Source organism: Eupeodes corollae, chromosome 1 (genome assembly GCF_945859685.1).
Source record: "Eupeodes corollae chromosome 1, idEupCoro1.1, whole genome shotgun sequence".
NCBI lineage: Eukaryota > Metazoa > Arthropoda > Insecta > Diptera > Syrphidae > Eupeodes > Eupeodes corollae.
In genome coordinates this window covers 276,512,249-276,631,369 of record NC_079147.1, presented here as the reverse complement: position 1 = coordinate 276,631,369, position 119,121 = coordinate 276,512,249, and the positions used below count along the sequence as shown (strand labels likewise).

The window sequence follows — 119,121 nt, the reverse complement described above, 5'->3', positions numbered from 1 at the left end:
AAAAGGATTTTTTTGATTGCAGTAGGTTTATGTGTAATAAATAAAATGACGCTTTCAAGTACATCCGTTTTATCATGCTCGAAAAATACATGCAGAATATTTTCACCGATTGAGAGACACCTTTTAGATGAGCCGTCAGCAGTTCCAATGTATCGTTATATAAATATGTACGATGTACCCACATAGTGATATCCAGCACAAATTCAATTTATTTCGAAATGATACCATAAGTGCTAAGGAGAAACTTTGTTTGGCTTTAAGGTACAAGCTAGTTTCGCGGCTCTATTTAATAGATTTTTGGTGGAAAAAACAACGTTCAGATAATGTATCATTCAAATGATTCAGGCAAACAACAAACATTTTACAGATATCGTAATGCCAGTCGCTGAAAACCCTAGATTTTGGAAAGAAGTTTTTTTAAGATTTTTTAACAAACTGGAATTTTCCCAACTGTCTCGGAGCTGTTGTTGGAAAGAATGTGAACATTTTTACCCCAAGAAAGTCCGGCAGTTTCATTTGCAATTATAAAAAGAGGCAAGTATGCGACCCACGCTGATAACTTCCCATCAAGTCGGTCGATTAGTCTTGCTTTAAACTTTTACAAAATATTTATAGCAATATTTTGTGTGAGATAAATAATTTAAAGTTAACTTCTTTTTTTGTTATAAAAACGATAAGAAATTTTTCAAAACTTTGATATATTAGCTTTAAACTTACTTACTTACTTACTTAAGGTGGCGCTATAATCCTGTGTGAACTAGGGCCTCACCCAACAAACTTCTCCAACTAGTTCGGTCCCTAGCTAGATGTCTCTAGTTTCGCGCTCCAAGTTGGGTGAGGTCACCTTCCAATTGTGCGCGCCACCTGATCCGCGGTCTTCCTCTACTGCGCTGTCCTGTGGGTGCGGATTCGAAGACTTTCCGGGCCGCAGCATTGGTTTCCATGCGCTCTACGTGACGCAGCCATCTTAGTCGTTGGATTTTTACTCTTCTTGCTAAGTCTACGTCGCTGTACAGCCCGTACAGTTCGTCGTTCCATCTTCTCCTCCACTCCCCTTCGATGCATACGGGACCGTAGATCACACGAAGAACTTTTCTCTCGAAGCGACCCAAGGTGCTTTCATCCGCTTTTGTCATGGTCCATGCTTCTGCACCGTATAGCAGGACGGGGATGATAAGGGTCTTATATAGCAACACTTTGGTCCCTCGAGAGAGGACATTACCACTCAATTGCTTTCTTAGTCCAAAGAAAAAGCGGTTAGCAAGAGTTATTCTGCGTTTGATCTCAGCGCTGGTATTGTTTTCTGCGTTTACAGCGGAGCCTAGGTAGACGAAGTCCTTGACTACCTCAAAGTTACGTCTGTCGATTGTGACGTTTTGACCAAAACGTCGGTGTTGTATGTCTTTTCTAGACGACAGCATGTACTTTGTTTTGCCCTCATTAACCGTTAAACCCATTTTTGCCGCCTCTGCCTCAATACTCACAAAAGCCCCATTGACATCACGCTGAGTTCTTCCAATTATGTCAATGTCATCAGCATATGCCAATAATTGGAAAGATAATGCCTCTTGTGTTGACGTTTGAGCTCTGCACTATTCTTTCAAGCACGATGTTAAAAAAATGGCATGACAGCGCACCACCTTGTTTAAAACCTTTTTTGACATCGAAAGGTTCTGTTAAGTTGTTTCCAACCTTTATGAAGCAGCGTGAATTCTCCATGGTCATCCTGCATAAACGGACGAGTTTGGCAGGAATGCCAAAACTAGACATTGTTTTTTTACAGCTCGTCCCTGTAGATGCTGTCATATGCGGCCTTGAAATCGATGAAAAAATGGTGGGTGTCGATTTGGTGCTCTTGGGTTTTTTCCAGGATCTGCCGTAATGTGAATATTTGATCAACTGTGGACTTTTCTGGTCTAAAACCACACTGATAAGGACCTATCAGGTTTTTGACGATGGGCTTTAGACGTTCACATATTACGGCAGAGAAGATTTTATAGGCGATGTTAAGTAGACTAATTCCTCTATAGTTGGTGCAGTTTAGAGGCTCTCCTTTTTTCAGGATCGGGCAAACAATACTGAGGTTCCATTCATCGGGCATGCTTTCTTCCGACCATATCTTACAAATAAGTTGGTACATGCTCCTAACCAACTTATCTCCAGCCGCTTTAAAGAGCTTGGCATTCAAAACTACTTTTATCTTTTAAAAATATTGTTGTCAACATTCATTTTAATTTTGAAAAAAATCTAGAAACCTGTTAAGGTTTCTTACAAAAAATAAAAACCTAACAAAAAAAACATCATTAAAACTTGATAAATATTTACTTTCTACTCAAAAATTAACAATATTGTCTTCAAACTTTTTTTATTTCACAAAAATTATTGTTTTCGATATTCAGGAGTTTTTTTCATAAAAATGCAACAGTCCGTTTTTTTATAAAAAAAATAATATCTACAAAAAATAGTTCGCAAATTTGGTAAGATTTTCATTTATCCAATTTATACAAATTTAAGAAATGCTACTAAAATTGGTAAAATTTTGTTATTCACTAATAATCTATTTTGGTAATTTTAAATTTTTTAAGAATAATGCAACTGAAAACTTTTTTAACCCAACACAAAAACCTACAAACTTTTAAGCAAGACCAATTGACAGACGGGATGTTATTATCTGCCTAAAAACATTTATCCTTGAGATAGGGACGACGAAAAAAGCTTCCCGAATGTATGGACGCACACCCAGATATCTCTCAAATAATCGTTTATTTAGAATCTAGGGGCCTTCAAACTTCGAACAATTTTAAAATTTTCAATTCGGACCTTTAGAAAAAATTTTAAAAAATCCCTTTGTCAGTTCTTTTATATAAAATACTAATCAATATAAAATGCTACACAAAATTGGTAAGAACTGATGTTCCACTCAAATATACAAAAATTAATAAAGGTACGGACAACAAACCTAATTTATTTTATACAAAATATTGTTGTTAGGCTTTTGTCTATTTTATAAGAAAAAAAACTTTCAAAAAATGAAAATAAAATTGGTAAAACTAGTTAAAAAGAAAATATATTAAAATCCAACTTATTTTATCATAAAAAATATTGTTCTTAACTTTAAGTTAATTTTTTGGAAAATTCTAATTGCCAGCCAACAAAACACGAAAACCCACAAAAATATGTAATTAAAAACTGATAAAAAAACGTTTTTTACTGAAGTTTTGCGGGAACAAAGAAAGTTATTAATGATCTTAATATTTTTTAAGCTTTAGAAATATTGACAGACGGGCACGAATGGCAACTTATCAGTGTGGGTCACAGTCTAGACTTTTTGTTACCTTTTACCAGAAATTAAATCGTTTTTCTTCCTTGCATACAATTATTACTATTTTCGTTCATACAATTTCCGAGATAACATACATTTTTTTAAATGATGGAAAATAATGGCTAATAGCATTTTTTTAAGTTCTTACCAAACTAGTTTGCTGCCACAATGTTGGTTCGGAAGATTATGCCTGTAATTTCTTCATGATTTGAAGTCAATAACTCTATTAGTATTGGAGATATGGCTAACGAAAAGGACATTTCGAACATTTCTCTAACCATTTTAGATAAAGAAAACGTGTAGAAATGTCAACAATATTTAATACGTTTTTTTCTTTCCCATAAACCCAATAATGTTTTATTAAAGAACTTTTTTTTTTTTGAATTCAAATCACGTTTTGCAATGAATTCCATTTCTCCAGGAATTTGAAAAATTACACCGTAAAACATTAGATTTTTACTTGCGACATATGTGTTGGAACTATATGGCAAGTTTTGCATTTGTGCAAATTTCGAACTCTAGATTTTAATCAAATATGATATTTCGATGATAGGGAAGTCGAAAAAAGTGGGTCCTGCGCTTCCGTCCGGTGTGTTTTGTCTGTCTGTGCACGCTCCTACAGCCTAAACCATTGGGTCGATAGAGTTCAAACTTGGAAGTGAAGGTTTTTAGCAGATTCGGGTTAGGCGTTTTTTTCATTTTTTTAATATCAAAACTAACAAAACTACCCGTTCGTATGCTTGTTTTTTTAAACTTTAACGGAAAAAATAAAGTAAACATAATAACTCCTTGTTTGCGCTGAAAACTTGTAGGAACGAAGTAATGTGAAGGGATTGTAGTAATTACATACCTTCTACCTACCAATAACATTCCTTCATTATCATCATAAACATGCTTTTATCTATCTATCTGCATAAAGCTGAGCATGTCAAAGAACTATTCCTTATTCGTTTTAGACACCTACCTAACAACACAACCAATAGCCGATAGCTTTAAAATTTAAACATACATGCTCTGCCTCTTTCTTATCTTCAGATAATTTATGTTCCATCCTGGTTCGAACTAATTGAATACACAAACAATTATTTTCGTTAAGTATGCTTACAAGTATTTTTCATTTCCGGGATGAGTTGTCCTAGGATGAGTTGTGTCTTGGGATGAATCACAAGTTTTTTGACAAATCAAATTTCATTTATGTATATCTTTGAAGATAAACTTATTTTACAGGTATATTTTTATATCTAGTATAGTTACTTTTTTAAACAGTAGTACATTTTGTTTTTAAGGCTAAGGTTTTTTTTGTATGAAGATTTTGCAAATTACCAATCTTTTTTATCTAAATGTAAGTTAAAACCTTTAAATTTCCCAGGAAGTTTTCAAAAATGGTGCAAAATTTTTCATAACGTAGACTGGCTAAGCCCAATTGTACTAAAAATTCTAGTTAACGCTTTTAAAGTTGCGGTCATTGACTCCGAATTTCTGTGACATTGCTCGTTTGTGTACTTTAACAAGTAAAAATGTTAAGTTGTCTGAATAAATTGACATTGACAATTTTATTATTAATGAAAGACTAGATTCACGAATTAAAATTAAACTTGTTAAGTCTCTTTTTGAAAAACCTGATATGAGATGACTTCAGAGTTTTCATTTGACTCTACATTATGAAGCTTTTGAAAGTTTATCAACCATAACTTCACAAATGTTGGGTTTTAAGTGCTCAAGAGTAAAAGGTTTATCTGCATAAGCACGGTCTTTCGCGTAGGCCTACAAAAAAAGTCCAGCGGTGTCAAATCCCATGATCTTGCTGGCCAGTTGATGTCGAATTGACTAGAAATTACGCTGCCAGGAAATGTCTAATAAAGCCATATTCGCTTAAGTCTTGTTGAAACCACATATTCTCCAAGTCATGTTCTCAAAAGCAGTCAACAAATAGTCGGCTATCATATTACTATAACGCTATATATATAAGGGTGAAAGTCGTTACATTGTCCAATCACACCACCACCGCACCAAAGAACGCACCAAACAGTGACTTTTTGTGGATATAATAGTCTCTCTTCAATTACCCTAGGATTCTCAGAACCCCAAATATGACAACTTTGTTTAGTAACATACCCAAAGAGTGAGAAATGCACTTCCTCGCTGGAGAAAATTTTGTTCGAAAAATCGCCGTCCACAGTCTGTTGTTCAAGCACCCATTGGACGTATCTGCGACGTTGTGAATGGTCAGCTGGCTTCAGTTGCTATGTGAGCTTGACTTTAAATGGATGTAGGTGTATTTAGAAATGCAAAACACGCCATAATGTGCCGTAAGACAGTCCTAATTCATGAGAACGACGAGGAATCGACACCTTCAAGTTTTGGTTTGACAACTTACAATAGTCAAATACATAACCTACATTTTTAATAATATATTTATGACTAGTACTTTCCCCTTCTATTTTGAAGCAGGCGAAGATAATACCAATTCCCGAAAATCGTGATGAAGATGATTATCGTCCTATAGCTATATTACCTTTTTTCGAAGGTTTTCGAGAAACTGATAAATAACCAATTAAGAATTTTCTCACAAGTAATAAATTAATGTGTATCAATCAATCGGTCTTTCGCCCTAAGCACAGCTGTACTACAGCTTTAATTGAAAATATCAGAAATGAATTAGATAATGATAAAGTGACTATATTAACGCTTCTTGACTTTTCAAAGGCATTTGATACCGCCAACCATTTTATACTTTGTGAAAAACTTAAAGGTCAATTTCATTTCTCTTTTGCATCGTTAAGCTTATTCTCTCCTACTTAACCGGTAGATCTGAGGTAGTTTTTGCTAACAATGTTATGTTTACTTTCCTTCCTCTGCAGAAAGGTTTCCCTCAGGGCTCTATTTTGGGTCCTTAACTGTTCTCGATGTATATCAATGATCTTCCGTCATGTCCACTGAACTCTTCTGTGCACATGTATGCAGATGACGTTCAATTATACAACAGATTTCAACTAGGCATGCTTGAGAATGGTATGCATTAAGTCAACGAGGATTTGAATACAATTGTTATGTGTCCCGCACTGGGCGTCTCATCAAATAACGCCTTTGAAAACACGCTTAATATTGGCCAAAACGTTATTAGTACCCCTTATTATCTTCCCATAGGAATTTATTGTAATGGGTCCGATTTGTCAAATTGAAAATTTTGACTTTTCTCGACGTTTCAAGGTCCCTAGAGTCGAAATAAAAGATTTTTAGAAAGATGTCTATGCGTGCGTGTGTACGTACGTTTGTACGTCCGTACGTCCGTACGTTCTCGACGTTTTTTTTCGTCGTCCATAGCTCAGAACATCAGAAGGTGATTTCTCAAAACCTTAACGCGATAAAACGATTTTGAAGTCGAATTTGAACTAAGTCAATTGAAAGCTTGTTAAATCAAGTATAACTAAGTAAATTTCTTGGTATTAGACAAATTTCACAAGTACAAGTTTTATAATTTTCAAGTATAAGGGAGTTGTACTACCTCAAAAGTCAAAAAGAGCTTGAAGGGAATAAATATATCTTTAAATCTCCTTATTTTGGGTTATGAATTTAAATTATAGTTCCCTGATTAAATACTTGCACCTTTTTTTATGATATCTGCCGAAATAGCTCAGTTGGGAGAGCGTTAGACTGAAGATCTAAAGGTCCCCGGTTCAATCTCGGGTTTCGGCAATATCATCTCTATTTTTACAATCCAAATTTCAAATCATAATAATTGTTTGTTATGTGGCGTATGAGTAATATATTTTAAAGCCTTTTAAGGCTGATGAAAACTTCTTTTGACTTGGCTTGAGTGATTGGGAATTTTTTCAAATTCGATTTTATTTCCTTTCTTAAATCCTAAGTCAAATCTTAATGCATATAAATTTAATTAATAAAAACCACCAACTTTATACATAAACCAAATTTATGCCACAAATATATTTAATTAATTTATGATTTATTAATACGAATGTGTTTGAAAGAAGGATCCTTCATTTAAATTTATTAATCTATGAAGTAAACCTTTAATTTTTGTCAGAGTCTTATGAATTTTCTGAACATTTCTTCGTAATTTTCGGTTGAACTTTCGGTTTTGTCGGTTACGTCTTCTTCTGCTTCTCCGTCCTTGTCTCCTTCTTGTTCTTTTTGGACGATTGAGTTCTTCTCTTCTTTCTATTTCATTTGTATTATGTTCAATGTTTTCCAATTCTTCTTCATTATTATTATTTATTTCCAAATCGTTGTTGTTTTCTTGTTTAATCAAATTATTTCGAATGTTGTTATCATCTTGTTCCGAATCACCATTTGTTATATTATTTTTATTCATATCAAAATATATTTTGTTTTCCAATTTAAGATAATACGTTATGTATAAAAATCACACTTAAATTTCAATGACTCTAAATTCATTCAAAAATATTGAAATAATTTTCGAAACAATAAAATTTTGTAATGTTTTCAACAAGTATTCAATTTTAGTATCTTGCCTGAATGAAAGTTTGTGTCCTTTAAAGGCAGGAGTTCCATTTAAAAAGGTGTTTTTTTAGAACATTTCATAAATGTTAAATGCACCTTCCTAACCTTTTTGCCAAGAAACGAAAATATTACAAACCACAACAAACTCTTGAATACCAAATTGGATAGATTTGTATAATGATGGAGCAAAAATGTAAATTTGCACCCATAAAGAAACAACTGACCATAATTTATTTATAATATTAAAAAGATTGCTTCGTTGTGAAGATAGCATCGAACTCGAACTATGCACAGAGCAGAGAGTTGCAAGTAACGTATTGCATCTTATTTCAAGCCAATAGTTAAAGTCGATAAAATAAACAAACATCACCAGAACAGAATCGATGACAATCTTTGTGAATGAAAAATGGAATCATCTAAAGTCAAGCGCAGCGCAGCCAAAGAGCCAGAAGCAAGCTTCTCTGTAATATCCCGCGATTCCATTCATTTGTCATGAATTTTGAAAAATGCATCAGCATATTCTCAGACAGTTCGGACAGTCCACATGTGCTACCAGTAAATTTTTAAATCATTATTCATTCCTCTCCCACAGGTTACCGGAGTTTTAGGAGCTATACAAATACCCTGAAGTGGATACAAAAATAAATAACTAAGATCAACCATTAGGCTTTGAAGCACTCTTTTATTGTTGAAGTGAAAACGATATTATAGAGATGACTCTTGACAGGAATAACATTTTAAAGCAATGGACTTAATTTTAATTTAATTTGCATACAAAAGAATGGATGTGAAGACCTGTGGGCAAATTGCAAGAGAATATGATTTTATTTTTACAAAGTAGATTATGCTTTGTTTAAATTGTTTTAGTTCTTCTGCTTTGAAAGGTTCCTAATTAATTGAGCGTTATTTTTATTATTTTGCTCAAGCTTCAAACTTAATATAATTTTTCTTCCAACAAAGTCCTTAACCATCGATTTAAGTTGTCATTTTAAAGTGAAAATTTTCAACTTTAGAGTTTATCAACTTAGAAGGAGGCAAGTTCAGACGACATATGGGTCTTGAAAGTAAGGCAACTTTCTATTATCTGATTAGCGAGCTGTCAAAGCATTGCCTCAATCTCGTGTTGGATAGATAGGGTATCTTGAATAGGTGAATTTTTAGATAAATTGTTGAACGAGTTAGATAGCTGTATTGAGCTGTCAAAAAATAAAAACAACTTTCAGCTGTTCACGAAAAGCCGAGAAACATTTAAGCTTCGCTGTCAAAAATGTTGTAAGATAAAACATTTAATGGATTATTCAACTGATTCTTCGAACGAAAATGAATTGATAGTGGAGCGGCAGTGGAGCGAGAATGTATTATCTTTATGAAATATGACAACGAACGGTAATGATTCCCCAAGATGTTACCCAGCTTTGGTAAATCCTTCTATAGTCACTCCGACTGTAGTAAGCCGCACATCGGATTTGGGGGTGCGGCATCTTTCATACTTCATGAATCAGAAACAAGATTAAGAAATCCTTCAGATTCAACAAGACGGACTTTTGGCTACAAAACACGAACGAAGATTGGAGCATAGAACGTTTGTTCCCTGTACGCACCAGGTAGGTACGAGCAGGTAGAGCGTGAAATGCTCTGCTGAAGAGCTGAATATTCTGCAGAATCGGGCCAAACGAGAATGTTGTACTCTGGCGAAGAGGATATAGACAGAGGTCCAAGATTCAACGGTGTGGGCATCATGCTGACTAAAGAAGCTGCCAAAAGTCTTATATCGATTTCGGCGAGGCTTATGACGGCGAGGTTTAGCTCAAAAATCAGTAAAGTCACCATTATTCACTGCTACGCTCCAACGAATGAGGCTTCAGCGGACGAAAAGACCTCTTTTTATACTCATCTGAATTCGGTGTACAACGGTGTTCCGGGGGGCGATATCATTATCATCAAGGTGGACTTTAATGCCAAAATTGGTTCTGATAACGTAGGCTTCGAACGAGTTATGGGTAAGCATGGCTTAAGTCAACGTAACGAAAATGGTGATATGCTCGTCAACTTGTGATTGTATTTTTTTTATTTTCGCACAAGGCCAGCCACAAAATAACCGGGGAATCGCCTGATGGTTGAACCAAAAATCAAATCGATCACTTCATTATACAGCAGAAATGAAGGAAATCACTGTGCGATGTTCGTAACGAAAGAAAGCCTGATGCAGGTAGTGACCATCACTTGCTATTGGGTTTGCTTCGCTTACGAACAGCTGCTGTACAGCTTCGCTCAGACGGTTTAGTGTTCTAAATGACTCTAATGTACGTCGTTATTTCGTCACCACAATCTGCGAGAAAGCATCAAACATATAAAATGCTGGGTTATCGGTAGATGCTTAAATTAAGAGCGCTTACATAGAAGCTATACCCAGACAGACAAGAGCTACAGATTCCTGGATATCCCAAGATACGTGGGACAAAATCGCATATCGAAGAACACTTAAAATTAGAATCAATTCAGGAAGTGATGCTTAGAGGAAACTGATTCTACGAAACGAGTATAGAGCATCTCATAAGACAGTGAGACGTAACAAGAGGCCAAGGCTGGACAAACTTGCGGAAAATGCGGAACATGCTGCAGGAAGAGGGGAGCTGTATAAAATCACTAAGGACATTGTCGCACAGCGTACTAGCACTAACACTAATCATCCCGTGTTAGATTTGAACTTCACCAGACGATAGAAGATCAGCTACAAAGATGAATGGAGCGCTTTTGTGCGCTGCTAAATGAGGACCACAATGCAGAATTGAATCCACAACAACATGCTCAGATCTTGTAGGGGTATTGACACCAGTCCCAAATAAAGTCTTAGGAAAAACAAAGCAGCTGGACTTTACGGTATTCCCGTAGAATTCCTAAAACAGACCCTGAGGCAGCTTCCCGTATTTTGCTTAAACTCGTGCAGGCTGTCTTGGAGAGTGAAACTTACCCAAGGGACTGGAAGGATGGAGTGAGTTATTGTAAGATTACCAAAGAAAGGAAACCTCAAAAACTATAATAACTGGCGCGGTATCACAGTTCTGTCCGTTTATCCGAAGTTAATGGCAACTATTATTCTCGAGAGGATTAAGTGAGGGGTTTCGCTGTGGCCGATTCTGCGTCGACCACATCAACACCTTGCGAATCATACTCGTACAATCATTTGAGTACCAATCAACGCTGTACCTAATGTTTGTAGATTTTGAAAATGCGTTTGATCGGGTCAACCGTGAATTCATCTGGAGATCGCTTATCGCGCGAGGTATCCCTAAGAAAATTGTCGATGTTATTAAAGAATCGTACAACAACGCATGGTGTTTTGTGTTGCACAATGGACAGCTTTCCGACTCCTCCGATGTGCGTCAAGGAGTGAGACAAGGAGATGTCTTGTCACCAATTCTGTTTTTGCTAGCGATTGACGATGTGATGACTGCCACAGTGGGTACAAATGAAAGACACGGTATCCAATGGAGTCTGTTTGACAAGCTTAGCCACATAGATTATGCTGACGATATATGTCTCATGGCAAACGACACGGCAGGCTTAAACCAGATGTGTCATTCACTGCAATTAAATGGAGAGGTGGCTGGCTTAAGGATTAACACAAATAAGGCCAAAGTAATGACCACGAGCCAAAGCACAAAAATAATTCTAAGACAGTGGACCATAGAGGAGGTCGAGCAGTTGAATTATCTGGGAAGTTTTATACCTCTCTATGGCGAAACGGTCCTTGATGTTAACAGTAGAATAAAAAAAGTCCGTAATACATTTGGAATCCTTTCTCCTGTGTGGAACTCTAGCAAAATATCGCTACGCACCAATTTGAAACTCTTCGAATCTAACGTCAAATCAGGGGCCCTACAATATAACTCGATTCAACTTATGGTTCTATTCGAAACCTATTTCCGATTCAACTTTCAAATCGTACTACGTATGAAAGTAGAATAGGATGCCGGTTATACCAACTTGTTTTCAAAAAAATGTGTACTTTCGAACGACTACCGACTTGTGTGACAATTTTAAAAACAAAATTGGCCAAGAATAATTATTACAATAATGGACACCGTAGGAATTTGGTTCAATTTGCAATTAAATGAAGAACGCTACGAGCAAATTAAACGCAGACGAATAAAAAATAATTCAAAAAAAATGTTCTCTCAAAAATCGTGTTGGAAAGGATGTTTGCCTCAACACTGTCCGCAACATTCTCCATATATACGAATACTACTAGAGTTGCAAGAAAAAAAAAACATTTATTAGCCTAAAAAATCAAAAATAAAAGAATAAAAGAAAAATTGCGAAAGAATATTTGTTGAAACAAGAAGATTTTTGGAATACGATAATGTGATCAAATTTCTTAACAAAAAAATATTTTAATTTGCAGTTTTTGATGATTCAAGGTCACTGATGAGAGCAAATTTAATTTGCATAAATACTGAGTTCCAGCAACAAAACACCAAAGCCACAATAAAACTCGGAGGACGCTCTGTCATGGTTTGGGGCTGCATGTCAAGTGCTGGGATAGGCAATTTGCATTTTATAGATGGTAAAATGGACAAATTTGCCTACCTCAACATTTTGAAACAAAATGTAAAGCAGAATACGGAAAAATTAGGAATCGCAAATAAATTTGCATTCTATCAGACAATGATCCCAAGAACACATCCGGTGTCGCAAAGATTTGGTTGATCCATAATTGCCCCTAACTAATTGACACCAGCACAGAGCCCAGACCTGTGATGAACATCTGTGGGAGGAATTGGCCAGAAGACACAAATTAAACTCTATAAATCAGCTTAAGGAGGCTTTAATTCAAGCTTGGAACTCTATTGAGCCTGAGGTGTGCCAAAATTTGGTTAAATCCATGCCAAATCGACTTCAAGCCGTTCTCGATTGCTACCAAATACTAGATGATGGATTTTTACTGTTTTGAAGAAGATTATTACTTTCTCCGATTATTTGTTGAGCTTTAAAAACTGGTTTTATTTTGTTTTTTTCTTGGAATTAACCGTTAACATTTGAAAATGTTTAGGTTTTTTGTTGTTTTGGATAAGTAAGTGTACGTCTTTAAATAAGAGCGAACAAAATATAAATGTAGCTATTTTTTTTACTTAAGTTACAACCCATTTTATTATGAAACTATATTCCGATTATGCGTTGGAGCCACTGTACATACGGTAGAGTATGAGACGCTCAGCGCCAAAATGACCTCATTTTCAAAAAAATCAAACTGACTATGCAGATCGAACCGGAATCTTTTGAAATATGTACAAAAATCTCCCTGTGATATTTTATAAAACTAGGTGAATTTTTATGGAGTTATTGCCAAAACGGCCTAAGCTGCTTAGGCCACATCGAATACTAGAATTTAAACATTTGTGTGGATTAGGCCAAAAACGCATTCTACATTTTAAGAGTAGGTATATTTTTTGAAAATAAATAATGTAAGCCAGTAGGTATTTAAAAGTATGCAACTAGTGCATCACAAATCGAAACGATTGAGTAGGCATTGAAATTCTTGTTTATTTGAAAATAATTTATTGGATAATTCTTTGCCTTTCCGCTTTTAGTTCATGCAATTCTTGTTTTGATGTAGACACGCTTGATGCTTTAGTTTTTACTAGTTGTTCCCGTTAAAAAAGTTATTCATTTTTAAATAAATCCACTTCTTTGTCAAAGGTAAGTTAGTAAAATTTATTGAAGGATCTTTATTCAAATTGAAAATGTATTAGCTAGACAAAGAAATTTTACCTACGTGAAGAAGCATATCTGAGGCTGACTCCATAAGTTTCCAAGACTTTGAGAATTCTGGATCCGCGTATCCTCCTACACAAAGTGATTCATCAATTTCATCGCTTTCTTTTGAAGATACATTACCTAGGCCATTGGGAATTGTGGTAACAGAGTCCCAGATAGAATTACCAGAAAATGAAAGGCCAATTGAATCATCAGTTGAATTTTAAGGCATAAATAAATTGAAAACACCTACGAGGTAAAGAATTGTAACAAATCGAAATGGAAAAAACACGTAAGTAAAGTTCAGCGAAATTCAAGAAAATGTTGTAAGACTGTAAAAGGAGCTCGAACGCTAAATGCACTTGCATGTTAAAATGTCATCAGCATTTCAGTGAGAGTATTATGCGAAGTATTTTTGAAAATTTTTATAAAATTGCTGATCATGATTTGCAAAATGCGTATTTATGTGGAAAAATTGGAGTTATTGAAACAAAGAGATCTTATAAGAAGTCTTTGGGCGAAAGCCGCAGATTTAGTAAAAGAATTTACAAACTTCCTGGAGTCAACAATGTCGGAATGATTGTCTGCAAAAGGTTTTTCAAACAGATTCTACAGGTAACTGATGGTCGTATTACTCGTCCTCTTAAGCATAGAACACCTGGAAGTGGATCAACAACACCAATTTTGGACCAAAGAGGAAGGCTTCTACCTCATAACAAGTCGACCGTTGAAGCTACAGAACTCGTGAAAGACTTTATTAAAAAATGTCCAAGGTATAGCTCTCATTATTCCAAGCAAAAGAAAATCCAAAGAGAATTTCTTGCACCGACCTTAAACATTTCTTAAATGTACGAGCTGTATCGTGGATCTGCAGAAAGGGATATTGTTCCAAAATTCGTGTTAACCGTAATATTTTCAGAAAATTTTAATTTACATTTTCGAGCTCCAGTTTCTGACAGTTGCAAGAAATGCGATTCTTTTAATGTAAAAATCGAAGCTGCAGATGATCTTTCTGAAAAGCAGAGAACAACGAGCGAAAGAGATTTACACCACCGAAAATCTAAATCAGCCAGAAGTGGGATGCAGTTAGATTCGAAACTAAACAACAATGAATATGCAGTTATAGCTTTCGATTTGATGACAACCCTGCCGACGACGCCAGTTATTTCCACAAGGGTAGCTTACTACAAGAGGCAGCTTTGGACCTATTGCCTTGGTATTCATGACCTTATTACAAACAAATCGTTTATGTACACCTAGAATGAGGGAATAGCTTCACGTGGTCCACAGGAAGTAGTGTCTTGCATTATGCATTACCTGAAAGCGAATGTCAAGTGTAAACACTTAATTATGTACATATAGTGATCAATGTGGTCGTCAACATCGGAACATAAGAATGAGCACTATTTGCACTCCATGTTGACCAGATAGACCATAAGTTCCTAGTATCTGGACACTCATTCCTACCATGTGATCAAGATTTCGGTCTCATTGAAAAGAAAAAGAGATATTATAAGGACATTTTTACACCTGATTATTGGGATCGTGTAATCACAGCAAAAAAAAAGCAGCTATTCTACTTAGTGAAAATGACAGCAGATGACTTTAAAAGCATTTCTTTGATCGAGAAACTAGTGACAAACAGAAAAGTATCCACAGACAAGCACTCGAAAGTAGAATGGCTTAAGATTCAATGGCTTCGTTTCAAAAATGAGAAGTCATTTAATTCAATATAAATACTCAAACAATGAAGATGTTTTATTTCAAGAAGTTGACATTTCAAAGCGGAACTCCAGTAAATTCGTAGACGTGGAATTGGAGCCACTATATCCTGGAGGAGGATTTCCAAATCGTTTTGCCGCTAAGCGCCTCTTTGAAAATATTTTAATGAAAAATATATACTTTTGTTTTAGTTTTTTTAAGAGCTATCGTCTTTCTAAAGACGGATTTATGTTCTTAATTAACACCATATGACATGACTACTCGCAGAAGACGAAATGCTGTTCCGATTATCATTAAGTTATCAGCAGCATTGAATTTTTTGGCAACCTCCTCCAAAACCAAATCGGTGGTGACAAGAACGCTGGATTTGCTCAGCAAACCATGTCAAATATACTTGCCGAAGTTTTGACTACAATCGAAAGAGTCATGTGCCCTCTGATGATGAATTTTTAAATGAATGAGGAAGAGAAATGAAAGTCCAAACGCTATTTTTTGCAAAAATTACGGATTCCCAGTGTGATTGGGTGGTAGATGGAACTCTTATTTAACATTCTAATAACCCTTTAACAAAAAAAAACGCTCGCAAACACATTTGATGAAGAGTGATTGTTTTCGATTTTGCCTTATTTTGAATTATACTTTCGAGTTATGTAGTTCCTCGTTTATTCGAAAGTTCATAAGAATATAGTTGGCACTACTAGAACTATTCGATTCCCGTTCGTTTTAAAGTTGCCAAATAGATACATAGTATCAATTTTTCGAAGTCGAGCAATTTCGTTGTAGAATCGAGTTACATAGTAGGGCCCCAGTTCTGTTATATGCTTCTGAAACATGGAAATGCTCTGCCAACATCTCGAGCAGACTACAAGCTTGTGTTAACCGTTGTCTGCGCTCTATTCTGAAGATCCGGTAGTCGCAAACTATTTCTAACGTTTAGCTGTGGAATAGGACATGACAGAAAAAATTGGACGTAGACATCATGCAACGGAAATGGCGTTGGATAGGCCATACACTGAGGAAACCTGAAGACAATATAGCAAAACAATCCGTCCAATGGAATCCCTAGGGTAATAGACGCGTTGGAAGCCCAAAACAACTTGGAGGTCATCAGTTTTGAAGGAGGCTCGGTCTCAAGGTGTTCAATCGAGGCCACATCTGAGGTCGGTTGCGGTGAATCGGGATAGGTGGAAGGATCTTGTTGCTGGCGTATGCTCCAGGAGCAGTTGAAGCGTGCTGTACTTGCAGCCGGACAACATATACACTCCTCGTCAACTGAATACGCACAAACATTTTTGAATATATTTTATCCATTTTTTCCACACAGTGATGGTTATTATGCCATCTGTTGATTGTAAAAATTTTCGTAACATATAAATAACAGAATTTCAAAGTTTTATCCAAAAACAACCATGAGTTTTCCTTCAACCACTTCCAAAGTGTAACTTATGCAAAGTAGACGTTTTTTTTGAGTTAACTGGGCCCTTATTATGAATTACGAAACGAACGTAACGAACGACAGGAAAAACGAAACTCGAAGAAACGAAAGTCATGGTGAAGAGCGATTATAAGATACGAAAATAAAAAGCAAAAAAAGTTGCCAGGCAAAAACGAAAAATGATAATTTTTTAATTTAATGATATTTTTCTTAATGTTATTGCATTTAAACTCCTCAAGTTTTTCCTTTTTGAGATCAGAAATTTTGCTGCGCCGTCTATCAGCTTCTTTATGCCACTCGTTTAATTTTTACATTTCTTTTAAAATTTCCTTTTTTTGGTCTTTTCAAGAGATGCAAGACGTTCGTCCTGCATTTTGAGCACTTCATCTTGTAGTCTTACATGCTTTTCCAACAAAGTGTTTCTGGTCTTTTTTGGTGCTTTTTTATTACGGGAAGGTGGTGGGTTGACATCTTCTGCAAAAGTTTTACTATTATCTGGTTGTGGCTCAGTATTTTCATTGTTGTCTATAGAAGTACTTCCTGCTCATCAGTTTCTTCCATAGTCACATTAACACTGGTGCTGCTGCCGGCCGCCTACTACAATCGTTTTTCCTAATCGCAATTTAACAAATAAGCGTTATTTTGAACGAGTTTCGTTTTTCATAATAACCCCCCTAAATAGGTACAAAAATTAAAACGCGCTGAGTGAATAGGTAGTACCCGTGGCATGATGGTTAGTGCGTTGGACTGTCATGCAAAAGGTCTAGGGTTCAATCCCTGCCTGTGCCACCTTAATTTAAGAAATTAATTTTCGCGGGTACTGCCTCTTGCGAGGAATTGACAAATCCTTCAAGAGTAATTCTTGTCATGAAAAAGTGCTTTCTCAAACTAGCCGTTCGGATTCGGCCTTAAATTGTAGGTCCCTTCCATTCCTGACAACAGTACTCGCACACAGGAATGGTTGAGAGTTGTAAGTCACTAGGCCCTGGTTCACAACGGACTGTTGCGCCACCCCATTTGATTTTTTTTGAGTGAATAGGTAGTTCTAGTTTATGGGTCCAAAGATGTTATAAAATTTCTTTCCAAAATTACTTTATACCCAGCTGCTGTCATTTTGATGTTACAAACTCGAGCTCAACTGTTCCATAATAACTGACTGCTCCCCATATCATGACACCTCCTTCACGTCTATGATGGCGCTTTAAAAATCTTTTTTCTTTTCTTAAGTCGTGGAAATAGAAGTTGAACCCATCAGTGCCATCGAAATTTAACTTTTTTCATCTGAAAAACCCACGTGATACCATTCTTTTTTCCAACTCATGTGAAGTCTTGAAAAATCTAATCGCAACATTTTCCGTCTCTCGTCAAGTGGTGGTTTTTTCTTAAGTTTCATTTGTTAAAGATTGCTTGAGTTGTTGATTACTCTTAAAACTGTTGAGCAACTTGCGTTTAAGGCGACTTTTTGTTTTATTTTTGCCACAGAATCAGAAGAATTTGATGCACATCTTAAAATTTTTCGTCTCTCAGCTGCTGTTTTTGCTGTTTTCTTACCTCCCTTCATGTTTTTGCCGTATGCATCTTCATTTTTCAAGTAAGAATAAACTACGTTAAAACTTCGGCCAACTTTATCAGCTATTGCAAGTCCAGTTAGGCCTTGGTCTCTAAGTAAACCGATTTTAGCTTTTTCAACACTGTTAAGACACGAAGATCTACCCATTTTTCTTAAAATTTGAAATCAATAATTAAATTTTACTGAAAACACTAAAATCGTTAATTTAAACTGTCAAGCACTCAAAAAAACTAATAAATAACTAAGAAAATGGCGTTGTACCTATTCAGTTGACTAAAAAAAACTCCTACTTTGCAAGTGGTTTAAGAAAAACTCACGGTTGTTTTTGGATAATTCTTTCGGAATTATCTGCTTAACATCTTAAGGGAATAGTTAGCATCAATAGATGGCATAATAACCATCACTGTTTGGAAAAAATAAGTACAGTCGACGCACTCTAAGTCAAAGTCCATCTAAGTCGAATTTTCCTCTAACTCGAATTGTTTTGCCATATTTTTGAATTCCCCTCAATTTTCCATACAAAAACCGTCCTCTAATTCGAAATCCTTCTAAGTTGAAATTCCGTCGAACTCGAATAAATTCTTAAGATTCTTGGACTATTTCCAATCCCTGTCGAATGTCTATTTTGCAAAAAAAAAAAATAACCCTCGCGTAACTTGTATTGTATTTTTTTATTCATATTGTTATATAGGTATGAACATGAAGCACACACACAAAGTTTGTGAGTATGAAAGTGTTGACAAAGCTTTTTTCAAATGGTTCGAAAGTATGCGGGGCAATTCATTACCAATTAGCGGTCCAATCTTAAAAGAACAAGCGCTGGAATATGCAGGCAGCTTGGGTTTTCCTAATTTCAAGGCAAGCGATGGTTGGCTGACCGGATTTAAAAGCAGACATAGTATCCTTGGGAAAGTTTTGTCTGGTGACAGTGCTTTTGTTGATAAGACTAAGGTCGATGAATGGAAACAACAGATTCCAGAGGTTGCCAGAGGATTCAAACCGGATGACATTTTTAATGTTGATGAAACGGGATTGTTTTTCAAATGTTTGCCGACACGTACATTGGCTTTTAAAGGAGACAAATGTTTTGGAGGGAAACACAGTAAAGAAAGAGTGACATTCCTTGTGGGATCCAACATGACTGGATCCGAAAAGCTTAAGCTTTTAATAATAGAAAAGAGGAAAAATTCTCGCTGTTTTAATAAAATTAAATCTTTGCCGGTTGATTATGTAGCCAACCAATGTTCTTGGATGACGGCAGATCTTTTTACGAATTAGTGTTTTATCATCGATAACTGCCCGGCTCACCCAAAACAAGTAAAGGATAAATTAAAATTTATAAAACTTGAGTATTTTCCACCTAACATGACCTCAATAGTGCAACCGATGGACATCGGTATAATCCAAAATTTAAAAGTTCACTTTAAACGCCGTATTTTAACCACCATCTTAAAGGTTTGCTAAACTAAAAAGAAGACTATAAAATAACTCTGCTCGATTGTGTACGCGAAGTTTCGAGGGCGTGGATACAGGATGTAACTCCGTTGACAATAGAGAATTGTTTTAAAAAAGCCAGCTTCAAGGACGATACATGGGATGATGAAGATGATGTTCCACCAACTCATATGTGTAACCTACGACGCAAATCAAATCGAGAGGATCTGGAACAGGCTAACTGAAGCTGACTACAATATTGAAGGCTTGAATTGGACGGATTATGTGGAAGTCGATGACGGTATTGTGGCCACAGAAATATCTGAACGCGAATCAATTCTGGAATCATAAATCATGCTGCTGCTGCTTACGATCATGATAGTGGAGCTGAAGATGAAGAAGTCGAATTCGAAACAATAAATATTGAAGTGCCAGAAAAGAATGAAATCGATAATGCAATTGGAACTTTGCAATCTGCGATTGAAATGACACAAAATGTACCAGATGAGGTTCAACACTGCCTTTTCAAAATAGAGTAATTTTTTAAACAAGTGAACACCCCAGCCACTTTGATGCATCAATCAAAAATTACAATTTTTTTTTAATTAATTTTGTTGAAACAGTAATTTGACAAGGTGTAAGTTGTAAGAATGAATTAATGTGCCATAAAAGCTAGAAGCTTCTGTTTATTTATTTAATTTATCTATTTATTTGTTGTTATCTTTTTGTATATTCAATAAATGCTTTTAAGCAAAAAACTATTAATCTCTCTAACTCGTATTTTTCGAAAACTCCCTCTAACTCGAACTAATTTTGACATCCCGTGAAAATTCGACTTAGGCCGCGTTTCCACTTGCAAGTCAACTCGCGGAAGTCTTGCAGAAGTTTCTTGCAGTCGCGTTTACATTGTCATGTGAATTCTTGCAATTTCTTCTGCAATAAATGTCTTGCAAGAAGCTCGCGCAACATACTGTCGCAATTTATTGCAGATGTATTTACACCAGGAGAGCAATTAATGTCGCAATAAATCTGGTTGTTTACTTAAAATTGTGTAGTCATGGCGAGAAAACGTCAAAGATTAGCAGATTCGATGATAACTTTATTATTAAAAAAGAAAAAAAGATCTACTTGGGTTCGAGATTGGATTAAACCAAACATCTTTACGTAAATTAATAACTTTTTCTTCAATTAATTATTTAGGATGAATATTAATAAGTATGTATTCAAATGAGTCATTATGAATTACTTATTTTATATTTTATGCATTTTTATCTTTTAATTTAGTATTTTTATTAAATATATTTAAATTATTTCATATTAATCAATTGTTTTCATTATTTATAATAAATAAATATTTAAAATTTTCTTTATTTTTAAATTTATTATCTTTAGAGGGATTACCTAATTTTTTAGGATTTATTCCTAAATGATTATCAATCCAGTATTTAACTTTTAATAATCAATTATTTATAATAACAATTATGATTATTATAACATTATTAACTTTATTTTTTTATTTACGATTATGTTATACAGCTTTTATATTAAATTATTATGAAAATAATTGAAATTATAAAATTTATTGAAACAATTCAACTTCAATTAAACGCATAACTTCTTCGCCATTTACGACCTTTTGTTTTACTCATTTTGTATGTGTAAAGCAAAGACGTCAACCAGCTACTTGCGCGAGATATACGAAACTGTTTCGATAAGCTGCAAGAACTGTCGCGAGTCGATACAAATGTGTTTAAACTAGCAATTAATTGCACTTGCAAATACTCGCAAGAAGTTATGAAAGTACTGTCGCGATAGAAATTGCTTGGTAGTTTCCACTTGCAATTCACTGTCGGACAGACTATCGGACATTTATTGCAGAAGTTTTCTTGCAAATGGAAACGCGGCCTTAGAGGGAGTCCACTGTATATTAAAAAAAAGTTTGTGCGTATTCAGTTGACGAGGAGTGTATATCGTTAAATTTCAAACCTAAAATATTGTGTTGGGAATTTTTGAATATTTCCAAAACTAAATTAAAACTACTCAATTAGTGTTTTTTGTTTTTGTTCTTTATGACAGCTTCTTGATTTTTTTATTATTATGATAACAATTATTTTTGTTTTTCTTTTTTTTTATAATTTTCCAAACAAAAAAGTATAAAAGCGAGTATAAAAATTTAAATTTCTTTCTTATGTATGTAAATGTATTGGAAATGTGGGACTATTTTCATTAATTAATATTTTTTTCTTTGATTATTTTGATAGTAAATAATTTCAATTAATATTCTAAGAATCAGAATTCTATTTTTAGTTTCACTTAAAGTGTATTCCATTATTTATCTATTAAGATTTTTTCTTACTAAGTATAAAAATACAAATTGTTTCTTTTAAAAATTCGTCAATTTTTGTTTGTTATTAATGTTTATGCATGATTGTAAAAAATAAAATAATAATATAAATCCTTATGTTACGCGTGACCTTATTACTTATTTAGGTTAGATCTTAAAATATTAAATTTACTCTTAATTTAAAATTAAAATAAAAACAAAAACAAAATGCAAACGTTGATAAGATGATATTTTTTTTAAATTTAATTATATATTTAAATTGTTTACTGTTGTATTCTATGTGTGTTTTTTGTTAAAATATTTTTGTTTTTTTAATTTAATTCTAATACGCTGAATCGGTTAATTTTTAAATTTCGCACCGGGCTTACAAAAATATCTGATAATTTATTTAAACTAACCAAACCTTAAGTCTTTTTGTTTAAGTTCTTATAATACATTTTGTTGGTTGTTTTGTTTTGTATGTTGTTTAATTTATCCGAAATTCATATTTAACTGAAACGGTGTTAGATCTTTTGTTATTGCTAACGAAGCACCATCGTTGACCATTTTACACGCTAATGCGGCTAAATTTTTTGCATCATCTATACCCGAATGTTCTCTGCCCTCGAATTCAAGTCCGACATGTTGCAGAGCATCACTAAAGTTGATTGGCTTATAGTTATACCATTCCCGGAATAGGGCTCGCAAGTCGATCCATTGATTGAAAAATTGTGGCTTCTTAAGTCGTTTGCGTTGGCATTCTTTTGCGAGACAAATTCCAAAATCCCAATCGGACCATGTCACAAACGCACAATTTCCGATCTTATTATCTTTGGACATTTTCGGCAGGTGAAGGTTGCGGGCTCGCAACTCTTTGCGCAGCCACTCTTGGAACATCATTAGGGCAGTTTGTAGGGGCATTCCTGTGTCGACGGTCTTCTGTGTGATTCCAGTTAATTCAGTGCAGAATGCACTGAGTTTTGGCGATTCAATAGGCATAATGTATTCATGGAATTCGGCTTCTATTTTGCCAGTCTTAAGATTTACCAAAATTGCCGGGAATTCTAAAATAGAACATAAGAAAAAATGATATGAGATAATTTGTTTTTGATTTTGCATTCATAGTCCAGTAACATTGTCATTTGAATAGAATTTGGAGACCTTGCGTTAAATTTCTGATTTTCTGATTGGTTACTTGTTTATTATGTCGGCCTAATCAATCTAAGTTTCTGACATCGAGCGCCTAACAAAAGTTTATCATAATAATGAAGTAAGATGGGTTTTTGGAGATTTTTCAGAAAACTAAGTTGCAATACAAAATAAGAGAAAATTATATCGGCCGGATTTGCGAAAGCTGATCTTTCTGTCCATAGAAAATACTAAAATATTAGGCGCTTTCCTGACATACCTACCAGTTAAAGAAGTGTTTGCCTAAGAGTTTATTTCTAGTGTGACATAGTGCTGGGAAGTGACATAGGAAGTGGGTTGTATCTTCCTGCTCTTTCTCGTCATTGCAGCCTTTCCACATATCATCGGTGGTAAGATGCAGTTTCTTTATTTTTTGATAACCCAAGGGGTTGAGAGCTTTTAGTATGCTCACAAGCAATCGTAGAGATTTGTTTGTCTAAATGCATGATCGAACGGGATCTATTTTTATCAAATTTGGGCAATAGTTCTGAAAAAGTTGGAACGATTGAATGTTTTAGAAAATAAAACTGCACCTACTCCCCCTATCCGTTTTCGAGACGTCAGTTCATTTGGATATTTTCGACTAACTTATGTGTGGGACATTGTTTACCCATTCATTCCTATGAGTGAAGATTGCACTAAAGGGTTTATTGACATTCAGGTATGTGGCAGTGTAGCATGTGCTTACATTGTTCCCAAATTATTCACGCATAATCTTCGCGTGATGTTCAAATGGTCGACATGTGCATTCAAGATGACACAAGCTGCCACAGGTTTTTCTCAAAGCCCACCTCTGTCTATCAACTCCTACTCTCACCCAGTGGATAGTTGTTGGGGGCAGCAAACGAGCGAGGGGGGGGAGGTGTTTCCACTAACGCACCTCTCCTTATCCAGACGGCAGTGGATGAATTCCCGAGATGGAATCAACGGTGGCGTCTACAGTTCCAGTATGGTTGAACTACTTATTGAACACCTTATAGAGCTTCTTCGACATATTCGGAGTCCAGGCCCGTAAGGAGCGGTTTATCCGGCTCCCCTTCCTTGGAGTTATACTAAGGATCTGGCCCTCCAGGTTGGGGGTTGTGCCGTCGGGGTGACTTCATGGCCACGTAAAAAATACCTTAGTTGCGAAACACCAACGAGCCTTGGATACGGGCGGATTCACTGTTGACAACCCACGCAAACGAAATATGGACAACGAACTTCGGATCTGTACGTGGAGTGTTAGGTCCCTTTACAGACCACGTGCAGCCGAACAATTAGCGGAAACATTAAACTGCTGCAAGGCAGAAGAAGTACGATGGGATGGACCGGGCAAACGCAAACTAAAAGACTGCGATGTATACTACGGCGACTGCTACCGAGAACAAAGACAGCGTCTATCTGGGTGTGGATTTGTTGTTGGAACTAGACTCAGGCAAAAAGTCTTGAGTTTTAACAGTGTGAGCGAGCGCATCACGACAAACTAACATAAGCCTAATATGCGCGCATGCTCGATTTCGCTGCGGGCGAGACGTTATGGTAGCTAGTACGCTGTTCACACATTTCAATATCCACAAGGTGAAATGGAAATCTCCTGATCAATCAACCGTCAACCAGATTGACCACATTGCGATCGACGCACTACACTTCTCCAGTATACAGGACATCCGAACATTCCGAGGGGCCAACATTGACTCGGACCACTACCTCGTTGTAGCCAGGGCACGTCTACGGATATCCCGATCCAAGTTAAAACAAGGAAGTACTGTGAGAAGATTCGACGTTAGACGGCTAAAATCACAAGAGACTGCCAGGTCCTTTTCCGATCGAGTCTCTTATAACCTCTTAAGGAGTCCTATGCTTCCTGCATTAAGCATTGAAAACCAGTGGCAACATTGCCTTGCAGCCATCAGAGATGTCGCCTCTGAAGTGCTATGTTTCACACGGCATCCACAGCGAAACCCCTGGTTTGACGACGAATGCCGGCAAGCATACAAAACGGCTCTGCACAAAAGGACCAGAGCTGCTCGCGAGCTCTACGAACAGAAAACGAGATAGCAACACGGCTTCTTAGATGGAAAAAAAGAGAGCATGAGAAGCTCGCGATCGAGGAGATAGAGGGATGTCACAACAGGAATGAGGTTCGTAAATTTTACTAAAAGGTAAAAAAAACCTCCCAAGGGTACCAGGTACGAACCGAAGCCTGTAAAGACGATCAGGGGAACATCGTAGTAGAACCGCTGTCGATGCTGAGAATATGGAAGGATAACTTCTCCAAATTATATAATGGCGATGACGAACCGACTTCCGCTGTAAGGGAGATAGAACCACTCAACCTCGGCGACGCAGATCAACAATTCCGCCTACCTGACCTTGACGAAGTGAAGATAGCTATATCTAAACTTAAGTCAAACAAAGCTGCTGGAGCCGACGGCATCACTGCCGAACTATTCAAAACAGCAGGCGATGACTTGGTAGGGAACATGCACCAACTGACTTGCAAAATATGGTCGGAAGAAAGCATGCCCGATGAGTGGAATCTCAGCATAGTTTGCCCGATACATAAGAAAGGAGACCCTCTAAACTGCCCCAACTACAGAGGCATCAGTCTCCTTAACATTGCGTATAAGATCCTCTCTGCCGTATTATGTGAACGTCTGAAGCCATTCGTCAACAACCTGATTGGTCCTTATCAGTGTGGCTTCAGACCAGGAAAGTCCACTATCGACCAAATATTCACACTACGGCAGATCTTGGAAAAAACCCAGGAGCTTCAAATCGATACCCATCGCCTCTTTATCGATTTAAAGCCGCGTATGACAGCATCCTTAGGGAAGAGCTCTACCGAGCAATGTCTAGTTTTGGCATCCCTGTCAAACTTATCCGTTTGTGCAGAATGACGATGGAGAATGCACGCTGCTCTATCAAGGTCGGAAAAGATCTTACCGATGCATTTGATGTCAAAAAAGGTTTTAGACAAGGCGATGCACTGTCATGCGACTTCTTCAACATCGTTCTGGAAAGAATTGTGCAAAACTCAAGAGTCAACATTAGAGGCACAATCTTACAAAAGTCCATCAAACCACTCGGATACGCAGATGATATAGACATAATTTGAAGATCAAAGCGTGATGTCAGTGGAGCGTTTTTGAGCATTGCGACGGAAGCGAAGAAGATGGTTTTAGTGGTCAATAAGGGCAACCCCAAGTATATGCTGTCATCAAAAAAGGACATTGAACAACGACGTCTTGGACAAAACGTCACTTTGTCTTTGTCTACCTTCGCACAGACAACGACACTTGCGCTAAATTCAAATGAAGAATAACTCTTGGAAATCGCTGCTTCTTTGGACTTAGAAGGCAATTGAGAAGTAAAGTCCTCTCTCGAGCATGTAAAATCACCATCTATAAGACACTCATCATCCCGGTTCTCATTTATGGCGCTGAGGCCTGGACCCTGTCATAGAAAGATGAGAGCGTCTTAGGATGCTTCGAGAGAAAAATTCTTCGGGTGATTTTCGGTCCCGTACGCATAGATGGAGAATGGAGAAGAAGATATAACGATGAACTGTACGGGCTGTACAGCGACACTGAGCTAGTTCGCAGAACTAAAGTCCAACGGCTTAGATGGCTAGGGTCATGTAGAGCGAATGGACATCAACGCTCCAGCCCTAAAGGTCTTCGAATCCAATCCCGAGGGACGGCACAGTAAAGGAAAACCGCGACTCAGCTGGCGCACTTAGGTGGGTGAAGACCTTAACCAACTTGGCGTGCGAAACTGGAGACAACTAGCTAGAGACCGAGCTGGCTGGTGTCGCATGTTGGTTGAGACCCAGGTGCGCCCCGGATTGTAGAACTACCTTAAGTAAATATTTTGAAAATTATTACGTCCATCGACACAACTTTGGATTTAAACTGTAAATTTATTCGCTTTTAAATCGACGAATATGATTATGACTGTATTAAAAGAAAGACTCCTTTAAGGTACAAAATACCAACAAGCGAAGAAAGAGCCAAATTTCCGCCGTTTTCTGATCTTTAGACATCTTATGTTTTTCGTTCGAGTACGAAAACGTGTGTTATTAATCAGACTCACATCATAAACAAATGACCAACAAATCAGAACTACCAGAGTTAACGCCTGGTCTTATGCATAAAGTTACTGGACTATCAGAAGACTTACCAATGATTTCCGACTCCCGCCATTTAGGAGGTGCTATATTTTCCCAGCAGGTTGCTTCAAAATCCACAGCTATCACATAGTCAAAAGGTTGAATAGCCAGCTTATGCATTTTTTGTCTTCTCGATGAATGTTGATTTCCAGCCTCATCAACATAGATTGTCTCCAAAAGGCCAAGTTGTCTATAAAAAAAAGAAAAAAAAAAAACAAGACCCAAAAATTACATACAATTATTTATTTATAAAAAAAATAAAATTGAATGAAATAAAAAAAGAAACCTGCCTAATTCTTTGCAAAACACACCACCATTGGTTTAGTTCTCAAAATGAAACCATTCGTTTCGTTTAGAGCCTCTTCCACAACTCCTAATTTCTTTGGTTCTAAATTGTCAAATGTAACAAATGCCTGACCCTTCATGCGACCTTTTTGCATTAGTTTAATCGTCAGACTAGAAGAAAATCTTTCATAGATACTCTGAAGGTCACTCTCGGTGACATCTTTATGAAGATTCTTGATATACAGCTTCTGGGAGGGTTCACCTTTTTCATAGTTTTTAAAAACTGGCAACTCGGGTAGTTGTTCTATGGGGATTCTATTGGTTTTGAGATCTTTTGGAGCTACGAATGGTATCACTGGGGGAGGACTACTTTCTTTGGTTGGTTGAGGTTCAGGTTCAACTTCAGCTTTGGCTTTAGCTTCAGGTACTTTGTTGTCTTTGGTTTTGTCAGGAATTTTAATTTTATCTACATTGAGGGAAATCTTTTGTCCCACAATCGGCTTCTTTAGCTCAAACACTGATTCCAGGTCTTCTTTTGTGTGTGAATGTCGATGACTCGACTGGTTCTTTACTTGAGCCGTCACATGGAGGATTTTCGAAGCTTTTTTTCTGTACAATTGCTCCTTATCAGGTAATAATTTTCGTTTTCGTTTATTTGAAATCCTCTTTCTTTGGCTGTTGTCTGATTCTAGTTCGGATTCTTTGTCCGACACAATGTTTATAGGATCAGTTTGAATACCAACTTCTCGTCCCACTTTCACTGGGGAGTCTTCGGTATTCTGAAATTCAACGTGAGCACACTTGGGACCAAACGGAGGATCCAGATTCATGCGATTCATCAAATGGAGCACTTGCGTGTAGAATCTCGAATTGCTCATGAGAGCTATGAAAATACTATCCAAAATGTCAGTATTTACTTTGGGGTAGCTGTACTTGAGATACGGAGGAGGCGGTTGATCAAATCTCAATTCATGACTAGTGGCATAGAGTTTCTTCACGTAACTAGATACTGATGGTATATTTTCTGATTTATCATTGGCGTCCTCATTTTCAGGGTCTTTTCTCGGTCTGTAATACTCCAGCGAGATCATACGTCCTCCAACCAAAGTCTGGTGAAACTTGTGCATAATGAAATGGACATATTGCGGATCTGCGAATGATAGCAAGGCCCTCCGACGACCAAAGGGTTTTATTGATATCACATTATAAGGCGCGAAGATATCAAAATTTTTTGGCAGTATGTTTTTGACTAGTAACGTTGTGTTTTCCATTTTTGAAACTAATTTGTATCTACAAAATAAAAGACGCTTCAAAACAACTAATCCTGCAGCTGCAGCTGCCGCGTCGCCGGTGAAGAAATAGACAAACAAAATTAAATTTCATATGTCACATAAATGACAGCTGTTTGACAATTGTTTCAATTTTAATTATTCCTTTCGCTGAAAAAAAAAAAGAAAAATACTAGAATATGGAATGGAAATAGAACGATTTGAGCACATGGTTTTGTATTTAAGAGAACATTGATGAGAAAATACTGTTCTCTTTATATGTACACTAAAAGAAATATTAGTTAAATTTTTGGTGAGACTGAAAGACTCTTTTGGTGAATATTTTTTAAACTTTACACTGAATAAAATTTTGTACATAAATATGGCGAAAGTAAAAATTACTGTTTAACTTCCCAAAATTTATAGATTATTAGCTGACCCGACACACGTTGTTTTGTCTTAAAAATAAATTATAGAGAATATTTTGTAAGAAATAAATAATTCGAGAGCACGCCACATATAATTGTCCGTGTGAAAAACATCAAGTGCTCGAATCTAAGCCGCAGACAGACATAGTTTTGCCTTGAGTGAGACTTATTGATAGTCATTGCAAATACCCTGGTGAATCCACAAAAATTGATCAATCCAATAAAGTTGCTGCAATACCAGAAGATGCAGCAGCCAATGCGATACCATTATTTGATCTTATGTAAGCAAGATTTAGCGAAATAAGGAATGTTTTGCCAGTTCCACCTGGTGCATCCAAAAAGAGAATAAACCTTGTCCTGTCGAAACTGCGAGCATGATGTGGTCACAAATAGTTCTTTGTTCTTCATCCATTAGTGAGACATTGCGAGCAACAATCACTCGCTTCCACAGTATTGTATTGTAGTTCACGATTCAATTCAGTGCCTATTGAATCATATGCATTTCGATTTGGTGAATGCATACCGAAATGACTGAGTGGTAAGTAGACAATGATAACGCAAAGATCCTCAATAGCAAGCAGTGCTTCATTGTACACAGCGTCACTGAATACTATCGTATGATCGTTGCACCGTGTACTATGTTGATGCAATTAAACAATAGTACTTAGGAATATAAAAAATAGATAACGACCTATTCTCAGACCTACCGAATGTATATGCAAACTTTCATTTAAATTGGTTAAGCCGTTTCGGAGGAGTAGATTGAGTGAAGTTGGGATATAATCGTTTATATTTTAATAGAATTTAGTAAAATTATTATGATTCTTTGCTTACTTACTTACTTACTTAAGGTGGCGCTACAGTCTTGTGTGAACTAGGGCCTCACCCAACAAACTTCTCCATCTAGTTCTCCATCAAGTTGGGTGAGGTCACCTTGAACTTGTGCGCGCCACCTGATCCGCGGTCTTCCTCTACTGCGCTGTCCTGTGGGTGCGGATTCGAAGGCTTTCCGGGCCCAAGCATTGGTTTCCATGCGCTCTACGTGACCCAGCCATCTTAGTCGTTGGACTTTTACCCTTCTGGCTAAGTCTACGTCGCTGCACAGCCCGTACAGCTCGTCGTTCCATCTTTTCCTCCACTTCCTTTTTATGCATACGGGACCGTAGATCACACGAAGAACTTTTCTCTCGAAGCGACCCCAGGTGCTTTCATCATAGTAAATGCTTCTGCACCGTATAGCAGGGCAGGGAGAGAGGACTTTACACTCAATTGCTTTCTTAGTCCGAAGAAACAGCGGTTAGCAAGAGTTATTCTGCGTTTGATCTCAGAGCTGGTGTTGTTTTCTGCGTTTACAGCGGAGCCTAGGTAGACGAAGTCCTTGACTACCTCAAAGTTACGTCTGTCGATGGTGGCGTTTCGACAAAGACGTCGGTGTTGTATGTTCTTTCTTGACGACAGCATGTACTTTTTTTGTCACATGACAGCGCATCACCTTGTTTAAAACCTTTTTTGACATCGAAAGGTTCCGTTAAGTTGTTTCCTTTATGGAGCAGCGTGAATTATCCATGGTCAACCTGGTGTGATTTGGTGTTCTTGGGTTTTTTCCAGGATCTGCCGTAATGTGAATATTTGATCAACTGTGGACTTTCCTGGTCGAAAACCACACTGATAAGGACCTATCAGGTTGGTGACGATGGGCTGTAGACGTTCACATATTACGGCAGAAAAGATTGTATAGGCGATGTTAAGTAGACTGATTCCTCTATTGTTGGTGCCGTTTAGATGGTCTCCCACTTTTCAGGATCGGGCAAACAATACTGAGGTTCCATTTATCGGGCATGCTTTCTTCCGACCATATCTTACAGATAAGTTGGTGCATGCTCCTAACCAACTTATCTATAGCTGCTTTAAAGAGCTCGGCATTCAAGCCATCCGCTCCAGCGGGTTTATTAGACTTCAGCTTAGATATGGAAATCTTTACTTCGTCTAAGTCGGAAGGACGGGATTGTTGGCTTTCGTCGTCTATGTTGAATGGATCATCCTGCCTGACATATCCTCAGCATTGACTGCGGTTCCACTATGATGTTTACACTTTCGTCTTTGCAGCCTTCGGTTCTAGTACCTGTGAATTTCGTTTCACCAGTTCATAAAACTTTCGAACTTCATTCTTGCTTTTAAACCTCTCAACATCTTCGACCGCACGCTTCTCATGCCCTCTCTTTTTCTTTCTGAGAAGTCGGCGTTCCTCTCGCCTCTTCTGCTCATAGAGCTCAAGAGCAGCTCTCGTCTTTTTATGCAGCGCCGCTTTGCGTGCCTGTTGTTCGGCTGCATTTGCCTGCCGACATTACTTATCAAACCAGGGGTTCCTTGTTGGTGGCTGTTTGAAACCCAGCACATCAGAGGCGGCTTCTCTGATTGCATCTTGGCAATGTTGCCACTGGTTTTCGATACATTGTGTTAGCGGCAGAGAACTTCGAGAGAGGTTACTTGTAACTCGGTCAGAAAAGGATTTGGCGATCTCTGGCGATTGTAGCCGTTCGACGTTGTGCCTTCTACCAGCACCTCCCTGTTTTGCCTTGGGTCTGGAAATCCGAAGTGCTACCTTCGCCACAACGAGGTAGTGGTACGAGTCGATGTTAGCTCCTCGGAAAGTTTGTACATCCATGATTCTGGAAGCGTGTCCGGCGTCGATCGCAATATGGTGAATCTGGTTGACGGTAGATTGATCTGGAGAAGCCCAAGTACCTTTGTGGATGTTGAGGTGTGGAAAACGCGTACTGGCTACCACTACGTTTCGCCCCGCAGCAAAATCTATGAGCCTGAATCCGTTATCGGAAGTGTTGTCGTGCAGTCTGTTCTTCCCGATTATTCCACCAAAGATGTCTTCCCTTCCTAGCTTGGCATTAAAACCGCCCAGGACTATTTTAATATCGTAGCTAGGACACTGCTCATATGTTTTGTGTAGGAGCTCGAAGAACATATCTTTGGTGTTGTCGTCTTTCTATTCTGTGGGGGCGTGCGCGCATATCAGGCTAATGTTATGCCTTGATGCGTATGGTCATGAGGCGTTCATTGATGCACCTATAGCTCAAGACATCTTGTCTAAGTCTGGCTCCAATGACGAAGCCGCATCCAAATAAGCGCTGTTGGTTTTCGTGGCAGCGTCACCATAGTAAATATCGCAGTTTTTCATCCTCTTTTTGCCCGGGCCATCCCATCGTATTTCCTGGATGGCGGTGATATCTGCTCTATAGCGGTCTAGAGCATCCGCTAATTCTTCGCCAGCACGCGGTCTGTTAAGGGACCTAACATTCCACGTGCATATCCGAAGTTCGTTGTCCTTTATCCGTTTGCGTTGGTTTTTAACAGTAAATCCGTCCGTATCCGAGGCTTGTTGGTACTTCGCAACTATGAAAGCCAGATCCTAAGTATAACTCCAAGGATGGGGAGCCGGATAAAACTGCTCCTTATAGGCCTGGGCTCCAAATAAGTCGAAGCCCTATAAGGTGTTCACTAAGTAGTTCAACCTTACTGGAACTGTAGACGCCACCGTTGATTCCATCTCGGGAATTCCTCCGCTGCCGTCTGGATAAGGAGAGGTGCCTTAGTGGAAACAGTTCTCCCCACCTCTCTCGTTTGCTGCCCCCAACAACTTTCCACTGTCCAGTTGAGGTACTAGGCACCCGATGTTCACCACGGGGAGGTGTTGATTCAACGAAGCCAATAAATTCAGATTAATTTTTGACATTTTGACAATGGTTCAAATGTCAAAATGAAAAAAATTGACATTTACATCCGTCTTAAGGCTACTCGTCGGATTGATTTATAGTTTTAGATTTCAACAATAAAGGTTGAAGTCTAAGAAAACGATTAGTTTCTTAAAGATATCTTCTGCAAAATCACCCTTTTGTTAAGAAATTCAGTTGACAAAAATAAAGCCATAAATGTGAATGAATTTCAACAACTTCGAAGTACTCTGGTTTGCAGTCCAATCAGATTGCACTAAACAATAACAATTTCTAAAAAAAAATATAAAAGTATCTAGATTGATCCAGATTTAACTGAAATTTATTGTTAGACAATAAATAAGCAAATAAGTTCAAGAACCGATGTAACGCTATAAACTAAGGAATCTAAAAACAGATAACAAAATCGATTGAATTTAATTGTAATTTTTAATTTACATTTACATAATGTATATGTAAATAATGTATGTGTTTTAAAGTTTATTTGAAAAAAGTTGTCTTGACCAAAGTGAGCAATTTTTCAACATTAAATTTGCAATTTAACGGGTTTCAACTGGAAAATCTCACATTTCAATTTTATACCAGAATCGGAAATGTTTAAGTGATGCATTATATTGTTCTATTTCAAAACAATTGAATATTATGAAAGTCATAGGAAATTAGACCATCATTTTTGTATCTCCCTGATAAGACTCCAAATAACATGCAACATCAAAATATGTTATTCAAAAAACTGATAACCCACAAATAAAATAATCATTTTGGATTGAATTGTGTGTTGACTTGAGAGATGAGTTTCTATTCTTTAGGAACCACACTATATGCGTATGCACTGTACATACAGCTAAGGTCAAAAAAATAGGAACATATCTTACTAACTGTTTTCCTTGTACATAGATGATGTAGCTGATATTCTACCGGAGGGCGTAAACTTTGCGGAAGATCTCATATAGGTTCTTCTTTATGCAGATAACTTAGTGCTTATGTCAGATAATCCCTCTTCGTTGCTTTAATTTCACATACATATTTAAAACGTACTGCAAGACATGCAATCTTCATGTTAACATATTGAAAACGAAAATTATGATCTTCGAGAATCAAGAGAGAGGAAGACTACGAGAAGAAACATGGCGACTCAATAATGAACGGATAGAGTGGTGACCAAATTCAAATACCTCGGTGGTTATCATCAAACTTAAACTTTGGCAAAAATTCACTCAAGCTAAATTGGCACTCAACATGATGTGGTTGAATTTTTTTGCAATTGCAAATATTTATCTTGCCTTTAAGTATCAAGTCTTTAACGCTCCTGTCAAACCGTGTATGTGGTGTGGATTGCAGGCGTTTGGGGTCAATCCCATTAAAGAATTTGAAGCTGTTCAAAGACATTTCTTTAAGCGATAATTCCATTTACCAAAATCTATTCCAACCTATGCTATACATAGATCAATCGCTTCAAGATTATTGGGAGCTCATGCTTTTTTTTCAGGGAACTAACTGGCTTTATCGCATGACATCACACTAATGTTATCTGAGAGTAACGTTCGGGATTCGCGACTAACACAATAATATGACAAAATGTATGACAAAACAACACATTGAGAGCATCATTAGCCTCTAGACTGTTCTTTAAAGCATCAACCATCAATTCTACTAAAGAAAGTTATTTCAATAGTAGCTAATGAGCTCAAGTGATAAGCACCATTTTTAAACCAAGGGTCGAGCTATTAACTCTGAATTGTATACTTCATAGAGTAGATCTTCAGCAAACCTGTAATCTATGCAAGAGAAGAGAACCCGAATACAACTTCCATTTTATGACAAATTGTCTAATTTTACAAGAAATACAAAAATGATGCTTTCAAGAAAGTTTTCTGAAGTTAAATATTCCGTATAGTATATTAAATGGCTCTCGGGTTGGTCATTGCGTTCATGCCCTGATCTATCGTAATAGCTTCTGATTTATCAGATATTATTCGATAATTTAAAATTGATAGCCTTATAAAAATAAATTAGGTGGCGCAACAGTCCATGAAGAACCAGGGCCTAGTGACTTACAACTCTCAGCCATTCCTGTGTGCATAAAATGTTGCCAGAGATGAAAGGGACCTAAAATTTATATGCCGAATCCGAACGGCTTTTTTGAGAAAGTACTTTTTCATGGCAAGAATTACTTTTGGAATATTTGTCAATTCCTCGTAAGAGGCAGTACCCGTGAAAAAAGTAAGGCGGCACAAGCAGGGATTGAACCCAAGACCCTTTGCATGACAGTCCAACGAACTTACCATCTTAAAATTGATAGCCTTAATGTTTAAATTATCTGAAATAACAAGATTTTGTTCTGCCAATCATTAAAATTGTAAATAAGCAAAAAATTCAATTATTTCTATTTTTTATTTCCCATAGGAAATTAATGTAATGGGTCCGATTTGTCGAATTGAATATGTTGACATTTCTCGACGTTCCAAGGTCCCTAGAGTCGAAATAAAAGATTTTTAGAAAGATGTCTGTGCGTGCAGGTGTACGTACGTTCATACGTCCGTACGTTCCCGACGTTTTTTTCGTCGTCCATAGCTCAAGAACCAGAAGAGATATCGACTTCAAATAAAATTTGTTATACAGATAATAATTCAGAAAAATGTAGAAAGGACTCTCAAGAAAATTTTGTGGTTTTTTTTTACCATAGCAGTTTAAAACATTTTGATTAACCCTAAATATCTCACGACCCAAGTACGCTAGAGACTTGAATTAAATTCTATATTATATATTGTAACGTGATACCAAACAAATATAGTTTTGAAAAAAATCCAATTAACGGTTTTTGTTTCTAAATCAAAAAAAAAATGATTTTATCTCCAAAACTATTTTGTGCAACGAAAAATAACGTTTTTAATATCTGGTAAAATTTTGAGAAGAATCGAATTGACAGTTTTTTTTACAAAAAATAAAAACCCAAACAAAAAAATTAATAAAAGTTGTTAAACATTGATATCTTTTCCAAAGTTTGAGATATTGGCTTTAAACTACTTTTATCTTTTAAGAAATATTGTTGTCAACATTCAGTAAAATTTTGAGAAAAATCGAATTGACAGTTTTTTTTACAAAAAATAAAAACCTAAAAAAACCCAATACTAAAACTTGGTACAAATTTCCTTTCGACTCAAATAACTTTTTTTATTTACAGAAAATATTGCTTTCGACATTCAGTATTTTTTTTATAAGAATCCAACAGTCCGTTTTTTCATAAAAAAATAAAATCTACCAGAAATATAAAGTACACAAAATTTGGTAAAAATTGATATTCGGTTCTTATCTCTCAAATTAATTTCATTCATCCAATTTGTAAAAATTTAAGAAATGCTCCTAAAATTGGTAAAAAAGTTTTTTCGACTAAAAATCTATTTAACAAAACTAGATTTTCCAACTTAAACTATTTCTTTATATAAAAAATATTGTTGGTAATTTCAATTTGTTTAAGAATAATTCAACTGACAACTTTTTTAAGCCAACACGAAAATCTACAAACTTTTAAGCAAGACAAATCGACAGACGGAATGGGAAGTTATCGGTTTGGGTCGCATCCCAGCCTCTTTTTTTATTATATTTTCTTTTAATAAAAGGTCATATTCAGCAGAAGGTAAATTTTCTCATGTCCGTATTCTTAATCAAAATATTGTTATTCTTTTTTTTTGTTAAATAGTCTCTTACTCGTTTGGTTAAAATAGACAAACTCAAAAACATCTTGAAGTAATTTTAGCACTGCATAAAAAGATTAATTGCAAGAATTTTACTGAATGTCATACAAATGGAAAATCCAAAGAAAACAATAGACATCCGCTTAGAATGACTTTACATTACAAAAATATTAGCCATTAAATTTAATTGTAAAATTTTAAATAAAATTTTTGAATTTAGTTTTGTTCTTATTATTTTGGCCATAACTGTAGATTTTACGTACACTCTCTTTTTTAATTTTAAACCGAGTTTTTTAATAAAATTATAGGAAGCTAGGTATGTGAAATAATTACTAATAAGGATATTGTAATAATTGAGTCCATATTCTTTGCTAATTGTTACTGATAAACGTATTTAGCATCAATTAAGATAGTGTGAGAATGAGTATAGATAGATGCCTAATTATTGAACGTTTGACTATTTTGTTTAAGAGAAAAAAGTACGGAGATAATTGTTTAATTTGGAAAAGATTGTGTAGCATAAATTGCTTTACACTCATAGTAAAAACAGAAAACAAACATCGTCAATATGAAAATATTCAAAACAAGAATACAATTGCAATTGTCGATACTATTACTTGATTATTGCTTACCGTAGCCCCAAAGAAAACAAATAAAGTCCAATATTAGATCCAAGGAGGGGGGGGGTAGTAGTAAATGAATTATTTATTTTGTATGTAGATAGATTAGAAAAAAAGATATTGTTAATATTTTCATCAATAAGATTTTTTTTTAAGCACCACTGTGTTTGGCTAGTACCGTTTGTCGATAAAGCTGACATGTGTGTTCCAATCATGTGTTTTCCTGAACGCGGGAAGTTGTCAAAACGTGGTTATTTTAGGGAATCCATTTAAAGTCGAAAATACAATCAGTGTGAGTTGATTGTTTTAATTATTTTCACAATATTAATTATAATAAGTAAAAAAAATTGGTAAAAATAAGTCGTGCAGTCCAGAACTCCAGAAGCTGATTTTGCAGTGTTACCAAAATGACAATGAGTCAATGAACTCCATAGCTAAAAGATTTAGCTGTTCAAAAAAGATGGTATTTAGAGTCATACAATTAAAAGAACTGAAAGCTTTGAAACCCCTAAAAGAAAGCCAATTGAGCGGAAAAAGACGCCAAAAGAAGACAGACTGATATGCAGAATCTGTAAGGCCGATCCCTTCTTTACTTCTGGTAAGATATAAGGTATTGTCACGCCCCAAATCGGTCGAGAACTGTCAGCTAGAACCATAAGGCGTCGACTCTTAGAACAAGGTCTACGCGGATGTGTTGCACGAAGAAAACCACATGTGTGAAAAAAAACCTTAAGGCACGATTGACTGGAAAAAAATACTCTGGTGTGATGAATCTAAGTGTAATTTGTTTGGGTCAGACGGTAAAGTGTACGTTAGACGTCCTCAGAAAAAAGAATTAGACCCAAAATACACGCTGAAGACCGTGAAACATGGAGAAGGAAACATAATGGTTTGGGGTGCATTTTCTTGGAGTGGTGATGGTCCATTAGCAAGGATAAACGCTCGAATGGATCAACACGTTCATAAAGACATACTGGAGAATGTCATGGAGCCTTATTCATTTGCACACATGCCCATTAGTTACGTTTTTCAGCAGGACAACGTTCCGAAACACACTAAACGTATTGTAAAGCTATGGTTTGCGGAAACAAAAACCAGTGTTTTGAATTGGCCCGCGTAAAGTCCGGACCTGAATCCGATTAAAAACTTATGGGCAGACGTCGAGAGAGGATTAAAATTCAAAAAAATCTAAAAATTCGGACGAGCTTTTCAAAAACATTAAGGAGGGCTGGGAGGGTACAGGGTACAACAGACTTTTAGTAGACTCAAAAACACAAAAAAAGGAAGTTTCAAAATGTTCATCTATGATTTTTCCTCTATAGATCATCGCCTCGCTGGTATATTTTTGGATCATTAACCAATCTTCTCCATTTAGGTAACTTATTGTTTCATTTATGTCGCTTAGATAGTTTTTTCCAAAAAAGAGTCTCCTTAGCTCCTTTAATATTGGACATATACCGATGAAGTGGATAGTGTTTTCGTTCACTGTGTGGCATACAATTTAGGTTAAGAAGTTCACCTCTTACTTTAAAAATAGTTCCAATAGTTTTCCTTGAAAAATTGAGCCAAAAGTAATTATGTTCATTTAGATTATAGTTAAGTTTCGGATAAACGTCTTTTTCCGTAGATGTTCTCGCCTTTTCTATGAATGTGTTCCTTTCATTTGTATCGATCGATTGGATAACCTCGTACAGTGCCTTTTTCCTGGAGACCGGTATATCCATCCAGTTCTAGAATAATACCACAATTTGCAGCAAGATCAATCCAATCCTTGTGGAATCCAGTTTTTCGACGATTACACTTCTCAACATAATATTTGGAAATCGGTTTCGGTCCATATTAATCACCTGTATCAAATAGTCTGCGCTCAGCTTCAATGTTGATACAAAGAGTGTCGAAAGCCCTGTTTCCAAATGAAACTTGTACTTAGGTGTACTTAGAGGGAGGAAAATACTTTTCTAAGGAAGAATCGAAGCAAATTTTCAAAAATTTCGTACTTCCACTGCTTTTGTAGTTGCGTTAAAAACTTCATATTTGGCGTTTGTTGATATGTTGTTATTATTGAAAATTTTCTTCCACTTCGAGCAAATAGCAGTTCTAGCAGTATCAGCCTCGGCTTTGAGGTGTTTGTCCATATTCAAATTAAACGTTAGCGTTATTCCGAGATAAACATAATCCTTGACTACTTCCAATACTACTCCATCATATCTCCATTTTTCTCCTTTTGCTGTCCGACATACACCATTTTGGAATTCATTATCTTAGGTTAGGTTAGGTTAAAGTAGCTGCAGATTCAGAATCCACACACTTGGGCCAAAAGATATCCTTTTTAGCTAGTTCACTGGGATTATCAAAAGAATAGTCTCCCAGATGAAGTTTGCGTCTTAGTGAGAGAGCAGGCCAAGTGCAGAGAAGGTGAGAGATTGTTTCCCTTTCTTCCTCGTCCATACAGCTCCTGCAGAAGTCATTTGAGGCTACACCAAGTCGTATTGCGTCTGTCTATAAGACAGTGTCCCGTAAGGACACCTAAAAGGGAGCTAATATGAAATGTGCTTTTAGATAACAAGTCTTTAGAGCGCTTTAGGTCCAGTGAAGGCCATATGAGTTTTGTGGCTGAACATGTTGGTAAATTGTGCCACCTAGAGTTTCTTATCGTAAAAGCTGTTTCTTTTAGCAGAAATAGGTGAAATAGGCATGACGGTTCCATTTTAAGCGAGTTTATCGGCTCTACAATTTCCTGAGATGTATCTGTGGCCCGGCACCCAACATAGGTGAATGTAAAATTTCTGCGCCATCTCCATAAGAGACGATCGACAATCGAGGGCCGTTTAAGATTTGGTTGAGACACCATCAAGAGATTTAATAGCAGCCTGACTGTCAGAGAAGATGCGGATATCAGAAGTTGATATCACTCTTAGCCAGGAGAGAACCTCTTTGATCGCTAAAATTTCCGCTTGGAAGACGCTACAATTATTAGGGAGGCCGAAAGAGATGCTTAGATTAAGCTTTTCTGAGTACACACCACTACCAACTCCCTCATTTGTCTTGGATCCATCTGTATACAAATGAATGCTTTTGTCATTCAGGAGTTTTTTGTCTTCCCATTCATCTCTAGATGGAATGGATACCTGGAAGTTTTTTCCAAATTGGGGTTTTGGAATAGTGTAGTACTTTGGTATACAACCAAAGAGGTTCAAAATGACATAGTGCCCCACATTGTTATTGAGTCTTGAAGCTGTACTCGCTGGCACTTGTTTGCTGAAGATGTCGTGAGGTGTCAGATGGAGGAGAGTGTCTAAAGCTGCTGAGGGTGTGGTTCTCAATGCCCCACTTATGCAGAGACATGCAGTGCGTTGGACTCTGCTGAGTTTGTCGTAGTATGCAACTTTCTCCATACTGCAACCCCGGTCGTATGACCGATGTGTATAGCCAATAGGTTATGCGAGGTTTGAAAACCCCATTTTCTTCCTATGGCTTTCTTGCAAAGGAAAAGAGCTACTGAAGCTTTTTTAACTCTTTCCTGAATATTAGGTTTCCAACTTAATTTTGTGTCCAATATCAGACCAAGATATATGGCTTCATTGGTAAAAATTAGTGGTACAAATTTTATTGAAGAAGGTACAATTACTGGGATCTTGTATTTCCGTGTAAAAAGGACGAGGTCTGTGTTTTGAGGATTAATATACCATATAGCCTATTGATTATTAGCTGCATTGAAGCTGGAGACTCTGCCAAAATGGCAACGTCATCAGCATACATAATTACTTTTATTTTTAAGCTTTCAAACTCCACTCCACAAGGAAGTCAATCAACCACGCCATCAAGAAATAACAATGGTCTGAGATTGCATCCTTTACGTAGTCTTCAATTTATTTGGATCGCTTTTGATTTGCCACATCTATTATAAACGCTAGCTGCTGTTTGATTGTAAAGTTTTTCCACTGCTTTAACAAACTCGGATGATACACCTAATTTGTAAAGTTTATAGAAAAGCGTTTTTCTGTCAACTGTATCAAATACAACTTTCAAGTCAACGAAAAAGGTTTAAGGTATATATTTTGTATGTATGAAAATAAAATGTGTACTTTTACTGTTGCTAAAAGTACTACTTTTAATTGAGGACTTTTCAGAAATCCAGACCTATTCCAATCGCGCTGCACAAATACATCAACTTTTAGCAATGGATGATTTAGGTGGGTGGGGTCACATTAGCCACAAAGTTGCATAAGTAAAGATTGGATCTATAGATTTGTTAGCAATTTTATCAAAAACACTTAAATAAAATCTTTGTTTTCACACGATTTAGAATTTAGAAAAACTTTAGGAATGCTTTAAATTATTTTCAAAAGATCTTTTCGATTAAAAAAAAACAACAAATATTCAGGTTCTTAAGACGTAACCTTGAATAAAAAATCGTCAATTTGATATAAAGTTGCCTTTAAATTCCTGAAACTCGTCATCAATTCCATCTTATTTTTTGACGCACATAAGTTGTCTTAAGCTTTCTCAAAGTGTTTTTTTTTTTCGAAATAGATTTTCTATTAAATACAAACACTTTTAAGGTCCTTAAAAATTAAAGAAATCTACTTTTTGAAATTAATTTGCTTTGGATATTCTAGAACTGAGATTTAAACATACATTTTAACAATATTAATGTCCCAAAAGCTCATCTTTATGTTGAGTGTGTGACTTTATGGCCACCAGCAGCAAATCCTTTTCTTGTCCTCGATAACTTCACGGATTCCAGAATCAAGTCTTATTGTTGTTGTTTTAATTCTCAAGATCTCGGTGGCCAATTGCGATTACCATTTCTGTACTGAATTCTAACAATTTCATGCGTTGTGTGCATCGTTCCATTTTTTTTTAAATTTTGGGTAAAATGTATTTGCCAAAAGTCAAAAATGACAGCTTCAAAAGTGACAGCTGCCAAAATGATGGGTTTTCTTAGAAAACCTTTTAAATAAAATCTTAAGAAATTGAACTGTAAGAGAAATTTCATTCCACCCAATCGTGATTAATTTTATTAATATAAATAATTCTTTTTATAACAGAATTAGATATAATTTGTGTGTAAATATATAAATATAACGGTACTTTGTTGAACTGCGAATGCAATAAACAAACAATCGTCATTGAAATCGTCGTCAGTGTTTTTTTTTTTTTAAATAATGTTTATTTAAATATCATCGTACACCTTGTTGTTGTTTACTACTATTCAATTTTACAATGAAGTTTTTATTACCAAATGTAAACGCTACCGTTTTTGTCACGAAACTAAATAAACAATAACATGGATTTTGAATGATTTTTGTTTTTTATTTGTTAACGATTTCAGATTTGTTTTTGTACAAATCTATTTTTATATTTTCATCTCGTGTGTGTAGTTTATTTTAAGAACTATAAAGATAAAAATCCATGTTTTGTAAAGCAGTCTATTAAGTACGTACGTCATAATGCATGGGTACATATAGAATCTGTAATAATTTATTTAAAGTTTTGTATATTTCCACTGTTCCCACGATAACAAATTATATTATAAAAGCTTTGTAAGATCTTGGGTTCGTTTGAAAAATTATATCTTTGAAGAATTGTTAGGTAAATATTTGAATGATTATTCATAATTGTAAAAACAATGAAATTACTTGCATGTGCTGAGTTTAATAAAATGCGATAGGTAAACAAGGCTTTAAAAGACAAGTGCATGCTTTGATCCATTAATAGACGTTGTACCTAAGAGGCTATCAGTTTTTTCGAAGAGAGGACATGTACTGGCAAACAGATGAAGAACCCGTTTATATGTCCCGGAGTAGGTTCAGGAAAATCAAAAAATATCATCACTTTGCTGACAACAATAATTCGACAAAATAGCAAAAAATAAGGCATCTAGCAAACCTTTTAAACCAAAAATGTTGCCAGTTTGAATAAATTCATGGAAAACGTTCGGTTGATGATTCGATGGTGAAATACTATGGAAGTTAGGGCCGTATTATCACTCGCGAAATGATTAAAAGATAAGCGAATGTGACTTTTTCGCATTACTGTTTGCGATTCGCCAAGTTGACGTTCGCCTTAAACTTCAAAAATTCGTCGAATTGAAATGTCGTTCTACAATTGTTGGCGAATGCTCGCCTTTATCTGTCATAATCAGTCGATGAGCCAACCCGAATCCCTGACGTTGCAGGTCAATCCGCCAACGCCCTTGGGTAAAATTAATTAAACCTAAAGAGAACTCATGGTTTGATTCGAGCTGTAAAGAGGTAATTAGGTTCAGAGATGTAAGTTTCCGGATTTATAAAGCCAACCCCACTGAGGAAAACCGGAATAAGTTCAAGCAAGCTAGAAAGACTTGCAACCACCACATAAGACGAATTAAATTTTTGCATGACCAGAAATTAAGGCAAAAAATACTACAATGTCCCAAAGATAGTAAACATTTCTTTTCATTTGTAAAAAACGTACGAAACACCACGTAATCCTCGGATCCAACGCTTGTCTACAATGGCGCTCCCTATGTGAGCTCGATCGATAAAGCCAATTTGCTTGCAGCACAATTTGCTGTTAATTCGACGCTACCGGAGAGTGTCATGAGTCCTCCTGTTCTTGAGAGCGTAAACGATTCTATGGGACGAATCTTCTTTCGCACTCGTACAGTTGCAAGAGTACTGAGAGACCTTGGCATACACAAATCCGCTGGCCCGGATAGTATTCCCCTATTGTTCTGAAGAGGTGTTCTTCAACGCTGGCAAAACCACTGCGTAAGCTTTTCCATCTGTCCTATTCTACAGGTCTCTTCCCGAGTGGATGGAAAACTGCATTTGTCCAGCCTGTCCCTAAAAAAGGCGAATCATCCTCCCCCTCTAACTATCGTCCAATAGCACTCACGTCCCTTTTTTTTAAGTTCATGGAAACGCTGATTAATTATCAGCTTAAGAAATATCTTGAGGAACCGAAGCGTCTTAATGACCGGCAATACGGCTTTCGTAGCAATAGGTACATTGGTGATCTCATGGTTTATCCCACCGAACAAAATCTTAACATCGTTTTGGAGAAAGTAAGATTATTGCACTTGATATTTCAAAAGCATTTGATAGAGTTTGGCACCAAGCTTTCTTATCGAAAATGAGTGTTTTTGGTATAGAAGAATCCGTTCTTCGTTGGGTTAGAAATTACCTTTCGAACCGTTCAATTCAAGTAGTGTTGGACGGGTTCAAATCTGATATTCACAAAATAAACGCTGGTGTGCCCCAGGGCTCCGTTTTGTCTCCGACACTCTTCCTTATTTTTATAAATGATCTTTTGTCTGAAACTTCTAACCCACTAAATTGTTTCGCTGATGACAGTACCCTCAGCTTTTCATATTCGTTTTTAGATTCTCGTCCTTGTCCTTCGTATGTGGAACTTCAACGGCAGCGTATGATAAGCTCATTCAATTCTGATCTCGACAGCATTGTACAATGGGGAAATGCAAAGCCGTGTAGAATTTAATGCTTCGAAAACTAAATGCTGTCTTCTGTCGTTAAAGCGTAACCCACCCCCGATGCCGCTATCCATGAGCGACACTTGCAGCCAGGAAACTAATCAACTTTCAGTACTCGGTATGAATATCACAGATCACCTCTTATGAAATGATCACATATTCGATATTGCAAAAAATGCTGCTAGGTGGTAAGGATTTCTCCGACGGTGCAAGAAATTTTTCACCTCTTCTGATCTGGCTGTAATTTATAAAGCTTTCTTCCTCCAAAACTTGAATATAACTCGCATATTTGGGCAGGTGCCCCTAAAATAAGGTACGTAACAAAGAATATGAGAAAACGGTTTTAGAAAATTAAATTTTATAGGTTTGGCTGGACTAAAATTAAAACTGAAGAAGGAAATTGCAATATAGTCGCAACAGGTGGAGGATCTTTTCGGCAGTTGTCTTTGTCCCCTTTGGAACAGGCAGGTGACAATTTGCTAAGTTTACAGCAGGCTGTAAATCCAATGGGTAATACGTTTAGAAGAAATTCAACTGCAACAGTGGAACAACCCGACTCAAATGATGCAGCGACTAAAGTTTAAGATGCTTCCATGGCAATGATATCAGCACAGTCAACTAAAATCAACAAATGTCGTAGAAGCAGGGGAAAGTTTGTGAATGAACGAGTCAAACTTCTCTAAAAACAAACGGGGACTCAAGAAAAAATTCTTGTTTCGTCGGATTCCATTCAAAAATCTCTTTCCGAAATGACAAGATATTCAAGAAAGAATTATGAACTTTACAAGGAACATGTTAAATTACTCAAAGCAAAGGAAAAACGGAAGGAGAGAGAAAATATTTAAAATATTCACATTAAATATTGGTGTTGTAACCAAGCAAGAGCTATTATACCAATGTAAGTTCCGTCTACACATCCAACTATCCCTGGTAAGCCTGCTTCTTGAAAAAAATAGTCTCTTGCTTCTTGCTTTTCATTAGTGGACATATATATCTGCATTGATCCAAACTGGGCAGATTCTTGCTTCAAGTAAATTAAGAACTTCGCTTAAAACTACTGAAACTGTAGGTTGGGTTGGGAGAAACCTAGCTTAAAGTCATTTCCTACACTATTTCACATCTGAGAAATTGTAGTGTGCACGGAAGTTTTAAAATTGGTGAAATTGCAGTACTTTGATTATTATCTGGTACTTCCAGTGGGTTGGAAGCATCTCTAAAACTTCTGCTGAATCTGCAGATCATGATTTTTTCTTCATTATTTGTTACTTCTTCATTTTCATCCTCGAAAAACAATTCAACGCTGCTAATAATTTTTATTTTTATTTACTTTTTTCACAAAAAACAATATTCTTCAATCTGACTTTATAAATATTTATGATAATGAATTAAATTTCACTTTCAGTTTAAAATGTTGGCAGTTTTTTTTTTAAAGACGAAGTACAGAGTTAGCCATTGGTAATACCAACAAACTGTTAATACGCTAAAACATTCGCGAATTTTCGACTCGCAAGTGATAATACGCCCCATAGTCTTCGAAGCAATTCATTAGAGGCAAGCCTGTAAGATTTGGCTTTACAAATTGGATTGGATTGGAATTGGACTTGTACCAGTTCGACACCTTTTGTGGAACCACAAATGTGACAATGGCAAAACAGCAAAACACGCTTGGATCCAGAGTTTTTGTTGATTTTTGAGACAAAGTACAGATCTCATTGTATTTTTTGACAATGTTGTTTTGCGTGAGTCCAAAACATATTTCCTCAGCCGATGATGCTCAAAGGAAATCCAAAGTAGCTGTAAAACAACCGAAAATTATACAAGAATACAAGTCAGGGATTGGGGGCCTTAACCTTCATGACTAAGCATAAAAGCAAAACAAATTAAAGCATACCAAGCCGCTGTTAATGGTATTGATTATCTGCTTGAACTAGTGCAACCTAATGATTTAATCATCGTTCTTGGAGACTTTAATCTTCCCCATCTCTATTGGTCCACCTCAGATGATCAGACATCCTTCTTTCCAACTAACATCTCTTCTGAATCTGATTCGCTGTTCATTGATTGTCTGTCTGATTGTGGTCTTTTTCAACTAAATGGAGTAGCAAACTTTATGGGGGGACACCTCGATCTCATATTCTCATATGATTACGATAACTGTGTTGTCTCCCCGAGCCCTCACCTTCTTTCAACCTTGGATCGCTATCATCCTCCCTTAATCTCTCCTTCCCCATTGAATTTGAAAACAACTTTTTTGAAATGGAAAATTACTCTTATGATTTTCGTAGGGCTGATTTCTCCAAACCTTTGGAAAATCGTAAGCCTTAAAGAAAACTTTAGCCCTGGTCCTGATGGCGGGCGTGCCATCAGTTGTTTTAAAAAAATGTATGTATTCTCTGTCAAAGCCTCTAACTGCACTCTTTGAACTCTCTCTTTCCCAAGGTGTGTTTCCTCATATATGGAAAGATTCATTCATATTTCCCATTCATAAACAAGGCAATAAAACTGAAATTAACAATTGTAGACCTATTGCTAAACTTTCATGCATTCCAAAACTTTTTGAAAGCTTAGTTTATGATTCCGTTTATTTCCATTGCAAGCCTTTTTTCTCCCCCGCTCAACATGGTTTTCTTAAAGGTAGATCCACTACGACTTACTTAATTGAATTTATATCCAAAATTTGGTCAGCCCTTGAGAATGACAAAGAAGTTGATGTTGTATACACTGATTACAGCAAAGCCTTTTATAAAATATCACATAAGATAATTTATCTCAAACTAAGAGCCCTGTGCTTTCCATCTATATTTATAAACTGGATAAGCTCCTATCTTGCGAATAGAACTTATAGAGTCCTTTTCCGAAAGTCAGTCTACAGTCCTTTACATGCAATTTCTGGAGTCCCACAAGGTAGTCACCTTGGCCCCATTCTCTTCGTCTTATCTGTTAACGATGTCTGTCTTAAATTAAAAAACTCAGATATCCTAATGTTTGCGGATGATAAGAAAATTTTTAAGATTATCTCTACTCCATCTGATTTTTTACTTTTACAAAATGATCTTAATATCTTTTTTGTTTGGTGCATGCATAATTTCCTAGAGTTAAATGTAGGTAAATGTAAACAAATGACCTTTTCGCGCAAAACAAATCCCATCTCATAGAGTATACTTCTTCTTTAATGACGACGTCAACGTAGTCGATTCTATTACAGATCTTGGTATTATGTGTGACAAACACCTGAATTTCCATTTTGACCAAATTATTAATAAAGCTAATAGATCTCTCGGTTTTATTAAGAGATGGTCAAAAGAATTTTCCAACCCCTATGCAACTAAAGCGCTTTACATTTCCCTAGTCCGTCCTCATCTTGAATATGCATGCCAAGTATGGTCTCCCTTTTATGAAAACCATTCACTCAGAATTGAAAATGTTCAAAGACGTTTCGTTCGATTTGCCTTACGTGGCCTCCCCTGGGATGATACTTGCAACTTGCCTCCTTATGCCGATCGACTAAAACTGATAGGTTTGCAGCCCTTATATATTAAACGCAAAAACGCTGATATATTTTTTGCTCACCAATTATTAATGGGCAATATAGATTCCCCGGCACTCCTGAGTGATATTCATCTCAACACCAACCCTCGAAATCTGCGATCTGTTTCCCTTTTCTATATCCCTCATCACCGCACTAATTACGGACACTTTAAACCAGTGTCCAGAATTCTTCGTCACTGCAACGCTGTTATGTTAATCTTCGATTTCAACATTTCAAAACCTCAATTAGTGGCGTAAAGAACTAGAACCATTCAGAAAGAGCTGTCGCAAACTCTTCAATAGATCTAATTACACTAAATCTCCTTCTGACTGGGACTTCTACAAACAAGCTCTAAAGCAATATAAAAAAGAATTAAGGAAGAGTAAGAGGTAATCTTGGAGAAACTTTTGTGGTAAAATAGAAAATACTTCAGAAGCCTCAAGACTCAGGAGAATTCTCAAGTCGACAATACCCAGTGCTTTAAAGACAGAAGCAGGCACGTGGACTATCGCAGATGAAGAATCTCTTAATCTGTTATTAGACACCCACTTTCCAGGTAGCTTTAACATACTCAACGACTTAACATCAGAGTCTCAAGCTTCTACAAGCGATTTAGTTGATCTAATAACGCGGGAAAATCTGCAATGGCCCATAGACAGCTTTGATCCATATAAATCTCCAGGACCAGACGGAATCATTCCGGCCGAATTACAAAAATGCTCAGACATTATCATTCCACCATTGAAAATCATTCTGACAAGCTGTTTAGGGTTGAGATATATTCCCAAAGCTTGAAGAATGGCAAAAGTAGTCTTCATTCCTAAAGCACGGAAATCCTCCCACGTTAAGCCTAAAGATCTACAACCAATCAGCCTATCATCCTTTCTTCTTTAAACCTTGGAAAGAATAATTGAAATTTAAATCAGACATAATTTAAAACCATGTCTCATTTCCACAGCTCAACATGCTTACTCTAAGGGAAAATCAGTAGAATCAGAACTTCACTCGCTGGTACGTATTATTGAATATTCCCTCGAATATAAAGAATATGACTTAGTAGCGTTCCTAGATATTGAAGGAGATTTCAACAACGTCAGTTACCAGGCGAAATTAGAGAAATCACTCATAGATCTTATAAGTCTCATGCTCAAAAGCAAGACAATAACTTCTAGCATTAGAAGTTTTACTACCACCAGATCGGTGAATCGAGGCACCTCCCAAGGTGGGGTCCTTTCGCCTCTTTTATGGAACATGGTAGTAAACGACCTACTTACATGATTCGAAGCAGAGGGTTTTAAGGTGATTGCCTATGCTGACGACGTTGCAATATCCGTATCTGGGAAGAACCCCCAAGTTCTCTCGGAATTCCTACAAAATGCCTTAAATAGGCTAACAAAATGGGCCAAGCAATGTGGCTTGGACGTCAACCCACATAAAACAGAACTAATAATATTTTCGAGAAGCTACAAAATTCCTCACATTAGCCCACCCAACATTAAAGGAATACCATTAAGCTTTTCCGACCAAGCTTAATATTTAGGCCTCGTTTTAGACAAAAAACTAAATTGGAAGGCAAATATTGATGAAAGAGTAAAAAAGGCTACTGTAGCACTTTTTACTTGTAAAAAGGCCATAGGATCAAAATGGGGCTTCTCCCCAAAAATAACCCACTGGCTATACACTTCGGTAATCAGACCGATACTCATTTATGGAGTTGTCGTATGGTGGACCGCACTGGACAAGATGGTAAATCTGAATAAGCTCATCAAAGTCCAGCGGTCAGCAGGTATGTGCATCACAGGAGCACTTCGCTCAACACCAACCACAGTACTAGAAGTGCTTTTTAACCTTACACCTCTTGACATCTTCTCCAAAATGATGGCAGCCAACTCATGTGTGAGGCATAGAGCCACCTCTCCTCAATGGACCAGTAACAATACTGGGCATACTACTATTTTAGACAATTTCAGATCTATCCCAGATCGCTTAGACTATACCACCCCAAAAATAGTATTCGGTAAAAGCTTCCATGTGTCCATCCCTTCAAGATCCTCCTGGGAAGAAGAGAGACTCCTGGAAGACGATGCGGTACACTTCTATACAGACGGTTCAAAGACCGATCACGGAGTTGGAAGTATTCGGAACAACTGAATCTCAGTCTATCATATAGGCTTCCTAATCAATGTAGTGTATTCCAGGCAGAAGTAATGGCACTATTCCGGCTCAAAGAAAACGTTATATCTTGCAAGGATATACGAATCTTCTCAGACAGCCAAGCCGCTCTTAAATCTCTCGCATCTGTCTCCACAAACTCTCAAACAGTCCACGATTGTCGATCATCTCTGAATGAGATGACGGAACAGTTTAATATTCATCTTATTTGGGTGCCGGGCCACAGGGACATTCCGGGAAATTGTAAAGCCGATGAGCTCGCCAAAAACGGAACACTTCTGCCTAATGTTAGACAAAAACATAAGAGCACCACTTGCTACATGCAAATATCTTCTCATACAATATGCTCTAGAATCAACAAATTCTAGATGGTCGCAGAGTACCACCTGCCTAGCAACCAAGCAAATATGGCCAAGCATAGACTTAAAACGGTCAAAAGGCTTGATATCCCTAAATAGACAAAGAATAAGCTCTACAATTGGAGTAATAACAGGACACTGCCTCATAGGAAGACATGCTTTGAGGCTAGGGTCTACATAAATGACTTTTGTAGAAGCTGCATGGACGAGGAGGAAGAGGAAACATTCCAACACCTTCTATGTACATGTCCAGCATCTCCATTAGAAGGAATAACCAGTGAACTTGCAACGATTGACACAAAACGTCTCTCTAACTTTATTAAAAGTACGAAATGGTTTGTTTAAGTTCATTACTCTCCCATGAGTAACCTCATTAGTGGTATCACAATGGACCCTTGTGGTCTACGTGTGTCAATGACATCCACTCCAACCTAACCTAACCTAACCTAACCTTAGCATATCGTAAAGTCAAAAAACAACACTGTTTTGCTTATGTCAAGCCTGTTCATATAGTGTCGAAAGCTTTTTCCAAATCAACCAGAACAGCCCATGTGTATCTTTTTTGATTTATTCCATTGGATGTCAGAAACAAGTTTAGACACACCCGCCTTGAACCCGAACTGCTTATCCGGATTTTTGTTTTTGTCTGCAGCCCACTTAGTCAAAGCCCTATTGATAATCTTCTCGAAAACTTTGGTGATGCTCGGAAGAAGACTTATCGACCGAAGATTTGACGGGTTGGAGTTGTCATTTCCCTTTTTCGGGAAAGGATGAACCACAGCGGTCTTCCTATCCACTGGATATGCATTAGTCAGTGCATTATTAAAGAGTGCCAATTGCCTCCATCGGTAAATGTCTTAGCACAACATTGGAGAAACCATCGACACCTGCTGACTTTTTGTTTTTTATTGAGTTAAAGATGAACTGAAGTTCGATCTAAGTTATAAACAAGGGACTTGGTCCCGTTTAAAATCCTACACACTAACCATCACGCTACGGGTGTAAGATTTGACTTCCTTAAAAATGAAATATGTTGTTTTGTTGTCTTTCATACCAAACGGAACCGGATGCTAAAGGATCCCATCGATAGCTTCCAAGTTGATAAAAAGGTTAAATATTCGAGTTCTTGAACGTGATATTCCTTTTTTTTAGCAATAATGTACAACTTTACTTATAAATCATAAGCCAATTTATAAGTGCCTAAAGAAAAAAAAAAGAAAACATGAAAATTAAATAGTTTCTCAATTATGTATGCACCACTAATGAAATTATTTACGATTTGTTAACTCGTTAGCGCGTTGCCATTGCGCCGCCGGAAGACAACACTTGCCATCAGTCGCTGTCGCACCCGTTCACGTATTCATAGTTCATTTTCATTTTCTATTTATTTTAGTTGCATTGCGAACACGATAAAATTGATGAACGCAAAAACAGCAAATAGAGAAAACACAATTAACATAATGTAGAAGCATAGAAGTTGAAGAACGCTAGCTACCGCCCGCCACTGTCTCCGTCACCGCTTGACGCTATGATGAGGACGCACGCGAAGACGTCGTCATAGTCGTTATACTCTCCGTTGTTTATACAATTTTCTGGAAGTTGCCATCTTTTACCAACAATTGCACATTGCACTAAAAATAGACGCTGGAACTAGAACGGACAATGGAAATAAAAAAAGAAATAAAATATAAACAACAATAGCAAGCACATTGCTCCCACGTCGTCGTCGTCGTCTTCGTGGTTGTTGTTGTTTACGTCGCGGTCGTCGGCGTTGATGCATTCTTCGCCCTCACCGTCGCATCGTCGTCACATTCGTCATCGCTCACCCACTAGAAAGTAACCGTTGCGGATAAATTAAAAGACCAGCCCCCGATGCGACGACGACGCCCTCTGATTCAAAGAGGAAATGGTATAGCGTTAACGTTAAGGGATGCACACACAAGTTAAACGTTCGTTCGTTTCTTCGTTTTGTGTTTACACGAGACGAAAAAATAATACACATTGCGAGTTCAATTACTCGATGAAACTGTCTCTAATGACATAACCAAGATGACACTTTACACTTAAATCGTTATAAAGCGGAAAGTAGTAGATTATATAGTGATTGCATTTGGTCCATATTGTTCCATTGGTAAAATAAAGCAAAGTTTTTTTGATGCAAGTCTGTTTATATCCGGCAAAATTAATTCACAGTTTTTTTCGAACCTTATATTTTTTTTTAAATTAAGAATTAAGTTTACCAATCTCTATGCAACATACAACTAGAGTCAAATTTAATATCTGTCAGTTTGACAGATGTCGTTGACAATTTGTTCGATTGTCAAGACATAGTAACGGGTTATCTGTTTTGCGGTTCCAAAAGTATAGATCAGAAATTCGACATTCTGTCAAATTAATTTGTGAGTTGAAAGTCTGATATTTGCTAAATTTGACCGCTTAAATATCGCACAAGAACGCATAAGGACTGTGAACGACGATTTTTTGAACAAAATTTTCTTAAGCGACGAAGCACATTTCTTCGGTCGTATTTGGGTTCTGAGAATCCTCAAGTAATTGAAGAAAAGAGATTACATCCAAAAAAGTCGCTCTTTAATCCGGAGGTGTTATTGGACCTAACTTCTTCAACGTCAATTCGGAGTGTTAGGGTCATACGATAACCGGCTTTTTGTTGCCTGCTATTGAAGAATATGACTTGGAGAATATGTGGTTTTTACAAGACAGTGCTTTATTGAAAGAGACGTTTCATGGCCGCGTAATTTCTCGTCACGGTCTTGGCGATATCAACTGCGCTTTGACTTACGATGGACTTTTTTTTGTTGGTCAAAAAGCGGTAACTTAAATAAATCAATGATTGCAACAATTCGCGTGGTGGTCATTTAAATGTAGTATTTCACACATAATGTCAAAGTTGAAACTTAATAATAAGAAAAAAATATCATGATAACCAATATTCTAAATGTCTTTTATTTACGTTTACTTTTGAAACCGCACAATATATAACCCTGTATATCTGTTAGTTTGACAGATTTCGCTGACAATTTGTTCCATTGTAAAGACGTAGTACTTCAATATAACAGAAGAATTGTATTGAATTTTTTAAATTGGAACCAGACTTCTTTGTGATTCCTGATTTAGATTTGGTTGGAGGAAGGTCTCAATCATGTGACAGTAGCGATCCGCATTAACTGTAACTTTTTCCCCATTTTCTTCGAAAAAATACGGACCTAACACACCAAATTCTGCAACAGCATACCAAACTGTCACATAAGGGCCACGCCATTATGATTACTAAAAACGGCACGTTGACCTTTCTCTATCTATACCCGGAATACCATTTTATCTATAAATAGCTTTAAATATAAACGTCTAAAAATACGGGAGGTTTTTTTGCCGGACCCAAAATTTGACAGTTTAATTGATACTAGTGCCATCTACAATAGGCGGTATTCGCACTGGAATCTTTGGAGGTGATTCATTAATAAAACAATACAATTTCAAAATGAAATAAATTGCGAACAACAAATTCTTTAATTGAAATCCTAATTGACTATTGTAAACCACCAATATTCTTTTTAATTTAGTATCATCCTTAAGACATTAAGTTTTTTTCATGTCGACTAATATTTTGGTTGACACTTGGTAGACAACTGCATTAGGGCGTTTGTCGTTCTTATACGAAATTTCTCTCTTCTTCGGGATTCCAATTAAACACTTTTTGATCTCGGTTTCGATTCTGAAGTTTAGTACGATTGAATGTGTGAAGTATATGAGCATGTTTTTGATGTTATTTATTACAAAATCAAAGTTATTGTTTAAACATGATAACTTTCAAGTTTGACGTTTAGGTGCTTCTGATTTTGAACTCAGACATAGATTTATCAGTTTTTTTATAATAAGAGCTGTCATTTTTGTCAAGTGAACACTTTAAGGGGATTGCAGAAGACTTGACCCCTTAAAGGAGTATTAAATAAAAAATTACAATAAATGACAGTTTGATACTTAAAAGCTGTCAAATAAATAATAGATTGGTTTTGATAAAAAAACGTTGGTATCGACAAGTTTCAGGTAAACCTTAATCAAAATAGCTAAGAAATCTACTTAGAGATAAAGAATAATTCGAATAGTTGTCTAGGTGAAAAACTTTCCATAGGTGACAGTTTTCCATTTCAATTTTTAAAAAATTCTTCATTGGAACTTTTCATAAAGTGGCAACTTTGATTTCCTTATAACAAAACTTATTTTTCTTGAGTGAATTTTTGTTCTTCTTTAAATTGAAACCAACTTTCTTTGTGCAATTTCTTTTCTTTTTTGTTTTTCTTTAAAAATTTATACTTGAAGGTATGTAATGTACAAAAAGTACATATCACATATGTGAATGAATCTTCCGGTACACTGGAGCCAACGACTCCTCCACCTCAATACAGTGGGATTATTATAAAAATAACAGACAAAAAAAATTGCTGCAGCGCAATGCAAAAACAAGACCAAATAAGAAGACAAGTAAACAAAAATAAACAAAATTATGAAATTGGAAGAATACCTTCATGATGGTAGCTCTACAACCAAGAAAGAAATATTTTTATTTTTCCTAGACAAATTTCCAAATCGTGATTTGCAAATGTGCCAAGAAAATTTGGAATTTCGATGAGAAAAGTCAAAGAAAAACTACATCTATATATACATACTTATGTGCACATATTATTGAAGGTTTTCTTTAGAATTTCAAGAAATTCAATGAAAAAAAAAAAGAAAAACTTTTAAAATTACCAATGAGTATATTTTGACATTTCATAATCAAAAAAAAAGTTCTATAAATTATCTTTTTGTTTTAGTTCGATTTGTGGCACATTTCATCTTAGCGTTCACAAAAATTATTGACGCCCTTAAAAAATAACTAACTGTTGAGGAAAAAAAATACAAACGTCATCTTCGTTTTATTTCGATCTGTCAAAATTCGATTTTGACCGCGTTCGTCTTCCATTGAGCAATGAAAGTTGATTTTTTTGTTCATTCAAGATCAATTTTTAAGAACGAGATTATTAGACGGCAAATCTTGCTTCTTCTTTTTAAACAACATTACCAGCACTAAACATCAAAAAATTTGACAGTTGGTCTAAGTCTGAAAGAATTTCTCATAGGTTCATAGGTGACTTAATTTAATCAATGTTTGTCTTCAAGTGGGTAAAATCAATTGATTTGTACTCGTATATTAATTTTTAATCAAATTTTGAAACTAAAATTATTCCAGAGATAATAAGCCTTCTGAAAGTGTTTGCTTAGGAAAAAATAAAGTCAATCTGATTTCGAAAGAAGTTAAATTAACATCTGTCATATTAATATAAAGGGTGGTTAAATTTTAAGGGCCAATGTTGATTTTAGGAAATTATTGTCATTTCTTTTTATTATAATAATATTGGAATAGTACGTATGAAACAAGATATCGAAAAAATGGCCTCCGCGAGCTCGACGAAAAGTACCATCCACCGGTTAAAATTTTTGATGACGCTGAAGCATAATTGATTTTCTATGCCGTTTATGTTTTTTTTTTATAAATTACAGGCACTCAAGGGGATAGTAATACCCTTAAAACGTTTACGATTAAACACATTGTGAGTATTAGGAAAATAGGGAAGGACGAAAGAGGAGATACCGGTGCACATTGGTCTTAAAATGTTGAATATTGAAATGGGAGGGTATGAGTGGTTCAAAAAAAATGTCTCTATACTTAACAGTACGTCCAAAATTGAGCTCAAGGGTAAACTGATGAGCATTCCTGAAAGTGCGTGTATTACGGCTGAATTGTTTTAGGGGGGGATATGCACCTGCCTAATTCGACAGAACATTGTTTATAAAAGTATTTGTAAAACAACGAAAGGCATGAAACATTTAGGTGGTGTTCTAGCGATATAAATGTTTCGATTATAGTTCTATCGCCTATCATTTTTAAAGCCCTTTTTTGTATTCTATCCAAGTGATCTAAACTTGTTTTAGGGGCACCTGCCCAGGTATGCGAATTATATTCAAGCTTTGGACGGTTGAAGGCTTTGTAAATTAGAGCCTGATCAGAAGGGGTGAAAAATTTCTTGCACCGTCGGAGCAGAATTTTAGGCAATATGAAATATGTGATCATTCCATAAAAGGTGATCTGTGATACGCATACCGAGTACTAACAGTTGATTAGTTTCCTGGATGCAAGTGCCCCTCATGGATAGCGGCATCGGGGGTGCGTTACGCTTTAACGACAGGAGACAGCATTGAGTTTTTAAAGCATTAAATTCTACACGGTTTTTGATTCCCCATTGGACAATGCTGTCAAGATCAGAATTTAATGAGCTTATCATACTCTGCCGTTGAAGTTCCACATCTGAAAGACAAGGATGTGAATCTAGAAACGAATATGAAAAGCTGAGGGTACTGTCGTCGGCGAAACAGTTTAATGTATTAGAAATGGCAGACAAAAGATCATTTATGAATACAAGGAAGAGAGTCGGAGACAAAACGGAGCCTGGGGACACCGGCATTTATATTATGAATTTCAGACTTGAGACCATCCAATACAACTTGTATTGAACGGTGAGAAAGGTAATTTCTAATCCAATAAAGAAGAGCTTGGTGCCAAACTCTATCAAATGCTTTTGAATTATCAAGTGCAATAATCTTACTTTCTCCAAAACGATTTAAAGATTTGTTTCAGGTGAGATAAACCATGAGATCACCAATTGACATATTGCTACGAAAGGCATACTGCCGGTCATTAAGAAGCTTTCGTCCTTTAAGATATTTCTTAAGCTGAACATAAAGCAGCGTTTCCATGACCTTGGAAAGAAGGGGCGTGAGTGCTATTGGATAGTTAGAGGGAGAGGAGGATTTGCCTTTTTTAGGGACAGAATCTATTTTCCAAAGATGGAAAAGCTTACGCAGTGGTTTTGCAAGCGTTGAAGAACACAACTCTTCAGAACAATATGGGAATACTATCCGGGTCAGCGGATTTGTGTATGTCAAGGTCTTTCGGTACTCTTGCAACTGCACGAGTGCGAAAGAAGATTCATCCCATAGAATCGTTTAGGCTCTAAAGAACAGAAGGACTCATGAACTATAAAATGAAATGTCAAAATGAGTTTTCTTTGAAATTATTTAATTCTTGTTTCAATTTCAAGTTTTTTCGAAATTTCAAAAAGGAATGTTAACACACGATACTCAGCTCGTTAGATCTTCCAGAAGAAAAACATCAGTTCCACCAGTTCTACAGCTTTAGGGATTCAATAAGTTTTCCCCACAGCATATTGCTATTTTTCCTCCCTTGCAGTTTAAAGAATTCTACTCGCTAAATCAACGTGAGAACTCATAAAACTGATCAAAATCTCTGTCTTTTTTGTATTTATTGACATATTATTTTGTTTTTCCATTTTTCTCATACAAAAATCACTGCCGACGATAACTAATTCCTGTTAAGTGAAAACTTTTATTTCAAACGTCAATTTGAAGTTTGTGTGCTGCCAAAACTGGCGAAACAATCGAGGACACTCGATTGAACCAAAATGTATACTGCCAATTCTCGATTGTATCGATTAAACTCGGTTGTATCAAGTTACGTGCAGGCACCCTTGTGTTGCAAGCAAATGGGCTTTATCAATCGAGCGTACGGGAATCGTCATTATGGACGAGCGTTGGAACTCAAGATGACATGGTGTTTCGTACGTTTTCACAAATGACCAGAAATTTTTACTACCTTTGGGACATTGTAGGTTTTTTTTGCCTTAATTTCTGATCATGAAAAATTTGGTTCGTCGAATATGACCATTACAGGTCTTTCTAGCTTGTTTAAAATTATTCCGGTTTTCCTCAGTCGGGTTGACTTTATAACAACGGAAACTTACATCTCTGAACCTAAAAAACTCTTTAGGGCTCGAATCAAACCATGATTTCTCTCTCCTTCCGGTGTTGACTGGCTAGAATAACGAAGCCAAAAAGAATTGTGTACATTGAAATCACATGCAATGACGATTTCAGTGTGAGGATAATTTGCAACAATTCTTGGAATGGAGGCAGACAGAGCACCAAATTCGTTAAAAGTTGAATTTCTGTTCAGATTTGGACTTCGATATAAAAAACATGCGTGTATAATGTGCTTATTCACCGTGAATTTAAACCACATTAAGTCAAAGTTTGTGTAAGAGCACCAATCATATTGTGGCTGAAGTTGGTATGCAACATCATTTCTTATATAAACGGCTAATCCATGATGGAAAAAGAATATGGCACTAAGGTATACCTATTTAGATTAAATTCCAAATGATCGGAATCTTCACCTATCTGCGTTAAGCTTAATGCCAAATAACTGTGCCCAATTATCTGATATTTAAGCTCTTAAATTGTTGTTCGCTTATCGACGTACATCTTTTCTATCAAATAATCCTATAAGAAGAACGGTGTCAAATCACATGATCTTGGTGGGCAATTGACATCGCCACCAAGTGGGATAACACGGTCATTGAATTAAAAATAAAAAGCTCGTTATCATTTCACGATAGCTAACACTATTTACATTAGCTGTCCGACCGTCCTCCTTTTAAAAAACGTATTAAAGGCACCAAACAGACACTCTTTGTAGGCGCAATTGGTTTTCGAAAATCCACTCTTGGATTACAGTTTGCCCAAATGCGGTAATTGTACTTATTGACGATTCCACTGAGGTGAAAAAGATGATTTTCACCGCCAACCTGACCATTGACAACGCTTGAAATTGTCAAAATAATTTAGTTCTTGTGTCAATTGCACCTTGTAAGCGTGTAAATGCAAATAGTTATGCACAATGTTTATCAACGACGCACTTTGTAATTGACCGAAAAATCTCGAGGTGATTTTCTCGATTGTGTATCTTTCCATAGTTCAAATTGAGTAAGTCAGAAAATGAGAAATGCCAAATGAAATTAAGAAAACAAAACTTGACGTTTAGGTGTGTTTTTTACATTTAACCTCACCCCTTAAAATTAAACCACCCTTTACAATATATACATTCTTAAATGTCAAACTTTACTGTCAGAGTCAGTTCCGTGAAATGCTTCTATTGACTTTTTGTTCAGGCGCATTTAAAGAAAGTGGGATTAAGGGGGTACAATACAAACATATTATTTTTTAATGGTAATTTAATATGGAGACAACAGAAGTAATGATGATTTTTTTAGGAAATAAGAAGCAAGAGTTTATAAAAATATCTACATGGCAAAGGGTGTTTTTATTTAGCGGTAAGGAAAATGATAACTCAACTAGAAACCTTTGACCAAAAATGTTATATTTTTGTGACCCGTATAATATCCCCGCTATAGTTCTGAAGAAGTGTTCTTCAACGTTAGCAAAGCACTGCGTAGGTTAGGTTAGATTGCTGTTATTAAATGGGCTTCAGGTTAAATGAAACAAATATTTTCTTTTTCTCAGTATATTATATACTTTTTGTTTGTTTCACCAACATCAAAAGAGAGGTTAGGTTAGGTGAAAGTGGCTGACCATGATGGAATCCGACAAACTTAGGCCAGTTAAATGGCCCATCATGATACCACATGAATCATGGGGCTTCCTCCTAAGCTCAATGGAACCAGGTTGAGTCCCTTACGAAACATTTAAGACGGATAATGCTGATATGATTTAGATCGTTTAGATCGTTAAAGAAGAATTTTCCTAGGCAATTCTTGGGTTTTTGAGCTAGAACAGGGCATGTACAGAGAAGATGAAGAGTAGTTTCCTCCCCTTCCTTGTCAATACAGATTCTGCAAAAGTCATTTAAGAATACGCCTAGTCGCGTGGCGTGCATTAGCCATTATAATGCTAGTATTTTTCAAACGTCGTAGGATGGGCTGCACTGTACTGTTCCTGGAGAGTTCATCTGCCTTACAGTTACCTGGAATGTCTCTATTGCTCGGCATATAGTAAAGGTGAATATTAAACTGTTGTGCCATCTCCATTAGAGATTATCGACAGTTAGGGACTGTTGTAGAGACAGAGTCCAAAGATTTGATAGCGACCTGACTGTCTGAGAAAATACGGATATCAGATGTTGATATCACGTTTTCTTTAAGCCAGGACAAGACTTCTTTTATCGCCAAAAGTTCCGCCTGCAACACGTTACAAAGCCACTGCGTAAGCATTTTAAATTTCCACTCTTGGATTACAGTTTGCCCAAATGCGGTAATTGTACTTATTGACGATTCCACTGAGGTGAAAAAGATGATTTTCACCGCCAACCTGACCATTGACAACGCTTGAAATTGTCAAAATAATTTAGTTCTTGTGTCAATTGCACCTTGTAAGCGTGTAAATGCAAATAGTTATGCACAATGTTTATCAACGACGCACTTTGTAATTGACCGAAAAATCTCGAGGTGATTTTCTCGATTGTGTATCTTTCCATAGTTCAAATTGAGTAAGTCAGAAAATGAGAAATGCCAAATGAAATTAAGAAAACAAAACTTGACGTTTAGGTGTGTTTTTTACATTTAACCTCACCCCTTAAAATTAAACCACCCTTTACAATATATACATTCTTAAATGTCAAACTTTACTGTCAGAGTCAGTTCCGTGAAATGCTTCTATTGACTTTTTGTTCAGGCGCATTTAAAGAAAGTGGGATTAAGGGGGTACAATACAAACATATTATTTTTTAATGGTAATTTAATATGGAGACAACAGAAGTAATGATGATTTTTTTAGGAAATAAGAAGCAAGAGTTTATAAAAATATCTACATGGCAAAGGGTGTTTTTATTTAGCGGTAAGGAAAATGATAACTCAACTAGAAACCTTTGACCAAAAATGTTATATTTTTGTGACCCGTATAATATCCCCGCTATAGTTCTGAAGAAGTGTTCTTCAACGTTAGCAAAGCACTGCGTAGGTTAGGTTAGATTGCTGTTATTAAATGGGCTTCAGGTTAAATGAAACAAATATTTTCTTTTTCTCAGTATATTATATACTTTTTGTTTGTTTCACCAACATCAAAAGAGAGGTTAGGTTAGGTGAAAGTGGCTGACCATGATGGAATCCGACAAACTTAGGCCAGTTAAATGGCCCATCATGATACCACATGAATCATGGGGCTTCCTCCTAAGCTCAATGGAACCAGGTTGAGTCCCTTACGAAACATTTAAGACGGATAATGCTGATATGATTTAGATCGTTTAGATCGTTAAAGAAGAATTTTCCTAGGCAATTCTTGGGTTTTTGAGCTAGAACAGGGCATGTACAGAGAAGATGAAGAGTAGTTTCCTCCCCTTCCTTGTCAATACAGATTCTGCAAAAGTCATTTAAGAATACGCCTAGTCGCGTGGCGTGCATTAGCCATTATAATGCTAGTATTTTTCAAACGTCGTAGGATGGGCTGCACTGTACTGTTCCTGGAGAGTTCATCTGCCTTACAGTTACCTGGAATGTCTCTATTGCTCGGCATATAGTAAAGGTGAATATTAAACTGTTGTGCCATCTCCATTAGAGATTATCGACAGTTAGGGACTGTTGTAGAGACAGAGTCCAAAGATTTGATAGCGACCTGACTGTCTGAGAAAATACGGATATCAGATGTTGATATCACGTTTTCTTTAAGCCAGGACAAGACTTCTTTTATCGCCAAAAGTTCCGCCTGCAACACGTTACAAAGCCACTGCGTAAGCATTTTAAATTTCCTACTCCACTAGTATCTTTCCGAGGGGATGCAAAACAGCATTTGTGCAGCCTGTCCGTATAAACGGAGAATCCTTCTCAACCTATAACTATCTTCCAATTGCACTTTCGTCCTTCTTCCAACCTGTGGAACAGTGGAACAAATTTGTACATCGTTTTGGAAAAAGTAAGATGATTGCACTTGATATTTCAAAGGTATTTGATAGAGTTTGGAATCAAGCTCTCTTATCGAAAACGTATGGATTTAGTATTGATGAATCTCTTCTCTGCTGGGTTAGAAATTACATTTTAGACTTTAGTTCAAGTATAGTATTGGACGGGTCTGGTATTTTAAGAATTAACAGATTCCGTTTTGTCTGCCAAACTCTTTATTTTTTTTATAAATTATATATTTTAAACTTCTTACCCGATGAAAATACCCTCAGCTCTTTATATTCGTCAGTCAACGGCAGCGTATGATAAGCTTATTAAATTCTGACCTTGCCAGGATGTCAAATGGGGAATCAAAAACCATGTACAATTTTATGCTTCGAAATCTCAATGCTGTTGCTGTCGAACAAGCGTTACCTTTCCTCAATACAACTATCCATAGGTGATAATTGCATTGAGGAGACTGAACAGCTTTCAGTTCTTGTTATGTGAATTACAATCCATCTGTTGTGCAGTGATCACTTATATGAAGTCGCCAAAAACGCCAAGTTTTTAGGTTTTCTGCGACGATGCAAGAAGTAGCCCTTTTGATTTAGCTATAATTTATAAAGCCTATATTCTTCCGAAACTCTGACTCTTCAGAATCGGTTACGGAGATTAGCACTCTTCGTAACTGAACACCATCCCGTTACAGAAACCGAATTTACGCCTCTGATAATTAATGATAACAAGTTGACGACTTTTGGCTATTGTACCCGGACAAACATTGGTTTCTGGAACGTAAGGACGTTTCTGGACTCAGGAAGTGAAGATCCGCACAATGCCAGATTCCTCCAATTAGAGAGAGAATTTAAGCGGTACAGGATAGATATCTTAGGGTGCGATGGTTGGGATCGGGCAAATACAAGTCTCCGACAGGTAGCACTGTACTGCTCTACTGTGGTCTCGATCCAGAAAGCGCTGGAGAAGCTGGAGTTGGGTTACTCCTTACAAAAACGACAACCAGGAACCTTATTTCGTGGGAGTCCCTTCGAAAAGGCTTATCAGAGCTAGGTTTCAAAATAGAGTACGACCCGTCACCATTATAGTGTTACGCACCGACGGAGCTTGCATCAGATGAAGAGAAAGAATGCTTTTATAGTCAACTAGGATCCGCCTACAACAACACTCTCCGCGGAGATATAATTTTAGTTATGGGAGACTTCAATGCTAAGGTTGCCATCAGTAACAACAACGGGCTAAGGCATGTGATGGGTGCTCACGGAGTCGGCAATTGCAATGATAATAGTGAGAGGTTCATTGATTTCTGCAACGCCAATAGCCTTGACAATGGGGGCACTATGTTTGAACACAAACTCTGTCATAAAATTAGCTGGGTGTCGACAGACATCACCAGACTAAAGGATCCCAAGACCCGTCAACAATTTAGGGACCACCTGTCACACGAAATGGGAACAAAAAGCAGCACAGCACATGACGACATCGAACAGCATTGGAATGCTGTGAAAATTTTTTTCATTTCAGGAGTAGTCAGTCGAAAAAAAGGAAGCACCAACACTTGACTTTCAGAAGAATATTGGGCAAGGATCAACGAACGCAAACAGTTAGGGGCTGGAATAACTGCTGCACAAGAGGGAGAAAGAAACGAGCTGGAGTCCTCGTATCGCATTAAAAAGAGAGAGGTTCACCACAGGTGTGCCGCGACAAGCGTAACTACATCAACGCATTGGGGCAAGAAGCAGAAGATGCTGCAAACAGGTGCGACGCAGGACCGTTTACAGAATATCCAAAGAGCTGACCGGTACACACAGCTCAAAGCAACACCTGGTGAAAGAAGTAGACCGAGTATTTGCAAACAACGTGCAGCCGATACCTTCTGAAGCGCCTGGAGAAACTAATCTCCGAAATCACACCGCACCTCCCAGTAAAGATGAAATTCCCGCAGAGCTTTTACAAGCAGCGCAAACGTCATCAAGCGTTCTGCTTCATCCGCTCATAAAAGAAGCCTGGACCACCGGTAGCTTTCTCCATGAGTGGAAGAAGGGAATTATCGTCAGGCTCCAAAAAGAGGAGATCTTACAAAGTTCGAAAACTGGACAGGAATCTGCATTCTACTAGCCGTTGCCAAAATAGTAGCAAAAGTTATACTGGAACGCATCAAAGAACACCTTGAGGCCACTCTCGATGCCGGACAAGCAGGATTCCGCGCTGGATCCTCCTGTATTGATCATATTAACACCGCGGATCATTATTGAAACACTACACCAGCTGTTCATCGACTTCAAAAGCTTTGCGGAGGAGAGGCATCACAGAAAAACTAATTGCTATTATTAAAGCAGCATATGATGGATCCAAGCGTCACGTTCTGCACGATGGTAGGTTGCCAAATGATTTTGAAATAAGAAGCGGAGTCACTCAGGGCTGTATTCTGTCGCCAATATTGTTTTTGTTAGTGATAAGCGATGTACTGCGATCAGTTTTCAGAAGAACCTTGAGAATCTGACAGCTAGTGGAGGAATCCAATGGACTTTGACATCCTATTTTAAGCACTTGGATTACGCGGAGGATCATGGATCTCCATCAAATGACAAGAAGTGTGGAGAGAGAAGCAGAAGTTGTGGGGCTGAAAATGAATTCCGGCAAAACAAAAATTATCAGAAACGGAACCCGATCATCTCAAATAAATATTTTCTCGCAACCGGTTGAAAAAGTGGGGATACATTGAAAGCATTTTTTTCATCGAAGGCGGAACCGAACAAGACGTCATCTGCACCAGCGAAACAAAAGCAAAAACAAAAATTTGGAGGAATAACTCTATCAGCTTAAGAACAAAGCACAAATGCACAAATGTCGAATCTGTACTTCTTTATGGGTGAAGCACTTGGAAGGTTATTTAAGCCATAACAAGAAAGCGGCAATCCTTCGTAAATAGATGTCTTCGTAACATGCTAAGGATTTTCGGGCCAAACCGTATTTCCAATGAGGTCCTTCATAGAAGGACAGGTCAGGAACCTATAGAATCTATAAATAGAAGACGTAATAGCAATGGACTGGACATACGCCAAGCAATGCAGTGGAATCCGCTCACACATGAAGGAAGAAGAGCTGGACGACCGAGAAGCAAATGGCGCAGGACAGTGGAGGCGGAATCAGAGTCACTAGACAACAGCTGGAGGGAGCTGAAAAACATCTCCGGAAACCGTACACGACGGTGCGTAAGCGTAGTAGAGGCCCGATGACCCTTAAAAGGATTCCCAACGGACTTAACAGGTCTGAGAACTTAAGTAAGTAATACTTGTCGAGAGAAGGCAGTAACCTATACCGTTGTTTAACTGAAACTTTTGAGCACCGTTCGTTATGTGGATTGCTTTACGAGGCTCAAGATTTTCCACTGTGCAGACATTCAAAACCAATTTGCATCGCTTTTGAGAACATTGATAAACAGAACAGTCAAGATTTCTACCGGATGTCCAAAAAAAACCAAACATGTTAGCAAATCTTTATTTTCAAAATTGTCTAAAAATAAACTTCTTTTCACCTGAACTAACAAAAAAAAAAAGAAAATATTTTATTAATTTATAGCCTAGGCGTCGGATATAACACCATTTGGATTAGATTCTATTCTATTTCGATTTCGTAACAATTCATATAATTGAATTATACAACTACCTACCCTCGCCGTGTGCATAATCACATACCTATTTCTTGAATATAGTGTAGTCGCGTACATACATTTCTTGGGACTCTCTCATTCTTTATTTAACACTTGCAAATCATCCCCTCATTATTGATTGACCCATTTCAATATTACATATACTAGGGCGTTTCATTTGGAACAAAAGAGTTGACAGACATTTTTAAAAAATCAACATTTTCGTTTTTGAAAATTAAGTAAAAATGGTAACATTTTCGGTGAATTCAACTTTGATCTTGAATAACTTTTGAACTATTAGACTAAGCGAAAAATCATTTAAGGGCATTTTTGAAGAGCTTCAAATTCTCTGTATTTTCGTACCATTGACTTTAATCTAGCATCAAGAACTACAAGAACTATTTCCCATTTTAAAGTCAGCTTGCAAGTATAATACTTGTTTTTGAATCACCCTAATATGAATATATGTACATTTATTTTGTTTCTGCCTTGTTTTTCTGAGCCCAATTGCCCAATGAGCCAAATACGTCACTCTGCAGAAATTGTATGGTTGAGATATAGCGAGTGTTTCCAATCAATGAAAAAGGTAAAATATAGCAGTGCGAAGGAAGGAGGTTATGAACATTCATAATACAAAAAGTTATTAGCCTCATTCATTATTACTTACAGCTATGCCTTTTACCTTTTTAAAGTTTGTACCTTCCACCTACAACATGTTAATAAGCAGGTACAATATGCCTCGCAGTAAAATTTATGGAATTATTTTGCGCTTTTCATAATCGAAACAAGAATATAAAATTTATTTTTATTTTATACATGGAGTTGGAATAAGATGGATCGATATGAATGTCATGCGAATTGAACAAGACAAAAAAAACAAGGAATCATCATAATTTCGTTTCGACAAAGTTTTTTTTAACTTTTTGTTTTACAGGAAATAGATTATTTGTAAAGCTAAGCATTTTAGTTCTTAAGCTTTTAACATCCTAATTGAGTTTTAGGTTTTTTGCTCAAAGCTTAAATTGAACGATTTTGGTTTAGTGACAGGTGACAGCTCGAAGAAAACTATGACTTCAATAATTGTTAACCGTTTTGCTTGTGTTCGGTTTCTATAAGATTTAAGGCAGAGGAGCCTACAATTTGCTATCAAATCTGAACAGTTTTGAGCAAAGTTGCTCAGAGTTGTTCAGAGTTCATCAGAGTTGCCTAAGGTATGATATAGAGATCCCGTTCATATCCCTTATAATTTCTAGTTAACTTCCCATAAGAAGTTATTGTAATGGGTCCGATTTGTCAAACTGAAAATTTTCACATTTCTCGACGTTTCAAAGACCCTAGAGTCGAAATTAAAGATTTTTAGAAAGATGTCTGTGCGTGTGTGTGTGCGTACGTTCGTACGTTCGACGTTTTTTTCGTTGTCCAATAGCTCAAGAGCCAGAAGAGATATCGACTTCAAATAAACTTTGGTATACAGATAATAAGGCAGAAAGGGCTCTCAGAAAAATTCGTGGCCGGTTTTTTTAACCATAGCAGTTCAAAAATAGTGGAAATTCTGGTTTACTCTAAATATCTCACGAACAATAGCGCTAGATACTTAAATTTAATTGTATATAATATACTGTACCCTGATACCAAATAAGTATATTTTTGGAAAAAAAAATCCAATCAACGTTTTTTTATAAATCAAAAAAACTGAAAAAAAACGTGTCACCTCGAAAATTTTACGAATACAAAATGATTTTATCTCCAAAACAATTTTGTGCAGCGAAAAATAAAGTTTTCAACATCTGGTAACATTTTGAGAAAAATCAAATTGACAGTTTCTTTATAAAAAAAAATAAAAACCTAAAAACATTACCAAAAGTTGGAAAAAAATGAATTTCGACTCAAATATCTTTTCCAAGATTTGAGATTATGGCTTCCAATTAATTTAATCTTAAAGAAATATTGTTTTCAACATTTAGAAAAATTTTGAGAAAAATCTAATTGACAGTTTTTTTTACAAAAAATAAAAACTTAAAAGAAAATTTAACAAAAGTTGGTAAAAATTGATTTTCGACTCAAATTACTTTTCAAAAATTTGAGATTATGGTTTTTAACTAATTTTATCGTATAAGAAATATAGGTTTTAACATTTGGAAACATTTTGAGGAAAATCGAACAATACTAAAACTAGGTACAAAATTTCTTACGACTCAAAAAGCTTTTTAAAATTTAAAATATTGTCTACCAACTTTTTTATTTTACAGAAAATATTTGTTTCGATATAAAGTAGTCCAACAGTCCGTTTTTTCATAAAATACAAATAAAATGTACAAAAATAGTACACCTACTCAAATTTGGTAAAAATTTAAGCAATGCTACTAAAATTTAAAAAAAAAAAATTCGACTAAAATTCTATCTAACAAAACTAGATTTTCAAACTAACTATTTCTTTATATGAAAAATATTGCGAGTAATTTTATAAGTTTTAAGAATAATTCAACTAACAACTTTTTGAACCCAACACAAAAACCTACAAACTTTTAACCAAAACAAATGAGCAGACGGGATGGGAAGTTATCAGTCTGGGTCGCATCGCAGCCTCTTTTACTTTTTGTTTTAATAGAGGGCAACATTTTGCTTTGTGATAAGGGGCAATTTATAGCTATCGTTGTAATCGATCCGGGGACATTTTTTAATCGATATTTGACGGTGTTACCTCTTGATTAGAAATACAAATTTAAAATTATATACTGATCGATCGGAAATCACACAAAGAATTTTTTTGAGAAAGAAAGTGTGTGCGCATTTATTTTTCTCTCTAAAAATGCATTTTTCTGCTTTCCATACGGTAATTCATTTTCCTGATACTTTTATTTTCAAAAGTGAAACCAATCGTTCCACTTATCCATTGAATGTTTTATGTTACAACAATTTTGACTGCGAAGCTTAAATGTTTCTCTAATTTTAGTGAACAGCTGAAAGCAGGTGCATAAATATTAATAAAAGAAAGCAAAAACTTGCAATCAATGTTTTTTTGAAAGAATATCACGAATAAACATAACACTAAACATTCTACGCCTTGATTCAAGAGTTTGTATCCCTAACAAAAGGCATCTAGATTTATAATCAAGATTTAAGTAAGCATTTAAACTAAAATTTCTTAAAGCAAATCTCAAACAATTCTTTTGGATATTTTAAAATCTTGTTATCAACTTTCTAGTATCAGGATTTCAAATGGCAGAACAATACTCCAGTAATGGTCGAACAAGTCAAGAAGAATTCCGTTTGAGGAAACCTAACATAGAGTTAGCTTTGAAACAATATGGAAGACATGTGAAATAAAGTTAAGTTTCTGATCAAATACTACGACTAGGTCTTTAATCTCGTGAACTCCTAATAGTTTGATTCCTTTGAGGAAATAATCAAAAATGATGGGGTTTTTTAAGTGAATGTAACTTAACACACAACATTTTGATAGATTAAGGTCAAGATCGTTTTGTTCACACCAATTTTCAAACTTTAAAAGGTCTTCCTGAAATGTAACACAATCATTATAATTATTTGTAACTTTAAAAATTTGTATATCATCAGCAAATATTAAGTAGGCTGTTGATAAAAGTGGTGGAAAATCATTAATACACAAGGCAAATAATGGTGGTCCCAAATGGCCACCTTCGGGAACACCTGAATAAACTAAGATCGGTCTAGACTCCAAGTCACCAATCCTAACAATTGGTTTCCTACCAGTCAGATAGGAGTTGAGCCAGTTTAGTCAAAACCATAACTTTTTAATTCTTTAATTAAAGTGAGGTGATTTAGTCTACTAAATGCTTTTACAAAATCGGTATAAACCACATCCATTTGAGAATGATTTTCTAATGCGTTAAACCACTGATAATAAAAGCAAGCCAAATTAGTAGTTGCGGATCGACCACTTATGAAACCATTTTGAAATTTAGAGATATGACATTTGATTATTGTATATAGATTGTTTTTTTACTATTTTGTGAAAAAGCTTCGGAATAGTTGAAAGTTTACTAATTGGGCGATAATTTGTAACCAACTTTTTATCTCCGGGCTTAAAAATTGGATTAATATAAGATACTTACCATTCATCTAAAAAAATACCATTTGAAAGAGATTGGTTAAAAATAATCTGAAGGGGTAAACATAGAGTACTATAACAGTGTTTTAAGAGAATTGGAAAAACACCATGAATATCTGGTGATCTAGATGGAACCAATTCATGTAAGGCGGTAGAAACATCTTCTAATTCACACTGAAAACTTCAACAATCTGTTATTTGCAATAAAGAGTTGCAATGGTAGTTATTGCCGACAACTAAATCTGCAGTGCTGTAAATATTTTGGAAAAATTCAGCAAACCAATCAACAATAGTCTGGGGTTCACTGGAAGTATTGTCATTATGAGCAAATTGTCAATTTTTCTTTTTTATAACTTGTATTGTTCAACAGCCTGTCACGGGCAAACATCAAAAAAACTACTTCATTGATGGAGAAAGGGAACAAAGCCATTGTGAACAATGACGTCTGTCAAAAATCTTTTAAATACAGACATTTAAGTGGCGCCCCCTATCATAGTTAAGATGATAGGCAAGTACACATTTGGAATGTAAAAAGAAATATTCGCCCATGTTTCCAATTTTGATCATAAGTGAATTGAAATCACTTTTCAATTTCACGTGAAATGAAATTGCATGTTCTTCAATCCGATCGATTTCGAAAACTTCGAAATTGCTTCGAACTGTCAAAACTGAAGGACCATCCATTTTCATTTTGTTTCTGAAGTAAAATGTTTGCCTGTTTGATGGATGCAATATTATTGGCAATTTCAAGAGAAAAAATAAGAAGACGAATTTTTCGAGACAAACCAAATACCTAGAACCTTTTATAATACCTTCATCGATTGCTTCAATTAAAAAACTTGCAGCAACCCTCCGATTCCTAGCAGAAGGAAGCTATCAAAGATCAATTCACAGAAATAAAAAATGGGATTTGAATACGTTCAAGAAATGGAACAAACCGAAATATTCACAATAACGAATTGTGGAACACCCAAATTCACTTTCGCAAAGTGTATTCACAATAAGTGAAATGCAGAACATATGGGCAATCATTGGGAATGTATTTTATTATAAAGAATAAAGGCCCTTCCACATGAGAGCGAACAACGAATGAACGAATGGACAAACAAACATGATTTTACACATTTCAAACAAAAACACATTTAAATTATAAAGAACCAATTGACTCTAATGTTAGGATAATAAAATATGGGTTTTGTTCTTTACAATAAGAAAATTTTGTAAGAACAATTTGGTAGTAACGAATCGGAGTGTGGTTGCTACGAACTGTCAAATTCTATTTGCGTTCCACATACCATCCACACTGCAACGAATAAATCGAAAATTATTTCGACTCCCTGTTCACCACTCTTGTTTTGTTTGTTGAAAAGATTTATTTTAAATTGACAATTCGTCACTCTTTGCGAATAGAAATAAAGCTCATGTGAAAGAAAAGTCAAAATATGCGAACATACACAGTTCGCAGCTCGTATAGTTCATGTGCAAAATACTTAAGATGTCATTAAAGCACTTTTCACATAAGAGCGGCCAACGAACGACGAATGAACGAACAAATGGGATTTAAAACGTTCCTAGACCAAAATTCTGCATAAAATCCAGAAAAAATGATAGAAACCTTATTTATTTAAATGTTAAGATAATAAAATTAGCATTTAAATTGTTAAAATCAGAGAAATTTGATAAATAAAATTATTCGTCGCGAATTGCAATTTTTTGTTACGAATTGTCAAACTATATTCGCGTTCTACATACCATCCACACTGCAACGAATGAATTGCTCGCGCGTGTTTAACCTCAAATTACTCTTTTTTGACGAAAGATTGATAATGGAGCGGTCCTATTCAGATTGATATAAAAAGGAGAATGTGAGGCTAAATATTGCATTTATTTTAAATACCGATGGTAATATAAACAAAAATGTGTCAATAATTGCATCCGGTATTAAATTTAGTTTTCAGTGAAAATATGCAAGGAACGTTGGAAGAACTTGCGGGATACTTTTGGAAAGTACTACAAAAGGGACAAAAATGTACCCAGTTGGTCGGAGGCACTTTCGAAGAAAAGACCCTGGCCTTATTTTGAAATAATGAAATTTCTCATTCCAAATATTAAAGTACCAAAGTAATAATGAAAAATGTTATCTTTATTAATTGTTTCGTATTCATGTTTTTGTTGTTTTGTTTTTAGAACTCTCGGAAACATGGTAAATGAAAAAGGGAACGTTTCCATTGATCTCTCTGACAAAGAAGAAACTGATGAAGCACCAACATCCTCAAATAAGAGACTGAACGAGTCAATCCAGGCACCACAACCTACACTTTCGAAGAAAAAGAAGAATTCGGATTCAGATACCGATAGATTTTTGGCAGCACTCACGGAACTTAATGAACCTGACTTAGCACCATTGGTGAAGTTTTTCTTGGCTCTAGCACAACGTGCAAATTCCTGGAGCCGAAAATAAAAATAAAATATTGGTAAAGTTTTTTTGGATATTCTTCCAATTTTGCTATAAGTGCAACATATTCTCCTTCCATTTTTCGTGTTTTGTTAAGTGGGTGGACATGAAGTCTTTTTTTTATTTTTTTCATTGTTAAAAACAGCAAAATTCTTTTTTTTTAAAAAATATTGTTTTGATCTCATTCTATAACACTCACTTTGAATACAAAATAATTTTTGTTGTTTGACAATTCTCATTTGTGTCATTCGTGAGAGTTCTCGACGAATAAAAAAAAGTCTATGTGAATGAAATGTCAAAATGGACGAATGTTCGTTCATTCGTCGTTCGTTGGTCGCTCTCATGTGAAAAGTACTTAAGAACGAAAAACGATAACAATTTGATTGTGTTATTGAAACGTTTATCGTTCCATTTTTAGTAATAGCGTAGTTTCTACTTGTCAAATGTCAAAAGATATACTTAAAAGATTTTTAAAAAAAGTTATCGAAAATTTTAAATTTTTTAACTTAACTGATTTGTTCGTAGAAGACATGCATAAAATAATAATAATTTCTACCATTTTCTTTATGACATAATCTTTTGTTTGTTCACGAACTACGAACTTATGACCAAGTGAATAATATCATTTTGGCTCATTATAAAAATGACATCAATCTTTATAGAATTTCAGCTTCTATAAAGAATGGGTGTGATGTTATTGGCAAACAATGCAATTTAATCGTTGCAAAAAAGATGATGGGTCATCTCATGACATTAAACTTATATTTACTAATAAATTAATCATATCATTAGATGTTATTTACTTCAACATTATTTTTTTAGTCTTTGCATATAGACAACCAACCAAATAAATTTGAATGAAAATGATTTAAGATTTCTTAAGTTTCCACTAATACTTTGAATTACTTATAAAATAAAATAACATAAGGTATACTTAAGGTATACTTAAAGTTCCATTGTTTGAACTTGGTCATAAGGTTTTAACCTATAATGTTTTATAGTGTGTTGAGCCACCTATCTGCTCCAAAACTTCACACATCCCTTTTCCTAATATAAGTCGCCTTTCCGCATTATTAAGCAAACTGTGTGTGTGGCCTTTCATATTTTTCCCATATTTAAGCTCATTACCTAAAAATTTGGATATCACGATATCGGCGTCTCTGGACTTTTTTTTGTTGCAAAAAGATAATTTTTTTCCAAAGTTATGACAACTTACGTCAAACTTGAGGATGTAAAAGTTATTCATAGCAATTTTTGTGTGGTAATTTTATTTGGTTTTTCATTGGTAAATAAGGATTTCAATAAAAAAAATCTGTTATTTTCAAGATTGAAAAAAATTGTTTAATACACTTATTGACAAAAAACTTTTAATGTAGCGTCAAATTTTCATCCAAAACGCGAGCAATTAGGAGGGGAGGATAGGATTAGAAATGAAAAACCTATGCACATTAGTTTTGAATGTCTGCACATTGTAATGTGTGGGAATATTGAGCCTGGTAAAGAATTCCACATTCGTGTAGTGCGACTAAAAAAGAATCTCTGTGAGCATTCCTAGAAAAACGGGTATTACAGTTAAATTGTTTGAGGGGAGGAATGCAACTGGCTATTTCACTAAAGCATTGTTTTAAAAAATAGCGATAAAATAACGATAAACAACATTTTTTTGCATCGTTTTTGACGACTTCATATATGTACATATGTGAACACTCAACAAGAGATGGTTTGTGATGCACATACCTAGAACTGACAGCAGTTCAGAAGTCTCGATGCAAGGATCAACCATGGATAGTGAGATTGGGGAGGGTTAAGAATTTGAGAAAGTAGACAGCATTTAGTTTTCGATGCATTAAATTCTACATGTTTTTCGATTCTTCACTGGAAAATGGTGACAAAATCAGAATTTAATGAGCTTATCATAGTCCTCATCCAAAGAACAAGGATGAGAATCTTAAAACAAATATGAAAAGCTGATGAAAAGCTGACCAGCAAACAATTTAGTAAGTTTGAAGTTTTAGACAAAAGATCATTGATAAAATTAAAGAATAGTGACGGAGACAAAACGGAGCCATGCGGTACACCAGAGTTTATTCTGTTGAACCCTTCCAATACTATTTGAATTGAACTGTCCGAAAGGTAATTTCTAACCCACCAAAGATGAGTTTCATCACTCATCACTGACGCTCAGTAATGAGATATTTAAATCGAGGTTGTATAATTACAAAAGACATGATAAACTAGGGAAGTTTAACCTGTTATTTAGATAATCCGGCTGTTAAGTTTATATGCAGATAGCTCACCGATCGGCAGTTTAGTAAACTGTCAAGACCAGAGAGAAAAAACTAAATGAGAGAGCCAAATTTCCTCGTCTCCGTCCCTTTGGAACCTCTTACTGTCAATTTTTATAGCGTGTTGATTTCGTATCGGTGTATACATGTTTTCACCTCGAAGAGAATAGAGAATCGAAACATTTGATATTTCTTTCTCTCTCTGGTTTTCACAAATTAATTCTAGCAAACAATTTTCGTTTGTCAATGAATTACGGTAAACGTTAAAACGGAAGATTGTGGTGAATTTGCTTTTCTTTTCTCTTTCTTTGAGTTACAGATAGATGGCATTAACAACAAAACCAGAAAAGATGTGTTCAGAAAGAGTGTATAACAAGGTTAAGGTTTTTTAGACTAGACTTTATTTGTTATGAACAAGTTCATGTTTTTTATAAATGTATGTTATGTTTATTTCAATAGTAATACGTTAACTAATAACTTAACTGCTGTTTTATCTACAATATACTGCATTGAATTATTTAACATCGAATTGATTATAATAGGTGGAAATAATAAAGGTCTACAGTTTACAGGGAATATTAATATAAAATATCCATATCTTCTGTAATTGCGGTATCAATCGATATTTTCTGGAACTTAGTGTTAACGTTACATTTATTTGTCATGAATTAGTCTTTCAGCTGTTTTATACACCAACAAAATTAATTATGAAATTTGGCTGCGATAATAATTACTTGAACACAGCATTTTCTATGTTTATAGTTATTCAGGTTTAGCCCTTAACTTAGATTTGCATTTATTTATGAATAGCCTTAAAAGAGATGAGTATATAAAAATATTTTCAATGTTTCTGCGTTGTTTTATTTTAATGATCCATGTTTACATTCTTTAACTCTCGTTGTCAATGTTCTAGCAAGTCTCGCAGCCAAAATTAAGTCGATGAACTCTGAAAATTGAACTAAATCTGAATTTTTTTTTGCATTTATCAACGGTCTGAGCGAAAATTAAACGCATAAACGCAGCTAATAATAAAACAAATAATGGTTGTAGTGCTTTCAGAGTTTTATGTTTCTAGGTCCTAATTCTCATTGGGCTGTTGCACCACCTAATTTATTTTACTTACTTAATAATTAAAACTGGCTTCAAATAACTAACTAATATTTCTTTAAATGCGTAATTTACAATTGTTGCTAAATCTTCATTGTTCTGGCACCTTACAAAAGTAATTAATTTCACTTTATATTCGAATGATATTACTCCCAAAGTAACACAATGAGAATACCAAAAAATTGTTCATCCACAATTTTGAATTTTCTTTGAACACCTCTGAACAGCATGGCATCCGCCATTTTTCGAAGGTGGACGCCATTTTTTTTTTAATGTGGGGAGTATGCACATCTTCTTGCATAAGTATTCGTTCCCCACATTTTTTTTATATGGAGTTAATCACCCCTATCACAGAGTCCCTCGTAGCGAGTCCCCGAAAATTGTGTTACGCTACGAATACGAATACATTTACATCATAAGCCCCGAACGAATTCAAGAAAGCATTGCCACACAGAAACACTAATTTCGGAGTTTTAAAATCAGCTGATATGCGTCAAAATAAGAAAATTAAATAAAAGTTAATTTTTTCATCTTTCGATTTGTTCTTATTTTTATTTGTTTTTGTCTTTAAAAGTTGATTTTGGTATCAAAACGGCGCGCTACAGCGCTAATTGGATCTCAGGCTAGGTTGCCTTGAGATCGCAATTTCTACCTATCTTAAAAGTTGATAGTATTGTCGTTGCAATCTTTGCAATAAATGAAGAAAATACACGAAGACTGGATGAATCATATGATTGACGCGAAGTGGTTGGAAGACGCCGTGGAACATTTCCCACATCAACTACGTCTCATAACATCGAAACATCGGCAAGTTGGTTCTTTTCACAAGGTTCATTTGATTCTAAAGGCTCGGAAGAATTTTCGAATATATAAGATTGTGGATCTTTTATTCCGCTGGTCAAAGTTCATTCATTCTTATGACACCTTCTTCGAGGCTGCTAAAAAAATGCATTCTATTTGCTCCGCCACCTGTAGCTTTGCATTCTTTTTTGTTCTCTACCATGTTCCTCTTGATTTATGCCTTCCAATCTAACCACACTTAAGAATTAAATTAAATTATAAAAAAGTTTGGACTAATTTATTCAATTTACTTTTTTCCAGCTAGAGGTGTCCTTAGAGGGTGGGCCTAAGCTATTTAACTCTATTTTTACTGCTTCCCAAAACGAATTCACTTCCTCAGGGATTTTTGAAAAATTCTTGGGCAATTTCAAGTTTTTCTTGAAGCATTTCATAAAGCCTTTCGAATTAAATTTTATTTGTGATAACTTTATTTGCCCTTCAAAAAAAAAAAAATAAAAAAACATACATAGGTAAACACTTTCACATTAAAACTATAGTAAAACTTACATGATTTTTTTCATATATTTTATTTTTATTTAATTTATCTTCGCAAGCTTAATTTTTTGTTCGTTTTAAAAACTCCGATCAAAATAATTGTTCGTAGAAAAAACTGCCAAACTTTCTATTCATTCGGGGCTAGTGATACCAATTTTCACGAACTCCGAATTTCGTAGCAAATTTTTTTAGTACGACGGGACCAATGATATAATTATTCGGGGTTCGTACTACGAATCTATTACGACGGGGCCTGTGATAAGGCTGAATACATATGCAGGTTTATGTGCAAATCGCAGCTTGTAGGCAAAAGAGAGCAACCGTCGAAGTTGGTTCTCTCGTTTAGTTTTTTTCTCTCTGGTCAAGACTACAGCCAGATATAAGCTGTGCAAAGTTAACATAACAGGTAGTAAAAGAGTTTTGACAAGTAGCAATTTAGTTTTTGTAGGGATGAAACTTCGAGTGAACTTAAGAGCACGAAGACTACCATACACTTTTCCAATGGCACTATTAACGTGGTCGTTCCATGTAAGGGAAAGATTGAAAAGTATACCTAAATTTCTGGCAGGTCCTCACTCATTAAATCTACGGCATCATTTTTTGCTACAAAGGGCCGACTTATAAGTAGCTGTACATCATCAGCATAAAGATAAATCAAACAAAAATTTAACAACATTTGGAAGCTCGTTTAAATATAGCGAAAAGAGTATTGGTCCGAGGATAGATCCCTGAGGCACTCCAGCTAAGACATTGAAAAAGGAAGAAGAACGTCACCACGCATTTTTGTCTTCCGCGAACAACAATGAACAAGCTTACAGAATTGGATGGCTAAAAGTATCAAAGGCCTTTCCAAACTATAAAAGCTTTAGCAGTGTTATATAATCATTGTCCTTTGCGATTCTAATTTCATCAGTAACGAAAAGTATGGCTGATTTGCTGCGATTTGGACGAAAACCAGATTGACAGTAACTTAACAGGTTGTTGATTGTTAGTTAAATATTATAGTTTTTTCGGAAGCCTTTTACAGAAACGGGAGAATAGCAATGGGCCGATATTCTGTAGCAGTAACTGTGTGCTTTTCAGGGACGGGAATAATTTTGGACTTCCTCCATTCTAATAGAAACATGGATGTGGTAAGTATACTATTAAAGTAAATTTGGTAGCAACAGTTTAACGAACTTAGGTTCCATTAAATCCAGGCCTGGAGCGCTTAATTTGTTAGATATTATTGCCTCAACAATATCTTCCTCTTGTATTCCAATAAAGTTGAAGTAGCTGTTTTTACCAGTTAATTCCTCTCCGATAGGAAAATCAGTAGCTGAAGTTACATCCAGGGACGGAGGTGAGGTGGTGAATTATGTATTAAGAGAATCACATTCGATGTCGTCAGCTCACCACTTACATGGTTTCCCTATGCCTATTTCCCGCAAGTTATTCCATAACTTTTTGCCATGTGCCAAAAGTTGGGTGAAGAGAATTACCTTACCAACGTCACTAGCAAGATAAAGATCTAGTAATGTAGATTCTTTAGTAAAAGTGGGTGCAATGGTTAATGGGACTCAAATTAAGTGCCCTAAATCTACTAGGAAAGTTTTCGGCTTAATGGGAATTCAACAGGTTACAATTAAAATCACCAAATATTATGGTATAAGAGAACAAACAAGAAAAAGACTACAAAGACAACATTTCTGTGTCCTAGTAATGTTGACAGGGATTGAGGGGACCTAAAGTTTTAAGTCGAATACGAACGGCTAATTTAAGAAAACACTTTTCATGACAAGAGAATATTGCTTCTCGCATAGGCAGGGACTGAACCCAAGACCTCCGGCATGACAGTGCAAGGCACTAACCATCATGCCACGGGTACTAGTTGTACTTGACTTTTTCTTTCCCATTTAACGCCAAAATTACACATTTCCTTTAAGGATCCACATCATTAGGGGTGAGACTCTTTTAAAAAATATCAAAAGCTGAGGGTATTATCGGCAATGAAACAGTTGTGTGGATAATTAGTTTCAGACAGGAGATCATTAACAAAAATGATAAAAGATGTTGGAGAAACAACAGAGCCCTGCGGCACACCAGCATTTATTGTTTTTAGACTTGAATTCATCTAATGCTAATTTAAATCTTATTTCTTGACACTTATGGCTGAATCACAAACACGCTTTAGCTTCGGCTTCACCTGACTTTTACGAGTTAAGCCATAGGAAGTCAATGCATCTTCGAACGTTTCGTTTGACAATCGTAAGGAAAGGAACGTAATTTAACGTAATGTGACTCCAAACGGTTGATCTAGTTCAATTATCTAAACATTTGCATTGTCTGACAGCTCAACAGCTGTAACAAAATGTCAACAAACAAAATATTTGCTCTTTGGGGGGATGAAATAATAGAAATGTAATTCAAAGCAACCTGAAAGCAGGCCCATCGTAACGCAGGACCGAAGCTGAAGCGTGTTTGTGATTCAGCCATTACTTTTGAGTTCATATCCTTGATGAACTATTTTCTAATCCTAATGGCACATTTCTTAATTCTTAGTTTCATATTCTTTTGTTTTAGAATCAAGCACCATCAATATTGTCTGTTATGAACTAAAACCAATAATTGAAACCAATCCAATTTTAAACATCCACCCTTGTCTAGCCTTTAAAAAAAAGAGTCTTATGTCGTCATAAAACAACAGGTAGTTGAACAAAAAGTAAACTTTTCCTATGAATATAGATTATAATGATGTCTATACAACGAGGGATGGTAAAAAGTTTATTTTTTCAATTTTTATTTTTATTGTGAACTTAATATTTGATTATTAATTATAAATCGATGCGGTTTGCTTTTATGTTCTCCTTGCAACTTGATTTGCATTTTATTCGATCCATTCTAATCAATAGTCAGTCCGGCAAGTCAGTCTTTAAGTCTATCGGTAAAGCTCTTATTTCCCTACATAAAGTCTATTGACACGCAGTAACTAGAAGTTAAATTATTTGAACTAAATGTTCATGTTCTTGATTGTTATTGAGAGATATTGTAATTTATTATTATAATAATAAATAATACATACCTAATATAATAATAGTCCGGTATTTTTTGATTTTAAGTTCGAACTGGAGGTAAAAGTTCTACCTATTTATGTGATTACGTTAACATGTTAAGTATGTGTTTTATTTATTGAATCACGTCAAAAAAGTCATGACATTACCTCCCCCCTAGTCTCTTTTTTTTTCCAATACATACAGCCATGACCAAAAAAATAAGAACATTTTTTATTACTTTTGATTATAACTGATATTTTTACAGACCTACATAGTAAAGTTAACATATCATTAAAAAGTCGCTTCGAACGGTTACGGCTTCAATTTTTGAGTCAGATTGAACCAATATCTTTACCCAGAATACCAAAATACGACTGAATATAATCTAAGCGATGCCCAATTCTCGAGAACGCCGTGCAATTGCCGGAAGTAGATCGTTTGTAAATACGCCTGAACGGCAATGATGTTTTCGACACTTGGACCAACCAACGATTACGTAGAATCCAATATTTGTAGGCGGGTCAATAAGTCCGTGAATTTTTGAATTTCTGACCTCTTTACTGAAACAGCAAAACTGCTCCTGTCAACAGGCATCTGTCAGTTGACTCCTGTCAAAATTAAACTTGCTGCGTCAGTTACTCGTAGTTTGTGTTTGACAGCTATTTTTATCACACTACTCACTAACTTGAGGAGAAAATGGAAAGAGACCAAAACTAAGCTTGATACATACTATAGAGACTCTGCACCATCGATTTCAATGGTAAAAAAAGTGGTTAACTGAATTTCGTTGTGGCCGTTCAAACACTGAAGATGCCGAACGTCCTGGACGCCTAGTTGAGGTCTATACACCCGAAACAATCGAAAAAATTCACGATATGGTGTTGGCCGACCGAAGATTGAAAGTGCGAGAGATTGTGGAAGCCGTAGGGATCTCGCATAGCTCAGTGGTTTCAATTTTAAATGATCACTTGGGCATGAGAAAGCTTTCTGCAAGATGGGTGCCACGTTTGCTCACAGTCGACCACAAACGCAATCGTGTAACAACTTCACAGGAAGGTTTGGCGTTGTTTAATCGCAATATGCAGGAGTTTTTGCGCCGTTTTGTAACCGTGAACGAAACATGGATCCATCACAACACACCAGAGACCAAACAAAAGTTAAAACAGTGGGTTTTTAAGGGTGAATCGGCGGCAAAGAAGGCCAAGGTGGGTTTGTCATCCAATAAAGTTATGGCGACTGTTTTTTGGAATGCACGCGGGATAATGCACATTGACTACCTTCAAAAGGGGAGAACAATCAATGGGGAATATTATGCCTACTTATTGGCCAATTCAATGACGATTTGAAAAAAAAACGACCTTATTTGGCCAAGAGTTCTTTTCAACCAAGACAATGCAAGGGTGCACAAATGTGCAGTTGCTATGGCAAAAATCCATGAATTGGGCTGTGAATTGCTCCCTCATCCACCCTATTCTCCAGATTTGGCTCCGAGCGGCTACTTCTTGTTAACAAACCTGAAGAAATGGCTTGGTGGAAAAAGATTTGACTCCATAATTATGAGGTCATCTCGCAAACAAAGTCCTATTTTGAGGACCTCAACAAATCATTTTTATTTGGAAGGGATACAAAAATTGGGAAGCGTTGGACAAAGTGTATAGAGCTCAAGGGAGACTACGTTGAAAAATTACTAAACGCTCTTATTAAAGTTGCGGTCACTGATCCCGAAGTTCGGTAGCAAATTTTGCAGACGTTGCATATTCATGTACTTTGTCACGATGATAAATGATGAGTTTACTGAATAAATTGACAACGACAGTTCGATGATTATCGGAAGGATGTGTTCACAAATTAAATTCAAAGTTGTCAAGTCTCTATTTAAGAAAACCCGATGTTAAAGCTCATATGCTCCCAAACAATTCAATTCAAAATTGTATCACAATGACATACGAGCACATCGTACATCGTACAGCACAGTTATTATGGCTATTGTGCCTTAATTTTCACCAAATTGAACTCAATTAAACATTGAACTCAATTCTTGAATAGAAGAAAATTTCGGAGGTGTATCGGTCAATAATAGTGATGACCTTGAATTACAGATTGGGCTACTTTTGCAGCAATGAGGACTCTCTTACTCCACACGTCGAAATTTTTGCGAAAAATTTTAGGTGTAAAGCCTTTCAAAATACAGACGGTACAGCGATTGTAGCTAATTGACTTACTTATACGCCCAATTTTAGGAAATTTGGGCTCTTGAAAAGTTGACTTTTTATCCAAAAAGTTGCGTGTTCAGTGACAGAGATCATTTCTTGTTGAATGGATGGATAAGTGAAACTTCCGAATATTTTAAGTTAAGAGCAGCCAGAAGAACTACAACTACCTCTAAAAAAAATAATTCATGTTGGGTGCGGATTTAGGTTGGCATCGTGGGACGTATTTCTTCAAAGATGATGTGAATCGATACGTTCTTGTGAAAGGAAAGCGCTACCTTGCGATGATAACAAATTTTTGTTTGTTGAAAATTGAGCTTGGCTTGTATTACATGTACTCTCAACAAGACGTTCAGCCTTATCACAGGCCCCGTCGTAATAGATTCGTAGTACGAACCCCGAATAATTATATCATTGGTCCCGTCGTACTAAAAAAATTTGCTACGAAATTCGGAGTTCGTGAAAATTGGTATCACTAGCCCCGAATGAATAGAAAGTTTGGCAGTTTTTTCTACGAACAATTATTTTGATCGGAGTTTTTAAAACGAACAAAAAATTAAGCTTGCGAAGATAAATTAAATAAAAATAAAATATATGAAAAAAATCATGTAAGTTTTACTATAGTTTTAATGTGAAAGTGTTTACCTATGTATGTTTTTTTTATTTTTTTTTTTTTGAAGGGCAAATAAAGTTATCACAAATAAAATTTAATTCGAAAGGCTTTATGAAATGCTTCAAGAAAAACTTGAAATTGCCCAAGAATTTTTCAAAAATCCCTGAGGAAGTGAATTCGTTTTGGGAAGCAGTAAAAATAGAGTTAAATAGCTTAGGCCCACCCTCTAAGGACACCTCTAGCTGGAAAAAAGTAAATTGAATAAATTAGTCCAAACTTTTTTATAATTTAATTTAATTCTTAAGTGTGGTTAGATTGGAAGGCATAAATCAAGAGGAACATGGTAGAGAACAAAAAAGAATGCAAAGCTACAGGTGGCGGAGCAAATAGAATGCATTTTTTTAGCAGCCTCGAAGAAGGTGTCATAAGAATGAATGAACTTTGACCAGCGGAATAAAATATCCACAATCTTATATATTCGAAAATTCTTCCGAGCCTTTAGAATCAAATGAACCTTGTGAAAAGAACCAACTTGCCGATGTTTCGATGTTATCAGACGTAGTTGATGTGGGAAATGTTCCACGGCGTCTTCCAACCACTTCGCGTCAATCATATGATTCATCCAGTCTTCGTGTATTTTCTTCATTTATTGCAAAGATTGCAACGACAATACTAACAACTTTTAAGATAGGTAGAAATTGCGATCTCAATGCAACCTAGCCTGAGATCCAATTAGCGCTGTAGTGCGCCGTTTTGATACCAAAATCAACTTTTAAAGACAAAAACAAATAAAAATAAGAACAAATCGAAAGATGAAAAAATTAACTTTTATTTAATTTTCTTATTTTGACGCATATCAGCTGATTTTAAAACTCCGAAATTAGTATTTCTGTGTGGCAATGCTTTCTTGAATTCGTTCGGTGCTTATGATGTAAATGTATTCGTATTGATACCAAAATCAACTTTTAAAGACAAAAACAAATAAAAATAAGAACAAATCGAAAGATGAAAAAATTAACTTTTATTTAATTTTCTTATTTTGACGCATATCAGCTGATTTTAAAACTCCGAAATTAGTATTTCTGTGTGGCAATGCTTTCTTGAATTCGTTCGGTGCTTATGATGTAAATGTATTCGTATTCGTAGCGTAACACAATTTTCGGGGACTCGCTACGAGGGACTCTGTGATAGGGGTGGTTGCTACATGCCCCAATTTTTGTAATTCAAAGTTTAGGGCTGGTCAACCATTTAACGGCTCTAGACTATTATTTGTGGGGCTATGTTAAGGATCATGTCTATACGTCTAAGTCTACTCATAATGAAATAGCCAATAGTCCAGTAAATGAACGAAAAGAATTGCTTTCACCTATGGGATGTCTGATGATGAACCAAAAAAAAGTCAACATGAATATAACGTGAGCTCTAGCGGCAGTTAAGAGAAACATGGTGTTTGGTTCAGTTTTTCAAGTTTATCTCGAAAGCTATTAGTCGTATCATAAAATGTTGCTCTACAAAATTAAAGCTTATTAAATTTAAAATTTTTGATTTTTTTTCGTATCTGTTATAGTTTATAAAATAACTTCGGTTTTTTGGGTTTATCTTGAAAACTATTTGTCGTATCAAAAAAGAATCTTCTACAAAATTAACCAACATTTTTTGCAAGACAAATAGCTTTCGAGATAAACGTGAAAAAATGTTTTTTTATTTATTTTTTTTAGCCCATCCCGACTACCCACTATAAAGTGCCGATTGAAGCCACCAAAACTGGTTCTCCTGCTTCACCCTATCAGTTCGATCCCGTTCGGACACAGCCCTACTGAACCGAAGGAGCTCTGCTCCGCCTTGTACGATGACCTGCCGATTGTACAGGAGTCGCCTATCCACGGTTCTTCGTCGGAACTGCCAATCTATCCTGTATTAAACCGCATGGAATGAAGCCGCTCAAGCGTGCACTTTCAAAATACTCATTGTTTTTATATAAGGCCCTGAAAATTAAATTGTTGGTCGAAGACAGCTCTTGCAATGTGACCTTGAAAGAGTTTTATCACGAAATTCTTAATTCTGTTGATTCCAGCCCCGTTGTATAGGACCTCGTTGGCATAGTAATGCACGTAAGAAGATTCGGCTGTTCGATATAAGCCGGTATAGCGTCGCTCGAACACCCGAAACTTCTCCATCTGGGAAGGGGCAACGCTAAACCACACAGGACAACCATAAACTATCATCGGCCGTATGAGGGCCATGAAGCAAATTACCTTCACTCTGGGGTCAAGCCGACTGCTGAAAAACAGCCGTTTCGTCAGTCTGTCGAAATATAAATACTGATCTAACCAGATACTTCACTACACTTTTGCTCGCTAATGACTGCCCGTGAAGATCAACGATGACCATCTTGCGCCAATTCTTACACGTATCCCTCGTGGCCCCAGCCAACGGAGTCCGGAACAGAATTGTCTCCGACTTCTGGACATTTATTTTCAGTTTCCAAATCAAATCAAATGGGGTGGCGCAACAGTCCGTTGTGAACCAGGGCCTAGTGACTTACAACTCTCAGCCATTCCTGTGTGCGAGTACTGTTGTCAGTCGTCGCAATATCGCTGAATCTTGTCGAAATCACGCTGCAAGAGAATTCTAATAACGTCAACCTTTCGGGCCGTTCTGTACGCAATTAAATCGTTGGCGTACGCAATTGCCTTTGTAAGACTACCTATCAGATCGCTGGTGTAAATGCTGAAGAGAATCGGCGAATTCACCGCTCCCTGTTGAAGGCCATTTTTAATTGAGAATGTTGTGGTAGAAGTTACATTGTGGTAGAAGTTACACTTTTGACAACAAACTTTCTACTGTTAAGCATATCATAAAGTATATACAGCATGAATTGTGTCATGACCCGCCTTGAACCCGAACTGTTTATCCGGAATTATTTTGTTGTATGCAGCCAACTTAGTCAGAGCCCTATTAATGATCTTATCGAAAACTTTGCTGATACTCGGAAGAAGACTTATCGACCGAAGATTTGACGGGTTGGAGTTGTCATTCCTCTTTTTGGGGAGCGGTCTTCCTATGCACTAGGAGAGCTAGGGCCTAGAGACTGACAACTCTCAACCATTCCTGTGAAGAATTAGTCAATTCCTCGCAAGGGGCAGTACCCGTGAAAAAAAAACTTTAGGTGGCATAGGCAGGGATCGAACACAAGACCTCTAGCATGATAGTCCATCGCACTAACCATCATGCCACGGGTACTGGTGTAAATGTCAATTGCCTCCATCGGTAAATGTCTTAGTACAACGTTGGATATAGCATCGACACCTGCTGACTTTTTATTTTTTATTGAATTGAAGATGAGCTGAAGCTCAACCTTCGTTACTAACAAGGGACTTGGTCCCGTTTGCTCGGCAATTGCTAAGGAGGCGTCATTGAACCGCATGAAATCGCGGTTTTCAGATCGCCATTGTATCATATCATTTCGAAGGTAATGATATGGGGTAAGGAGTTGGGGCAAATCCTAACATTCACCTTGTAAACTTGCTGGAAAGCAGCTCCCAACGCCTCCACTTTTTCCTTCCGATCTTCAATTATATAAAAGTCATCTTCAAAGATGGCTTCTTCTGGATCTGTCTGCGCTGTCCTGAGTACGTCCCTGTTCTCATCAGTTCTTTGGAGTTTTAGACACGGAAGGTCGCTATCGTTTTTTTTCCTGAATATCTTGGTTTTAAGGAACATACTAGGATCACTGGAATTAAATGACCGGATCTTACGGTCCCAGTATTTGTTAATTGATAACATGTAGTTCTCATTAATCAACAGATTGAAATTTTTTATTGAAGACTTCAGTGTCCTAACCTCTAATTCATGTGGGTGTGTAAGTCATCTGTACAAGTTTTTAAGTCTTGTCAGTAAGCCACTCTTGTGTCTACGTACGTTTCTGAAAGCTTCCATTTGGTGCCGTTCTTTGTTCCTTGGTATTGTCAAACAAACTTGCATAAAAATAATGGTAAGTTGTAAATTTGAACATTTGTATCAGTTGTGCAAATTTGTATACCAGGATTAATGTGTCCGTCTTCGTTCTTAAGTAATAATTTCATTGTAATAAAAGGTAACGGTAGACATTTTTTACAAATGTCATCTACAAACAGTATGTAAAAAAGCGTATAGTAGTGCTTACTTAAGGTTCCGCTACAATCCGGGCGGAGCTGGGCCTCAACCAACATGCGTCTCCAGCCAGCTCGGTCCCTAGCTAGCTGTTTCCAGTTTCGCACGCTTAGTTGGTTGAGGTCTTCACCCACCAAAGTGCGCCACCTGAGTCTTCCTCTACTACACCGCCGCCGTCCCTCGGGATCGGGACAGCAATGCGTGGCCGGGTTAGCTAGTAGTTTATAATCTATCAACAAAAGTTAAGTTGAAATCAAGTGTTCCTATTATTTTGACCATAGCTGTACATCTCTCTTTCGTATTTATTCCTTCTGAAAATAAATGAGCCATTAAAGTAACAACTCTTTTATAAAGTAGGTACTGGAAAATCGTTCTTCATGCTACGTACTTGAACGCTTTTAACGCTTTTTATTTTACTATGTATAGGTCTTTTGAAAACTGGTCATATACACGCTATTCGTGCAAGAGTTGGGGATTGATATATCAGAGCTTTTACATTAAAGGTTACAAATAATATAAGTAAAGTACATAGAAATTTGTTGGCACATCAGCGGCTTTATAGCACTACAACTTTTAATCATTTCTATGAACGTTCTACTAATTTAGTTCTACGAGTTATAATGACAGGAAATACAGCTTTAAACCGACAGCATTTCAGGTAAAGCAGAAAGGGATTGATTGACCGATTGTAAAATACATGTGCAATAACGTCAAAAGCTTCAAAGTTGACTCGCTTGAGAACTCGCTAACCCAAAGTTTTTGGAAATTACAAATTGATACAAGATCAAAGCAGGTTTTAATTCATATAAAACAATGCAAAGGAACCGAACCAACAAGCAATTTGTCAGAAAGACTCTCAAAAAGCCCTGACTCAAAGTCAAACAAGTCAGCTACCTAGAATTCATACAAAGTTGCAATGTTAGTTAAATTAGTAATAAATAATGACAACTTATTTATAGACTGAGATTTATTGTTGCATAAGTAAATAGACATTGGCCAAGACAAAATCACCTATAAACAAGTTCATAAAATTCAGTTCGTTTAGATTGATTCAAATTTCCCTTTCCATATCATTTATTTAATTAAAAAAAGGCTAACTAATTAATTTTAAACAAAAGAAACTAAAAATCAAGTTCCATGTTCCAACCACCTTACAACCTTGCTTTTACAGTCTTTTTGTCAAACTTTCAACTTATTCTTCCAGACTATAGCTACTCATGAAAATCCAATAAATTATTGTAACCAAGTATAGTTATATTATGTAGTTAAGCGAGTATAAAATAAATAAGCACGCCAGCGATAGGGAATGCATTTTAATATAAACTTCGCCTATGAGTCTTTGATTTTTCTGCCAAAAGCTAGAAAACACCGCTTTGATTCGCATTCGCACATAAAAAAATAAAAAATCAAGCTTGCTTGTTAAGTTTTCGAGACTGGAAAAAAAATACACGTCTGTCTGTCCGTTCCCTTTTTTCTATATAAATAAAGTATTGACTTTTTTGTTGGTTTGTTTGTTTAATTGGATGAAAGTACGTACCTATTGCATTCAAGTCATCATAAGTGTCTGAAAGTGCATTAAGGTCATCAGCACACAGCTAGCAGCTATTCATGTAACGCTGCTGGCTGATTGAAAATGGCTGATTTAAATTTAGAACCAGAACCACTTTTTTAATGTGGGATGCCTCCAACAAAACAGATTTGAAAGAGTCAACCCCATCTACAGCTACAGCAGGGATTTTATGCAATAAGTTTATTGTACAATGAACAATGACGAAGTCAATCTATTCAGAGAATATTGTCACTTTCATTTTCAATAGGGTAGTTGTCCATGTCCATACCTACATATATAATGATATGCATATACAAACGACAAAGGGGTAGAAGGAAAAGATGATGATGATAATAATATCTCTCATGAACTCAAAGTTTAACTTAGGTCATGTTCAAGCGAAGACCATAATTTATTGTTATTGATAATAAAAGAGCCAAAAGAGAAAATGCTGATTGTAGAATCTGTATACAAGTATAGGGGTACTTATTTATTTAAGGAAGAAAAGTTTGAGAAATGCATTGTTACAACAGCGAAAAATATTTTTAAAATTGGTTATGAAAGCAAGGTCTAAGAACTTCGGGTACGAAAAAAAGGTAGACCCCATAAAAAAACTCAAGGAGTAAAGATACTTCCCCCGCCAAGGTATAGAGTTTTTCAATTAGGGCGGGTAGATGATGAAAATGTCAATCGTGGCGTTTGCTGTGTGGCACGTAGCGCCGTCCTGCTGAAACCACATGTCGTCTAGGCATATATGGTTCAATTTGTGCCATAAGAAATTAGTTATCATCGTTGTTAACGGTGACAGCCTGGCCGGATCAATTACGCCGACGCACGGCCAAAATTGGTGTTCTCTTCCAAACGATTCGAAGCCAAATCAGCGAACAAACGCAGTTGGCAATGGTCATGAACTTTGAGCTCCAAAAATATCTCACGAACCAATGACGCTAGGGACTTGAATTAAATTTTATATCATATAAAGGGTGATTTTTTTGAGGTTAGGATTTTCATGCATTAGTATTTGACAGATCACGCGCGATTTCAGACATGGTGTCAAAGAGAAAGATGCTCAGTATGCTTTGACATTTCATCATGAATAGACTTACTAACGAGCAACGCTTGCAAATCATTGAATTTTATTACCAAAATCAGTGTTCGGTTCGAAATGTGTTTCGCGCTTTACGTCCGATTTATGGTCTACATAATCGACCAAGTGAGCAAACAATTAATGCGATTGTGACCAAGTTTCGCACTCAGTTTACTTTATTAGACATTAAACCAACCACACGAATGCGTACAGTGCGTACAGAAGAGAATATTGCGTCTGTTTCTGAGAGTGTTGCTGAAGACCGTGAAATGTCGATTCGTCGCCGTTCGCAGCAATTGGGTTTGTGTTATTCGACCACATGGAAGATTTTACGCAAGGATCTTTGTGTAAACCGCATAAAATACAGCTCGTGTAAGAACTGAAGCCGAACGATCTGCCACAACGTCGAATTTTCTTTTTCAGTGAATGGTCCCTAGAAAAGTTGGCAGAAAATCCGCTTTTTTATCGACAAATTTTGTTCAGCGATGAGGATCATTTCTGGTTGAATGGCTACGTAAATAAGCAAAATTGCCGCATTTGGAGTGAAGAGCAACCAGAAGCCGTTCAAGAACTGCCCATGCATCCCGAAAAATGCACTGTTTGGTGTGGTTTGTACGCTGGTGGAATCATTGGACCGTATTTTTTCAAAGATGCTGTTGGACGCAACGTTACGGTGAATGGCGATCGCTATCGTTCAATGCTAACAAACTTTTTGTTGCCAAAAATGGAAGAACTAAACTTGGTTGACACGTGGTTTCAACAAGATGGCGCTACATGCCACACAGCTCGCGATTCTATGGCCATTTTGAGGGAAAACTTCGGAGAACAATTCATCTCAAGGAATGGACCGGTAAGTTGGCCACCAAGATCATGCGATTTGACGCCTTTAGACTATTTTTTGTGGGGCTACGTCAAGTCTAAAGTCTACACAAATAAGCCAGCAACTATTCCAGCTTTGGAAGACAACATTTCCGAAGAAATTCGGGCTATTCCGGCCGAAATGCTCGAAAAAGTTACCCAAAATTGGACTTTCCGAATGGACCACCTAAACGCAGCCGCGGTCAACATTTAAATGAAATTATCTTCAAAATGTAAATGTCATGGACCAATCTAACGTTTCAAATAAAGAATCGATGAGATTTTGTAAATTTTATGCGTTTTTTTTTTTTTTTAAAGTTCTCAAGCTCTTAAAAAATCACCGTTTATTACAACGTGATACCAAACAAGTATATTTCTGGAAAAAAATCCAACAAACGGTTTTTTTTTTTAAATCAAAAAAAAAAACTGAAAAAAAAATTGTCACCTCGAAAATCTTACGACTAAAATTTAATTTCATCTCCAAAACAACTTTGTGCAACGAAGATGAATATTTTTGACATCTGATACAATTTTGAAAACAAATTGACAGTTTTTTTTATAAAAATAAAAACCTAAAAAAAACTTTACTTTAAAGTTGGTAAAAATTGAAATCCTACTTAAATATCTTTTCAAAAACTTGAGATTAAGGCTCGAAACCTATTTTAAGAAATTTGGTAAAAATTGATATTCGGTTCCTGATATCAAACAAAACTAGATTTTCAAACTAACCTATTTCTTTATATGAAAAATTTTGTTGGTAATTTGAAATTTTTTAGGAATAATTCTGACAAATGACAACTTTTTTAACCCAATACGAAAACCTACAAACTTTTAAGCAAGACAAATCGACAGACGGGATGGAAAGTCATAAGTGTGGGTCGCATCCCAGTCTCTTTTTATTTTTGCAATTTTTGCCTAGATTTTCTATGTAATTCAGATCTGGGAACTGTGCTGGCCATTGTAACACGTCAAAACCGTTTTCTTGAAACCACGTCTTAACCGTATTGGACGCGTGCGGTGTTGGGTTGAAATATCCACTTCAGGGGCAACTGATTCTCAGCGTGGAGAAGCATTATATTTTACAAAATACAAACGGTACATAAAACGATCCATTGTTTGGTGAATCGGTCCCAGTTCAGGGTTCAGAAGAACATCCTCAAACCATAGTAAGTTTGGTGTAACGTGGATTAAGTGCCTCTATGAAACCATCTGAACCCTTGAAATTGAATTTGGTTTCGTCCGAAAAGTGTACGTTCCTCCATTTTCTAACGCTCCAGTTGATGCGGTCATGAGAAAATTTTAATCTCGCCAGCTTGTTTTTAATTGAAATAAAATGCTTTTTTAAAGCTTTTAAAGATTTTAGTCCACTATCAACAGCTCGTCTCCGAATTGTTCTCGCGCTTACGTTTAGGGTCTTTATTAATTGATTTTACTACAGCAGAAGCTTGTTTTGCCACCTTGGTTAAATCACTTGGAATGACTTTTTGGATTTGTAAAATTGTATATATCGGAAAATCGCTGTTTTTGGAATGCAATATTTGTCCGATGTTTTAATTTGACTCATTCCACTTTTATATTCTTTTATATCGTAAGAATATTTGTTACCGGCCATTTTACAAAAGTTAGCTAAGAACACTGAATAAATAACACTTAATAAAAAGATTTAAGTGCATTCGTTCGCCAACACCTTTTTTATATGAGCAATGGATTTTGTAGTTAACGGACCAAATTTTCTCTATTAATTAGAAAAAAAGAGATAGCAATAAAAAGTTGCCTTTGTTTTGAACAGCAAAAAAATGGGTTAACTGTCCTACTTACAGCTGCGGTCAAAATAATAGCAGTAAGAAGGGAATACTGAAAAAATTGAACCTAATAAAAAAGTTTGGATTTTATCAAGTAAATAAAAATAAAAAAAAAAATTCCTTCAAGGTAAAGATTTGCTCCGGTCAAAAAAATAGCAGTATTCACAAAAATTAAGGAAATTAACAAAATGTTGATAAAAATTTCAAGGAAATTTATTAATATTTAGTTGTAGACCCCTTACTGCTTATAACGGCCTCACATCGTCGCTTCATAAACGGTGATTTTTTAAGAGCTTGAGAACTTTAAAAAAAAAAAGCATAAAATTTGCAAAATCTCATCAATTCTTTATTTGAAACGTTAGATTGGTCCATGACATTTACTTTTTGAAGATAGCATTTCGGCCGGAATAGCCCGAATTTCTTCGGAAATGTTGTCTTCCAAAGCTGGAATAGTTGCTGGCTTATTTGTGTAGACTTTAGACTTGACGTAGCCCCACAAAAAATAGTCTAAAGGCGTCAAATCGCATGATCTTGGTGGCCAACTTACCGGTCCATTCCTTGAGATGAATTGTTCTCCGATTTTTTTCCTCAAAATGGCCATAGAATCGCGAGCTGTGTGGCATGTAGCGCCATCTTGTTGAAACCACATGTCAACCAAGTTCAGTTCTTCCATTTTTGGCAACAAAAAGTTTGTTAGCATTGAACGAAAGCGATTCACCGTAACGTTGCGTCCAACAGCATCTTTGAAAAAATACGGTCCAATGATTCCACCAGCGTACAAACCACACCAAACAGTGCATTTTTCGGGATGCATGGGCAGTTCTTGAACGGCTTCTGGTTGCTCTTCACTCCAAATGCGGCAATTTTGCTTATTTACGTAGCCATTCAACCAGAAATGAGCCTCATCGCTGAACAAAATTTGTCGATAAAAAAGCGGATTTTCTGCTAACTTTTCTAGGGCCCATTCACTGAAAATTCGACGTTGTGGCAGATCGTTCGGCTTCAGTTCTTGCACGAGCTGTATTTTATACGGTTAGTAAGTCTATTCATGATGAAATGTCAAAGCATACTGAGCATCTTTCTCTTTGACATCATGTCTGAAATCCCGCGTGATCTGTCAAATACTAATGCATGAAAATCCTAACCTCAAAAAATCACCCTTTAGAATCAACCAAAGCCTGAAATCTCTCCAATGGGATACTTTTCCATGCAGTCTCAACTGTTATCCAAAGCTGATTATTGTTGGTCGGTTTTGATGCTGCAACCATTTTTTTAACATCTGCCCAAAGGTTCTCCATTGGGTTGAGGTCAGGTGATTGGGGAGGCCAATCTAAAACAGAAATATTATTGACCCACAAAAACACTCCCTAGCTTTTTTGCTGGTGTGCTTCGGGTTATTGTCTTGTTGAAAGACCCATCTGATTGGCATTTCCTCCTCTGCGTAAGGCAGCATGGTTGCCTGAAGAATGTCAACGTAAACAAGCTGACCCATCACACCATTTATTCGGTATATGGGACCTACACCGTGGTATGAGAAGGAACCCCATACCATACTGCTAGAGGCACCATGTTTAACGGTTTACGCGAATAATTTTTCTCTATAATTTTTTACATTCGAAATCATTTTTGCCGAGATTTGAAGAGAGTTTTGGATTTCCGTATAAGTTTTTCCTTCAGAAAGAAGTTGGCGAATGATTCGGCGTTTCTCCGGAGTGCAGTGTTTACTACGGCCCATACTGTAAGTGTATCTGAGTATAAATATTATAATACAATGAGGCATTGAAAGCTTACCTTGAAACTTGAGATAATTATAATTTAAATGTGCACAGGATCAAAAAACAATATACAAATACCATAAGCTTGCTAAAACTGCTATTATTTTGACCGCTAAGATATACACTTTAAGAGCATTCGAGTAACATTTGGCTAACCGTTATTTCATGGAATTTTTTTTTCCGGAAATGGAAGACAAAATGTTCTAGTACCAAAAAAGTAGTTAAAGAATGTAATTAATTGTTCATATATTGCATTGTACTAGAATATATTAATAGGGAGGTTACACTGCTATTATTTTGAATGGCACTGTATGTCATATTAAGATCGACCGGTATGAAAACTATTTTCTCTTGTAGTCTATGTAGAAGAACATACATGCATAATGTATTAAATTTTGGAAAAAAAATAACAATTTGTTTAAGTTATTAATTTTTGAATGGCATAAAGATGGAGGTTATATTACTACTTTTAACTTAACTTCAAGGGCAATAGAGACTTAATATATTTAATCATTTAAAACAAAAAAAACTCCAATAAAAATGTCACACTTTCAACATTTGAAATCAAGCGGATTTATATTTTAAAATACGTAGAAAAATAAAATAACAAAAGAAATGTTGATGTTAAATTATACGAAGTAATAGTTTATCAACTTAGCCATGAACTTGAAATTCCCACATTTATTAAATCAACAACAATTGATTTGGATGCTAATTAAATGGTTATTTTCTCAAAATTGTTGTTTTTTTTTTTACTGAATTTAACCTCAGTTAATCTATGATGACACGATGCGTAGTAAAGTTAAGTGTGATCAAAACAAAAGTAATTTATGTGTGGAATAGACTCGTTATAATTATAAGCCTAGTCAAAATTCTTGTTCTACCTAATTGATACTAAATAGCTTATAATTTTTTTTTTGAGGATCTATTTTTGTGAATAAACATCATCTAAAAATATGTTTATGGAAAAATGAAAACTTTTTAATATAGAATTGGTTTTCACACCAAAATTACATGGGGCTACTTTGTCCCAAAGGTTTTTATACACTGACGAAAAGACCTTCTTGAAATGCGCTCAGATATCTCACATGGTATACAGCTAACATAAAATAGCATTGCACCTCAACTTCTTGTTACCAACCGCCAATAGAATGGCCGTAATGCAGATACACCTGTTACAATAAGGACATTCTTTCAGCGGTTGGTAACAAGAAGTTGAGTTATATGCTCAGATAGAAAAATGATGCTATTTTATATTAGCTGTAACATGTTACAATACCAACTTGGATCCAGCTCTTTAACCCTTCAGAACATCACGACAAAAATGAGTACAATCGTGTCAGGGGGTTTATTTGCACCCCAGAATGTTTTCGATACATTTTTTTTCATATCTCTGCTATATTATTTAGTTTTAGTTTTTCAGACTTAATTAACAATGATTTTCAAACATTTATTAATCAGATAGGTAAAGTTGAAATTTCAATAAAAAATTCATCTTTCAGGTTATTCAAAAATATATTCTTAGATTTGTTTTACTTGAAAACTCTTGGGGATTTCCGGTTTGTTTAGTCATTTGGAAATAAAGTTCAACTCTTTCACTGGGTTTTCAAGATCTTGAGTATACAAAGGTTCGCTCTTTCTGATTTTGTATTTTGGTTGTAAATGTAAAATCGTGTTTTGAACAACACTCATCAAAGTACAGGACTTGGTTGTGGAAATGAAATGATAATCCTATGATTATACTGAAAACAAAGAAAAGTAGAGTCGATATTTTCGGTTTTCAATTAGTTCTGTAGACGTCGCGCTAGCCGATAGTTGTATTTTACAACTTACTAACGAAGCGACTGTCATAATTTTTCTCATCGATACGGCCGGCGGAGGATTTGATGGAGTGGAAAATAAATGACCATTTACAGCCTGCAACTCAAAACAAAATAGGGAAAACTACTTTGGGTGTTCTTTGCCTTATAAGAAGAAATTGGATAGACTTCCTAGCAAAAGGGGTAGATTTCCCCATTTTTTAAGAGCAAAAGACACATAAACCAGTATCACCTGGATACTGGATCACGTAGAACTACACCAACGACTTTAACCTCAAAGTAGAATGTAGATATATTCTAGTTGAAGAAAATACGTTTTTAGTGGAGTCAAATGGGAATGTACCCGTAGCGTGATGGTTGGACTGTCATGCAAGGGGTCTTGGGTTCAATCCCTGCCTGTGCCACCTAACATTTTTCACGGGTACTGCCTCTAGGAATTGACAAATCCTTCAAGAGTAATTTTTGTCATGAAAAGTGCTTTCTCTAATTAGCCGTTCGGATTCGGCATATGAACTGTAGGTCCTTTCCATATCTGACAGCATTACTCGCACACAGGAATGGTTGAGAGTTTCAAGTCACTAGGCCCTGGTTCTTCATGGACTGTTGCGCCACCTAATTTATTTTTATTTATTCATTTATTTAGAGTCAAATGGACCCCATGCCAGGCCTATGAATTATTTCCAGAAAATATTCTCAAAAAACTCTGTAAAAAGTCAGCGATCACACAACATTTAAAAAAAGAAAAGAGGCTGGGATGCGACCCACACTGATAACTTCCCATCCCGTCTGTTGATTTGTCTTGCTTAAAAGTTTGTCTATATGAACTCGTATCAATTTTTACCAAATTTGCGTACTATTTTTTGTAGATTTTATTTTTTACGAAAAAACGGACTGTTGGATTTTTATATAAAAATTACTGAATATCGAAAACAATATTTTCTGTAAATAAAATAAGTTTGAAGCCAATATTTTTAATTTTTGAAAAGCTATTTGAGTTGAAAGTAAATTTTTACCAAGTTTTAGTATTGTTTTTTTTAGAGTTTTATTTTTTGTAAAAAAAAAACTGTCAATTCGATTTTTTTCAAAATTTTTCAGAATGTTGAAAACAATATATCTTATAAGATAAAATAAGTTTGAAGCCTAAATTTTAAGATTTTGAAAAGATATTTGAATCGATATTCAATTTTTACCAACTTTGAGTAATGATTTTTTAGATTTTTATTTTTTATAAAAAAAACTGTCAATTCGATTTTTCTCAAAATGTTATCAGATGTCAAAAACATTATTCTTCGTTGCACGAAATTATTTTGGAGATGAAATCATATTTTAGTCATAAAATTTTGGAGGCGATACATTTTTTTTTAGTTTTTTTGATTTATAAAAAAACCGTTAAATGGATTTTTTCATAAAATATACCCTTTTTAATATCACGTTACAATATATTATATAAAATTTAATTCAAATCTGTAGCTTTTTTGGTTTGTAAGATACTTAGGTTTAGCCAAAATTTTCACCTTTTTTTTAAACTGCAACACAGTGGCCCAGAATGCACATTTAACGCGAATTAATTCCTTGCTTTGCAAAAACCACACAAAATGACAAAAAATCATTAGTTATAGTAGTATTTGGAAAATAGAATTTGCATTTTACAAAAACAAAACTATAATGCTTAATACTTCATTTAATAAAAGGTAATTAATTTAAGTATTAGGGGCTTATATTTAATTCCACATGAGGTGCTTTGAGCAGATTCATTGCTTCTTGTTCTATTTTTTTCTGTTTACAACATTTTCCCTTTAAACTTAATTCAGATATGATCGGATCTGATGACACAAAAAATAATTAAAAAGATCAATGTTAGTATGCTCTGCTGTATCTTTTCTGCTTCTATGTTCTCTTATGAACTTTAAATCTTTATTTTTGGCCTCTTGTGCTTCCTCTCCTAACTGTCCAATAGGCAAAATTGCTTGCTTAATAACTTCAGATCCATGAATTAGCACTTTGTGAGCACTTGTCGGCATATTATACCACGAATACAAGGACACGTACTGTTTTGCAGTTTCCAGGGAATACTCATTAAATTTAGTAACATCTATTTCGTATCCCGAGGAAATGGATTGTAGAATAATATAAAAGCAATAAATTAAAAACTCATCCAACCCCGTCACTTCAGCCGACTTTCAAAAAAATTTCTCGCCGTATTACCCGTATTTGTAGATCCATATCCAGGTTTCGGCTGGTCTACAATGATGCCCAATGCTTACCTCAATTTATAAACGATTTCCTTTTTCCTTGACTCTACTAAACTTTTGTTCTCACCTCTGACCTGCCTGGGATTTTTTTGGGTCACCTTTTGTAGATTGTTCACCTCGTATCGGTCAATGTGTGACAAACCTTGCCATCCACCATTGTAAGCACAAGATTAAAGTCGATATTCTTACCCTGATATTGATATCTCTGCAAATTAGCAATTTGTTTTTTAATGTTATTGACCTCTTATTTAGTAATTTCTGGTGTTTCTTTGGCAAAAATAAATTTAATAGCTCTGCAAAACCGTGTGGAAGATGGTACTTTATTTTGCCATATAATATTCATTTCATATTGGCTATCGCGCATTTGTAAGGGCACTAGTGATATTATCAAATCAGATGAGTCTCCTGCTGATGAGCTACTAAGTTGTCTATAATTACTTTGACCAGAGCTACCGTCTATACCCCATTTACAAACCAGAGTGAATAAATTGCTACTTGATGTCAGAAGTACTTCTTTTTGAAGTTCACATATCCTATTTATTGTCAATTTAAGCAAATCTTGTAATTTAATCTCCACGCTCATGTTCGTCACAACAATGCTGTTTTCTGTAGGATAACATTTTTTTTAGCTAATAATATTTTGTACCATGGTGGATAAATATTTGCGTTGCAGTTTTTTGCAGCATATCTATAAGATAAGTACGAGTAGGTAGATTTACTTGATTTTGTATTTATTATAAGCGCTAATGCTTCGTCTGGAGACTTGGGTACAGGTATATTTGTTCTGAATCTTTTCTGGCCCTCCTTTTTTTTTACATATGCCATTGATTCTTCAACAGCTTCTTTAACAACATGAGCGGCATATCGCTTACCACTCTTCCATAACGCAGATTGAGTTGCACGTGAAAGCTCTTCCAAAGAATTATTATCAACCATATTTTGTACTTTTTTTTGTTGACATCTAATACCAGCATCAAGGAAATTTTTTGATGGCCTTCCAGCTTTTGATGGTCCAGGTTGACTATCCACAATCTCAATAACAGACAATTTTATTCTGGTTTCAAGCCATGTTTTATTGAGATTCAAAAATCTAAGTCGGTAGTTATTTGGTTTTTTCCAACGAGATTCAACATTTTTCACAAAATTTTCCAACTTACTTTCCATACCTTCGGTTTTCAGGTGCTTAGTGTTGTAAATATGCAATTCTAATGATCTTACACATTTAGCCCTAGTTAAATTTTTGAATTTTAACCATTCCTCAAATAATTCGAAGTGCGTAATTTCAGCTACCATTTCTGAAAAAAAAAAAAATAATAACATACTGGGGCAACGCGGAGACTCAAATTTTGTTCCCCTTATATTTCCTAATACTTGTATACCAACTAATCCAAAAGTAAGTAATATCTGCAATGATCTGCAATTTTTTTGAACTTTTCATCAAAAATACTATAACAACTAAACAACGAAATAACTAAAAATATATAACACTGTTTTATATAGTAGATATAATATTTAAAGCATTAAGAAATCACAAAAAAAAAATGCGGCGATAAACGTTCAATGGCGTAACGAAATCTGCAAATGCGTGTAACTATTTGTTTTGATAATAAGTAAAATGGTTCTTCTGGTTCTTGAGCTATGGACGACGAAAAAACGTCGCGAACGTACGGACGTATGGACGTACGTACACACGCACGCACAGACATCTTTCTGAAAATCTTTTATTTCGACTCTAGGGACCTTGAAACCGCGAGAAATGTCAAAATTTACAATTTGACAAATCGGACCCATTACAATAACTTTCTATGGGAAGTTAAAAATTGAATTTTCTTAACTGATTATTATAAAAGTTATAATTTTTCAAGCATGCTTTGGGGTACTTTTGGGCGCATGGCGTAAAGGGGGGTTAAGATAAAGCCAGCATAGTTAAAAGTTTTAGATGGAGTATGTTATCCAGTCTCTTTCCCATATTTGCTCATTTTTTAATTACAAAAACAAAATTAAATGCATTATCCTTCATTTTATAAATGAAAAGAGTTGGTAAAAAAGCCAACAAAAATTATTTGTCAACCATTTTTAAAAAGTTTATAAAAATAGTAAAAAGAAACACGTATAGCTCTTTGAACTGTCTCTTTCCCAAGGTGTGTTTCCTCATATATGGAAAGATTCATTTATATTTCCCATTCATAAACAAGGCAATAAATCTAAAATTAACAATTGTAGACCTATTGCTAAACTTTCATGAATTCCAAAACTTTTTGAAAGCTTAGTTTATGATTCCGTTTATTTCCATTGCAAGCCTTTATTCTCCCCCGCTCAACATGGTTTTCTTAAAGGTAGATCCACTACGACTAACTTAATTGAATTTATATCCAAAGTTTTGTCAGCCCTTGAGAATGGCAAAGAAGTTGTATTGTATACACTGATTAAAACAAAGCCTTTGATAAAATATCCTATAAGATTATTTATCTCAAACTAAGAGCACTAGGCTTTCTATCTATAATTGTAAACTGGATAAGCTCCTATCTTGCGAATAGAACTTATAGAGTCCTTTTCCGTAACTCAGTCTCCAGTCCTATACATGAAACTTCTGGAGTCCCACAAGGTAGTCACTTTGGCCCCCTTCTCTTCGTCTTATCTGTTAACTATGTCTGTCTTAGATTAAAAAAGATTTAAGATTATCTCTACTCCATCTGATTCCTCACTTTTACAAAATGATCTTAATATCCTTTATGTTTGGTGCATGCATAATTTCCTAGAGTAAAATGTAAGTAAACAAATTACTTTTTCGCGCAAAACAAATCCCATCTCATAGAGTATACTTCTTCCTTAATGACGACGTCAACGTAGTCGATTCTATTAGAGATCTTGGTATTATGTGTGACAAACACCTGAATTTCCATTTTGACCAAATTATTAATAAAGCTAATAGATCTCTCGGTTTTGTTAAGAGATGGTCAAAAGAATTTTCCAACCCCTATGCAACTAAAGCGCTTTACATTTCCCTAGTCCGTCCTCATCTTGAATATGCATGCCAAGTATGGTCTCCCTTTTATGAAAACCATTCACTCAGAATTGAAAATGTTCAAAGACGTTTCGTTCGATTTGCCTTACGTGGCCTCCCCTGGGATGATACATCCAACTTGCCTCCTTATGCCGATCGACTAAAACTGATAGGTTTGCAGCCCTTATATATTAGACGCTAAAAAACGCCGATATATTATTTGCTCACCAATTGTTAATGGGCAATATAGATTCCCCGGCACTCCTGATTGATATTCATCTCAACACCAACCCTCGAAATCTGCGATCTGTTTCCCTTTTCTATATCCCTCATCACCGCACTAATTACGGGCACTTTAAACCAATGTCCAGAATTCTTCGTCACTGCAACGCTGCTATGGTAATCTTCGATTTCAACATTTCCAAATCCCATCTTAAAGATACCCTTTACTTTTTCCCTTTTTGAGTCCGAATTCCCCGTCCCTTGTAATTTTAAGTCAAATAAAATCAAAATTGTTAGTTCTTGTACATTAAAGAGCTTTTATGTGGGCGTTAGGGTCCACATGAATTAATGTTGAAAACTGATAACAAGAACTCCAAAAAAAAAAAAATGTTAAGCTAGTGTTAAGTTATGTTAAGTTATGATAGCTTGTATTAAGCTAAATAAATAAATAAATAGCAGTATTTATTTTTCAAGCCATGGATTGGCCACCATGGTTAATAAAACTTAAATTTTTTTAAAAATAAGCTTAAACGAATTTCATAACACGCAATTTCAATTTTGGTTTACTATCATTTTGTCGTTTTTTAAAAAAACACAATATGTAAACAATAACCACAGCAGCTAAAATAATACTACGCATCTCATATCACGTTCGCAGTTTGTTTGTTACCTCAACTCACTCCCCTCACTTTTGCTAGTTTATGGTTAGTTCAGCTCAACCAAACCAAGAGTAGTTATGTAGTTATTGGCTTTAGTCTCACTTCCTTATGTGGTTTTAGGGCTCAACGAAATAACTTAATTTATGGAAAATTTATCTTTATTTGTCGTTTATAGTTTATAGACACTCTATTAACGTTAACAACAAAAAATTGCATTCATTCATTCATAATTTTACGATATTCTAAACATTCGTTTTTTTTGTTTATATTGCATATTACTTTATATCAATAAATAACTACAGGTTCTATTTTTACAAAACTTACATTTAATTTGAGTTTATAAATAGACACTAGGTACTTTTCCGATATACGAGTATGTATCTACTCGTATACAAAAAATAACACTTGTGTATTTGATTAATTATATTAAAATGATGCAAATTCTTGTGACTTGCCGCAATCTTACAACTGAGTTATTTCAACACCACAAATAATCAATAATTTTAAAACCTTATAATTGATGCTAATCAAACATGCCCATTTCTGAATGACTGTGTACCAACAATTTACAGAGTATTTTTATACAGGTATACAAATGTGTATTTTTTTTTGTTACTTAGTGTTTCATTAATTCCATCGTGATCGCAAAATTTTTAGGAATTCTAAAAAAAATGTAATGTTTAAGAACTTATTTAGTGTTATTTTCTTCGTCATTCGTAAAAATACAGCGAAGATTTAAGCCTAAAGGGTATTCCAAAAAGAGTTTTAGGTCAGTTGGGAAGTTGCCACCATTAGACATTTATAAAGGAAAAGCTACATTTTTACTAGGGTAGGTTAGGTTGGAGTGGCTGTCCAGATGTCATTGACGCACGTAGACCTCAAGGATCCATTGTGATACCACTAATGAGGTTACTCATGAAAGAGTAATGAACTTAAACAAACCATTTCGTACTTTTAATAAAGTTAGAGAGACGTTTTGTGTCAATCGTTGCCAGTTCACTGGTATTATCGTAGAAGGGATTACCGATAAAGTTATTCCTTCTAATGGAGAGTGCTGGACATGTACATAGAAAGTGTTGGACTGTTCCCTCTTCCTCCTCGTCCATGCAGCTTCTACAAAAGTTATTTGTGTAGACCCCTAGTCTCAAAGCATGTCTTCCTATTAGGAATTGTCCTGTTATTACTCCAATTGTAGAGCTTATACTTTGTCCGTTTTTTTAAATATATGGCTGTTCATAAAAATAGCAGTGCATGACAAAGTACTAAGAAGTAAGAAAAACTGTAATAAGTTATATAAAAGTACACAAATAATGTTAGCTTACAATTAGTATTTTGTTGCATAAACATTGTTTTTTTATGATGCTTCGCATCTACGTGGCATCGAGTGCACTAAAACCTGACAGCTCTCGACTGGTATTGCGTTCCACGAATCATGCACTGCTTCCCACAATTCTTTCGAATTCTTGGGTTTTAATTTATGAACTGCGTTCTTAACATCCCCCACAAATTTTGCGATGGGGTTAAGGCCGAGGATTGAGCGGGCCATTCCATAAAGGATAACTTCTTCTGCCCAAACCATGATTTTGCATTTTTTGACGTATGCTTTGGGTCATGGTCTTGTTGGTATACCCAAACCAACGGCATTTCCTCTTCAACATGAGTAACATAACCTCCTCGAAAATTTTCACATACTCGGTTGCATCAATTATACCACCGATGGGATAAATAGGTATGAGAAACAAACCCATATCATAATTTTTTCTCCACCATGCTTCTCTGTTTTTATAGTGTACCGTGAATCGTTTGCTGCATTTTGGGGTCTTCTCACATTCTCGACGACCCTTGGAACCAAAAAGGACGACTTTGCTTTCATAGCTCCACAGAACATTGCTCTATTTCTCTTTTGCCCATTCTCTATGCACTTTGGTAACCTCCATTCTCTTTGTCACATGCCTTTTCGTCTAGAATGGTACCTTGCGTGCACTTCGGGCTGTTAACTTCGCTAGCTGAACAATTTTTCTGTCAGTTCTTTCGGTAGTCATCCTTGTTGGGCCTCGCGTTTTCGGTTTATTTTGCCATTTTAAGTCGTTACTCACCATTTTTGCTGAGTAGCCTAGGATGTCTTGAATATGTTGGTAGGTTTTTCCCTCCAAACGCAGTTTTCTAATAAGTTTTAGAGTTTCTTCGGTGCAGTGTCTTGACCGTCCGATTGTTTATTTTTGAGCTAATATTTATTAATTTTTGATATGCTAGTATGTTACAAATACTTAAAACTTTAAATAGTGAAATATTTACTTATCGAAAAATAAATCCAGTGTTTAAAAAAATGTGTGTTCACCGGGAGAAGTAGAATATAACTTCAAGCTAAAAGTCTCTAATAAGAAACGAAAGACCGTTAGGCCGCCAATTCACGACACAAAATAACTGCGTAAACTGAAATTTTACTCAAGTCGGTTTGTGCAAAAAACGATACAAATACAACTGAACTGCACAGTTCTCAGTTTAAAAAAGTTTTTGATCCTTGAACATGAGTTTAAAATTAGCTCTTTATATGTGCAAAAAACTCAGTGCAAAAAAAGCTCATAGGCTTTAATGGTAAAAAGTAAAACTGTGATTATTATCTTGTTTCATCCTGGAAAAAATAATAGAAACAAAATTAGTAAGGTATTGTTTTTGTTGCAAGAAGCTCAAATTCTGTTGGTAGTGGCACCCTTCCACTTTTCGCTCCATCGAACTCACAAATTTCGTACATGTCTGCATGGAGTACCATTCCCTTTGAATTTTAGACCACAATTTGTCGTTATTTTTGGTTTCGCTATCTCCGATCCTTCGCTTTAGGATACCCTATCTTGTTGGAAGTAGTTTTAACCTAATTTGGAGGAGTTCTTCGGGTCATTATCCTGCATGAACTCTCATTTAATTGGCATCTCCTCTGACTGAATTTAAGATGTGGACATAATCCGCAGCGCACGTCTTATCTTTTATACAAAACATTGGACCTATACCAGAGGCAGCAAAGCACCCCACTACCATGTTTTATTGTCTTTTTTGTATATTTTATGTTAAATTGCTTGTTTCTTGGCCTTCTCACATACATTTATCCGCCAGAACCATACAAATTGATGTTGTTTAATCCGACCACAACACGTTATTCCCATTGGAACGTACATAGGTACATCTACATAGGTGTTTGTTTTCAAAAGCAGTCTTTGTATAATGTTTTTCTAGCTCAAACACGGCACTTTTGTTAGACTTCCAATAGGAAGAATTGTTTCTATTAGTGGGTTTGTTATTGTTCTAGCTGTCACAGGTCCGTTTAATTCATTTTTGACTTATTTTGAAGAAAGAAATGATTTCTTCTTGCATATTCTTAGCAATAGTGTATCAAAAGTTTTTCTTCCTCTTGTTTCTTCTTTTGGGCTTGGATGTAGAGCTGTATAGTTTGCTTAACTGTCTTAGTTTTATCATGCCTCTAAGTTTAAAATGAGTACAATGTAATCCACGACCCATTTTTATTAAAAATATATGTACATAGATGACTTTTAAAAATGTTGTTTAGTATCGAAAGAAAAGAACATCTGAGAAACTTATAACCAGACTCAGAACTCATATTTGAATGAAGAACTCACATTTGAATTAAAAAAAAATTGATAAATACGTTACAATAACAACAGCTTGTTTCTATTAATTTTTCCAAATCGAAATCATCTTTGACCTCTTACTTTTTACCGTTTAGTGAAAACGAAAAGTTGTTTTAGTAAAACACTTTTACCATTTGAGACCTTTTATAGGTACGATTAAAGTATACAACGACTAACGACAAAAAAACTTAAGTACTAATAAAATATTGTGTACGGAAAATCATGAAGACACATTTTTCTGTTATTTTTTCCAACGCTTCTTATTGCGCGTATTCTCAAACCTGAACTACTTTAAACATTTACTTTTTTTCTGATGATTGCAAAAACTAAAAAAGAGGCTGGGATGCGACCCACACTAATAACTTCCTAACCTGTCTGTGCATTCTTGCTAAAAAGTTTGTAGGTTTTTTGGGTTAAAAAAGTTGTCAGTTAAATTATTCTTAAAAAATTTAATATTTAAGTTTAGTTTGAAATTTTTGTTAAATAGATTTTTATTCGAAAAAAAAAAATGTTTACCAAAGCCATCTTAGTCGTCGTTCCATCTTCTCCTCCACTCTCCTTCGATGCATACGGGACCGTAGATCACACAAAGAACTTTTCTCTCGAAGCGACCCAAGGTGCTCTGATCCGCTTTTGTCATATTCCATACTTCTGCACCGTATAGCAGGACGGGGATGATAAGGGTCTTATATAGCAACACTTTGGTCCCTCGAGAGGGGACTTTACCACTCAATTGCTTTCTTAGTCCAAAGAAAAAGCGGTTAGCAAGAGTTATTCTGCGTTTGATCTCAGCGCTGTATTCCAGTCACAAAACAAATTAACACTTTTGAAACTACCATAAGGGAACATTTTTAACAATTGCAACTTCAAGACTATTAAAATTACTTTTTAATCTTAATTTTTAAAGTAAAAGTTTAAGGCTCTAAGTTCAAGTTTTCAAATAGATTTGTGCAATTAAATATTTGAATAAAATCCAGCTAAACGAATGGTACCACTGTGCGATGACATGGTCACAGTTGGCCACGAAGATCTTGTGATTTACTACCTCCGAAATGTTTTCTTTGTGGTGGGCCATATGAAACGGGCAAAGTCAATAATCCACAATCGTAGATTATTATAACAAAAGTTATGGAGGACATACTTCCGCAAATGTGTGAAATGGTCAGGGACACTTTCGTAAAAAGAATATGGTGCTACAACCGTTCTCGTGGCGGCAATTTTGCTAGGATATCCTTTTTCATTGTTATTGGTAATAGGTACCTTCCTCTTTAGAATGAACTAGGTACCCATACATTGATTTCTCTTAAAAAATAATAGTTTTTTTTTTAAATATACAAATTGGTAAACTCTTTGCAACAGACGAATTGAATTGAAAATCAATAGGTTATTGATTTTTATGTTGGCCAGAAAATAGAACACTTTTATAATGATGCACAATCAAATTGTTTCTTCTCTAGTGCCTATACTCATAAGAATGTAGGTAGAGTTAAGGAATAAATTAATAATTTTTCTTCCTATGCTAACTATATTCAACATAAACATAAGATATGTAGGTATCAAATTATAAAACTTAGCTACGTGACAGATTCATAGAAGTTTAATGGGGTCTTAAAATAAAAGCCTAAACAAATAACCTGTTCAGTTTGGAAATTTTCAAATAAATAAATAAGGTACCCAAAAAAACTATTTCATAAAATACGACTTGTAATTAACCTGTAATACCTACATATAGGTATGCATTTCATATCTGTCTTAAGGGGAACTATATATGTAAGTAATACCTAAAAATAAACAAGCTTCACAATTTCTTAAGTAGGTATATCTATGGATCTTAAAAATATCTACTTAAAATTTGTAATAAAATTTCAGGTGCAATTTATTGGAAAATCTATCTTTTTGTTGTCTGGCATCCGCATACCTAGAACCTACCTACCTACCTACTCATAGAGCTACAAACTTTTAAGACACACCCAATTTATCCTTTCATCAGAGTAGAGACTTCAACACCAGACAAAGGATTTCTTTTAAGGAAAAGCTCATTTTGTTATGACTGGGCACAAGATGATGGAAAATGCAGATAGGACGAATAAAAAGAACACAAGAAACACGTTAGTTAACTGGAATGTGTTCATCAGCAAAATATAAAACAATGCAAAATTATTAATTATGCTTCTTCTGTTGTTGTTCTTGACTTAAGTAATATTAATTTTAATTATTCATTAAAAGAAAAAAGTAAACAAAATTTGATTGTTTTGATTTACTTTCACTTGTTTTCTTTTGCACCTCGTTCGTAAACAATGAAATTGCAAAGGTAAAACAAAAATGCACCCAACCCGATGTTTTACCACATGCGCCTCTTTTGTTGGTGTTTTTTATTTATTGTGCTTTTTTGTTTTTCTTTGTTGCATTGCACACAAATGAATAAAACAAATGAGTGAAATTTATTATAGGGGGTAGAAGAGGATACAATTTCTTTATCAGTTTATCTTTTATTGACCATTTAATTGTTAATTCACTTACCTTGCTAACCTCAGCAATGCCATGTTTGCTTCTTAATTAATGGAAACTTAACTATTTAGTAAAATAAAATCTCACGAATAATATTTTGAGATAAGAAATCGAGGAAGATAGTTGGTAATTTAATTATGTATTTTTAGTCTCACACAAGTTTTCGATGAATATTTAATTTTAATTCAAGTCCACTTAATTCACGTTTTGTATTGGTCCCGTTGTTTACATTTTTGTATCTTTAGTTATTTGTGTAACATAAAATCATAAAGACAAAACTAGTTTTAATAAATTATGTACATTCTTATTGAAAACAAAACAGAAAACACCAAAAAATAAATAAAATTCCGATATCATCGATGGACATTTGCCATCAAATCAAAAAATAAAATCCAAGATCCAACCCGGTCGAGTAAATTTGACAGACTGTTTGTTGGACTCGACGTTCGTAAAAGTGTGAAACTGGAAACAAAATTATGCAGTTAAGTTTGCCGACGAAAAACGGCATTTTCCATTTTAAAGAGTTTTTTATTGTTAATAATTCTCTCTCTTTGTGAGAGTTATTTTTCGCCTTAATATTCTCTTCATTTTGTAATGTTTCTTTCGCATTTGTTCCGTTTTTTACAATTTGATTTTTAACATAAATGTACATGAGCCGAATTCAAGTGCAGTTCAAAATCAATATAAATATTTAGTGTGTTATTACACTCAGACGTGTTTAGAAAGACGCAAATAAAGCGCACCATACACCGTTCAACTCAATAGTCAACTGAATCAAATCAAATGTAAATCAACCTGTCCTGGCGTTGTCATTTTAGCGATTTGGTTAAATGGTTGGTTGAAGAAAAATAAAAAAAAATTCTATTTTTTGAAGTTGAACATAAAGTTCTTCAACTGAATTGAACTGCATGTGGACGAGTTTATTAATTTGCTGTCAAAATAGCGTCAGTAGAATTTTTTTTAAATTAAAGCAAGTTGATCTAGGTGGCACAGCTTACCAACATACGCAGCCACAAAACTCATATGGGCTTCACAGGACCTAAAGCGCTCTAAAGACTTGTTATCTCAAAGCAGACTTCATATTAGCTCCCTAAGGCTAGGCGCGCACATGCAACTTTTTCGAAACCAAATAGTTTGATCGTCAGTTGCCCAAACATCGCGCACATAAGCAACTCCAAAAGTAATCAACGAAATAAACCAATACACAGAAAACATTTATTCACTATTTCTATCTCATATAGACGAAACAAAATAGTTTCAAATTTGTCCTACTCTTTTGCTTATGAAAAAAAAGAGTAGATATATTGTTGCAATATATTATATAAAATATATTTTTTGTTTTTTGAAAGTCAATCAAATTTTCAAGGCATGGATTTGTACGAAATGGCACTGATATGTGCGTTTGAATTAAAAAGAAGGAATAAACCTGCAATCAAAAGGCAATATTGGGTTCACCCGTTGAACTCACAACGCCTTGTAAAAGGGCAATATAAAACCATATTAAGCAAATATCGAAACCAAAATACACCCACAATATCATTGGTTATTTCTAAAATCATATTAAGCGAATATCGAAACCAAAATGCACCCACAATATAAAACCTACTAGACGACTGCGATTTCTCCTTTTTTTGGTTTCCTTTCGGTTGCCAAAACGCTTTTTAACACTGCAATGAAAATAAAACATCTTTCAAGTTTGCTTTACTTATTTATTTTTAGTGATAGAAATATTATAATAGATCTTTAGTAACTAACTTTATACTTATATATATGTATATGAGAAAATACATCAAATAAATGAAATTCTTATTAAACGAATTATAAAATGACCTTATTCATTTATTTATTATTATTTATTTATTCCTTTTAACTTAATATATAATAAGATTCGAATCTCTTACTTTACATGAATACTTTAGGCAAACTGATTACTGAATCACTTGTTTTATCAATCACTTGTAAGGCATAATCAAACTGCTATTAAGCGTATATGTACGTCCTTCCATAATTGGAGTGGCAGGAAACCCAATTCCAACAACCGCTACCTTACGGAAAGTTTGTGTACGACCTACAGCTCTGTAAAATAAAATAATACAATTTATATAATTCACATTTTACAAATAAATAATCAAATAATATTCGACTCAAAGTGAACGCTTGGGATAACTAATATATTTTAAAAGAGAAACTTTTCCGTTTTAAACTTTTTCCGTTTGAAGCGAAGTATCTTTGAGTTGAACCTTCTAATAGCTATTTATACAAAATGTTTAACAATTACTTACCCAATTTTGGAATAAAGATAGACGAGCATTGGTACAACAGAAGAATCTTCATGGTCATAGGTAATGGCACCTAATTGGGCCAATCGTCGTCGGAAATATGGTGTATTCCGAGCTAGTTGTTTCAATCAATTAGTTTCTGCAAAAAGAGAAATGTTTTTTTTTAAAGAATTGTATTATTGAATTATATTTGTTTATTATAAAACCAAATATTTAACAGACCGCCAAGAAAAAAAAATATTTAAAAACAAGGAAATTGTTTTGAATACGATTGACACCTATTAATAAATCTTTACCTTTGTTTCAGCAATATAACCACCAGCACTGCCAAAGCTCTTTTTAAATATTCCCATTAGAATATCAACATCTTTCGGATCGGCGCCATAATAGTCGACAATACCGCGACCATTTGCTCTCATCGCTACCACACTATGCGTCTCATACAAATACAAATAAGGTTTGTATTTCTTCATCAATGCAATAACTTCGGACAATAGAATACTCCAACACACTTCACAACGGGGACTGCCTAAAGCCTAGCCGTCTGTTCTGCAACACTGTTTAAGCATCTTGTTTTTTTTTCCAGTGAACTCAAATGTTCAACCGTAATCCTTGGTTATGCGATCTTTGAGAGTTACCTCCCCACCCAGGGACACTGCAAATTGGGGAATCCCAGCAATCTCGGACCTTCCGATAGACATACCGCGAATAGAATTCTCGAAGGTATCGTATAGCGTAATATAGCCCTGGAAACAAATGGAATTTCAGACTCAGTCTGTCAGTTCGTGAATTTCAAATCGATTCAAATCGTCATCTTACCACTCGATTATTTTCTTTAGCTACTTTTGGGGCACACATAAATTGATTGATGTAGCCCAATATCATGAGCAGGTAAAAGCCAAAATATACTAGGAAGGCTGTGTGTAGAGGAACCTTTTCGAATAAAGATTTGCTCCGATTAGGATTATCATAGAATTCTCCTCTTCCTGATACTGCTGCTCCCGTGGGTGCTTTTCCGTTTCAGTGTTGTTTATGTTACTCTTTATTGTACACAATTCCATTTGCAGTCTGGTTGATAGCATTCGACGGCGACAGCGTTTTTTTACTCTTGCCATTCCCATTTGTGCTAATTGTGCTTTATTCCATTTTTTAAACGATGACGCACTTTGATACGATTGAAGTACATAATAATCTGAAAATAAAAAATATGTTTTGTTTTGAGTTACAAATAATAATAACCACCTCCTTTCAGTACATAAATACATTTGACGTTTAAAAAGTAGCAAATTGAATTATGAAAACAAACATACGAGAAGGATATATTATTCTGCGCGTCTGGAAGTATCCTACTAACCTCGTCACACTTTAAAGAATCATTCCACTGAAATGCACTAATACAAACATACGAAAGAAACTATTTAGTTGCATGTACGCGCAGTTACGTGTATCATAGTAGGATACAGACATTTTTTATGGGTTTAAGCAACTAATAAATTTTCGCAATCAATGTATGAAAGAGAAAACTAGTGAAATTGAGATGTAAGGTGGTACTCTTCCCTCAGAATTTTTTGTGAAAGGAAAACATTGCCTATTTTTTTTTCTCTCTTGCACTTAAAGAAAATTGTTCAACGATTTAGTTGAAAGTGCGCGCAGTTACCTAAAATTCCTTGAGACACAAACTAAGGAATTGGTTTGGGGTGATCGTTTAGTTTGTGTCAAAACACAAACTAAAAAGTTGCTCGAATGGGCGACCGAATGGTTTCTGCATGTGCGCGGACTCTCGTATAAGTCTATAGTGCTCAGATTAGAAACCAAACAGTTTCGAAACTAAAAGTTGCATGTGCGCGCCTAGCCTAATAGGTGTCCTTACAGGACACTGTCTTATAGGCAGACACGCAATACGACTTGGCGTAGCCTAAAATGACTTCTGTAGGGACTGCATGGACGAAGAAGAAGAGGAAACAATCTCTCATCTCTCATGCACTTGCCCTGCTCTTTCACTCAGACGCAAACTTCATCTGGCGGACTACTCTTTTGATAATCCCAGCGAACTAGCTAAAAAGGATATTAAATATCTTCTTCGCTTTATAAAAAGCTCAAAATGGTTCTACTAGTTAGAAGTAATTCTCTAGATTCATGTGGTATCACAATGGGCCTTTCTCTTGGCCTAAGTGTGTGGATTCTAAATCCGCAGCCACGTTAACCTAACCTAACCTAAGTTGATCTATTGCTAACAATGACTCTCAACACGAACATGAATATTTGGAAATAAATTTTCCAAGTAATTCAAGCTGGATAATTTCCAGCTATTTGGACAATAAAAAGCGCCGAATATCGGAATAAAATGAAGAAAAACCAGGTGGCATCGAGTCTTATTTTTAGAAATAAAATTTTTGAATGGAAACATTCTAATTTGTCAAGTCAAGTATAATTGTCTCCCTTTCGAACGAAAGAGAAAAACAATTATAAACATTGGGCGCGCATGATCTCTTCTCGACAAAATTTTAAGGTTATAATTTAAAGAAAGGCGAATTTTCGGTTTAGTTGCTAATGGCAAGTTTAAAATTGAAGTAAAAAACTGACCAATTGTAAGTTTTGTATTTTTTGTTAAGAAATATTTCTCAAATTATATATTTTTCTTTAGAAAATAAAATCGAACCAAATAAAATACATTTGAGTTGTTCTTCGATATTTATTCTTGGCCATCAGCGTTCCGAAATCGAATTTAAACGCTTCAAAAACGACCAAGTTAGAAATAATTAAAAATATCCAGGCTAATCATCAGGTACTTTTGAACAGCACGATTGGACACTACCAGTCTACTCCGTTACGACAAACTTTCTCCAAGAAACCAGACCAGCCTACGCCACCGTTGCAAGTAACACCCGCTCAGAAAGTGATACTTTTTCTCGAGACCAAGATATTGCAAATCTCCTTACTATATTTAATCCCAACAATGTGCAGGAGCTGCCGAATTTCTCAGGTGATAATAAAAGAGAGTGGCCTGACTTTGAAGAGGTTTTTAGATGTACCACGATCGAAGGGAGATATAGCTCTAAACAAAATGTTGCACGTTCGCGTAAGGCATTAAAGGGAGAGGCCTATAAACTTGTAAGCGATCAAATACTCATCTGATGCTGATGCGATAATGGATTCACTCCGCACCATGTTTGGTCGCTATGACGTCTTGGTTCACGACTTGACTTCGGATTTATTAAATCTCCCGAAGCTCACTTCGAAGTGTGATCCCAAGGTTCGTTTATGGGCAGTAAAGCTTAACGGATTTGTCGCAGATGTCAAAGCGATGAATAGAGAAGAAGACCTTACAAATGGATATGTTCTCACTAACCTAGCTTCTAGGTTAGGTGCAGGGCTTTACCAAAAATTGCTGAGTTTATGACGGAAAGGGTTCTCAATTTACCTCCTGATCTGATGAAACCTGGTGGAACTTCAGGGCAAAAAAAATCACAGTCAGCTGTTATCACGAAATCTTCTCGAGTCCTTTTACATCAACCTGTTTATTCATCTTCACCTCCATGCAGTTCATTACCACAAAAATATGTCCATTCGACCTAGCAAGGAAGTCAAAAAGTTGCTCCTAGAAAATGTTTGCTTTTAGATCAAAATTCCTTGAGAATTCAAGAACGAATAGAAAAAAATATTTAGGATTTATTTACCCAAACCAAAGAAGACGAATATTCCAGCATATCGGAACTTTTTAAAGACTGAGATTTTTGTTAATGACTTTTTTGTTATCTACACGTTTTTTTTATTAATAAGAAATGAATAAATATAATTAAATGTTTGATATATTTGAGTTTATTTTTGGACATAATAGTTGCTGATGTTTCTGGCGATAGCCGTCGCAAGTTAATGGGATTCAGCAAAACTTGGAAACGGTGAGCAAGAATACCAAAAGAATTTTCTACACAAACTCTTGATGAGCTAAGGCATTTGTTAAAATTCAGCTCTAGCTGAGATAATTGTGTACCGGAATACGGCTTCGTTACTTTAAAGGGAAAGCATCCTCTACCACGAATATACACGGCAACTCTTCTTCACCCGTGATAAGCACTTTAAGTGACCCATATACATTTCAACTCGATTGCAAACTGAGCTGTCAACTAAGTTTGTGTTCGAGCACACACTGAGTTGGAACGCATTGACTCTACTACTATCAAAAAAGCAATTCGTGTTGTAGAAACGGTAAAGCACTATTAACATGAGCACGACCAACGAATGAACGAATATTCGTCGCGAATGAACACAATTCAACACCGAAACCAAAACAAGAATAATTTTTTTAGGTTAAGTCTAGATTATTTTATTCGTTGCGAGTGTGGATAATGTGGAACGCGAATAAAGATTTTTTTCGTGACGAATATATTTGTTTTCTTAAATTTATTAATATATAATATTGAAAAGTAAAAGTATGCATCATAAATAAAAAAGAAACTATATTACTATTGATTAGTTAAGAATTTGTGTGGAAATATGTCTTCAAACGTATATAAACTCACATTTTGTAATTCATTCGTCGTTCGTTGGTCGCGCTCATGTGAATACTACTTTACTTGGATATCTCCTCTATTTGCGTTCCTGGATCCGAACGGATAATTCCAATTATTTGTATGAAATTCTCTATTTTTTGTTTCAAATTCTTCGTTTCTTAGGTTCATTGGTTTTAACCTTATTTTATAAACTTTCCGACTTCTCGGAGTTGATAAAACGCGATTTAAATTATTAGAATCATTAATTAACGAGCTAAACTGGAAATGCAAGATTGTTTTCTTTTTAGTTTCAATAATGGAGGGAAATCAAAATGACATTTACGAAAGATTAATAACAATAATTGCTTTACGTATACCTACTCTATTCAACCTCAAAACGAGTTTAGCTTATTATGAGACTATGCAACCTTGCACAAGTTTTATAAATAGCATTTTTGGTGTTAGAGGCATTATAGAGATTATATACAATTATGTAGGATCAATATAGCGTTTTTAAATAAAACTGTTAATATTTGTTTTAATTTAAAAATTGTTGTTACTATGTCACTTTTTACTATGTTACGTTTTGTTTCACATTTTTTCAATTTCATTTAAATTTTATTTTAATTCTAACTTAATTGTGAGATTCGTGCGAATTTATTTTTTATTTTTATATTTATATATTTATACATTACTGAGATACATTTCAGAATTTTAATGATTGTAGTTTTTAGAACCTATTTTAACACCATGGAAAAACACTGTTTACTTAAAAGCCAGATTTTTAATTTTAAGTTAATATTTTTTATGGTTCAAAAAATATTTTCCGATTTTTTCTAAAACTATTTTTATGTTTTTTAGTCTTTACGTCATGTTGTCATTATTTGTTTAAAGATCATTCTGTTTCATTCGTATTGATTTTTTTATTTGTATAAAAGAGAAAGGTATTAATGCTTTATATTTTTCTCCCTCCAAGTTCACACTATTTGCTTTTAAAAAAATATCTTCAACACCTTTTGATATCATCTTGATGTTTATAAGCCCTTTCAAACCTTTAACCCTAGAAAGATAATCATATTTTTTAGTGCGTGAAAGATAATCATACTTCTTAGAGACGTATGGCACTTATTAAGCGCGTTTAAAGATGACAATTGATTTTTCATCATTATTTTGTATTTTAATTCATTTTATTTGGGTTATTTTAAGTAAAATGAATCAATAATTAAGTACAAAAGAAGTAAAATTTGAGCAAAATTTATAAAAAATCTGAACCACCTTTGAAAACAGAATGAACAAAATTCTTTATTTTTTAAAGAAACCTTTGAGTTGACTTTGAGTCTTAATATTTGGTAAATTAGTTCATTGAGGGGTAAGCTAACTATAAAAAATAGTTTTAGTAATTTTTGAGAAAAAAAGTTTTTTCCCCATATACTTTTGTTCAGTGCACAAAAGTTTCACAAAATATAATCATACGTCTCCCAGACATATAACATAGTCATTACTGGCCCTAATGCATCTTCAGCGTGAATTTTAAGATGCACCATGCAAGCTCTGACCTAGTCCTGAGCAAATATAAAAAACTAATGTAATGCGGCTTATAATTGAAAAGATATAACAATTTTTTCACGCGCCATACGTCCCGCAGACGTAGATTATCTTTCTAGGGTTAAATATAACACTTTGTTCCATACAATAAGCTCCTCCCGTTTAGTCCCATTTGTGTCTTAATGCCTTTTTCAAAACATTGTTAGGATTTGAAAGCTCTTGAAAAATAATTCTTTGTGATATCTGAAATATGCTACTGAGGAAGTGTGAGTAAGGCTTTCATCAACCCTATAATATAAAAAATGTATAGTATTTTATGGGAAGTAAAAAAGAGTCAACCATTGGTGTATTCTCTCCTACTTTCGGGTTTTACACATGTATATCTGCCTCTCTCTACTTTTACTTTACTTTAAACTGCAAATATTGCTTCTAAAAAAGATTAATGGGGATTGCAAATTGCGTTTAAAAGATAGTTGTATTTTATCCTTTGATTAATGTTTGACACTAGCTTGGCAATCAAAATGGGTACAAATTTACTTTAGTACTATTGGAAAGATTTTGACATTTCTCAAGATGGAGAGAATGTTGCATTTATAACTATTTTTACTGTTTTAAGTAGCATCTTAAAAAACAATGAAAATGCCAAAAGAATCTATCCGAATTTTATTGAATTTATTGATAGTTATGAAATGGCTGAAAAAACCAGCCATCCCCATTTTTTTGTGTGATATAATCGACATAATTATTTTTCGCTTGAAATTTTTAAGTTGTTTCAAACTCAACCATTTGTGTCAAACACACAAACTAAAAAATTCCTCGAATGGGCTACAGAATGGTTTCTGCATGTGCGCATGACTCTCATATAAGTCTATAATAGTGCTCAGTTTAGAAACCAAACAGTTTCGAAACTAAAAGTTGCATGTGCGCGCCTAGCCTTAGGCCACTCAAATTAGTTGTAGTTATACAATTTGTAACATTTATAGATTAAATTAAATGTGTGGTAGCTATAAATTATATGAATGCAGAAAACAACAGCATCGCTTATCAAACGAAGAAATGCTCTTGCTAACAGCTGTTTTTTTTTGGCTAAGAATGCAATTGCGTAGCAAAGCCCACTCTAAATCAAGAAGAGTGTGTCTACATATATGAGACCCTTATCATCCCCGTCTGGCATGGACTGTGAGTACTGTGACAAGCGAGCGGATGAAAGCATCTTGGGATGGTTCAAGAGAAAAGTTTTCGCTAGATCTTCTCTTCTTATGCGTAGAAGGTGAGTGAAAAAGAAGATGGAACGACGAGCTATACGGGCTATACAGCAAAGTAGACTTAGCCCGGATGATAAAAGTCCAGCGTTTGAGATGCCTGGGGCATATGAACTTCGTAGTTTGTTCGGTCGATTTAATCGTCCAAACGTCTGTAGGAGATGTTAAAATACCAGTGCATGCTCGTACAGATCATAGTGTAGCTGAAAAACCGTCAACCTCAACTCATCGTCGTGTCCAACAATTGCACCACCCACGCTTTTTGTTGATGAATATTATGTATAAAGACTTGCATTTACACGATTACAATGTGCAATTGGCTCATGAACTAAAACCTCGCTTTTTAAGGATTTCAAGAGTTGTCAATGGTGGTAAGAAATGGCAACAGTAGAAGATCAATTTTCGAAAAAAAACATCTTGAGTGACGAGACAAATTTTGAACCCACTGGATTCGTCAATAAGCAGAAATGCCGTATTTAGGCGAATGATTATCCAAGAGTTAATGTCGGAAAACCGAGCCCTATCGGGCCGTATTTTCGCCGTAATGAGCTCACACATCCAACGAAACAATCGCTCTTTTTCTCGTCAAATTTAATATCGTTGTTAAATCAAGTTGTGGGCGATGTCAAATGGCCACCAAGAGTAAGTGATTT

At 35.5% G+C, this 119,121-nt stretch overlaps 1 protein-coding gene, 1 long non-coding RNA gene and 1 other non-coding gene across 5 annotated transcripts; 1 reads left to right on the top strand and 2 right to left on the bottom strand.

Moving 5' to 3' along the window:
• The first annotated feature begins 6,945 nt into the window (after positions 1–6,945).
• Positions 6,946–7,018, top strand: Trnaf-gaa (transfer RNA phenylalanine (anticodon GAA)). The gene has a single exon. It is a non-coding gene; the product is annotated as a tRNA-Phe (tRNA).
• A 15,348-nt stretch (positions 7,019–22,366) lies between these two features.
• Positions 22,367–109,336, bottom strand: LOC129939644 (ERI1 exoribonuclease 2-like). 3 transcript variants are annotated; one of them, XM_056047733.1, is made up of 3 exons: positions 108,905–109,336; positions 27,398–27,576; positions 22,367–23,109 (listed from the first exon to the last, which is right to left on the bottom strand). In XM_056047733.1, the coding sequence occupies exons 1-3, from the start codon at positions 108,925–108,927 to the stop codon at positions 22,538–22,540; spliced, it is 774 nt and encodes a 257-aa protein (XP_055903708.1). In that variant the 5' UTR covers positions 108,928–109,336; the 3' UTR covers positions 22,367–22,537. The 3 variants fall into 3 exon arrangements, with proteins under 3 accessions (XP_055903708.1, XP_055903709.1, XP_055903707.1); XM_056047734.1 differs by lacking the exon at positions 108,905–109,336 and adding an exon at positions 27,677–27,817; XM_056047732.1 differs by lacking the exons at positions 22,367–23,109; positions 108,905–109,336 and adding an exon at positions 27,677–28,798 and having other exon boundaries at positions 27,440–27,576.
• A 1,305-nt stretch (positions 109,337–110,641) lies between these two features.
• LOC129940456 (uncharacterized) lies at positions 110,642–113,022 on the bottom strand. The gene is made up of 5 exons (XR_008780682.1): positions 112,414–113,022; positions 111,991–112,363; positions 111,468–111,917; positions 111,175–111,310; positions 110,642–110,968 (listed from the first exon to the last, which is right to left on the bottom strand). It is a non-coding gene; the product is annotated as an uncharacterized LOC129940456 (long non-coding RNA).
• Between the last annotated feature and the right edge of the window lie 6,099 nt (positions 113,023–119,121).

Coding starts and splice junctions, on each gene's coding strand:
- LOC129939644 (XM_056047732.1), bottom strand. CDS start 28,798: ATGCACAAGTTTCACCAGACTTTGGTTGGAGGACGTATGATCTCGCTG.